Source organism: Cupressus sempervirens, chromosome 9 (assembly GCF_028749045.1).
Source record: "Cupressus sempervirens isolate cs-2001-9-10 chromosome 9, ASM2874904v1, whole genome shotgun sequence".
Classification (NCBI taxonomy): domain Eukaryota; kingdom Viridiplantae; phylum Streptophyta; class Pinopsida; order Cupressales; family Cupressaceae; genus Cupressus; species Cupressus sempervirens.
Window position 1 is genome coordinate 15439217 of NC_143126.1, and position 136738 is coordinate 15575954.

The 136738-nt window shown below is 35.8% G+C and overlaps 1 protein-coding gene across 2 annotated transcripts; it reads left to right on the forward strand.

Moving 5' to 3' along the window:
- The first annotated feature begins 60748 nt into the window (after positions 1 to 60748).
- On the forward strand, positions 60749 to 116736 carry LOC149537418 (uncharacterized). Of its 2 annotated transcripts, XM_089802913.1 has the most exons (4): positions 60749 to 61343; positions 72554 to 72648; positions 115495 to 116218; positions 116327 to 116736. In XM_089802913.1, the coding sequence occupies exons 1-3, from the start codon at positions 60802 to 60804 to the stop codon at positions 116193 to 116195; spliced, it is 1338 nt and encodes a 445-aa protein (XP_089659039.1). In that variant the 5' UTR covers positions 60749 to 60801; the 3' UTR covers positions 116196 to 116218; positions 116327 to 116736. The 2 variants fall into 2 exon arrangements, with proteins under 2 accessions (XP_089659039.1, XP_089659038.1); XM_089802912.1 differs by having other exon boundaries at positions 115495 to 116736.
- The last annotated feature ends 20002 nt before the right edge of the window (positions 116737 to 136738 follow it).

Genomic DNA, 136738 nt, shown 5'->3' on the forward strand with positions numbered 1-136738 from the left:
AGAATAGTTGTTGTAGTTTAGTGGGGAGAACAAATAGTTGTTATAGATTCTAATACAACGCTATGAGACCACCAACTTGGGGACATGAGTGAGGAAGGTATAAAATTACTTCATTCAAATAAAGTTTTACCAGGTCTAAAATGTGTAAATATGGATTTATGTGAAATTTGTGAGTATAAAAAACAAAAGAGAGTGAGTTTTGTGAAGAGTGGGAAAGTAAAGAAAAATGAGAAATTGGAGCTTGTGCATACATATGTATGGGGAACAAATCAAGTATCTTCTCTTGGTGGCTCTCCTTATTATGCTACATTCATTGATGATGTAACTAGAAAAGTATGGGTTTATTTCCTTAGACAGAAATCTGATGTATTTCAAACTTTTTAGAAATGGAAATGCTTGGTTGAAAATGAGTCTGGTAAGAGATTAAAATGTCTTAGATATGATAATGGTGGTGAGTATTGCATTCATGAATTTGAAGATTATTGCTCCACTAATGGTATTCACAAACATAAAACTATTCCAAGGACTCCACAAGAAAATGGAGTGGTTGAATGCATGAATAGGACAATAATGGAGTGTGCAAGGAGCATGAGGTTGCATGTTGGGTTTCCCTTAAACGTGTGGGTGGAAGCTATCAATACTACTATATATTTGATTAATAGAGGTCCCTCGACTCCTTTGGGTTGTTTTATCCAAAGGAAGTATGGACTGGGAAGGAGGTAAGTTATTCTTGGGGATTTTGAAAATTGTAAAATTATTAGAAGTAAGGATGTCATATTCAATGAGAAAGTGTTGTACAAAGATTTGTTGCAGCATGTTGGTACCCATAATACACCCATAAATTTAAATTTTCAATTTATGGTCTTGAACTCCTTTGAACAATGGTTCAAAGTGGTTTGAAGTGGTTTGAAATAGTTCATCTTGTAGGTTTAGTACCAAAGTCTAGTGATTCAAAGATCAAAGGTTCAAAGTTCAAATCTTATGTTGCAGATTCAAAGTGTCAGGGTTCAGATTAAGGTTCAAATTCTTGACATACAAATTCAAGTGCCATTATTAGATCCATCAACATGAGGTTTAAAGTTCAAGGTGTGACATAGTGTTGCGGTTTGAATTTGGTGTTTCAAAATGCAGATTCAATGGTCCATATTTTAAGTTTAGGATGACATATACCCATGCCCATGATCACATTATTAATACCAATTAAGTTGTAAGAGACAAGAATGTCAAGCCATTTATGGTGTATAGCTCAATCAGTTTAACAAGTAACTGTACAAATAGTTTGAATGTTGGCATCGATGCTAAGATTATGCCTAGTAAATTTTGCAACATAGGAGGCTTGAAGCTCCATCTCTATCCATTAGTAAGGATGGAGATATAAAAATTAGAGCTATTATAATGGTACTTATGGTACTTGCTTCATGAATATCTACATTCCTCAGTTTCCTTTCATCATTAAAATGTGCAAATAAAGGGAATTACATGGAAAGATCATTTCAAATTTTAAATATGTGAACCTGTGCTTTAATGAACAGATAAAAGGTCTACAACAAGTGTCACTAAGTTTTAAAATAATTTGCAAGATGTCATATTGCATGGTCTTCCCCCCCATCTCACACCAGCCAAGTATGTAAAAGGATAATCAAGTGGTCTTTCATTATTGAAAGTTGTTGATGTGGGAAGCCCTAGAAACCCTCACAAAAATTCCTCACTTGTTTTGTGTGTAAACAATACTCATCGGAGTTCTCAATTTATAAATGATGTAGAAGTAGGCACAAACCATTTGGCTAAATATTCAACCTATATCCAAGATGGCTAAAACATATCAAGGAGCTGCCATAATGATGCTCATCTCGATTGTTTGAATGGTGATGAATGTAGGATATCTTGAGGTATCATTATCTATCAATGATAATGAGTCTCATGAAAAGCATGAGAACTATTTGCCAAAATGCCCATACAGTTACTGTGGCATTAGAAACATTCCCCTACCTTGACACCCATGGATATGGTAACTCTATTGACATCAAAATGCAAGGATGGAGACACTTTGACTCAATGCTCAATGACTTTTCCATCACTAATCAGAATAGGTAAAACCTAAAAATCCAAAGTGCTTTCATACATGAATCCTAAGGCTCAAATTGTAAATATGAAAGTAAAAGTCTTCAAAGAGATGGAAAATTAGAGGGATTTCAAGCATGATGATCTTCACATACAACCAAAATATGCAGACGAATATCCCTCTTTGATTATCATTTCGGTCTTCATTGGGAATTTTGAGAAAATCAAGATTATAGTGCTTGTTGTAATTGGGTTTTCTAGTCTAATTTTTTGGGGTAGATGGGCAGAGCCTTGTCTTCATTTGGATCATCAACATGCACCCAATTCTCTTATATGACTATAGCACAAAAATACTCAACATTTTCTCATATAAGTGTAATGAGATCAGTTGTAGTGCCAAAACTGACACCATGAAATAGAAAGTCTAGTGGAATGTGATATCAAGCTCTATAATGATGATGCTATGGATAAACTGCAAAGATTACAATACTACAAAGCAAAGGAGAATTAAAAAGATATGTGGACTCATAAGAATATCTAAAATAAAAAGATATTATTAGATGGTTCTCCTACAATTTACCCATTCTCAATTCTCCGAGAATAATGAGACCATTCTTAAATTAAAGATAGTAGAGAAAGATTGATGATATGATATATATTAATCCACCGATAACAGAGCACATTCCATTGGGGCTACCAAGTTGCAGATAGTCACAACTAATGTCTTGCTTTATTATAAAGTTGTATTTAAATATTTTAATTCCAAAGCAACATTATAATAAAGTAAAATAAAATCACAAGAAAGAGAAGGGTCACAAAGATCAAAAGATAGATGAGCATAAGATAAATGATCTCAAGTTTGGTCATAAAATGGAATGGATAGTTGCTCGTGACTATTTATGGTAGGAAAGTAAATTTAGAGGGGGTTCTAATTTTTCTGAATTTTGTTGGGGGGAGACTTTGAGCGATAGCAAAATAAGGGACTATGAATACAGGGAGAGAAGGAAGACATTTTTCTAGATAGTGGTTTTTATGTGTATCAAACAAAAAAGTCTGTTTTATTTTTGTTGTAGTCAAAGAAGGGTATTTCTAGTGCACCAGAACTTTGAGTTTGTGTTTTAAATCTCTGATCAATGTTGATCTTAGCATTTTCTTGGTTATCTCTTAATGTATTTTGATATATATGATTACTATCACAGTTAGATTTTGGACTGTGTGCTTAATTGTTTGTGTGTTTGGAAAGGACTATTTGTCATTCTCTCTATGTTCATTATGTAATGCAATGTTTAGGTAAATGAACTTTATGTTGTTTACTATTTATTTCCTTTTAGTCAGTTAGTTTTTCCACATCTATGTCATGTTTATGGACAGATGTTTGTAAATATTTCTTGCTTTCAGGTTAAAAACATTATCAAACATAGTGTAGTTGATTCATTGTAAATCTTACACGGGAAGTTGTACCTAGATAAATTCAAAGGGTGCTTACGATCTTTCAATAGAAAACTAACCCAACTATTACTGTTGATTTAGTCTTCCTCCCTAGGCATTTGGAGTTAATTTGTATCGACTTCTTTGGAGGACAATCTATTCACTAACACAACAACATGAGAAGAAAGAAATTAATTATGTAGTGTTGGATGATACTCCAAAAGATGGTGTTCCAGTAGTTTCTCATGATTTATAGCAACCACAATAACAAATACCACACACCCCAATGAATGTTAAGCGGTTGACAAGACTAAGTAGACCTCTAAAAAGATTTTCTCCCTCTTTGTACTCTACTTTACTAGCTAATGTTGGTGAACCTGAATGTTATGATGAAGTTGTGCACATGGATACTAAGATTCAATTAGAATCTGCAATAAAAGAAGAAATGGACTCCTTTCTGAAAAATCAGGCATTGGATTTATGCAAGTTGCTTGCAAGTAAAAGGGCTTTATAAAATAAATGGGTTTATAGGTTTAAAGAAGAGGATGGAGGTAAGAAAAGGTTTAAGGCTGGGTTAGTTGGAAAAGGATTTGCACAGAAAAATGGCATTGATTTTGATGAGATATTTTCTCTTGTTGTTAAAATGACTTGTATTTGTATTGTTTTAAGTATTATGGCTACTAAAGATTTGCATAAAATAGCCTTTCTTCATGGTGATTTGGATAAAGAGATGTATATGGCATAGACATAGGGATTTGAGGTCAAAGGTAAGGAGAACTTAGCGTGCAAATTAAAGAAAAGTTTATATGGCTTGGAGCAAGCACCTCGACAATGGTATCTAAAATTTGACAGCTTTATGCATGGGCATGGTTATACTCAGTGTCATTTAGATCACTATGTTTATTTTAGAAGGTTGGATGATGACAACAACATTATTTTATGTTTATATATTGATGATATGCTTGTAGCTAGGTCTAACATGGATCACATTAAGGGGTTAAAACAACAGTTAGCACATTCATTTGCTATGAAGGATTTGGGGGTAGCAAAACATATCCTTGGTAGGAAAATTTGTAGAGATAGGAAGAATAGAAAATTGATATTATTTCAGGCTAAATATTCTGAGAAGATGTAGCAATGTTTCTCTATGGAGAATGGTAAAGCTATCAGCACACCATTACTTGGTCATTTGAATTTGACTAAGGAGATGTGTACAAATAAATAAGAAAAGGAGGATAAGATGTCCAAGGTACCTTATGCTTCATCTGTAGGAAGCTTGATGTATGTTATGGTATGTACAAGGCTAGATATTGCACATGTTGTGGGAGTTGTTAGTGGGTATATGATGTTAGAAATAGAGATTATTGAGAGGGGGGGTGAATTAGTAATTTAAAAACTTTAGTTGCCAACTGGATATTATTTCTTATATAACTAAGTAATAAAGTAATGCTAAATAGTAACAGTAACAATGCACAAAAATAACTCATAATGCCATATTTTGTTAACTAGGAAAACCCTAGCCAAGGGAAAACCCCAGTGGGGATGATACCCACTAGATAATATACTGATATATAAGTTCCTTCTTAAAGGATGGACCCTATTAGGAGTCAATGAAAAATTCAGTATAAGGAGTCCCTATTAGGAGACTTTGAATCCTTGTTAGGAGATTCCAACCCTATTAGACATTGTAGTACAAAGAATGCAAGATGAGCCTACTGCCCAACATGCACTTCTAAATACAAGAAGAGCTCACTTCCCAAACATGTAATTAGACTTCTAGAATATAAGTATTGTATCTTCTTCCTCAATTGATCTCTAATCTTCAGCTCAATCTCGGATCACAAAATAGCTTATACAAAACTTCACCTATATTGCTTTCACAGTAAGTTCGCACATCATAATATTCGTACAACTTACCCATTCTTCATCACAAAATGTCATCTACATAAGTACCATGCCTTTACACAAATTTCTACTAGGTCGGCTAAGACCACAATCCACTTTTCCAACTTAGAGTAAACATCTAGGATGTTGGCCCTAATTGGATAAGAAATTATTTTGTAAACAAAATAATTCTTTCCTTCAATTTCGTTGTTCTATTTTGCTTCAAACATCAGTATCTCATACTAACTTCTGAGGTTATACACATCATCACCAACATGTATACTATCCTTATCTAACTTCGCTAGTCATAATATGACATCAGAAACAAGTTATAAACAAAATAATACACTATTGTATACCAAATTCTATACTTAGACAATTTTTTGATTACCAAAAGCTAAGTCTCTTTATTTATAAGGTTTCCTGTAAGCATGTACATCATATGTTTCCATAAATGACAAAAATTACAGATATCTATTAGCCAATTGACAACAATCTCCCCCTTTGGCATTGATGGCAACAAAATAGGGAAAATTGGCTAACAAAAACTACATAAATAGTATAATAACATTGCATCTATTACATTTGTCCATCTTTACATATGCTCTCTCTTACAATATACTTTACAATATTTATCTTTCTTAAATGTACTTCTACCCTTAACAATTTCCATGTGTACTTCTCCCCCTTTGACATCAATGACAAAGGTCAAAATGTCAAAAACTATCCAAAACTATCAAAAGTGTTGTCCTTCCTTAAGCTGATAGGATCTTCATGCAATCATCAAATTTTTCTTTAAGATTATCCATACCCTTAGTCCATGTTTCCTTGGTGGATTTACCTAAGGTGAGAATTGCACATAAAGCATGTGATGCAATCTCAAATGCATTAAGATCTAAATATAAAAAGTTAGAATATGTGTCCTTGGACTTGACACATTCCTCCAACAGTTTCTCAAAAAAAGATACTTTTAGAGCAATAGACTCTCTAAAATCTAATAACCTCTTCAAAATCAATTCCTTCCAAAGTTCAAACTTTCTAATGTCATTGTGAATACTAGCCACTTGTCCTCACAATCTTATAAGATGAATGTTGGATCTGGCTGGATAGAGCCTCTAGCTCACTCATTTTTCATTCTATCTGACTGTCAATGTCCTTAGTCAGTTTGTATGATAAATTACACTTAATGTACAATATTTTCCCATCCTATTAACACTTTCAAAGTTCCGTGATACAAGTATGAAGACTTATCAAATCATTATTAATGTTTTGGCAAACGGTGCTAAACAAGTTTGCATCATGTGAGATCTATGTATTTGCTTCGACAACATTCAACAAGTTAGTAAATTCTTCATCAAATGATTACAACACTACTTGTGCCCTCTATGTAGGATTTAATTTTTTGTGTTGTACTGCCAAAGTATTGTGCAGTCTGTCAGTAACCTCCGTCAAGGTTTTCTGTAGGCTCTTTATTGTTCTATTCTTCTAAATAAGCTTTGATAGGGATGAGATCAAATTTTTTTGATCATCATCATTAGTTGCTAAGCTGGCAAGTGAAAGAAGAGTAGATGAACTAGAAACTTTAGTGTCATCCTCCCTTCTTGGTTGCTTCTCTTCTTCTTCTCTCTTCTTCTTCTTTCTCTTCCAATCTCTTCTTCTTTTCTTCCTCTATTTTCTTTATTATTTCATATTCTTCTATTCTTTTCTTTTCCTCCTCTTCCTTTCTTCTCTTCTCATCCTCAAGTAATTTTTGCTTGGCTTCTTCTATTTTCTTCTTTTCTTCTTCAAGTAACCTCTTTTCTTCTTCAATTTTCCTTAGTTTGTCTTCAATATCCTTAGTATTAGGTTCATTCAGTTTGGAACCTTCAAATGGATTAGTATCATCAATGTTAATGGTAACATTGGTTTGATCTAGGTACATAGTGTTATTGCTTACTGACACTTCTGAGGTTCTAGGTGTTGGAGGAGATACTACCTTAGATTCTGTCAACATCTGGTTTATGGTTGTCACAGTCTCACTTCTAATTTGTCTTTCTCACTCACCATAAATAGAAATGATCTTACTTTATTTCTTAAGTAAGGTGCGAGATTATTTAACAATCTCTTAATTTCTTCTTCGTCATTAGTCTTGCAAATAGTTCTAAGCATAGACTTCTAAAGTTCTAGATCTTCTCTTGCTGGAGTCTTTTTCTGAATAAGTCTATCATAGACTTTCTAATTTACTAAGCCCTCAATGTCCTTCAATTTTAGATTATTTGCTATGATGTATCTCATAGAAGAGATATCAATCTAATCTTTTTCAAAATTGTTATACAAATCATAAAATGTGTTCATCTGAACAAAGTTACCTTCAATAGCAATAGCTGAGTTAATCTTCTCTATCTTCGGCTTCCATGGTTACCGAGCTTTTCCTACTGATTACTTTGATGATTTCACCTTCTCTGCTTGCTTAACCTGTTTTTATTCTTCCTCTTCATCACTAGACTCAACAATTATTAACAATGTCTTTTGCCTTTTGCCTGGTCTGGTGGCTTGTTGCTTTACCCTTTTTGTCTTAGTGGTCACAACTTCCACCAATCTCTCAGATTTTCTCTTCAGCTCACTAGGTTGAATATCTAACATTGCTGCATATGGAATGCTTTGCTCCAAAGTTTTCTCTACAACAGATACTGACAAAGGTTGTAAATTCAGTATGCCTTGTTTCATAGTTTTCTTGACTACCTAAGACTCACTCTCAGTCATACTGACCTTTGATAAGGCTTTCTTCATGATTGACTCTATCTCTTTGTGTGATGCCTTCTCCAAGGTTTCTTGATGAGCTAACTGGGTAATCTCATCATAGGTTCTAAATCTATATTCTACTTTATCTTTCTTTGATTTCAACAATAAATCAATAAAACTAATTGTTATATCATCATTCAATTCATGACCCAAGGGATCAAGAAATGTTTCTCGAGGTTCTATTGCTTGTATATAAGTATAATATGTATCAACCATAATGCAAATGTCTTCTTTAAATCTATCTACAATTGCAGGTGTAATTCTAAATCTCTGTCTTGTTTTATTCTGAAATGTTTTCATTATCAAATTTCTACTGTCTAATATCTTATCTACAGGATGCCTTCTACATACTTCTATTATCTTCTCCATTGTACATCTATCACTACTCATTATCTCGGTGACTGATAAATATGGAAATCTTTTAAGCACATGAAAGAATATGTGACTGATCAATGATTGAAATCTAAACACACCATTCTTAGTCCTCTTGATCTTCTCTAGGTTCTCTAAGAGTTGCATTCTCAGAATTTCACTAAGATTTACTTGTTCCTTCTCTACACATATCTTATATGATGCATAGATGAATCTGGCTAATAGTTCATCAATCTTCGAGCTTGCACATACAGAATAGGCAATGATTCTACGTAGGAATCTTACATCATCTTGCTTAATGGTGCTGATCACCATGGCCTTTCCATTATACACTACTTTAGTATAACTCTCAACTTTCTTCTTGACCATTTTCTCACCTATAGGTACATTTCCTTTTTTACTAAGACCAATTACCTCATGAATTGGGTTGGAAAAAAATATCAATTACATTATCTTACATCCATAGTTTTCAATCATGTATCCTACTTAATATGATATGTGTCCAATTCACAGTAGAAATAATATTTGAATAGGTCTAGTTCCTTTAAATGTTCAAATCTAGACTTCATATTTATGTCATGATTAAAAACTAATTCCAAGATTGTTAAGATAACTTCCTACATCTTCAAGATATACTACGTTGTTCAGAGTGATGGATAACACTGAATTAGGGTTTCCTTTAGTAGATTTTATGGAAACAAACTTCAACTTAGGTTTATCCCCATTCTCAACATTTTGCACTACTGACATATCCATGATTCTATCAAATAAGAACTTTTATCTAATAAATTTGCGAAAAAATGATAAAATACCTCTTTTCGAAAATAGGGCTTGCTTCAAAATCACTCTGACAAATTGCTTTGGAGTGCTTTCTTCTTTGGATGCATTTGTAATGAAGTGAAAAATCAATTCTGTACTCCATTTATTCAATCAACTTGAGCTTGCATTAATTGAGTACTTTGCAAACACAAAAAAAGTTGTCAATTACATTTTGTAATCAAATAACTACTCAAGATCATTAATCTAATCTTTAGAATCCACCCAAGGTTTTCCATAGCTATTTTCCATCATGAAAAAAATCTACTGAACTTCGTTATACAAAATTCTTGGCAAAAACATACTTTTCATCTTCTGCTATAGAATTAACCTTTTCTGTAATACCAATAACTCTAAATTCCTTCATAACTTGTTTAGATAAGCTCCAAATTACAAGCAAGCTTAGGTACCATCTAAACTTAACTGGATACACCCTTTTCCAACTTCGCTACTTCTAATTCAGTTTCTGGATGAAGTTCTCAAATTTTGATGTTGTGAACAAGCTTAATTCAACTTAGTTGAATCAAACTCAACAACTAACTTTGATCTTCCTGTCTCATCATCATCTAGCTTTTCTTTTGAGATATTTGCTCCTTTTACAAATGCCTCATTAAGTTCTTCTCAAAGTTTACTGACAATGTTTCTTTGTTCCTCATTGTTTCTATTAGTTCTGGAGTTCCTTTCATGGTTCCTTCTATTGTTTCTAACATTCTTTCCATCATTCCTTCTATTCACGAAGTTTCTTCAATTGTTCCTTCTATCTTCAAAGTTTCTATCCATTCTGCAGTACTTTTTTGTATGTCCAAAGTTGTTGCACAACTAAAATATTAGTGCTTTGCTTCTAGGATTTTGCTAATCATTAGGTGCATGACAATTCTGAGCAATGTGTCCAAAGTTGTTAAACTTAAAACACATGATTTTTCTTCTATCTTCATAAGGTCTTCCTTCAGTTGATGTCCTTTCATTAGATCTTCTTCTATCTACAAGGTTAGTATTTCTAGACATTTTATTATTCCTTCTATCATTATCATACTTAGGTTTCTTACAATTAATTTCTTTATGACCCATACCATGACAATTATGACCATAAAAATCCTTAACATGATTAAATGACTTATTAGTACAATCTCTTTTCATATGTCCTATTTCATTACATAAAAAACACTTACCTCTAAATTCATACCTAGTTTCCTTAGGATATTTCACTTGCTTTACTTTATCCAAAATTTCAACTTCCTTGAGTTGTTCAACTTCTTTAAATTTATTAGAAGATTGACTGGATTCAATCTTATCATCAGATTTATCTTTTTTTTCGGATCTGATCTAATCTCAGGTTTCTTTGCAGACATGTTAAATAGGCAACCAAGATTAGTCTTATCATAAGTAGGTCTTTGTATTGACATTGAATCATCAAGTTTTTCTCTGCTAGAATAAAGCTTCTTAAGATGCTACTTGCATTGAGTTAATTCACCTTTCACAATACTATTGTACCTATGAAGTTCTTCATGATCTTCTTTCAATGTTTCAAATTCAAATGTTCACTTTGCCAGACTTGCTCTAAGATCTATATTTTCAATGTGCAAATCAGATTCAACTTTGCTAGGATCATTTCTCAAAGTCAACTTTTCTAGGATCATTTCTCAAAGTCAACTTCAAATTTGTAATCCTCAATTCATGCTTCAAGATCTTGTACTCTATCTTCAGCTTTAAATAATCATCATCACTAGTTCCAGATTCAATAGATTTGGGCTTAGATTTGAGATGTTCAATATTTTCCTTTAATTGACCAATGTATACTTTGGAGTCTTCATATCTATCCTTCAACTTATCTCTTTCTTTAGTAAGGAGATCAATTTGTTCAAGAGCTTCTTTAAGGTTCTTCATCAACTATTCCATATCCATAAGGATCTTACTCAAGTTGTTAAGCCTCTTCAAAGTAATTGTGCTCTGATACTAGTTGTTAGAAATAGGGATTACTGAGAGGGGGGTGAATTAGTAATCTACAGACTTTAGTCGCCAATTGGATATTGTTTCTTACTCTAAACCGTGCATAAAAAAGTAATAAAGTAATGTTGAATAGTAACGATAACAATGCACAAAGATAACTCGTAACACCATATTTTGTTAACTAGGGAAACCCTGACCAAGGGAACACCCTAGTGGGGATGATACCCACTAGATAATAAATTGATATATACATTCCTTTTTAAAGGATGGACCCCGTTAGGAGTCAATGAGAAAATTCAATATAAGGAGTCCCTATTAGGAGACTTGGAATCCTTGTTAGGAGTTGTAGTACAAAGAATGCAAGATGAGCCCATCGCCCAAACATGCACTTCTAATTACAAGAAGAGCTCATTGCCCAAACAAGTAATTAGACTTCTAGAATATAAGTATTCTTTTTTGATTGATCTCTAATCTTTAGCTTGATCTTGGATCACAAAATAGCTTATACAAAAATTTGCATATATTGCTTTCACAATAAGTTTGTACATCACAATATGAGCACAACTTACCCATTCTTCTCCTCAAAATGTCATTTACATAAATACCGTGCCTTTACACAAATTTTTGTTGGGTTGGCTAAGACCACAATACACTTTTCTAACTTAGAGTAAACATCTAGGATGTCGGCCCTAACTAGATAAGAAATTATTTTGCAAGAAAAATAATCCTTTCCTTCAATTCTACTATTTTGTTTCGCTTCAAACATGAGTATCTCTATTCCGTACAGTCCATACTAACTTTTGAGGTTATACATGTCATCACCAACATGTATACTATCTCCATCTAACTTCACTAATCATAATATGATGTCAGAAACAAGTTATAAACAAAATAATACACTATTATATACCAAATTCTATACTCAGACAATTTTCTAATTACCAAAAACTAAGTCATTTTATTTCTGAGGTTTCCTATAAGCATGTACATCATGTGTTGCCATAAATGACAACAATTACATATCTCTATTAGCCAATTGTCAACATATGAGTCATCCAGGAATTGAGCATTGGAATGCAGTCAAATGGGTTCTTAGATATTTGAGCAGAATATACAATAAGTGTTTACACTTTAGGGATCTACTACAGACTTACAAGGCTATGTTGACTCAGATTTGGTAGGGGATATTGATACTAGGCAGAGTACTATAGGTTATGTATTTACTATTGGTGGGGCAGTAGTGAGTTGGGTTTCTCAATTACAAAAGGTGAATACTCTATCCACTACAGAGACAAAGTATGGTGTTTCTACAGAGGTAGCTAATGAGATGATATGGCTTCAGTTCTTCCTAGAAGAATTGGGACACCCAAAGAGGGGTGATTATTTATTTATAGATAGCCAGAGTGTTAGTCATCTTGTAAAGAATTATGCTCTACATTCAAAGACAAAACACATACAGTTGCGGCACCATTTCATTCGATCAATTTTGGATGATGGACAGTTAAAGTTGGACAAGATATATATAGATGACAATCCAATAGATATGTTTACAAAGGTAGTAAAAAAGGAGAATATGAACTCCTCTTTAGCTTTGGTTGGTCTTCTTGAATGAACAAAATAAAAGAACAATAGAGTTCAGGGTGGTTTGATCCAGTAGGAGCCTCATGGAGCAATGACATTGCTACAGGATCAGTCCCCAACTGGAAGATTGTTGTCTAGTATGGAGCCTGATTAGTTCCCAAGTGGTAGATTGTTTGTTAGTGGTGACTGATCAGGGAAGTATTGTACATACTCCATAATTCCTTGGCATTTTTGGGCTGACATGTTGTAACTAATTTTAACCCTAAAGCAGAAAAATAGTTGTATAAAATGGCTTAGGGGTAGAGATTTTCATAAGGTGTGATGCGATAATTTCTTCTTGTGGTGGTATTGAGCTATAAGTGATTATAGATTGTAATAAAGTTGTAATCACTAGATACTAATAATATTGGATTCATTGTTTGGTGGACGTAGCCTAGGGATTGGGTGAACCACATTAAATCTTGGTGTCTTGTGTTCTCTTCTATGTGTGTTTTTTTTTTTCTGATATTGGTTATATTTTTATGTAACTGTTATTTTTGTGTGTGGTTAATCATAACATGGACTAATAATGCCCTAGAAGAGAGTTAGATTTTTAGGTGACTTTGCAACACTACCATGATCAAATGAAAGACCAAGATAACTTCTGCAAAAGATTGACAAGATAATTGCTTTAAGATTCAAGAATGATATTATTGATAATGGAAATAAATAGATTGATTGGACATGATAGGGTCTCATATATAGGCAAGGATACAAGAGATAATGATAAGGAGGTGATAAGTTATCACCCACATAAGGTTTAATGACATGTCTACCAAAGGTGGATCATCCTCCATTATGAAATGAAGTATGTGTCATCATGAGCATGATAATTTGATATGTGCACTAAAGATGGATCGAGATAACAACTATCACCACCTAGAGTGAAAATCTCCAACACCACTTGTATAATTAAGGTGCAAACTCCTAATTGTCTCAATAAAAATGTACTATGCAATGCATTATCCTAAGTAAACTTAAGTAAAGTATAATTAGTGAATATTTAATTTTACCAATGACACCCCCTAGTGAAATTTAGGGTAATGCACTTAAACTCACAATGCAAGGTGGGTCCTATCTACTAGGCCATCTTAGGTTCCATGTACGATATACAATGAAATACAGTGTCTCATAAAACAAGAAAGAGAGGAAATTCCATGAGAAAAACCTTCCGCCAAAAATAGAGATGAAAACAAGATGCATGGATGGATGGAGTTCTCAAGGCCCCTCAAGAACTACATACATCATGTATATACAAATAATGACCCCCACATAGGAACAATGATAGGAGACATGATATTCACCCCCATAATAAAGAAGATCCAATGTTGATGAAGTGTACCCAATACATGTCTTCCCTTAGGAAGAACTAAATACATCAAATGATGAAGAATCCAATTCAACGAATGGGGAACGAAGTCTCCACGTATGCATTTCTTAAGAGTGAATAGGTCTCTCCAAGTACAAATATTCCATCACATCATCACCATGACCTGTGAAATTTGACAAACCAAGTGAAATTGAAGAGTTAGGAATTTCAATCTCCAAAGAAGATGAAGGAGCATATCCCACTATGATTCTATCATTAAAGAGAAGAAGAAGGCCCTCAAGCATGTCTTTTGAATCTGCAATACATGACGTAACGAACAAAGCTAAAATGTCATCCTAGTAGGCATCCCACACTACAATATCTGAAGTATTATGACCATCATGCTAGTTAGAAGAACCCATATTTGAAGAAGCAGGAGGTGGGTGAGTAGGAATCTCAACACTTGTCTCAAGGACATTATGATTCAAGTGTCCAAAGGTATCCCCACTTACAAAAAGCACCCTTCGTAAAGGGGTGGCTACATCATGAATTTTATCATCGTCAAAAAAATGTTTAAAAAAATACAATAACGATGCATGATCAACAACTCTCATAGATATAACATCTCTAGCCTCCATGTCCCTAATGTAGACATGATCAAGAGTGAACTCAACAATTTTACCTTGTGCCCCATGAGTAATTTGGTAAATATAATGGATATTAGTGATCAAGGATAGTATGCAAAGAACATCATTAAATATCCTCTCTCCCATAGGAATATACTCTTTCCCATAAACATTTATAAATGTGTTGTTACCCAAGAATACATTTCGATAATTACAAGGTCCAATAGAATAAAACACATCCATGGAAAATTTCATACGATGTGATGCACCTAAATCAAGAATCCATTTAACTTTCTCCTGATGTGTAGATGCAATGAGTGCTTGACCTTTACCTTTATCCTTGGATGATGATGTAGATGCATAAGCTTCCAAATGTGTATAAAAAGGAGTAGATCTTGATGAGTGAAACTTGATATTTTTCATTTGAATAATGTGAATGAGCTCATCAATCTTGTTATGGAAACATTTGTGCTCATCATGCCCTAGCTTTTTACAATATGCAGATTTATCTCTCTTTCTTCTAGATGATTCCCCTCTTTAAGAGGACTTGGATTTAGTAATATGTTGTGAAGGAGAATCAATACCTTTTTCATGTTACTTAGGATCCTTATGTTGCTTATTTCCTTTGCCTTTGGAAGCCTTTTTAGTGGTGTCATTTGTAACCAATGCTTGGTGCTTTAAATGATTCAATTGACCCATGTGAGATAAATTCACTCATTCCCATGTGAGATAAATTCACTCATTCCCATGTGAGATGATATGCAAATTCATCAAGACAAGGCATTGTGTATGCACTACCAACAACATCCATAGTAGCATAGAATGCAAAAAAAAAAAGATTGAATATTTAGGACCTAGCTTGAAAAGAATAGATAGTCAATTGTTCATCATCTTTAGTAATCCCACAATTAGAAAGCTCCAATCTAATATAATTGAACTTAGAAAAAAGTCTTGAATATTGTCAAAATCACAAGGATTTAGACCTATGATCTCATTCTCCAATTCAAATCTTCTCATGCTATCATGTTTACCAACCTTCCAAGGTTGTCCAAGCATCTTGATTATGTATACAAAATGAAATGTGATATCAAAAATAATAAGAGATGGTTGATCTAAGAGAGTCAGGTTTCTTATGCCTTCGATCAAACTATTTCCTCCTTTTTGCAACACCTATTGTGTTAAAGTTGATGAAAGATCAACCCTACTACTCCCATGAATCACTTGCATGCAAACACCTATCATAGAAAGAGAAGCAAAAAGCTATGGAGGCTGAAATTGCCAGATCCACAGATGAGACATTCTTGATGAGTAAAAAGATAGATTGCTATTATAAAAATTAATTAATTAATTACAAAGAGAGGTCATCCTTATAAAGGAGATCCAAATCCTAAAAGGGTATAACCTAGGTTGCATAATAATAATTCATAATAGAATTAATTATTATATGCCTAAAGTTTAGCTTCAGCAAACTAGAGTTAATTAGGAAATATATAATTACTCTAACATCCCCCCCCCCCCCCCCACTCTGAAGATAAACTTAGGGAGTAGCTTAAAAACCTAGAAACTACTACAAAAAGTAGATTTGGGTCTCAGCAACAAAGCTTGATGAGGTACTCAAGTAGAACCAAATCTCTGAAAAGAGGATAAATAGAGAAAAACACATGGGAAAAACCATACTCCAAAAAGAGATGGAAAACATGTTGAAAGAAAAATAGTGAAGGACTGAGGAAGCCTTTAAACTAAGGAATCTTCAATAAGATAGGAACAAAAGATGATCATGAAGAACACCATTGAAGCATGTAGAAGTTGCAAAGCTCTGTCAAAAGTAACTACTGATTTGAAGAACCTCCATCAAAATAGAACCTGACCAGGTAGAGAAGAATGTAATCTACATTGAATCAAGAGGCACACAAAGGAAAATAATCAAACTCAAAGATATAGATGGCATGAAACACCAAAGCCTAAAGAGTTGATCAATCGAATCAAGGAAGCATGAGAAAAATCAAAAGAACCCTCCTAATGTAGACAAGGGTGAGGTGACATGAAACTAGAAAAGTGAGACAAAAGAACTACATGTTAAGGAACCATGATCAAGCTGCACAAAAGAGTACATAAGTGTGTACTGAGGCGATCAATCTCAGACACGTAATGAGGCTAATGTCACGAAAGGGACACTCACTAGACAAAGGAATATGGAAAACAAAGGTAAAACATCAACCCCCAACGACACTCTAATAATGAGTAGTGCATATACAATAAGGCACAAGATATGATGAATCCCAAGAATATAATAATTTGCATGAGTGTCCTTAGATGACACTGCTAGAATCAGAAGACAAAAAAAGGTAAAACAACTGAAACGAAAATATAGATGAAGTATGGTACTTTATCTCAATTTGTTTGCAAGAACACATACAAATTATGTCTAAATAGACTAGAAAAGACATACGACTAATACAATAGATAGTACAATTCATGACGAATCATCTAAAGCAATGAAATCAATCCTTGGACCTGAAACAATCAAGTTATCCACCAAAATGCAAAAAATCAAAAGATGGAATAGAATGTGCCTGGAGTAGAATTTAGAAAAACAATTAGTATTACTAAAAAGAGGTCACAAAGACCTTTCCAATGATATAAAGAATTCCCAAATCGGAGATCGAATGCTCAAGATATGTCCCTCGGAGTGCAAAACTGTACTCCTAACTTTGAAAGCAGAAAAGCCATAAAAAAAGCATCAAAACTTAAAATCACATGTACCACTATGATGGGCTTAGAACTAGCTTTTCGGTGATATCTCATTTTCAAAAAATAGAGTTCATATGCTCCAGATATTAGCAAAAACATGAAGGTAGGTCCAAACAGAGCTTGAAGGGCAAATATGCTGATGATGCAGTGTTGACATGGCACTAACGTCAGCAAGTGATGAGCCCAAATTTGATAGTCAAATGGTCATCAAGGCCAAAAAAAGCCTAAAAAATGACTAGTTCACTAGAAATACTCACTAGAAAAAAATATCCCAAAGAACAATAGTAGAGAGATAACTTGGTGCTTGGAAAACAAAGTTCGGTGGCCATAAATTCACGTGGGAGAAAATAACACCTCCAAATTGCCATGTAGAGGAGAGCCAATAAACACATGTAAAAAATGGCATGATGGGAAAAATGATAAACTTTGACCAATAAAATAGGTCAGCCAAAACACATTGGCCAATGGGAATACTTGAGTGTATAGGCACATGGGCCCCTAGACTCGCACAATCAATGGAAAAACTAAGAGTCCACATAATTTCCATAGTAGAACTCCATATATTTTGTCACAGGGTGCACAAAAAATATGTGGATCACCCAAAATTGCATCATTTGATTGGTCACATCATGACTGAATGTGCCACAGAATATACCTTTGAAAAATCACAGGTGCAGAGGTTTGGTTCTGATTTTGATGGTCTAATATAAAGGCATTGCTTTCAGCATCCCGATGCCATCTATCTTCTTCTTTGTTGATGCGCAACATATTATTTAAAAGTAGTAGATAAATAACAACTTTTAGAGAGGAACATGACACCTTTGGTCCCATTATTGTACCTACAGATAGATTATGGAGTGCATAGACTCAAAGGTCATTGCAGAATTATAAAATCTACCCCCATAGGGGAGATATTCATTATGAATAGCTCAAGATGCCCACAAAAAAAGAGGATATATTCATTGCAAATACCACATCAAACCATGCCCATGGAAAATGGAGGAGACTAGCATGGGCTCAAAACCAATAAACATCCCACAAACCATCAATTATTGAATCTACGTGGGTGGCCAAGTAGTAGAGCCAAGAGGAGCAGGTACATAGGCCCAAGTGCTTTGGTGGTTGAATAGCAGTAGGAAGGATGTGATATTTCCTTCCTCCAAAAATGCTACTCACCCACTATAAGACAAGCCTTGACTATCCCTCCATGTCAGTAGCCTTGTTTTGGCCTACTTGGCACCTTTGACCCCTATGTCAAAGCTTGATATTGAATGCCCCATGGATGCTTATCTCAAATATGAGACCTTTTCGAATCAGTGGCTCACTACTACAACATCACCTTTACTTCACTCCACCCATTCTCCATCACGTGAATCATGAAGAACCATGTGTTGGCAGAGCCTTGAGAAAGAAATTTCATAAAGAGGAGGCTCATATAGGGGCCCGCTAACATCATTGGAGTTAACTGACACACTGAAGTAGGAGGGAAAAAACTCCAGGTAACATCTGAAAGTGTTGTTTTGAGAGGAAAGATCCTAGGAAATGTTGCACATGGGATGAAGCCTGAAGATGATGTTGTGTAAGGGCCAAGGCACAATAGTGGAAAAGAAGCTCCAAAAACAATTAGCGAAGCCCATATAAATCGCACATTTTGTTGTTAGTGCAAGTTGGGAGGTGTGAGTCCCAAATGAAATTGGAACGTGAAACTGGCACGTGAGTAGAGGTGAGGATCTTAGATAGGTGTAAATCATAGAGGCATGAAACTGTCCAATCAAGGGAAAAAAGCCAAAAATAGTGCCCAAACTGCCAAAACCACTAGAAAAAGACCCTCAATCATGCAAAAGAGCAAGGTGATCACAAAATTAAAGCCAATAAACTCCACCATGAATCGCTGAAGGGAGAACATCGACCTGGGAGTCTTCACATGGGCACAAAAAAGTGTCAGGCCGATAGGAGGCCTAGTGGATGCTACTATAGTAGAAGCCCAAAAATAATGCAACAAGGGAGTACCAAAAAAGGGCTTATCATAACCAAGACAGGGTTTCTCCCAAACAGAATGTTCATGAAGCCAAAAAATGGACATGCATAGTCATGGGTGGTGGACCCAAGGATAGTACTTTTCACATTGAGAAAAGACAAGTGCTGACCCCAATGAGGTCGATGAGACAAGGACCCCATACCTGATTAAAATTGAGCTTTGACCTTTAAAAAATAAGCTTTTCCACATGCAATTCTTTTTGTGTATGATCCCCTCTTTTTAATAGAAAATCAAAAGACCAGAAGACCCAATGCTAGTAAAAATAACTTTTCTAATAATAATTTTATTAGAAAAATATGGCTGCGTCAATTTATGTGCTCAGGTCAAAACAGCTTGGGTGTAAAAAAAAATTTGCCTCAGAAGTCAACAACATCCAAATGAGATGTATTTTATATGGAAATGGGGGTTTTCGAGCACTTTGAACTCAACGGTGATGTTCGTTTTTGCTCAAAGTGCCTTGAAAATCAGTGACCCCCTAGATCCAATATAAAAAATTGCTGAAAGCTCAGTTTTGAAAACCAATGCCAAATCTCTCAAGAACAATACAGGGGCATGAAAATCTGGAGTTTTGATACCATGTTGAAGTTGATGAAAGATCAACCCCATAGCTCCCAAGAATCACCTACATGCAAACACCTGTCATGGAAAGGGAAGCAAAAAGCTATGGAGGTTGGAATTGCCAAATCCACGGATGAGACATTCTTGATGTGCAAAAAGATATATTTCTATTATAAAAAATGAATTAATTAATTACAAAGAGAGATCATCCTTATAAAGGAGATCAAAATTCTAAAATGGTCTAACCTAGGTTGCATAATAATAATTAATTATTATATGCCTAAAGTTTAGCTTAAGTAAACTATAGTTAATTAGGAAATATCTAATTACTCTAACATATTGTTGGTTCTAGATCCTACCCAAGAATCATTCTAAGAAATCTAATACTCAAAAATTAATTAGAAATCAATTATTTTCATTCATAATAGTTATATGGAGTGAGCATTGGGACTTTTTAAAGGTCCATTGTGAACTAAATAATGAATAAAAATAAATAATAACTCCTTCAACTTGCTGATGCAAATCGGAAAATTTAAATCCAAGTATTAACCAAGTCCATATATAGCCCTAAAATGGCCTATTTCTAAAAGTGATATGTCCACTCTAAATCACTAAAAATAGACTACAAATCTAGAAACTAGACAAAAAATCATGCACTTCTAAAAAAATACACTTGAAAAGAAGTTAATAGGAGCTCAAATGAGGCCTCATAAGTTGCCAAATGTAGGATTGGACACGAAAAATAATAAAAATATACAAATTTTCATTAAACCAGACACCAAAATACAAAATTAATGTTGCCACTGAAACTTTAGGAAATTATACCCCTAATAAAAAAATTGCTTGCATAAATGATAAAAAATGAGCAAGTTATGGTCCAGGTGAAGTTAGGTTGCAAAACCAAAAACTTCACTAGAAAGGGGTATAAAAATTCAACCAGTGAAGATGTCATAAGATTATGAGATCAATTTTGATGGTTGTATGGTTATCATAGCAAAATAACCTCCTACCTCAATTTGACATACATATGGACATCAATGTTAAGATAGGAAAACATAAATTGTGGCCAAAAAAATGTTTGTGGATTGTGCTTCAATGGGAAATTATTATTGTGATGCTAACAATCCTATGTAGTGCTTGTGCATGTGATGACCTCCTACCTCAGTTTGACATACATGTGGACTATTAGAAATATAGAAGGAGTAACTGAGAGGGGGGTTGAATCAGTTACTACTAAAATAAATCTCAAATCCCTTAGATGTCAACAATAAAATTTAGACTGAGAAAATTGATTGTTGATGATGCTCGGTAAACACATAGAAAATGTTGTAACTCGATAAATGCAGAGTGTGAATTACTTTTAGCAAAACTTAAAACATTAATAGTAATTAATCTTGCAAGCATTAGAGAAATAACATGAACACATGAGACACTAGGATTTAACGTGGGAACCCAATTTGGGAAAAACCACCAATGTAACTAGTTACTATTTTTCACTCTTCTGAAGTGAGCCCTATTAGGATCCAACCCTATTAAAGGTTACGAAACACATTGTTAGGTGTGACCCTTTTAGCGGATTTAATCACCCTATTAGGAGTGGCCTTGCAAGAGGTCTTAAAACAATTCAATGGAATTGCCACCTTGTTAGAGGATTTACAACTGGTTGTTAAACCAACTCTGTTAAGAGATTTTAGATCACTGCTACAATGGTTAGAGAGTAACAATGAAATGACCTGATTGTGATGCAACTGAATTGCCAAATCTAGATCTCTTTTCTACTTAAACTTGATCCTTCCTGATTGAATATTACTTTTCTGCTCCACGAGTATACCTACTTATCCTTCAAGTTTGCTCCCTCTCTTTTCTTCTCAATTCAATCAACACACTTGCACACACACTAGAAATCTCAACTTGACCTTTTATTTATACCTTCTAGATTGTCAAGTCAGCCCAAATTCAAATTACAATAACCAATATTCATCATCATAGTTGGCTAGAATCAATACATAAAGTAATTAAGCTTCATATGCCAAAACAAGAAAAATCATTCGTAAGCTGACCCTGCTTGATAGAAACTAACTTTATAATATATTGATCATTCGTAAGTTCATTATGCTACATTAACTGATTGATCTTTAGCATGGTTCTTGTTGATGCATCACTAAACTTTATTTAGTGAGTTTCAGATAGGGGAATGACCCCTAGCTTACCTCTTATATAGAAGAATGCATCCTTAGGTAATGGCTTGGTAAATATGTCTGCAATTTGTTCTTTTGCATGGACATATTCCAATCCAATTTCTTTGTCTTGCACTAGTTCTCTGACAAAGTGATATTTTATAGCAATGTGCTTTATTTTGGAATGCATCATTGGGGTCTTTGATATGTTAATTATGTTGGTGTTATCACAATACATGACTACTGGCTCTTTGATTTCAACCTTCATTCCTTCCAGCAATTGTTTGAACCAAACAATGTTAGAACAATTCACTACTGTTGCTACATACTCTGCTTCTGTTGTAGATTGGGATGTGCAATTTTTCTTTTTGCTTGTCCAAGATACCAACCTTTTACCAAGAAAGAAAGCTCCACCACTTGTGCTTTTTCTGTCACCAAGATTTCCTTCCCAATCAACATCATTAAATACCTAAAAATCTAGGTTTCCTCCAAGTTTGTACCATAAGCCATAGTCCTCACTACCTTTTAGATATCTCAAGATTCTTTTGATTGCCATCATATGATTTTCTCTAGGTTTAGCTGAGAATCTTGCCACTATTCCAACTACTAAAGCAATATTAGGCCTTGTGTGAACTACATATTGTAATTTTTCAATCATTGATCTATATAAGGTCTAATCTACTTCTTTGGAGTCATCATCTTTGGTAAGCTTGAGTCCAGTACACATGGGGGTTCCAATTGGTTTATAATATTCCATACCAAACTTCTTGACTATATCTTTTACATGCTTGGATTGGGTGATATAGATATCATTTTTGTTCTAGTCACCAAACATGGACATCTCAAATTCTTTGTTCATTTGTTCTAAAAATGCTTTGCATAGGTCATCATTTCTTGTAAATGGAGTATCATCCACAAATATCTCTGCCAACACAATTTTGTTGTTTGGTCCTTCCTTGATGTATAGACTACTATTATCATTTGTTCTTTGAAAACCAATCTGTATCAAGTAGTTATGTAGTTTTTCGTACCAGGCTCTAGGAGCTTGTTTGAGACCATACAGAGCTTTGTGTAATTTACAGACCATGTCCCTTTTGTCAGGATCAACAAAACCTTTTGGGTTTTCAATGTAACTTCTTCATCAAGAATTCCATTCAAGAATGTAGATTTAACATCCATTTGATATACTTTGAATCCTATGTGAGCTGCATATGCAAGTAGAGTCCTAACACCTTCTAATCTTGCAATAGAAGCAAAAGTCTCACCATAATCAATTCCTTCTTCTTGAGAATACCCTTTACACACTAATCTAGCTTTGTTTCTTGATACTTTTCCATCTTCATTTAGCTTATTTCTGAATACCCATTTTGTTCCAATCACATTTTTATCTTTAGGCCTAGGAACCAGAGTCCAAGTTTTATTCTTTTCTATCTATTCTATTTCTTTGTTCATTGCCTCAATCCAACTTTCATTTTCTATAGCATCCTTAACACTTCTAGGTTCAAAATCAGCAAGTAAACATGTACCTTTTAATTTTCTTCTTTTCATAGTACCTTCTAATTTATCTTCAATAATCTGATCAGGTGCATGATGCCTTCTGACATACTTGGCCAATGCAGGTTCTTTTCCTTTTGAATGAATTTCACTGCCTTCATTTTGAATTTTGACTTCAAGCTCAGGTCATTCAAACTCGATAGGCATTGGCTCGGTAGCTTCAGAATGTGACTCAGGTCCGTGTGACTCAATTTGTACTTCTTGCAACTCGGTAGTTGTGGAAGACTCAGGAGGTAAAGCCTCCTTATTGTTAGATGTGCCTAGCAATGTATTAGGTTCAAAATAAACAAATCTTTTGTAATCCTTTAATTCCTTTTTGCTTTCTTCTTCAGTCTTTTCTGTAAACGTATCAATTTTCACATGTGCACTTTCTATGATTTTATGAGTAGACAAGTTCAAACATTTATATGCCTTACTTCTATAATAATATCTTAAGAATATACCTTCATCACCTTTCACATCAAACTTGCCTAACATTTACTACCAAATACTTTCAGATAACTTACATCGGGTTTGTAGCCGTACCATAATTCATAGGGAGTTTTAGGTGAGTCCTTCTTCAACTATACTCAGTTCAAAGTATGAACTATAGTGTTGATGGCTTCCTTCTAGTATTTGATAGCAACATTTTTTTCAATCATTAGAGTCCTTGTACAATCCATGATGGATCTATTTATTCTTTCAACTATTCAATTCTGCTTAGGAGTACCAAGGGCTGATACTTGCCTTTTGATTCCTCTTTCAATGCAAAAATTATTGAATTCATTGGAGATTAATTCATCACCTCTATCTGATCTTAAGCATTTCAATCTTTTTCCTGTTTCTTTTTTCTACTCTTGCTAGATACCATTTGAATTTCTCAAATGCTTCAGGCTTTTCTCTAAGATACATAACAGTCATCATTCTAGAGTAGTCATCAACAAAAAGAATAAAGAATTTTTCTCCACTATAACTTTCTATTCTAGTAGGTCCACATAGGTCAGTATGCACAATTTCCAAGACATCTTCAGATTGATAGTTTTTGCTTTTAAAACTAGTCTTTCCCATTTTGCCAATCTAACAATTTTTGCATAAACCAACATATGGTTTCATTAAACTAGGGATACCTCTTACTTTTTTGAATTTTCTTATCTTGACTATATTATCAAAGTTTACATGACATAGTCTTCTGTGCCATAACCAACTTTCTTCCATTTGAGCAATAAAACATGTGCAATCACCAAGATCAAGATAAAATAGGTTACCTCTTGTTTGTTTGTCTAATCTAATCAGATTCCCTTCATCATCCAGCAGTCTTGCCTTGCCATGCATGAATTCTACCTTGAATCCAATGTTGATTAGTTGTGCTACACTTAGTAGGTTATGTTTCAATCCTTCAACCCAATAGGCATTGTCACATACAAGTTCATTGGTTAATGATATGTGACCTTTCCCTTTTATGCAACAAGGTTCATTATTTCCAAACCTTATACTACCTCCATCATAGTGTTCAAATTTTATTTTGTCTCCAGTCATATGATGTGAACATGAACACTATCTATGATCCATGTGTCATTTTTATTAATATGAGAGATAAGTGCCATCTTATCTTCTTCTTCATCAGATTCATCTTTTATAGCAATGTACACTATTTCATCTTCACTGTTATCAAAATTTTTAGCCATAAAACAAGTCTTCTCACCTTTTTCTTTGAAGGATTTGTGACTTTTGGATTCCTTCTTGCCTTTGTACTTGTGGCTCTTCTTCTCATCATTTCTTTCTCTATTTGGGCACCTGGCAGCAATATGACCAATCTCTTCACATGAAAAATAGATTAAAGGAACTTTAATTTTGTATTTTCCTCTACTTCTAGAACATTTCTTTTCAAGTAAAGCTTCAACAACTTCAAGATCACTGTCAAAACTTTCCTTTGTTTCCTCTTCACTTTCTGACTGAATATCCTTTATTTTCTTGCCTTTCTCTTTGAGTGAAAGTTTAGCTTCAAATGCAAGCTCAACATTTTTGGAAGTTGGAACATAATTGTCAAAGTTGTCTAGCTCAAAAGCTGTCAATCTTCCTACTAATGCATCCAACCTTAACTTGTGATTTGGATCACACCTCTTTTCTTGAATGCCAGATACTCTAATTGCATAGATAGGAAGCAATGTTCTGAGAACTTTACTTACAACAGTTTCCTCCTTGATTTCTCCTCCAGAAGCTCTGATTGCATTGACACTAGCTTTGATTCTTTCCACATATTTGGCAACATTTTCATCTTCTCTCATTCTCATTTGATCAAACTGTCCTCTAAGGCTTTCTGCTTTGGCTATCCTTACATTGTCATCACCACCATAGATGTCCTTTAGCTTGTTCCACATATCAAAATCAGTTTTACAGTCTTTTAGCTTTGGAATTTCTCTCTTGTAAGACATCTTGATCTTTGGCTTAGGTCCTTGAAGCCTTTCTTGCAAGCACCAAAAGCTCTGATACCAATTGTTGAAAATATAGAAGGAGTAATTGAGATAGAGGGGGCGGGCGGGGGGGGGGGGGGGGGGGTGAATTAGTTACCACTAAAATAAATCCCAGATCTTAGATGTCAATAATAAAATTTAGACTGAGAAAACTTATTATTGTTGATGCTCGATAAATGCACAGAAAATGTTGTAACTCAGTAAATACAGAGTGTGAATTACTTTTATCAGATCTTAAAACATTAAGAGTAATAAATCTTGCAAGCATAAGAGAAATAGCATGAACACATGCGACACCAGGATTTAATGTGAAAACCCAATTTGGAAAAAACCACCAATGTAACTAGTTACTATTTTTCACTCTTCTAAAGTGAGCTCTATTAGGAGTCAACCCTATTAAAATTTATGAAACACACTATTAGGTGTGACCCTGTTAGGGGATTTAATCACCATGTTAAGAGTGGCCTCAGAAAAGGTCTTAAAACAATTCAATGGAATTGCCACCTTGTTAGAGAATTTACAACTGGTTGTTAAACCAACTCTGTTAAGAGATTTTAGATCACTTCTATAATGGTTAGAGAGTAACAATGAAATGACCTAATTGTAATGCAACTAAATTGTTGAATCTAGATCTCTTTTTTGCTTAAAATTGATCCTTCCTTATTGAATATTACTTTTCTACTCCACAAGAATACCTTCTTATCCTTCAAGTTCGCTCCCTCTCTTTTCTTCTCAATTCAATCAACACACTTGCACACACACTAGAAATCTCAACTTGACCTTTTATTTATACCTTCTAGATTGTCAAGTTGGCCCAAATTCAAATTATAGTAACCAATATTGATCATCATAGTCAGCTAGAATCAATACATAAAGTAATTAAGCTTCATATGCCAAAACAAGAAAAATCCTTCATAAGCCAACCTGCTTGATAGAAACTAACTTTAGAATGATTTCTTGTGTTAACCAATAGAGGCTTGGTTAACATTGCGAACTTGCAAAAATCCTTTAGCAACTGAGTGAACTTGGTGAATACTAACTCTGTCCAACTTTCTCTTCGTTAACCGAGTGAGCTCGGTTAACACTCTTTTCTACCTCAATTCCTTCAACGCCTGAGTGAGCTCGGTAGGCACTATCTGTCAATTGATATGACATTTGTGTAACATCAAAGGCAACACACAATTAATCAATCGTATCCAATAGTGGACGTCAATGTTAAGATAAGGAAATCAAGGTTGTGGCCATAAAATGTTTGTAGATAGTGCTTGAGGGGGAAGAGGTAGTGAGTTGATTAGAGAGTCGAGGTGGCATTTAAAACTTATTACACCACATGTTATATTTGTGTTATGTCAATTAAAGGTCATGTGATGTGAACACATGATTCAAACCCATGTTGTTGGCTCTGTGATGTTTAGTTGGGCTACAAGATAGAGTGGATGTGTGTGGGCTATATATAATTTGTGTGTTCTATCATAGATAGGGACTGTTGTTGTTAGACAATGATCAAATATTGTTAAAAACCACCATGTCACCAACCAATACAGACTATAACTATCTATCACAAGCAAGAGAAAAAGAAGACTCCATGATATATTGTGATCTTTTTTTACTAAAACACTGGATCTCATTGGATAGTCACCTCCTATGGTATTTATCCCTCACACACTATGTGGTGCAATTTGAAAGACCAATAAAATAAAATAAAATAATTTAAATTTTATAGGCAAGGCTTGAAGAGATAATGATAAGGAGCTAATAAGTTATCACTAGAGGTGGACCATCCTTTATTATGCAATAAAATATGTTCCATGATGAGGATGATAATGTGATATTTACACTAAATATGATCGAGATAATAACTATAACTACCTAGAGCAGAATTCTCCAACACCGTGTGCATACTCCTAGGGGTCTTAATAACAAACTACTATGTAATGCATTATCATAAGTAGGCTTAAGTAAAGTGTAATAATTGAACATTTTAATGGAAACAACAAAGAGAAATAAATTAGATGACAAACTTGTATTATCAAATTTAGGTGTTACAATAACATTATTTTGAAGATTTTAAAATTTTTTGATGACATGAATAATTAAAAGAAAACAAAGTTGCCCCAACCTACAGAAAAAGAGAATTAGCTAGACTAAATGATGCCTTCTTGAGAAGGTGGATGGGAGAGAAAAATGGGCCCAAGTGACATCTTGAAAATAAATTCACTCCAAAGGGAAAGAAGGGGAAGGGCCAAAAGTGTTAAAAATACAATCAAGGTGCAAAAATAATCGACTACTAAAAAATATCATTCGACATATGAGATGGGGAAAAAATGTCAAAAGGAGGTCCCTTATAAGGATTGAATGGATAGAAAGGACCTCATTTATACACATATCATGTTAGATAATAGATCCTAGAGAGCAATTTGAGCGAGAGAAAGGAGATGACAAGAGGAGGGATACTAAGGCACAATACTGACATGGTGTAGAGCGTGAGGTGATTCTAAATGGAGGACAAACATGTAGGCTTCAAAACTCATCCTTCTTGTTTATACCTTTTCTTTCTTTTCAAGTTATAAATTTATGTTTTCTAATCAAACTGGCTTAGGATGGGTGGGAATGTGTTTGTTCCCAATAATATTATGATCCTGTTGACCGAGCAATGCTAGGGTAGGTTTAGGGTAGAAAAGTTGATTCTTCTAAGGGAACATGAAAAAATTGGGAGGGGCAGAACTTTTGCCGAGAATGCACTCTTGACATGAATCTATCATGGGAATGCATTCATGCACTAATTGGATGGTTAGAGGGGAAAATTATGTGGTCTCATTATGGATGAAATGGGTAGGGTAAGGTAGTTATGAGATTGCATTCTCATGAGTTTTAGTATCAGAGTCAGGATTGTGATCCCATACAAGCAAGATTGTGAGGACTTGGGTTACTTTGAAAATATTTTGAGGGATGAAAAAATAACAAGGATTGGGATTAAGCTTAGGTATGAAGGAATTAAGGTAAAGGGGATGTAAAGGAATGGACTTTAGGCTGGGAAACTGACTAGACAAGGTTAACCTAAACTCAATTTGTGTGATTGCAGTATCCAATTTATAGGTTGTCAAGGGTTGTAGACTAGTTTACACTTGTGAACTAGGAGCAAGTAGACACAATCAGCCTACGATACTTAGGTGAAAACATTATGTGAGAGGTGGTGGTTCAAGATAGAGACCTTTCACCTTCTCACTTGAGAGATGATGGTGATGACATAAGATATCTACATGATTTTATGGCTATTGATTTGAGGGATTGAGGTGGTAGAGGGAGACACTACATAGGATCAAACATTACAATTCCTATTTGGGTAGGGGGTTAGGCCATAAATGCACCATCGATAACTCACCTTGGACAAGAATTTGGATTGGGAAATCAATGATCAATGAGTGTAATTTTACATCTTCAAGTTGGTCAGGAGATATATTGCCTCAAATATATCAAGAGTTATGATTGATTATTATAGATGGTTATATGCTTCACGGGTAGTGGGTAGATCAAGGTCACTTCCTTGATCAAAGAGGCATCTAGTGACAGGGTTAAGGGGGAGAGGGAAGGAAGATCAATGTAGGTGGAGCAAAGAGTGAGGGTAGCAATAGGGGCAATGACCAAAGTTCTGACATTGAGGATAAAGAGGGGTGACAAGGGGAGATAGAGGAGGTGGAGGGGATTAAGAAGAGGAAATAGAAGGAAGGGACTATGTTATGGAGGTGGATGAGGGGAGAGGAGATGATACAATATAGGATCTTAAGGGCATTCTTTTGTGGTATAGGTGACATATACACCATCAACATCAAGGTCATGGGTGGGGGTGGACAATCCTCAGGAAAGGGGATCTCCTTATAAACATAATTAGCACATGCATTGGTAACACACATAGCTATTATTCAATTGTTTTAGCATAATACATTCAACTGGGAGTGAGACACAATGACTAGTGAGTGAGACTAGCAATTGTGGAGAGATATGAGGCTATATGGGAGTGGGTAGATTACAAATAGTCTAGAGCATGCCTTTAAGGAGGGGTTACCAATGGTTTTTGGGAGGGATAGGCTATAGTAGGAGGTGGGAATCTATGAGGAGGAGGCTCTAAAGTGAGTGAGACACAATACTACAAAATTTGGGGGAGCTTAGGGTAGAGGTGGTAGCTAGAGGAAGGATAAACTAGGATGATGAAAGGGTGTCCATTTTGAGACTAAATATAGAGATTGTAGAGCTCATTCATTAGGTCGGTTAGTATCAAGGGATATACCGTGTATTTGTGTCATGGGATTTGTATAGATTGATGGGTTGGTTCTTGATGGATGGGGGTGTCTAAGTAGGCACATAAGTGGTAGGAGACATGGGGTTGGGTCCTCTCATGAAAACCATGGACAAGGAAGGATCCATTGGTCAAGGCATACAAAGAGTCAAACAAAGACATTCAATTCCTAATTTAATATATAAAAGGTAGAGAATTCAAGTGTTGGTGCCTTAGTGACTATTCAAGAGATAGAGATGACATGGATAGGTATAGGACTGACAATATAGGTAATAGGTTCTAAGATTCAAAGCATAATCAAGAGACCACAAAAATTTCTCATGGGAATGCATTCCTACACTGATTGGATGGTTAAGGAGGAGAACTATGTGGTCTTGTAAGGGATCAAGGGGGTAGGGTAAGGTAGTTACAAGATTGCATTCTCATAGGTTTTGGGATTAGAGTTAGGATTGTAATCCCATAAAAGTGATATTGTGGGGACTTGGGTTACTTTGAGAATATAGGGAGGGATGGAATAATTACAAGGATTGGGAAAAAGCTTAGGTAAAAAGATATCAAGGTAAAGGGGTTGTAAAGGAATGAACTTTAAGTTAGGAAACTTACTAGACAAGGCTAACCTAAACTCAACTTATGTTATTGTAGTGTCCAATTGGTAGGTTGACATTGAGAGAGAGAGAGAGAGAGAGAGAGAGAGTCGTGTTGAGGATTGTAGACCAGTTTACACCTGTGAACTAGGAGAAAATAAACACAATCATCCTGTGATACTTAGCAAATATATCACAAATATAGGAGTTACAATTGAGTAATATATATGATTCTATGATTCAAGGGTAGTGGGTAGATTAGGGTTACTTCCTTGAGAAAATATGCATCTAGTGAAAGTGTTGAGGGGGAGAGGCAAGGGAAGAGAAACATAGGTGGATCAAAGAGTGAGGCTAGTATAGGGGAAATGGCCAAAGTTTTGACACCAAGGATAAAGAGAAAGTGAAAAGGGGAGATAGAGGAGGTGGAGGGGATGAAAGAGAGGAGATAGAAGGAAGGGACTATGTTATGGAGGTGGATGGGGGAAGATAAGGAGATGACACAGCACATGCTCCTAAGGGTATCGTCTAGTGGTATAGGTGACACATGCACCACCAACATCAAGGTCAAGAGTGGGGTGGACCATCCTAAAGAAATGGGAACTCCTTAGAAACATAATTATCATATACATTAGTAACACAATACATTCAATAGGGAGTAAGACACGATGAGTAGCGAGCAAGACCGAGCATTGTGGAGAGATATGAGGCTATATGGGAGTGGGTAGATTACAGGCTAATTTGGAGCATGAATTTAAGGAGGGTTATAAATGATGTTTTCAAGGGATAGGATATAGTGGGAGGCCGAAATCTATGAGGAGGAGGCTCCAGAGTGAGTGAGACACTATACTACAAAATTTGGGGGTACTTAGGGCAGAGGTGGTAGGTAGAGAAAGGATAAACTAGAAGGATGAAAGGGTGTCCATTTTGAGACTAAATGTAGAGATTGTAGATCTCATCTAGTAGGTTATTTAGTATTAGGTGATTTACCATGTATTTGTGTCATGGGATCATGGGAGTCGTACATATCAGCAGGTGGATTCTTGATGACAGGAGATGTCTGAGTAGGCACACAAGTGGTGGAAGACATGGGGTTGGATCCTCTCACAACAACCATGGAAAAGAAAGGATCCATTGGTTAGTGCATATAGAGAGTCAAAAAAATTCATTCAATTCCTCATTTCATATGGAAAATGTAGAGAGTTTAGAATTGGTGGCTCGGTGGCTAGGCAAGAGATGGAGATGACATGGCTAGGTATAGGACTAACAATATATGTGATAGGTTCTAAGATTTGAAGCACAATCAAGAGACCACATGAATGTTTCATAAGGATTAAGAAAACTATAGGTTCTCCTACATAATATACAACATAGGTTTCCCTATCTCAAGATAACCCACATCCCCATTCTATCCCCATGGTTTTAGTAGCCTACCTATAGGATAACGACCATCCCTATTTTGTCCCCATAGTTTTGGTAGCCTAACCTATGCTTTCTTCCCAACCCCCATTATAGACTAGGGCTATGTTATTTTTGGGGGTGGGGGGGTGGGTGTGGGGTGAGATACAATTCTATGGCTAGATAGTCACTCAGGTATGTGGGAGAATCTTTTCCTTCTAACATGCAAGGTAGGCCTCCCCATCACATGATCCCACCCCATCAAAGAAATAAATGAATATATCTACTCACACCAAAAGGATTTGATCTAGATAAGAAATCCCCCAATCAACCATCTTGAATTAACAATGATAAATATTGTAAGATGTGCCCCGTCTCTTACACTTTATTTCTTTAAATTCAAAAATAATTATTCTTCAGGGGCACATGACCTATGATGTACTATATGTACTTTATTATTTATTCTTTTGATGTACATTGAGACATTGGAATTGCATTTTTCTTTCATGAACATGGTTTTGTGGGATTGTCTTTTCTTGTGGAATATGTGCATGTGTGTGTGTGCGCGCGCACGCGCTAAAAAGTTGGGTGGGATTCATGTGTCATGTGCCCAATTGTATTTGCCTTTTTGATGTATAAGAAAATATATATGTATCAATATGATGGATTGACATGTTTATGATGGAAGATGGGTATGATATGTCATTGACATGTTTGTGATGTAGGGTAGATATGTGATGTTCATATGTGATTGTATGAATTTGCATGCTAATGTAATTGTGTGGGATGTGATGTAATACATTATGATCTATATGAGATTATTTGATTTATATGTAGATGCCTATGTGCTATGTGATGGATATTATTTATGCATTATCTATGTGATTTATGCAATGTGACCATGTAATATATAATGTCTATGGATGATTTGATACATAGACTAAGTGATTAAATATGTAATTTATGTAACAATAAAAAAACTCTTTAATATGAAACTAATAACAATCTCTTTTATGGATGCATACTAATTTAATAAGTGAGGCTATAGTGTATGCATGAGTATGTAGAATGTACACTATATGATATTAAAATGCATGCATAATAGTGAGTGAACCGTAAAGATCACCACTTAAAAATGAACCTAGATTAAGACACCCAAGTAATTAATTCACACTTAATGAAACACGCCTAATGAAGCTCATGCTTAATAATGAGATTTAAGACATGTTAAATATGAAAATAAATGAATACCTCTACTGCAACTTAAATGATTAAATAAATATAACCAATAAAATCTAAAAATGGGGTGGCAATGGTTAATGAATATATTTAATGCAATCTAAGATGATTTTGTAATTATAAGTAATTCAACATAAAATGGGTTAAGGAAATGTTACTAATGCAATCAAAAAATCAATGCATTCTAATAAATGCAACCCATATGCATGAAGGTGTGTGCAAAGAGAGATGCAAATATACAACTAGGATAAGAATTTTGATACATAGGTGGGGATGCAAATGGAACATATAGTTTCTCAACTAAATCCTATATGCAAGGTGTCAACTAGGGAGAAGGAAAAATATTTGCACAATTTTATCCATGAGTACTAACGAATACATGTGTTAGGAGTAGCAGTTAGGATTAGATTGGGAGTTGTGAGGGATGGGGATTCATTACTTTAAGGTTCACTTTTGGGATTTTGGGGATCGGGTGCCTTGTGTATTTTTGGGAGATTCATGGACTTTATTTTTTTGCTTGTTGGGATTTTCATATTTTGATTGCTTATTTTGATGGAATTTTTTTTTGAAGGATCTAGTGTACTTGTTGTAGGCTTGGCTTGTGCACAATTAGTCACTTATGTTGTTCCAATAATAATCCATTTTATTTTTCTAATTGACACTATTCTAAAGATATTATATTTATTCATAAATTTCATATATCACTACTACATTTGAGGCCATTTTTCCATGGAAAACCACCGCAATAGGGATAAAACACTATCATAAGATCATGAAAGCGTCAAATCCATTATGTTGCATGCTTGACAAAGACTCAAAGTGTCACAATGCCATCATAATTGTGATATAAAATGGCAGCACATATCCTATGCTTGATAGTCATATGACATGTCACAAAGTTTGTCACAATGTAGAATTGCAAAGGCTATGTGTCACATAGTTAAGACACTACAGTGTTGCAAATAGGGTTTGTTGACTTTATTGTGTGACACTGATATGATAGATATGTTGTATATGTAATAAATATTTGTCGCAACTGAGTGACTTTGTCTTGTTGCATGATCCACTAAGAAATGTGTCAACCTATCAATGGAGAAGTTGTATATGCCACATATAGGTGTCAAACAGATAGATGTTTCGAAGGCTCTCTATCCCTATTGTGATATTTTCCATCGTGATTGTGACAACCTATGCATGATTTTTGATAGGGTTATCGCCTTCTCAAAGATCACCTTCGAGACACCAATCTCATGTGTGACACATATAGCTCTCTGTCATCAATCTTTGATCCTCCTTGCAATGGCCAAAATTTGACAGTCACAAGAATCATCCTCTCTCTTTTGTAAGTTAAAAATCAAAGCAACAAGTATGAACATGTGTTCATATTTGTTGCTATAATTTTAAACTTACATAATAGAGAGTGGATGAATCTTGCGACTATCATATTCTTGCCATTGTGGGAGGATCAAAGAGAAATGACATAGACCGATCTGTGTCATAGACAAGCTTGGTGTCTCAAACGTGACCTTCAAGAAGGCGATGACCCTATCAAAGACCATAATGTATCACCCAAATTACATCATAGAAATGTACCTACACTAAATGAAATGAGAGAGATAGGTAACAATGAGAGAGAAATCTTGCAAATGATAAAAGACATTAATATGATCTATACGATGTATTGAGTTATACCTAATGATCCATGAGACTACGTGAGATGCTCATGAAAGTAGTTCAAGTTCGTACACATGTAATTCAATTATGCTATGTTAGTTAAAAATTGCACGATACGTATACTCAATATTACAAAGTAGACAACCACCAGCCTTACATTTCACATTCCACCAACTCTTGGTTTATGCAAGCACCTTATGATCATAATAGAAGACAAAAAAGTAGATTTTCACTTATTTATTCAAGATACCACATATCACTTGGTTCAAGTCTTATGCTTTATCTTTGACTATGTCCTAGGCTATGAGTGCCACCACTAAGACCAAGCACCAGGGTCTTCTAAATGCCATTACTAAGGCTATTTGATTTCAACATCTTGTCACCAAGTTTTAGCATTCAATTTCAAACAACCATCTATCATATTCAATGACAATCAAATTGCTATTCATATTGCACAAAACCCATACCACAACTAATTGATCAAGTTATGTAACATAGTTGAGAGCTTTTATTCATTAATGAATAATTGATCTCCAACTTATAACGTGGATCAAAATCAACAAGTTTACTATGGCAACACAAGTTAAGTACATACAATGTAAATGAGTGAAGACACTCTTTGACTAAGCAACTATTATACATGAAAATCTAAAGTACAACCCTATGAGTGTTATTCTTCTGAAGCTACATTTTATATCACTTTCAGAATGACATCCTTTCAACATTAACTCTGATCAATTCTCTACATTAATCAAGTTCCAACAAGGATGGACACAAAGCTTGACAATTTCATGGAATGTCCAAGCTCTATGGAGAGACCTTTACATCTTCAAGTTGCTATTGAAGGTCCTAATGGTCCAGCTTCTAGTGACTTCTTAAGGTATCAAATTATCATTTCAGTTTTATATGGAAAAGACAACTAGAATGTCATGGTGAGAAAATGTAAGCTGCAACATATTCTATATGGTACATACATTTAGGCATTTATCAACCTAAATCAAAACATGTTGCATCAACATAACATTAACAATTGAAACAATGTTCCCAAGGAATTCCTACTAATATGCTCAGTAAAAAACTATTAAGACCTATATATCTTAAACTCAATATCTCCCTCAAATGTATGTCCAAATTATTCCAGGCTAATGAAAGTAGAAGTACAAGCATATGTAGCTAAGACAAAAACCTGAGATACTAAAATGGGAAATGAACTAAGCCAATCAAAAGAACATCAATATATTTCTTGAAACAAACACAATTTTATCAAATTAGTACAATTTGAAATAAGATTCTAGATAGTACACTATCAATTGGGGGAAAGACAACTAATTAGCTTTATACATATTTGTAGCAACTATACAGTAGTTATGGTAGTCATTTACCAACCATTCTAATCATATATAGAACCAAATGATTTGTGTTGCTACAAATAAATTCAGATCTGCATGTTAGTGAATATACTCAATTATCATATATCACTAGGTTTGCATCTTCTCAAGTGTACTCAGAGTTTCAATAAATAAGTTTCAGTATTTAAAGTTTGGGGCATTGATGTTGATTTCGGTCCAAGTTATTTTAATCATCTAATGTTAGACTCATTAGACTTGACATCTCTATATAACTCTTTCTAAGTAGTATGCTATTTCTTTGATTGTGAAACATAGAAATTTCTTTCCAAGAAAGATAAGTTTGCAGTACAACTTGGGGCACCCAAAATTTTAATATTTTGGATAATTACCAAGAATTATTTTATACTTGGTTAAAAGGTATAGGTCAATAGAGAAAATCGCAGAAATATTTGGACCAATTGTTGTGTTTATTCCAAAATATTTGTTATCTTGATAAGTTAAAGAGGTTGCATTAAAAAAAAACTCATCGAGAAGATACCTATCATGAAAAGAGAAAATCCTTGCACTAAATAGAGTTCTACATTCTTATGATTTCACTTAGGCTTTCACTTGAAAGCCACCTAGTTTTGATTGCAAGCCATGATGAGGCTCTTTTTATGTCCTATTTATGCCCCCTCATTGTTCTCCAACCTTTATTGATGAGCCCTATCATGTTAATACAAAGATAATCATTACATAGTGCAAACAAAATATGCTTAGAATGAATAATCTAAACCAAAAGATATCCTTTCTAATCTTTGTGTTCCTGTGATAATCAGTGGAAATTGTTTAGGTACATCTGAGCTTCACTTTGTTTCAAGAATATTTATAGTATTCTCTACTAAAAAATGCCAACCATGTGAAGGTGGAAGCTCATTTCACTCCCTCTTAAATTCAATCTAAATTCCTCTTTAACATCTAATGTCATTCATTCATTCTTTCATCCATTAATAAAACATAACATTCATTAATTATGACTTTCATACATTCATTAACACATAAGATTCATTAACATTCATTAACACACAACAATCATCAACATTAATTATAATATTATATAATTCATGAACATTCATTAGCACATAAATAAGTTTGTGCAGACATAAAAAACAACCATTATCAATTAACTTGCACATTATATAACAAAAAATTTGTGTTCTTCTTTGAGGGTTTTTAAGAATGACACCTGTAATCTTGAAGAGGAACATTCATGTCATCAAATTCATGTCACCCCTCACTAGTTCTTTCATGCTTTTCTCATGATCTATGTTGTGCATGGCTAGTCCTTTGCTCATGATGCAAAAGGGGTCCTCTGTAATAAAAAATAAAAGGGTTAAATTAAGAATATTTTATTATGATTTTTACAAGTATTTGACTACTTTAAAGAACATGTTGTGGTGCTCTTTACCTAATCTAGCCAGATCATCTTGCCTAGCACCCTCAACCTCAATGTGCTCCTCATGAACAGTAGCATCTACATCCTTTGCAACTGCAATACAAAATGATGCATTAATCTAAATATGACCCAAAATAGTTAAATTTGTATTAGTACACTAATTTCAACTTAAGATGTTTATTTGTATTACTATATAAAAATCGAACATCAAATGTATACCTTGACCACTGTGATGCACATTCAAACCAACGACTTCCCCACGTTTAGGTAGTGTATCAAGATTACCACCGGACTACATTCCAATTTCATGGGAATTGTTATCATATTTGCTTACTTATAATAGTTATACTCAATTTATGTTGAAATTTATCATCAAATACAATAATTTTTAAAGTATTCATTTTAAAATACTGTGATGGATCTATTAGTAAAATCTTACGCACTCATTTCAACTCATAACCTTTGATCTATGGCTTCATAGCCATGTTTGTAGGCTAATTTATTATCCTCTTCTGAGAGTTTTCTTTTGAAGTCTACACCCTGCATTTTTGTTTGGTATCATGTAATTTCATTATATTGTTTCATCAAAACCGAATTGATAGCAATTTATAAATATTTTCATATTAGTTTTTATTTACTAATACTTACTACTAGTACAACAAGTTTCAAATAACCACCACAACCAAGCTTGTGAACTGCCTATGCTTTTTTTTTCTTGCATTTGTTGCCTTTGATTTGTCAAACAATATACGAAAATTTTGCAATATGTTAGATCATATAAATACAAAGAGTAATTAGTATATCTATAATTATATTCTTAACAATATCACATACCTTCTATCATTGGCTGGCAGGTCGCACTATGGTGGTGTCTATCATATCTCTCCACCCCATCCAACATAAGATTCTCTCGCTTTAAACTAGGAACGCGGGGTGGGCACTCGTAGTTAGGGTTATTTTCTAATGTAGACTTGTAGTGGTCACTAATATACCTCAAGTTGTGCCCTTCTTTATTAAGTAGGCTAATTTTCTGAAATGCACGATAAGCAAAATAGTTTATCATACTCTTAATGAGAGCCTCCTTCAACTGTGGAGTTTGGGCTTGTCACCTTTTAAGATTTTTTTTTTTTGAGTCATATATAAATGGATCAAATGAAAACTCTTATAATAATGATATGAAATATATAAAAATGGATTGGGGAATTTTAGATCGGATAGAATGTTCCACCCTTGACATATGGTGGGCTTGAATATACACAACAAAGCTTTATTATTATTTTCTTAGAAAACATTATTCCCTACAAAATAATCATGGGATCAATAGTTACTTCCCTACTTTCTCAGCTAGCCTAGATCAAAATAATGATTGTAAGAAAGGACCAATCTTTATAGTACCTAGAACCTGGGAAACTCTCAAGGGAAGTCCATCATCATTACTCATGAACAAGACACAATTCTCCATCATTCTCATACATTTAATATGGGCATCTCTAGGAAATTGATCCTCATTTTGTGTGGCATCTCCTACTGCATAAAATGAATTCACTATTACAAAATGACCCCATCAAAGAATAGTTCAAGTGAAATATGTTGGTATCTCTAACTATTGTTGTCTACTAGTGTCAAACACATAATCATATACTAGGAAAAGTTAGAAGGTCATAACTACAACCGAGCTACTCTATAAAGGTTGAGTCATATATTGACTTGTAAAGAAACATGTACAAATTGAGCTCTATAGGAGCCAAGCAAGTCTTTGGTCACCAAGTATTTTTAGTATAAGTCGATTCTAATGTTTACCGAGCAATTTGAGCATATTGATGTCAAGTTATACAGAAGGTCTCGAGCATAGTAGAGACCGAGCGTTAGCAACATGTACAGTGAGTGTCGAGTATCAAAGACAGTTAGTGTTGAACAACACATAATTGGCATTCAAGTTAGGAATGATACAAACTTTGAGGTAAACCATGTCAAGCCAACATTGACAAGATATTTAACTCTTGTAAAGGTTATTATGTGTTTTATGACATGGATCATAGATCCCTATGTGTTGTGATTTACCAATAAGATGAAGAGGTGAAATAAGGAAGCATCTAGAAAACTCTTTATGAAATCTTTAAATAGAGCAGATTTAAACCTATTTGAGATATGGAGTAGAAGAGAGCTATTTGTACAATTCAAGTATGAATGTGAAAACATTTGCAAAGAAGGTAGAAGACTTAAGTTATGTTATTGTAGAACAGAGTAAGTGGCCTTGTCAAAGCAGTGAAGGACAGTAAAGCTATATCAAATCAGAGATCATATCAGAGTGAAGAGAGGAGATCCAAAACAAGGTTATTAGAGTAGACTGAGGATAAGGTACTAAATCAGGTTTAACAGATCGAGTCAAGGATAATCTCTTAACAGAGTGGTCTTAACAAATTTTCGTAAATCTCCTAACTCCTTACTTTGTGGTAAGTGTAAAATCCTCTAATAGGGTAAGACCTAACAGTCTTAACATATTTTAACAGGCCAAACCCCTCACAGGGTAGACCATTGGATATGGTCAAACATTGTAACCCTAATAGGTTAACTTTATTACTACAATAGTGAAGATTTGTGGCTGTCATCTCCATCCCAATTTTACCTTCAAATTGAAGGGTTTCTGGGTAATCAAATCTTTGTGTTGTGTGTTACATTTCATGCATGTGAGTGATAGATTAGATCTATATATTATTATAGTTGGATTTTAGAAGTTATGTTATGCATGCATTGGACATGAGATGGTAAATGTGGTGAATGCAAGAAATTTATTGTTAAAAGGTTTAAGTGTTATAGATCCTGATTCAACCCCCCTCTTAGTATCTTAGTTTCCCAATTAAGAATTCCAACAAAATACACACATGAAAAAATAAGAGAGAAAATGAGGGTGTTAGAAATAGATAATACTGGGGGGGGGGCGCATGAACTAGTATTCTACAATCTCTTGCCCACAATTGAATCTTGTTAATTACTTTATAACTTGCATATGAAAGTAAACCAACAATTTTGAATAGTAAATATAACCATGCACATAGAGAACTCATATCACCATTATTTGTTAACTAGGAAAACCCTAGCCAAGGGAAAACCTTGGTGGGGATGATACCCACTAGATGATCCACTGAACAAAAGAATATTGACCTTATTAGTAGTTTATGAAGTACATATAGTGTCTCGAGTCCTTGTTAGAGAAATAGGCCTTGTTAGAAGCCTCAACCCTGCTAGGAGTTGCTTCAACCCTATTAGGAGTTGGTGGATCAAATACAATGTATGCAAGAAGAGCCCACTACCCTAACATGCATTTATACAATAAAGTTCTTCACAAGTATATATATACATACAATACTTTCTAATTGCTATAATTTTCACTTGCTCTAATCATAAATTAGATATAATTTGCATATCATCTCATTGACTTTACATCTATCACAAATATCGCATAGATCACACATATATTGTGCACTTATCTTTGCAAGATAAGATCTTTTACCTTGTATATTAGTAAATCTCTACTTAGTCGGCCTTCATGTCTTGACACACTTGACATAATATAAAATAACTTATGGAATAACATCCACAAAGTCAACTCATCATGACTTAGCAATTATTTTGTTACCAAAAAAATTCCTTAAGTTGTACAACTCAATTTTTTGTTATGCTCTATTTTGCTCTATCAAATACCTATATTTGTATTTCAATCATAACTTGTGACATATTGTCTGTACACATATGCGTACCGGTATACATCATCATGACATTGTTAAAGAGATTTCCTCAACTACGAATAAACTAACTCTCAACGAGTCATCCATACACATCTCATATGTCTCTGTGTTGCTACAAACTATCTAACACTTTGACAGTTTTCTGACTCTAAATGCATAAATGAAATGTTGAATACATGTTGCCATAAATGAAAACTCTCAAGATATCTATCTAACCTTATTGCTAATAATCTACCCCTTTGGCATTGATGGAAACATTTGGGAAAATTGGCTAAGTCCCAAAATGATGTCATACATAACAAAAACAAATAAAAGTAACTACACAAAATTGCCTTCAAAACATAACAATTTTATTAATGTTTCAATGGATCATTAAATTCATTATCACTCCTTTACATTGATACATAAGTGTACTCCCCCTTACATATATAATACATGCATACAATTTTCCTTTACATAAGACTCCCCCTTTAACATCAATGGAAAAGGTGTCAAAAACTGTATCCAAAAATTGGGTGGTCTGCTGCTAATCAACTTGTTATCCTGGAAAAACAATTTGCACAAACAAGTTTTAGCTTGTCCACTTCCTTCTTCCAGTTCTTCTTCACTGTATCAGAGATACTAAGTAGTGCACATAGTGCATAGGATGACACTTCAACTGTGCTCAAGTTAGTATAGGTAAACTTGTCATAGGAAGTCTTTGTTGAAAGACATTCCTCCAGTTGCCTCTACAAAATGTTGATCTTTGGAGACAAGGCTTCTTTAAGACTAGAGAACCTTTTTGTTTCCTTCTCCTTTTCTAATTCCAAGTTGTTGATCATATTGTGGATCTTCTCCATTTCTATTCCACATTCTTCAATATTGGTCTCGAAGAGTTGTACTTTTGTAGTGAGTGTTTCAAGTTCACTCATTTTACCCTTTATCTAACTCTCAATCTCTATCAGGTACTTGTATGACAGTATACACTGTCCATAGAACTTCTTGCTTTTATCAATGTGTTTCCTAAGTTCCTTGATGCTTACATTTAGTGCCTTCAAATCATTTCTCACATTTGTAGACATTGTGCCAAATAATGTTGCATCATGCTTGGCTTGAGCTTGTATTGATGCTACCTCAGCTAAAGTTGTGAATTCCTCATCAAAGGTCTTCACCAATTCCTGCAAGTTTGGAATGTCTATAATTATGGTAATTATCTTCTGCATTTTATCCAAGACTTCAGTTAGTGTCTTCTCCAAAGACTTTATTGATTTGTTCTTCTCAAACAATTTTCTCAATTGGCTTATCAATCCCTTCTGGTCATCATCATCATCAAATGCCACTGCTACTATTATTGTTGCTACTACTACCATAGGAGTTACAACTAGAGTGGATGTAACTACAATTTTATTTTCTTCCTTGACTTTCTTCTTTTCTTTCTCCAACTTCTCAGTTGCTTCTTTGACTTTCTTCTTTTGCTCTTCTTCTTCTTTCTTCTGCTTTTCCTCTTCCTTCTTTCTCTCCTCTTATTTTTATTTCTTCCTTACCTCTTCCTCTTGTTTTCTTTTCTTTTCTTCCTATTCTAGCTTTTGCTTATCCTTCTTGCTCTTTTCTTCTTCTTTTCTCTTTTTCTTAGCCTCTTTCTTTTTTTCCTCTTCCTCGTCATCAAAGCTAGTATATGTTGTGATATTGCCAACAATGGTTTGGCCAAAAGTTGCAAATGAATTCTCCTTTGCATCCACAATTATATATGTACTGTCCACTTGCATGGATTCAGTACCCGTAGAAATGTGTGGTGGCGAGAGTGCATGTTGTGTCTCCTCTACTTCTTCCTCATCATTGGAAGGTGTACTAGCTTCTACATGCACTGGGCTCTTAGCTTTGGGCTGAGCACTCACTTCTGGTACTAAGGTCATGAATTTTACAATTGCCTTATCTATTTCTTTCCTAACATCCTCATAGTTGCCACCCATTAGAATAATTTCTCTTCTTTTCTTCCTCACCAAGGGCTCAATACCCTTCAAAATTTTGTCAAAGTCCTCTTTGGAGCTGATTTCACACAACTTGTTTATCATTGTTATTCTCAAGTTGATGTCTTCTTCCAACACTCGCTTCTTTTTGTTTAACAATCTACTAAGTAGATCTTTTGGAATATTATTTTGTATATTGTCAGACCTCTTATTCTACAGTATCATATTCCTTACCATGGCATTCTCTAACTGCCTTTTATCCATATTATTGTACAAATTATAATATTTGTTCAATAGTACAAAATTGTCATCATTAATAATTTACATGTTAAGGTTTTATACCTTTGGCTTCCATGCTTTCTTGCCTGTTGGAGTTCTTCCTTCTTGTGTTGCTTGCTCCACTAGCCTATCTTCAACTTCATCCTTATATTCTCTAGAATCACTGACTTGCAATGTCTTTCTTCTCTTCTTTTGGTGGTCTACTTGACCCCTTTCTTGGTGGATGGTGTAGGTTCTTGCTTAACCTTCACTAGTCTCTCTGATTTCCTCTATGCAGTAGGTATTTCTACCTTTGGATGCCTCCTAGGTTGTTCACTTCTTATCTTTACTGGTTGCACTTGCGCAACTGCTGCATATGGTGCAATAGGGGCTTGTGCACATGGTTGTGCAATGGTTACACCTTCTAAAGGTTCTACAATAACAATAGGAGTTTCTGCTAAACTACCCACTTGTCTTTATCTTGAGTGTAAGTCCCTTTACCTCATTGAACTCTTCACGAGTCATGCCTAATTCCTTAAGGATGGAATCAATTACTTTCTCCACTTTCTTCTTGCTTTCCTTGTTGTGTAGTTTAGAGTGAACTATTCTTATCTTCTCATCATAGGTTCTCCATCTAGGGCACTCTGTGTCCTTCTCAGATTGAAGTATGATCTATGCATACCCTTCTATAAGCTTTGTGCTCATCTTATATCCCATGGGCTCTATGATCTTAAATCTTGGCCCCACAACTTCCATGCATGTGTTATCTGTCTCTACCATGAAGATATATCATCCTTGTACTTCTCTACCATGGATGGAGGTATTATGTACGTCTGTTTCATTTTAGTCTGGAAACTCTTCATCATTATGTCAATGTCATCATCTCTAACATTCTTCAGCTTTGATTTGTAGCATTGAGTCACCAATTTCATTGTGCACTCATTGCTATCCCAGTTTGTTACTATTGGGAACTTCCTTGTTGCATAAAAGAATAAATGAGTCAGTAAGGACTCAAATCTGAAGACTGTGCTCTTTGTCTTCTTCACTTTTGCAATGTTATCTAACTGCAATATGATAATCTCACACATTGACTTTTCTTCCCTAAATTTCCATTACATAAGCTACATGTAAAAATCTAGCTAGTACTGAGTTAACCCTTGAACTGTGGTTAAACTTGTACCCCAATATCTCACTCAACAATTTCACTCCTTTTTCTTGAAGTGATCTACCTTCATATTCCTTCCATCAAATCTTGTATTTAGGTTTGTCTCAACCATCTTTCTAACATTCTTCTCGTTCACAGGATTGCATCCCTCTTACTTAATCCCATGACCTTGTGAATTAGGTCATTATCAATTTAAACTTGCACATCACCTAACCAAAACATGTCATGTACCCTACTTAGAATGATTTGGGTCCAATCATTGTTGTCAAACTCCATATAAAACATATACTTTACCAAATTCAACTCTCTTAGGTACACATACTCATACTTCAAGGATAGGTCACTATTACACATGGTCCCTAAGTCCTTGTGTATATCTTCATCACCTATGCTCTCGATTTTACAATGTATATAGCTTCTGATATCCTCAACATGAAGAACATTTTCTAGAACTTATAAAAATGCCCCTGACGGGTCATCCATAAGTGAAACAAATAGATGTTTCTAGAATACATAGCATGGCCTTTCGCTCACATTATAAACTGTCTAACTAGCCATTGCAATTCAACTATATGCATTGAAAAACTTAGTTTTAGCTCCGTAAAATACCTTAAAATCATGTTTTAGGGCTTCTGCAACTTTGTGCTTCAAATGCCTCTCTTCGCAATTTACTTTGTTGTCAAATCACTCTTCAATTTGCTCAAGACACTTCACATGAACAAATGGTACACACAATCTTGTTCACGATCCTTAAATCATTTCAAATCAAATTGCACATTAAATGTGTATCTACCACAAATTCAAATATTGTCTCTGTTTACTAGTAAACTTGTTTTCTAAATTCCCACTTACTGCTATCATATCTAAGCTTACACACTTGACAATATCTTCCTCTGTATGTTAACTATCTCCTATTAATTGTGCAACTTTCAACTCACTCTCTAACATTAGTTCTGACTAACTGATGCTCTGCCTCTTCTAATACTACTTAATTTAGGTAGGATGAGTCACAAACAATCTGTGACTTCAATCTCTCATCAGGTGCATCGAATTATTGTTCCTCCAAAATTGTAAAAGAGCTTTCTAGATCCTTGGCTATCATAAACGCCTCTTTGAATTCATCAACATGTTCCTTGAATGCTTCCTTCTGACTATTATCACTGTCATTTTCATTCCTTCTGTCATTTTTGTTATTGTTCCTTTTGTAGTTAGGATTCCTATTGAAGTTTCTTATGTCCATTCTGCAATATCTCACTGTGTGTTTGAAGTTATTACATAACTGACATATAGGTGTATTTCTTCTTTGATTGGTTCCATTCTGACTTTCAGGTGCTCTGAAATTTCTTGCAATGTGTCCAGGTTTGTTACACTTGTAACACACAAATTGGTTCTTTTCTCCATTAGGTTTCTCTCCATCATTGGATCTACTTTGTGATCTCCCTCTTTCATTACCTACATGGTTAGTGTTCCTAAATATTCTACTATTTGCATTATTACAAATCGAACTTAGGTTTCTTACAATGTATTACTTTATGTCCATAACCATGACAATTATAACAATAGAAATTAGTAATAGGTGTAGAAGACTTACTTGTGCAATCTCTTTTCATATGACCAACTTCGTTGCATATGAAACATCTACCTCTGAATTCATGTCTTACTTCCTTGGGTGATTCATCTTGCTTAGGTTTATCAACTTTCTCTATTTTCTTAGGTTCATCATGTTTCGTTGACAAATCAACTAGTTCAATTTCTTTTGATAGCTTAGTAGTTATACTTGGTTCTACCTTACTTGGATAAGATTCTTTAGGGGAATAAATAACTAGATCTGGTTCTCTTCCGATTTCAACTTTCTTGGTTGATTTCTCTCCAATAAGATATCCAATTCCTATCTTATCATAAGAAGATCTCTGGTGAAATATTTGTTCATCAATCTTGTCACTATTGGAATAAAGTTTCTCTAACTGTTGCTTAGCTTGTGTCAATTCTCCTTTCATAATGATATTTTACTTTTCTAATTGTGCATGCTCAATCTCGATAGTATCTAATTCAGATATTACTTGACTCAACTGGGATCTAAGGTCTTCATTTTTAGATTTCAGATCAAGTTCACTCTTGCTACCATCTTTCTTAAAAGTCAACATAAGTTCAACAATTTTCAATTCACGCTTCAAGAACTCATTTTCTTTCTTGAGATTTCTTACTTCATCATTGTCACTAGTCTGCACAATTGATTCCTTGCCACATTTCAAATCATTAATCTTATCTTTCAGTTTACGAATGTAGACTTTTGTATCTTCATGTCTACTTTAAGGTTATCTCTTTCTTTTCTAAGAAGGTCAATTTGTTCAAGAGCTTCTTCAAAGTTTTTCTTCAACTGTTCCATATCTGTAGGGATCTTACTCAAGCTGTTAAATCTCTTCAGAGTAACTATGCTCTGATACCAATTGTTAGAAATTGATAATACTAAGAGGGGGATGGGCGAATCAATATTCTACAATCTTTTGTCCATAACTGAATATTGTTAATTACTTTAGAACTTTCATATGAAAGTAAACCAACAATGTTGAACAGTAAATATAACCATGCACATAGGGAACTCATAACACCATTATTTGTTAACTAAGGAAAACCTGACCAAGGAAAAACTTTGGTGGGGATGATATCCACTAGATGATCCACTAAACAAAAGAATACTGTTAAGGATATTGATCTTGTTAGGAGTCTATGAAGTACATATAGTGCCTTGAGTCCTTGTTAGAAGCCTCAACCTTTTTAGGAGTTGCTTCAACCCTGTTAGGAGTTGGTAGATCAAATACAATATATGAAAGAAGAGCCCACCACCCTAACATGCACTTATACAATATAGTTCTTCACAAGAATAGATATACATACAATACTTTCTGACTATTGTAATTCACACTTGCTCTGATCATACATCGGATATAGCTTTTATATCATCTCATCAACTTCACATCTATCACAAATATCACATAGATCATAGATATGTCACGCACTTATCTTCGCAAGATAAGATCTTTACTTATACCTTGTATATTTGTAAATCTCTGCTTAGTCAGCCTTCATGTCTTCACATGCTTGACATAATATAAAATAACTTATTAAATAATATCCACAAAGTTGCTCATCATGACTTAGTAATTATTTTGTTACCAAAATAATTCCTTAAGTCGTACAACTCAATTATCTGATATGCTCTATTCTCCTTTGTCAGATACCCATACTAGTATTTCAATCATAACTCATGTCATACTATCTGTACACATATGCACACTAGTATACATCATCATGACATTGTCATAGAGCTTTCCTCAACAAAGCATAAGCTAAATCTCAATGAGTCATCCGTACACATCTCTATGCTGCTACAAATTGTCTAACACTTAGACAATTTTCTAACTCTAAATGCATAAATCAAATGTTGAATACATGTTGCCATAAATGACAACTCTCAAGATATCTATCTAACCATATTGCCAATAGAGGGATCTACGTAGTGATAGGTGGTGCAGTAGCGTCTATGGCCATGTTGTGTATTGTAGACATTGTTGTCGGTAATACATCTGGCATTCTATTCCTCGTTGTAGGCGACATGAGCATAGGATCATTAAAAAGTGCCAAAAAATAAGATTGTTGTAGCATAAAAAAGCATGGACAAGATTGTTAGAGCGTAGAAAATATATATTTTGAGAAAAACACAAATGGAGGATAGAACCTTTCATTTTCTTGAACCACCTGAAGCACCCTCATCAGGGACAAGAGGTACATCACTCATCAAAAAACCTATAAAAACAACATATAAGTATTTGAGTTAATGACATAAATAAATGAGTATATTATATAAATCATTATTGATCTCTTTTATAATTAAAAATTACATTAATACTTGATAACTTTTAGCTAGTTGCATCAATTCAATCCCTCTCCTCACTGACTGAGGAGTTTGATGCTATTGAGATGCCAATAGTTGCAATTTTGATGAAATTTTATAGAAGGCTTTTCGAACTTCAATGATAGGATTAGGGGCTAACACAGAATCAATAGTGAATGGGTCCTCTTGTGTGGAATCCTCCTAAGGGACTGCATACTCCTTTCTCTTACTCTAATTAGTACTTGTTTGTAAGAACAAGATTATTAGCATTATATTTAAAATTACTCCAAAATAGTGCCGAAGAAAAAAAACATTATAAAAAATAACGAGTTTTACCTATCGGGAAGAAGAAGTGTCATGAGGATCATTATCATCGCGTCTATGTGGCTACTAATCCATATTGTAGATAATCTATATTTCAACAAAGATTCATTAGGACATTTAAAAAAAAATCTAATTAGTAGAAACATATATTAGTGAAAATGTTAGCAAAAAAACTTATAAATTTAATGGTGTGTTGCAACCAATGATTAATGATTTAAATGGTGCACAATATATACCACCTGTACCATGATAATGGCTTTTTTTGTAAATAAGCAATTCAAATTGTAATCAATCAGCAACTCTTCCCCTACACGTATTGGTCTTATTGCATACACAAATATGCAATTTCCCTTGTGTGCCTCAAATATCCAATTGGGTTGCTTAATAGTTGGTATAGGTCGCATACTATTTATAAAATGTGCAATATTTCCTTATGCTTTTAGCCTTCCATCAATGTATATAGCTACTATTTTAATTGTGCATTATCTTTCTATTGTATATAATTTTTTGAGAGTGCATACCTACACATACTTTTTATATATCTAATAATACACATCCAACTACTTAATCGTAGCAAGGTTCGATATACTCCATCAGTTCAACAACTTTTTTGTAAGAGACCTTGATGTCATCCATGGAAAATATGCCCAAACCATGTAATGCTGATGGTGCTATGTGATATATCCTCTCCCCAACACAAAAATCAATTTTTATTGGAGGAAGTTCCCTGGGGACCCATTGTCTTTGTAAATGTTGGTACCAAAAGGGCATCTCAGAGTTGCCTTTGCTCTCATCGTCATAAGAACATGAGCCCCCTCAAGTAAGGAAAGATTTCATGCATTTATTGAATTTATTTTTGATCTTGTTGCCTCTAGTTTATCTCCTTAACATAGACATACTACATGTCTCACTTTCTTGTTCCATTCTAATACTTCCCTTTCTCGAGGAATACACATCTGAAAAATACCTATTTTTGGTACCTACACTCAATGAAATGAGATAGATAGCTAGCAATAAGATAGATATTTTGCAAATGATAAAATATATTAATCTGATATATATACAGTGTATTGAGTTATACCTAAGGATCCATGAGACTATGTGGGATATTTTTGGAAGTGGTTTGGGTTCCTACACATGTAATTCAATTATGTTACTTAATAAATAATAATAATAATGTAATAGTGTACAATATGAGGGCATCATAATCATTATGTATTTTTTGTATTCCTTACCTTTTCCTTATGCTATCTAAGAAGGACTCTCAAGAAAAGTTGGGTTGACAATTTCGGTAGTTCATTACTTATTAATTTGACCAAGGGTGGTAGCTTCACACAAAACACAAACATGAAATCAGCAACGACAATAAGTCCAAATGTATCACATCCACCATAAGCATCACACATGAGTTTAAAAAATTAAAAGTTACATCATGAATTAATCAGATTAAGCATTGATCACATAACTATACATTTTTATCAACAAATAAATATTAAATAGCATAAGAATTGATCGCATAATTGTACATTTCATTCATGTCACTGATCACCTTCATCCATCTCATCATCATCATCATCATCTTCAACATCATCATCATCATCATCATCATCATCATCATCACCATCATCACCACCACCACCATCATCATCATCATCACCATCATCATTAGGTGTAACATTATTGTCATTATCTTCTTCAACTAACTCTTGATCATGACCATCATCTACATCATCTTCTCCTTCTTCTTCCTCAACATCTTCTTCTTCCATCACATTATACTTTATCGATCTTCCTCTTGGATCATGTCTAACAACAAATGACCAACTCAACCTATGTGGAACCTCCGAGTAAAATACCTGCTCACATGGGCTTGGAAGAACATAAGGCTCATCCCCAACTAGCTAAACAACCATGTATTAATCATTGGAAATTCATTGTCATGTTCAATGACAGTTCTATCAAGATCACTTTGATTAAGTTGTATCCTGTTCCATTTGACAACGAAGAGCACTAGTTTGAAATAATTGAAGTCACACTCAAGTATATCATCCAAGATTCCATAATATTAATTTTCAAACTCTCAAAGATGTAAGTCATTTCTAGAAGAAATATTAGTGACCTGAAATACTACACTAATCCTAGAATCACATATTTTCTTCATGTCATCCAACTTCTTGATGCAAAATTTATAACCATTGCATAACATATCCTTGTGGTGTTTCACCTACAACAATATGTCAAACATCTTAAAATTATTGTATCACGAGTTGACAAACATGCAAGTGATTAACAAATGTTAACATATTTAGAAATCTCTTAAACCATTTGCTAAATCTATTTCCCTTTGTGTAACATTGGAATCTCCATTACAATGAGTTTCTTTAAGCAATGAAGACACACATTACCATGTTAATGTGCAACTAGATTATTGACATTGTTTAATCGATACTGTCATCCAATCTTTGATTGTTTGCAATATACAAATGTAGTGCATCCCACTCTTGAATAGTTGTAGAAAAAAATAAGCATCTGACTTAAGACCGATTTATTTAGAAGATTAGGAAATATTTAACTACAATAAGAACTTGTTATTTATTACCTCCCACTTTCCTCAATCTACCTTTCCCCACCAAGTACTCCCCTTTTTTGGTGGGGTTTGGATCCCAAATGCAATCGATATGGGTCTTTGCTGCAAGATGAGGAAGATTTTGAGTAATGTACACCATAGTCTGGTCTACCATACATCACTCCACCATAGAAATTTTAGGGCATGCTCTTTGTCGAACCATAGCTTTCAAATATTTCAAGTGTCGCTCCACCATCCACATTGTCCTAGTTTGTACAATGCCACACAATTCAATTTCCTCAACTTGGTGTATGAGGTAGGATTCTTGTGAATTGAAAAAGGTTGGAGGTAGACACTTTTGCATTTCACATATTAGTTGAGGAATTCTTGTCTTCTAATATTTTATATCTTTTTAAAGGATTTCCTTGGATGACAACCAACTACAAGATATTGAAGACACAAATATATAAATAAATAAATAAATACACACACACACACACACACAAAGAAACAAATATATATATACACAAGACAAATCATGAATGTGATAAATATATACAACAAATGGAACACATATCACTGCTTACCTCATGTATTTTCCAAGATCATATATCACTTTTTTGATGTTATTGTTGAAGTTCTTAAGGAGCGATAGGGGCAGCACGTACTGCAACAATTATAAACTGATGATTTTATTATTTTCTAACAGAATAAAATGAAAATAATTTGTATTTTTACAAATATATTATAAGTAGAGAAGAACATGACTTACCTTGATGAAAGTATGTGAATCATGTGTTTTCAACCCTCACCCGAAATCACCTTTCTTTGATATGAGACTACTTATGTTTGCAATGAATCTTGTGGGAAATTTAGTTTTTAGTATGACTTCATTTATGGCATCACTTTGTTGCTCCGTTAATAACCAAGGAAGGAGACTAATATTAATCCGGTCTCCATTGCTATTTGATTGAATGAAAATTTTTAGTACATGATTGGATTCATGAATGTCACTACAATTTTTTACAATTTTTTTGGTCACGCATTCCATCCAATATTTTCCACAATGTCTCTATTATATTCTTTCCAATATGCATTGTATCAAACAAATGCATGATCTGTAGGTCCTTGTAATAGGAAAACCAGCTAAATTGTTTGGGATAACATTTTAGTCTGTTTGGAAGGTGCCTAGTAATGCCTTGATGACCTTCACAAGCATCGATTACATCATTATTAAACAAAATACAATATCAAATTATAAATTTTAAACAAAAACCATCAAATGGAATGACATTGCCTCGACAATTTATTCTATTGTATTCCAACTTCCATAAGTGAGGTGTCATTCTTTGTGGATTTGATGTTGTCACTTCTTTCCCATTTAAAATGTTTTTTTTGGTAGTTCTATACTAATGAATTCTGTGGAGGAAGTGCCTATACTCATCAAACACCTATTTTCCTAAACTTTTTGAATAACAAGATTTCTTCTTTAGACCACAAACTAGACATGCAAATTTTCCCTTTGTTTGAATACCTACAAGAGAATGATACAAATGGATTAAATATGTTAATTTTAATATTTAGAATTATCATGTGCAACTTGAATTCACCATAACATACTACAAAAATGTGTCAACCCTAATGCATCATGTATTGTTTGTACAAGCATTACATGAAATTGAAATTGTCTTTGTCCAATTGGTCTAGAGATGTCGTACGTAGTGACACCATTCTATAACTCCACCAACTCGTTGATAAGAGGGTCAATATATACATTCATATCCTTAACTTGGTACTTACCTAGTTCAATGAACAACAACAATATTATATAATTAGTGACTATTTTGCTGCAAGACTTATAATTACATGTAGATAACTATAAAATGATAAAATACCTCGAATGATCATTGCCAACATAATGTGCTCCCTCTTTATTGACATCCATGGAGGAAGGTTATTGTTGATAACAAAAATAGACCACACCAAGTAAATAGATCTCATCTCTCCAAATGGATTGACACCATTTGTTGCTAATGAAAGCCTGAGATTTTGAGGTTCTTCTTTGAATTGTGGCCACTTTTTCTCTATGTCCATAAATGTTGAACCATTTGTACACATTAGAATAATCTCATCTTGACTTCTATTGTGTGCATGGTAATCCATAAATTGTGCCAAGCTACTGCACTTGAATAATTGTTGCGAACGTGGAATAATTGGGATGTAACGAAGAACCTTGCGAGACATATTTTTTGTTATTTGATATGGTCGATATCTACTCGTATACAATTTAGGGTATTTTTTTGCAAATTCATATTTTTAATGGTAAATAATATGGTCATTGTGACAAGCATCTATTGCTTGATAATCCATTCCAATATCTTTCACAGAGGCACATAATTATCAGTATGAGTGAGGGAGAATATTGATCTTGGTAATAGAAACTCGCTAATCAATCTACAATAAAAAGTATAAGTTTTTAATAAAAATAATTTAAATGGTACACATTTCACCATTTATTGACAATAATGACAATATATATGGCAAACCTTAGCATACATTGCATTGCTATGTTGGATAAACCATTCATAACCTTCAAATTCACCAACAATAGTACAACAAAGAGAATAGTTGTTTGGGAGCCTTTGTAAAGGGTCTTGTTTTCTATCTCAAGTAGAGGTATATCATCGATGACATCAATGTCATCGTGATAATCATCATCGTGATCATCATCATCATCAGTTATGTTAGTACCAAATGTGTCATGAATCATGTATTTGTATCATCATCTTCAAACATGTTTTCTGGCGCTTGATCGTCAACTTCCATGAAATCATGATCTTCAGCTTCAATATATGCACCTCCATGTTACTCCACTTCCAAAAACATATTCCCCAAGATGTGGTTGCCCATATCACACTTTTCCCTGGGGAGATTGACCTATATAAAAATGAAGAACATAAAGAAACTATGATCATGATCTCATCATCAAGTGATTTCATATGTATATTAATTGTTAAAATAGTATAACAAACAACTTACCAATGGACGATATTCAAACCCCCCTTCAATGTGACCATTGTCCCTACAATGTATACTAGTTGTTTTGATTAGGAGTCTTTTAGTGTTTAAGCCCTTACACCTTTTGTAGGGACAATAACATTTTCCATCACCTTCTCTTTGAAATTTAGACACCAATGTAGTGATTGTCTCCCTATTTCGATCTAATTCACTTATATTATCTGACATGATCCTTCTTCACATCATATCTTATGCTTGTATCTTTATTCAATTGGTTCTACTTTCTATATCTATCATTGATAACCATTTCACTATACACATTAATGTTAGAGAAAAAACCTTGAAAATAAACAATGAATTTTATACTGATAAATTATGAGTTATGCTTGGTGAATCTGACCATTGAAACCATCTATATATGGGTAAGGATATGAAAATGGTATAACATGATACAAGTTGTACTTGTTGAATCTGACTATTAGGTCCCTTGTTTGGTTGCTTTCATTATGTGTTTTGGACAATAAATATGTAAACTTTTTTGTTGTCTCTAGGTGTTGATGTGGGGTTCTATTGATACTGTGACTTCGAGAGTTGTAACATACAAGATATATAGATGTTAAGAATTTTCTTTAAAAATTAATGTTCTTTCCTCTCAATAGTTGCAGTGAACCAATGAGCTAGCATACTTTAAGAAGACAATGTTAACTATAGAGTTTTCATACAAAAACAAATAAACATAGAAACATTAGAAAAACATAAGAGTTGTCATACAAAAAATAAACATAGAAGTAAATGAAGGCAACATAAGAGTTTTCATACAAACCTTAGAAGGTCTCAAAGAAGGCAACAATTGTGCTAGGTAGTGATACACTTCCTTCTCCACTAAGAAAGATCACTAGAGAGATGTAGATCACAAGGGCACTTCAAGAGACAAAAAATACATTCACTCTTGAATCCAAAAATAATGTATGAATTGATGTATTGATAGCTTAGATTGACATGAAGATAACCTTGTAGGCAAGGAACTAGAATTACCTGATTCACATGAAGATAACTTTGTAGGCAAGGTCTCAATGAAAGCATCAGGTGTGCTGTACCAAGTGATGATTAACCGACCTATAAAATACCTATATTACACCAACATTGTAGAAATCCCACAACATAAGAAAATAGAAGTTGCGTATATGCTCACTACTTGATATGTTACATATGTTTACAATCATCAACAAAAACTTCATCTTTATGAGATCTTTATGAATTTAACATCACTTACAATCATCAACAAAAAATCTATATAAAATTAGATATCTCTTAAAAAGAATTATATTTTCCAAGATTTCTATATGCTAGCTGCTTATAAAATGCATGTGTAAAGTACTGATGAGAATTTATTTATGTATAACTATAAACTATGTAGTAAGGTCCTTTGAAGATAACACCTCTACATTAAATGCTTGTGTTGGTTCTCTTTCTTAATGTCCTCAATTCTAAGAGATAACATAATGCCCATACCCATACCTTAGAGTCAATTAAGTTGGTAAAGGTAAAATGAAAAACTTGATTGAACCTAGAAAAAAGAATGAGACAAGGCTAAAATCTATCTTCTATAGTTTGAGAAATTCATAAGACTTGGGAGGGGAGTCCTGACAAGATTTTTATAAAATAAAAATGATATATAATTTAAATATATTCTAAAGATGAAATCAATTCCAAATTACATAGTACATATAAGCCCAATTTTGTTTTACAACCATTTTTTTAGTTCATATCATCATAGCCATACTTTTCTAAATATATTCTACCATTAATGACAAGGCCATTTGAAATGTCCCTTTCTTTCTGTATTCTGAATGTTAGGACTATTACTCCAAATTCCCTACTTACTATGTCAAATGGATATGATTTTTAAGCAAGTAATGGAAGATAAATGAGTAATCTAATCTATTTATAAATATATTTAATAAACAATGTACAATTATGATGCTCACTTTAATGTAAATCACAATGATTTTATAGTGTCAATGTTGTTGAAAATAAAATAGGGAAGCAAACTTTGAGGGGGTTGGGGGGGGGGGGGCGCGCGCTTGGTGAATCAATACTTAAAACTTTCAACCACAAAAACTATTCACCACACATCCATCTCACAATCTATGCACATAAACTGAAATACCAAATTAAACATATACATCCATAGCATGAAAGTAAAATATTCAACACATGTATGACACAAGATATTTGGTTACCCAAAAACCCTCCAAGGAGAAGGTAAAACTAGGGTGGGGATGACACCCACAAATCTTCACTATTGCAGTAATAAAGTGTATCCAACGAAGGTTACAATGTTTAATCATGAAACATGATCTACCCTGTGAAAGGTCTACCCTGTTAAAGGCTTACAAGATTCTTAGATCTTACCCTGTTAAAGGATTTAAACACCTTGCTAAAAGTGTGCTTGGTAAGAGGACTTTAACTTACAATGAGGTAAGCACCTTGTTAAAGGATTCACAACAACCTATAAGGACTACTCTGTTAAGAGATTTAACTAATTCACCTATTAAAATGTCTCAACAATGATCCTTCGGTTAGCACTCTGTTGCTTGATGTCAGATCACCTCTATACTGATGTGTACTTGATCCTTTCTGATCAGATGTATCTCTGTTGTCCTCTGATTCCTTTCCTTTGTTCTCCTTTAACTGATTCTGCAATGTAACTCAATTCATAACACCTTAATCACCATGAATTCGCTAGTTGCGCATGCAAACTCTCTTCAATTCTCCTTAAACATTCTTTTTAAAAGTTTAGGGTTTGTCTTCCTTAAGAAGACCTAGGTGACTTAGGGTTAGGTATGAATCAATGGTTGTGATTCACCCATATTGCCGCTTAAACCTTTCCTTTTTCTGATTAGATGCATGTAATACATAGGGATTCACATTTAAGATTCGTCCTTATCAACAAAGATTGTAAAATAATCCTTATGTCGGCCCAAAAATGATTTACATAGAAGTTTGTGCCATTATGAACAACTATGTCAAAACTGGGTAAGTCGGCACTTGAAGTCCCTAATGCTCGAGATCAACTACAACTTCAATGCTATAACTGGGTCTCTGAATGACTTGACATCCACTGATCACTCAACATCTGAATAGCTTGGCACATAGTTGCTCGACACTTGAGTGACTCGACACTTGCTAGTTACTTGACTCGCACTAAATATTTGTCGCTCAACATATACTTTCTGACAACCTATGCTCAACATGTATTACTTGTTTGACATGAACTAAGTAAATGACTTAAGTATATTGTCACTCATATGTCAAAACCAATATGAGATTAACAAATGTTAGCTCTATAATCATAAACTTACAATGGCAATTGTAATATCTGATTTATATAATTGTGGTACATACAATGGAGAATATCTTAGATCAATTGAGCAAAAAGTTGATGTATTTATATTTATATGTTGTTGTTTCTAATGAGAGATTGATTATATGCAATTTTTGATGTAATTTTGCTACAATGATCTGATTATTGTTGTTGATATTCAACTATATGCTTGCAAAGATAATGTTGGTTGTGTCTAATGTAGCAATAAATATATGCACAAGAGATATTTTTTTTGAATATGGCTTATTAAGCCAATTGTGTCTAATGTAACAATAAATCTAGCCATAAATGTGTGCAAAATAGATGTTGTTTCTAAATATGGCTTATAATGCCAACTATGTCTAATGTAACAATAAATGTATCACCTTGAGATGCCATCTCTGAATAAAGATTTATATTCTTGTACCAAGGGGTGATATGATTTGAACAGAGAAATCTGTAAGGAATAATAATAAAAATATAAAAAATATATGATGATGATTATGGAGTGAGTTCAAACTCCATCTCAAATCTTGCAAATATGGTATTGCTGCATCTTTACCAATTGTTCATTTGTTATTATAATGTTAAGAGTGTGTAGGATTTCTATATTCTCGTGCCAAGTCTCTTAATGTTAATATTGGCTCTAATTGATGTGACTTATATGTAGATATGACCATTAACTTATAGTTATTATGATATTTGTTGTGAACTATTTACTATTTTACAATTGTCTCTTTAGAGACTTCACAAAATTGAAGAGATATTAGTGGTATAATCGTAAATTTGTGGACACTACATAATTTCAGATAATGCAATAGATTTTTGTAGTATTCAAATCAATATGGCATCTACTTGAAGTCATTATTAAAGAATCACACTAAAGATAATGACTTGGTTGAGTCAACTATGAAGAATTTGATTGAAATAATTAGGACAATGGAAGAAAATTAGAGGTCGTAGCACACAAAATATAGCCTTTTGGCTGTTAAAACTACACCAAAATGAGTCATTTGATGTAGATATAAGTATGGTAGAATTTCGTTTCCAAATTGTAAAATTAGTCTATTAAAATAAAGAATGATTTTTAATCATTCCTTTTCTTTCACAATTTTAAATTTGTATAAGAATACTCAATTGCTTAAATTTAAGCATAAACCTTCTCAAATTCATCTTATTATTAATTTATACTAAATTAAAGATGCAAGAAAGTGCATCTTACATGTTTCATATTCTCACATCTCTTTCATCTTGATAATAGTGTGATTTAAAATGTTAATATTAAAAATAATCACACATTAAAAAATAAAAAATAAATCTTTCAGAAGTACACATACATTTAAAAAAAAAATCACAACTAAACATTTTCTTCAATATTTTAAAAATTACTTAAATATAAACAACAAACTCAAAATTCCTACCATTATTTTCACAACAAATTCAACATTCCTACCACCAATTTCACAACAAATTCAACATTCAAGGTTGTTAGTGGTACAACTGAGAATGAGATCTCATCACCTTAGACACGAGATAGGTAGATGGAAGAGGCCCAAAGAGGCTTGGGAGGAGAGAGCTTGCATGGTTTGAATGACACGAGCAATTGAAACATAATGACAATATCTCTTTAAATGCACAACATACAACAATATTCAAACATACTATGATGACATTCTGAGAGTGAACAACATGCATTACTTATTTGAAGTTAACATTATCAACCAAACTGCTGAATTTTTGGTTAAGATACATATCAAAAGATTGAAAATGAACATAAATATGGAAATTACTTAAGGACTTCATTCCTTATGTCCCTTAGACTGGTTAATTGTCATTAAAACCATTCATTCATACCACCAATATCACAAATTACTCTTTCACAACAAAAACATTCAATTTCAGAAGGGAGAAACGTCCCCAAGAGTAAAGGTAGCATTATATGACCAAGTATGAGAGCTGTCCTTACAAGAAAATCCGCAGAAAAAGAAAGGTGTAAATAAAACGTGTTGGTCTCTTACTCCTTTTGTCTACCGTCACTCATTTCCGGGAACTTCCACCCTTTCCTCCCGGCTAAACCCTATTCCGCACTGCATAAATACGAGGCAAAATCACAGGAAAAAAGGGAACAAAAAAGAGAAAACAAATCTCGAGACAAGCAAAGCGAATTAAAGGCAAATATGAATTCCAATGCGTATTGGCCAGAGCCAGAATATGAGCCAGTCTCACCGCAGCTCACGAGTTCGAATCCCCTCCGGGGCAATTCACCCAAGATCCATGAATTCCTCTGGTCGGACCCCCCGCAGAAGAAAATGAAATTCATGGACCCCGTCCAGACCCCTTCTTTTCAGCCATCCGATCCACTCGCCTTCAATTCCACTGGCGTTCCTGCGCCCGGGGGATCCGTCAGGTCCGGCAGTAGTTTTTTGCAGAAGACCAGGCTGTGCACCAGGTTCGAGGCTGGGACGTGTACGTTCAACGCCAATTGTAACTTTGCCCATGGCTTGGAGGAGCTGCGGCAGCCACCCTCGCGGGGTTTGAACCCGGCTGGATCGTTTTCGTTGGCCGGGACGAGGCTCGGGCCGAGACCTGTGAAGGTGAAGCAGTGTAAGTTTCTGACGGAAGCGAATTGTCCTTATAAGGAACGGTGTACTTTCTTGCACCAGGGGGAGCAGGGGCAGGGGCAGGGCCAGCTTGCAAATGGAGGCCCTTCGCTGCCTAGGTAGGGTGTCTTGAAGAAATTTTGCATTGTTTGTTGATAATTTAGAATTTTTCTATGGTATTGTTTGTTGAAAATTTAGAATTTTCTGTTTCCTTGAACTCTCTCAAACTGTCTCATACTCTCTCACCCTGATGGATCGTGGAATATAATTGTTAAAATTAATGTTACACAATCAATCCCCGAAACATACTACATACAATTTCTTTTTCCCTAATGTGAGTAAATATCTTTTTGTTTTCTTGGATGGATTGCTGCCGCATGTAATGGTGATTTTAAAGTGTTCGACACTTGTGAAAATCTAGATTTAGAAATAATTCTATGATAATATATTCTTCAGTGTAATTCGTTTTTGGGGGGAAGGTATATCTTAGAAGCAGGAGGGAATTTTGAGATTTGGTTTTATTTAATTATTGGAGGAGGCGGCGAGGGTGGGCGGAGGAGGATATTGGGATTTGCTTTTAGGTTGTCCGATGATATATGTGAATTAAATTTTTAAGCATGTTTCGGATTTTTTTTTGTAATACGGTCATATATTTTATGAAATTTTCTTCTTGTTTCTTAATTGTCTATGAAAGTTTCATTGGAGATTTTTCTGTTTTTTATTCGGATTTTGTAACTTTTTTCAAGAAAATCCTCTTTCATATGGTGAGCAGCTGTGTGTATTAAATATTTCAAGTGTGGGATAACTCCCTTCCTTCACTTGTATTAAAAAGTTAGTGTGACATAAAGCTCTTGTGCTACTTGAGATTGCTTTCATGAGGCCCTTTTCTTTTGTAAGTACCTCCCATATTGCCAATAGCCCAAGTTGTCACGAACATGGCCGCTTTTGGGCTTCTCTGCTCCCATGACAATGATGATGACATTCTCAGTTGGAAGAATAACTACAAAATCGAATTGTCCATTGATTTTTACTGATAGATCTTCATTGGTCGACACAGCCCGCCACTAATAGTTAGTTGTGGGGCCATCCTTGGTGCAACGAACCAGTGAGCATGTCATTAATAGGCAATTCTTCCACACTTTTTTCGGCATGTCCTATTAGATTTTATCTAATCATTCTTGTATTTTGAGATCAGACAAGCATGACAATGGTGATGAATGTGCCAAGGTGATATCCACTTGACTACATTACCCATTTCTTTTCATTCATTGGTCTCTTGCACACAGTCCCTTTCATCTCACTTGGTAGACATGATCATCTCAGCAATTTGTTTTGTGGCTCAGTTGGGTAGAAAGCTTTTGGCCTTGTTTGCTTCTTTATACACATACCTTGCTGAATAATATTGAAGGCCATTGCGGAGCTGGCAGCTAAGATCAATCTATTTTTGAGGTTTATGTCAATGCTAAGTTGCTGGTCCCAATTCAGAATCGGGTTTGGGTTGAGATTTGGGTTTGTGGGTTCAATTTATTTCTTTTTTTGTGGGGGGTTGGGTTTGTTGTGTGTTCATCCATATAAAAACATTAAAAAACATATACAAATATGCAGCAGCAAATAAGTTCATGATATATCACTGTGCTAATAGTAAAGTAACATAGCAAAATACACCACCATATGTATTAATGTTGTAGTCCAAATGCACAAATGAGATAGCTTTCACCTTTTTAGTTGTTTTAGTTGTCAATTTTAGGGTTGGGGGCACAAATTGACAAACCTGACAGGGACCTGAGCATTGCCAGGAAGAACCCCTTACCTTAGTGTTAATGGAGTTCTGGCACTGTTGCAAATCAACAAATTGCCTTCAATTTCGATCTCCTTGGTGTTTTTCTAATTATATGATTTTAATCCACAATGTAGTGCTTTTTTTCCAGCCTCATCATTTGTTCCAGGTGGCAACTTATTTGACTTTGCCTAGATTAAGATCTTTGTCTTGTTCTTGATGATGCACAATTTGCACCTGAGACTGCTCCAGTCTTCCCCGTGAAAATTTAGCTTCAGTCCACCGCTTGAAGGGGTGAGCCATTTAGCTTTCCTTCTTTTTCCTTTTAGTTTTTAGTACCATTTTTCAAAAATCGATCAGTTGAAACTTTCTGCATGTTCATATCTTCATGATCTTATCTCACTTTGCATTTAGTAACTCATTAATACCAATCTCAATCTTCTTAGTTACAATGTCTACATCTAACTGTTTCTTAATCAAGATTCTATGTTTTTTTTTCTTTCCATAAGTGCTAACATACCATATTCCTGTCCAAAAAGACTTACCATGGAGCCCTGTCCAACTCTGAAAATGCTCCATTATATCCCTTTGCATTGTCCATTCCCAATTTAGCTTCCCTAATAACCTGTACCACCATTTGTTGAAATATAGCTTCGGTCGGATTGATGTTCTCATACAAATTATGATGATTTGATATGAATAATAATTAGCAATTGTCTATATACATATTTACACACACACACACACACACACACAAACACACATATGTAATGAGAGATGCTTTATTAACATGTCATAATCACTGCAGTATTATCTCAGAGTAAACAGAATCTGAGATCACCGCCGATTGCATTAAGTAAGGATACATAGCGATCGGGGTTATTAATCATAAACCCCCCTGATTCACTTTAGACACGGATACATCTGTTACCGCCTAACTAATACTAGTTAAGGAAAGATCATGACATGTAAGGCCATGACCCTTAGTGGGTCATACCACGGAAGGGTCATGTCCTTACGTGACATGACTTTTGGTCTTCTATTTATATGAGTATTGAATGCAGTTTGGTATCAATCAACGTGGCAATATCCATATCTGTATTCAATACAAGTCAGCGATAATATTTTGAATTCATACTAATTCATGTCTGCTCAAATACATATAAGAAATTCACATTCTATATTCAGTCAAGTTCATGTTATACATAGATATATCAGTATTACTGTTAAACTATCTGCAACAGTATATATTATCTCAGATAAAGTCTGAGATACAAATGATATAGTCTGATCATATATATATTATTATTCAAGAAGTAATATCAATATACACATCTTTGATAAAGTCATTATCAGAGACAATCTGAAAATAAAAGACTCAAAAATTCTCTCTATCACTGATCCATATTCCATAACATGGTATCAGAGCCTAAGTAGAGAAGAATAAAGATAGTAAAATTTGAGCCAAAAATATCAGATTTATAATCAGAATTAAAAAGGGAGCAACATGGTGAACAGCATTAGAGTTGAGGATAGACTTGAAGGCGCTTCAAATTTTGTTTCATGGAAAATCAGAATTATAACAATACTTCAAGAACTTGAATTGGATTCCTACATAGAAGAAGACATTAAGATGCCTGAAAATGAACATCTTGGAAGAGACGTAACAACAAGGCTAAGAAAATAATGATTGATGCTGTCAAAGATCACATTCTTCCATCTATATCAAAACTGACATCTGCTTATGAAGTGTTTTAAGACCATTCAAAATACATTTGAAATCAACAATGCAAGCAGATTACTTCCCTTAAAGCAGCAGCTCTTGAATATCAAAATGATTAAAGCGGAAACAATTTCATCCTACTTCTTGAGAATTTCCAAATTGAGAGACCAACTCTCTACTATTGGAAATAATGTAGATGATCTGGAACTATCCTTAGTAGCCCTTAGAGGATTACCAATCTCATGGGAATCTTTTATCCAATGTATTAGTTGACCTTCTCTACCTAAACTTGATCAACTCAAGAACGATTGCACTCAAGAAGAATCTCGACTAATCTCAAGAGGGACTGGTCCAAATAAAGAGGGAAATTCAAGCACTACATGCAGATTCAAGCAATAAAGGGAAGAAAAATAAATTTAAACGAAAGAGAGGAAATAACTACCAAAATCACAAAAATAGAGATCTCTCTAAGGTCCAGTGCTACAGGTGTGATAAATTTGGACATATGCACAGGTTCTGTATAGAAAGGAAGAAAGCTCAAGCAACCATAGCCGAATTTAAGGAAGTTGAGAATACTGTATTCTTCCTAGACTCGAATAGAAACACTTGGATAATCGATAGCGGAGCATCAAGACACATAATCGGATTCAAAGACCAGTTTGAAACTTTTGAAGGACACTCAATTGAAGAAGTCACCATTGGAGACAATTCCACCTATCCAGTGAAGGGAATTGGGACCTGTTCAATTCAAATAAAAACCAGAGTTACCTTACAATTGAAAGATGTTCTCTTTGTACTAGGCATCAAGAGAAATTTGGTCTCTATTTCAGGCCTAGCTGATCAAGGCTATTGTGTCACTTTCCATGAAGATAAAGTTTTACTATGGCCTAAAAATTCTAAAATTAGGAATGCTATTTCTATAGGATCTAGAGATGGTAGTTTATACAAACTATGTAACAATAAAAAACATGCCTTGTGTCATGAAGTATCAAATAACAGCGAAATATGACATAGAAGATTAGGACATCTTTGTTATAGTGCTCTACCTACTATAGGAAAGATTCCTACTGGATTACCCCATCTAAAATCTGAACATATTGGAATTTGTAAAGGATGTGCTCTAGGGAAGAACACAAAAGGGTCTTTTCCTTCAAGTGAACATAAGTCAAAAAATGTAGTACTAGAACTTGTCCACACTGATTTATGTGGTCCAATGTCAACACCCTCACAAGGGAGATTTTTCTATTACGTAACCTTTGTTGATGATTACTCTAGAAAAACGTGGATATACTTCCTAAAACTTAAAGAGTCAAATGAAGTATTGTTGAAATTCAAAGAATTTAAAGTCTCAGTGGAAAATCAAATAGGGAAGAAAATAAAGACTTTGAGATCCGATAATGGGGGTGAATATATATCTGAAAATTTTAAAGAATTCTACATTTCTGTTGGGATTAAGAGGGAGAGTACAATACCTTATAATCCTCAACAAAATGGAGTCACAGAAAGGAAAAACAAAATCATCATTGAAGCTGCAAAAGCTATGATGCATGATCAAAACATACATATCTCATTTGGGCTGAAGCCTCAAATACAACTGTATTGTAATATCCTCCCCTATTTTTCCCAAATAAAGAAACTTGCAAGCTACTTTATGATATCAATTAATTTTTCTTAATAACTCAACATAGCATTTTTGTCAAACACTTGGCACACATACTACAATATATAGGAAAATCTGAAACTTCTTATTTGCTAATTAAATATTGATTTTTGCCATGTAAATGTGCTCATACAATTGTTTAATATGCTGCGACAAATATCAGTCTCGTATTCAACAACTACAATGCAAAAGTATTAAAATTTGACAGAAGAAACCTGGAATTAGTTGCTGTAGTATTTTTTGCAGATGTAGTTGGCAGCCTTCCAAACCCTCAAATCAGCAAGAATAAACAATAAACTTGTTGCAAATACTGTTCATGCACTGTAGCAAATTCACTATTCATCCGCACTGTAGCAAAACACAATTCATCCGTACTGTAGCAAAACACTATATGAAACCCAGTATTTTGGAAACACCGTTAATCCTCCTAACTGTGTCTTTCAACAGCGAAGAGAATGCTAGCAAAGAGGGATTTTGTCCTTCAAGCCCGATAAACAAATATCCAACAACATAACATTAATCTTCATCCAAGCATACTAAAAAGAAGCTCTTCCATTTCTTTTATAGTGTTCTCACAAGAGCTCAGTCCTTCGTTTTCTCAATGTGGGATAAAACATAACTCCCTTTATGTAACTTATGTCTCCAATGTGTTATAAAATAAAGGGGACTCTTTTAATTTAAATATTTCCCACAAACTATAGTCTATGCATTAATAAAGTTAAATATTTAAATTTAACTTTATAAAATAGCTTTATTAATGCATAACAAATCTTATCAATGATAAACAAGTCTTCTTGTCGATTTTAAACAATTACCATCGACATACCACTGCCATTGGATGTCCGACCATGTCCAAAATGACTTACTATAAATAGTAAGTATGCCCAAAGTTGCCTCAAAACCCCTCAGAAAGACCTGCCACTGAAACTATATAGGCCAAATGGCCTCTACGTCCCTTTAATGTCCTAGTTAGCTTACGGGACTGTGGGTAAATAGGCTAACGACAACATCATGCTGTGAATGCTAAAAAGGGGACATTACATGTATATATTCAAAACAAATGCCCTCATTCAATCTTGGAGAACATAACACTTGAAGAAGCCTTTATAGGGATTAAGCTAGATTTAAGCCATCTAAGAATCTTTGGTTGCCTCGTATACATTCTTGTTCTCAAAGAAAAGAGGACCAAACTAGAACCCTCCGGGAAGTAAGGCATATTTGTTGGCTATAGTGAAACCACTAAAGGATACAAAGTTTATGTTCCAGGACAAAGATCTGATGAAATTAGTAGAGATGTTAAATTTTAAGAAGATGCAACCTACAACCTCTCTCTAAGTATTGAAGATGATTCAATTGTAGACTTGGATACAAGTGAGAATCAAAGGGAGAATATTATAAAAGATCATGAACCTTCATCATCCAGCCCTGAGAATGGTGAAATTTCTAACAATAAGAAAATACCACAATGGGCGAGAAAGATGATTGAAGAAAATAATGTGGAACACGATGAAGTATTTAGAGAAAGTAAGAGAACAAGAAACCAAACATGCTATGTTGTACTTATGACTGAGCTTGCTAAAATTGAACCATCAAATGTTGAAGAAGCCTTGACATGTCAAGCTTGGAAAGATGTAATGATCGAGGAATACCAATCTATCTTAAAGAATGATCTCTGGGATGTTGTACCTAGACCTAAAGACAAATAAGTTGTCTCCATAAAATGGTTATTCAAAATCAAATATGCATCAGATGGTAGCATTCAAAAACACACAGCCAGATTTGTTGCCAGGGGGTTCTCTCAAAAGGTTGGAATTGATTATGAAGAGACTTTTGCCCCAAATGCCCGATATACTTCTGCAAGAGTCATTATTGCCATTGCAGCATCCAAAGGGTGGAAGATACATGAAATGGACATCAAGACTGCTTTTTTTAATGGTGTTATTGAAGAAGTATATATAAAGCACCTTGAGGGTTTTGCTACACATAACAAAAATCTTTATGTATTCAAATTGAAGAAAGCTCTCTATGGCCTTAAGCAAGCTCCTAGGGTTTGGTATGAAAGAAGAGACAACTATCTTTCCAAACTAGGATACTCCAAAAATGAGGCTGATCCTAACATATATTTCAAAATATCTAATGGTGACATGTTAATAGTTGTTCTCTATGTTGATGACTTATTAAAAACAAGTGAAGATCATCTTATTGCAAAATGCAAGCAAGAACTTGTGGCTGAATTTGACATGAAGGATCTAGGTCTTCTGCATTATTTTCTAGATCTAGAAGTATGGCAAAAGGAGAATTACATTTTCCTAAATCAAGGAAAATATACCTTTGATATCTTGACTAGATTTGGTATGATGGATTGTAAACCTCTATCTACTCTGATGGAAACAAATCTTCACAAACTTAAAATTGAAGCAGTAGATTCAAAACCTACAAAGCTTACATACTATAGACAAATTATTGGATCTCTTATGTATTTGGTAAATACTCGCCTTGATATCTGTTATGCTACTAATGTGTTAAGTCATTTCACGTGTGAACCTAAGAAGATACACCTAATGGTTGCCAAACATATTCTGAGATACTTGCGTGGTACTATCGGACTTGGCCTGAAGTATGAGAATGTTGAGATACAACTCGAAGGCTATTCTGATTCCGACTGGGCAGGCAGTTCCATTGATCGTAAAAGTACTATAGGGTGTTGTTTCTGTCTTGGATCGGCTATGATTTCCTGGTTTAGTAGAAAACAATTAGTAGTTGCTCTAAGTTCCACTTAAGCTAAATATATGGCTGCTTCCATGGGAGCTTGTAAAGCAGTGTGGTTGAGGAAGTTACTAGTTGGACTATTTGGGAAGCCCCTGAATCCCACAGTGATTCACTGTGATGATCAAAGTTGCGTCAAACTTTCAGTAAACCCAGTCTTTCATAATTGATCCAAGCATATAGAAATCCCTTACCATTACATAAGAGATATGGTAGACAGAAATATTATCAAATTGGTTTACATCAGTACTGAAGAGCAAAATGCCGACATATTTACCAAGCCTCTTGGAAAGTTGAAAATGGAGTACTTCAGAGGTAAACTTGTTATGACTTAATTGTAATTGAAATTTTTGAGATTAAATCTCTATGATATGTAATTTATATTCATGAATATTTAATGTGAATATATTGCAATATTGTTTCATGTGTTATGTCATGAAAGGTGACGATCTTTCATTTGATACATTTGTGGGGTCGCTATTGTAAGGTGACATCCTTAGCAATAGCTTGACCATGTTATCATGATAGACTCCATTAAGTTGTTGTCCTGGATTGTGCCGGAAATCATGCTAACTAAAACTATCATGATAGACTACATTGTTGTGCTGTCCCAGAATGTGTCGGAAATCATGATACAATGATTAATGTGTTGTGTTCTTGATCTATTGTCATGATAGACTACATTAATTTGATGTCCCAGAAAGTGCCGGAGATCATGACAACTCTTGTATTACGATTTTTGATATTAACTTGATGTCCTGAAGATTTTTGGAAATTGTAATACTTATATTGACGAAAACTATTGTGGTGTTTCTAAGATATTAAGAGTGTTATTTGATAGACTACTTTTGTTTGTCCTGGAAATTAGATAACTCATTCTTATTATGTGTTAAGATTGATGCTCACATTTATTTGTGATGTGAATTCATATTTTATGAGATAATCATGCTAGCTATATCCTCCCTCGCTAAGAGGGAGTGTTGAAATATAGCTTTAGTCGGATTGATGTTCTCATACAAATTATGATGATTTGATATGAATATTAATTAGCAATTGTGTGTGTGCGCGCATGTGTATATCATAGTAACGAGACTCGCCGCGAGTCGGGCAAGTCATCCGAGTCGGGCGAGTCATCCAAGTCAGCGAGTTAAGTTACCTCATCTAGGTCAAGATGACCCGTGACCTTGGCTCAGTGGGTCAACCGAGCTGACTCGCCTAACTCGGCTGGGTGACTCGATTGACTCGCCAAGGTGACTCGGCCGACTCATTTGACTCGGCTGATTTTTAATTTTTTTGCCTTTGTAGTTACGTAATTGATGTATGTTATGTATGTGATCAAGTTACCTTCTATTTTATGATGTTATTGTGTCGTTAATCTTTATTCAATAATGGGTGCATGAAATTAATTTAAATTCAAAAAAATCTCTTTATCACTTTTCTGAGTCACTACCAAGTTGCAGGCGAGTCTGAGCCAGGTCACGAGTTGAGTTACCCTTGCCGAGTCTGAGTCTCGTTACTTTGGTATATATATATATGTAATGAGAGAGGCTTTATTAACATATCATAATCATTGCAGTATTATCTCAGAGTAAACAAAATCTGAGATCACCGCCGATTGCATTAAGGAAGGATACATAGTGATCGGTGTTATTAATCACAAACCCCCCCGATTTACTTTAGACTCCGATACATATGTTATCACCTAAGTAATACTAGTTCAGGAAAGATCATGGCACGTAAGGCCATGACCCTTTGTGGGTCATATCACGTAAGGGGCATGTCCTTACATGACATGACTTTTGGTGTTCTATTTATATGAGTATCGAATGCAGTTTGGTATCAATCAACATGGCAATATCCATATCTGCATTCAATACAAGTCAATGATAATATTTGGAATTCATACTAATTCAAGTCTTCTCAAATACATAATAAGGAATTCACATTCTATATTCAGTCAAGTTCACGGTATATATATATATCAGTATTACTGTTAAACAATCTGCAACAGTATATATATTATCTCAGATAAAGTCTGAGATACATATGATATAAGTCTGATCATATATATTATTATGCAAGAAGTAATATCAATATACACCTGTGATAAAGTCATTATCAGAGACGATCTGAAAATAAAAGACTAAAAAATTCTCTATATCACTGATCCATATTCCATAACATCATTTGCTGGTGTATGAGCGACTAAGTAATAAATGATCAGCATTCTTTTCTCTTCTCAAACACGATAGGCATCACAATGGGCTTTCTATACCAATAGGACATAGATTGTCTCTAATGAAAATGCTCTCATACTCTACTGTCCTTCTTGATGCCCCAACTTTTATGAGAAAATTTGACCTCCAACTTAAATCCACCAACAATATGTTGTTGGGATAATTACACCAAATCCTATATCTCAACTTTGCATGGTAACAGGCAAATCTTGCCTGACTCCCAATGATTCTCTTATCCCGAGTAATACTGATTATTTTATTCCCCAACTCTTCTATGAATTTGGCTTTTGCAATTGGGGGCATTGATGCATTGCCAAAATCTTTTCATTCTCTCTGTTTGCTATATATACTGTATCTTTCTCTATTGGATCTAATCTGCTACTGTTTTCTCCTAATCATGTTCCTTTATTTATTTTTATTCATTGCGGTCAGGATAATTAGACAGGCTGGAAACTGTTCCACAAGTCAGCCCAGTTACACATATATACGGGGAGATAGTTTTTGATGAATACTGTTTAATGATCTGGGAAAACTCACAGTTTTGTGTTAGATATGCATAATTTGATGAATCACATGCTTCAGGAAGTTTAATATTTTTGGCAAAATGTTTTTCTAATATTTTTTAAAAATTGTGAGATTTTTTAATTCTTAAATACAGAATCTCACAATTTTAAAAGCTACAAAATTCTGGTCAAGTTTTTTCAATATTTATATTCAGGGGGTTTTAATGATAATGTATAGAGTTTGTTTTCTTTGCAACAAATGTTGAGGAAATTTACATAAAAGATGTAGGAGATTGATGCATTAAGCCACTCTAGTGATGGATGGATCACAATTTAACAGTTCACTAGTGATAGATGGATCACAATTAACAGTTAATTTAAAGAGGTTTCTCTCTACGTGTATACAAGGTTGATCATATAAATGAGGAGCTCTTATTTTGTTAACCTAACTCATCATAACAAAATGTCAATTTTTTGAATGTTTTAATATTTTTGGCAGCAATCTGTGGAGAATTGAATTCTGCTATGAAATTTTTTAATTGTATTCTGACAACTTTATAATTCTATAGAATTTTTTGTCAATATTTTGTCTGAAACTGTGGAAATTTCCTTTGAAAAAATTACACAGAAATAATCTAAGCCACTAAAATTCTCTGCTACCAGGACTCCCTTCTGGAAGACTAAGCTATGCACTATGTGGAATGCTGGGCAGACCTGTAATTTTGGAGACAAGTGCCGTTATGCTCATGGACTAGCAGGTGTGCATGGTGTCTTTGTTGTTTGAAACAATTATAGCATTTGGTTTTTAGAAATGTGTAGTGAATTCAGCTATATAAGTAGTTTTGGCATAATTTATGTTATTATAGGTTTTTTTATTTTTTGTTTTGAAAGTCTAGGGTGAAGTTGTACACCAACTTTAATGTGATGCGAAGCATGCTTGAAACTTTGAAACATAGGTCGCGCTTGAATATTCCGACCTAAGTGTTATACCACAATCTATCCACATGCTTGGTGCAGTTATGAGTTGTCTCTACAGCACTAATGGTTTGAACACGGCTCATGCTTACACATCACAACACCGTTAATAAGAATCTATTGTGATTTTGCATATATTTGTAGATTTAGCCATTTAAATAATTTTTTAATGCATTTAATACTAATTAACAGAAAACAGATTACATGACATAAGCCATAAAGGCCTGGAAACTGTCTACTGGTACAAGCAAAGACAAAATAGGCCATAAAAAAGTAGCGGACAGGTTGTAAATAACAAAACCACATCCAGGACAGATTAAAAATCATAATTTGTCATCTGAGACACAGTTATCGTTTTGGTTTACTCATCATGAGAATTTTATTATATGACAGCTGAAAATTTTGTACAATACCAGCATTGCAATTTTCAATTAACAAAGCCTTTCTCTGAATCATCAACAGTTTCAAGTGCTGTTAGAATGGTAGTGTGACTCTTGCAAAATGGCAGGCATGATAAAGAGGTGTGACTTCTCCCTCAAATTGGAAATATAAAGGGGAGAAAGTTCCATTTGAGGATGATCCAAGGGAGAGCAATTTGTGGAAATAATACATTGTTCTCAAAGGCAACAATAAAAGGTGGCGACCCTTTCACCAATGAATTATAAAGGAGAAATTTCTCCAGTCATTCAAGGGACTGATCTATCACCACTCAGTAATACATGAAATCGGCACTCAAACAATCATTACTCATCACTCTATGAACTCCCATTCATTCGTTCATCATTCACTAGTATATCAAATCATCAAATCTGAGGAAATCATTCAATCATCCATCAAACATCGATTGGGAATCAAGCTAACAGACCAGCAATCAATTCTTTTATCAATTTACTCAGTCTGTATCAATCATCCCAACATAAAAAAGAATCAGAAATAATTAATCAAATGTGAGTTGGAGAAAATAAGGCAGGGAGACGTGGTTTACGGGTTCTCTTGAAATAAGTAGACCACCCCAAGGGATGGAACTGTTTTTGAGTCGACATTCCTGCCCCTTGTGGGCTGGGGTGAGTAGATTACCCCAAGGGATGGAACTGTTCAGAGTTGGATGTTCTTGCCGTTTGTGGGATAAGGGGCAAGTTACCATGTTACGATGATTGCATGCTCTCTGGCTTAGTTGGTTTGGGCAGTTAACTGGTGCCTTTTCCGAGTTTCCTACCAAACTAAGCTATGATTGGTTAGAGGATGGTTAGTTATAATGCTTATCATGACATACTTGTTCACTAATCTATTTACTTGTACACTATCTCTTAAATTTTTTTGATGATTAAATGAGTTATCAGTTTTCAGTTAAAGAATAAGCTACATTGTTGATATTGTTACTTATGGGCACAAACAGGTTGATTTCAATTTGGGGACGTTAGTTGGAGATGGGGAGTATATTTGAGTGATGCTGTGGAGTATTAGTTCTATCTGTTTAAATGCTCATGCAATAAGGTTCTTGTTATTTTCACCTAAATTACCATTTTGGGTTCGATTCCGATACAGATATGGGGTTCGTGTATGACAATTTTATTCCTTCAGTATAGGTACGGGTCATCCATGCACACACATGTACATATTTTATAAATTTATATATATACATTCAAACATCGAAGTTATAAATACTAAAAGAAAGTGATATTGATAAATCCGTAATTGCCAATAAAGTTATAAATAATTTGCAAAAATGATAGTATTCAAGTCTCTAATTGTCATTACACAATGAAAATTTCAATTACAAGCCATATTTAATAACCAATGCCATATTCATCTTTATTGGAAGTATCAAGGTCCAAGAGCTAGAACTACATACCACCGGATTGCTACTCACACTAGCTATGTGTGTGTCATGTGCAAGAGCTACCTCATGTTCATCTATAGTGACTCAGGCAAGTGGCGCATTTGTGGCATCTACATCAGCACACTTATAGGCTAGATACCAATTCCTTGTCATGCTCTCATTGTCTGGTTGTTTATGTGATAGTTGTAGTGCTCCATTAAGGAACCCTTAGAACACAAGGTTATATATACACTCTTTTTTTTTAAACAAGTAAATAACATCATGGGCATAAGTGCATCCATAACCATAATACGTAAGCATAGAATAAACAATCCACGATTGTGCACAAGTGAAAGACTCAAAAGTACTTCCAAGTGTTCCATGACAACCCCCAAATAAACAAGAACGGGTAATCCATGTTCAAGTCACCACATGAGAGCACAAACCTTGCCAGGAACCTCACTGGATATGATTGAACCATTGTCCATGATTGTCAAATGAGGAGACAAGTCCATCCTCAACATGACTTAATACTAGGTTCATTTTAAACCCAAATCGAAAAGTGATCTAGATCAATCATAGCATATCAAATTGGAAAATAGGAAGTAAATAAATGAAAAATGATATAAAAAAGACAAGGAATCTAAATATGAAGTTCACTTTTACGCAGACCTAAGGGAACATTAAATTGTTGTAAATGTATAGGAGTTGCCTTAGAACAAATGCACAGAATACGTGTTATACAGAGTAGTGCAGAAATGGATGCATCAATCTGTTGAAATAAATGTGCAGGAATAACACATGCACAAGATTAAGCAATCAATGGGCAGGATTATTGAATATATGCATAGAAACAACAAACATGTGCACAAAATCCTATAGGAAGCACATGTTTGAAAATAAACTAATGCCAACTGCAACACACACCAAAATATGAATAACTCCAGATTGAGGAGTTCCAAGTACAATAATTCGAGGTGATACACACTTGATACAATCATAATCAACATAGTGAAAGTAAATCCGCATAGCATATCATCATAATTTACAAATCACTTAAAAGGGATGCAAGGGACAGAATGAGCACATCATGCTCGAAACTCATAGGAAGTAGTCCACTAGTACACTGATCCCCTACACTGATGTGCAACACCATCCATCTACATAGTACCCTCAGGCCCACCCCATGATGCTCTTAGAGATAGTCATCCAACCATACAAAAGGTACACACACAAAGAATGGTTAACACACACCAATCAAATGTAGAACTCATGGAATGGTACAATGATTCTAATGCAAACACACATGCAAAATATATTATGGAGTGTCATTACATGTTTTGGCCCATGTAGTATTGAGCCATCGATCAACGTCCATAGATGGCCAGATATGGTGCCTTTTATCAATGTCCTTAGATGGCCAAGAAGTGGCTTAGCTTCGATCAATGTCCATTGACAGCTAGATAATCATATTAACTCTTGTTAATGCGTTTTAGCCTTAGTAACCATATTCTCTCCAACAACCCTCAAAATCTGGTTCGATTTTGTACAAAGTCTGGTCCTTGTAAAATTCTCCCAAATTCTCTTGCAGAACTATGAAGTTGCTGCAAATTCTGTTAGAGGAGCCTCGGCAGAATTTGCAGCGAATTTTGAAGAATTTGCTGCCCAGCAGCCGAACCTTGGCTAAAAACATTTTTTTAGACTTTTTTAAGCATTTTTTTTTTAGCCTAATTTGGTCTATTTTATCCTGCCAACCCTAATGTGACCACTAAAAATGCCAAAAAAGATGGTCTATATGTCATTTATGCATTTGTGAATGAAATTGAACACTTGCTTATAGAGGAAATCCAAATTGACAATAGGTGAGATCCAAATTGACGATTATAGAGGAATTTTTTAAAAAACGATATGATATCTTTGAATCCAAGGCATAAATTTGAATCTCAACTTTTGATCTAGCCTGGTTACAAATCCTCTAACCAATACAAAATAAAAATTCAGATAACTGCAGTTATTTTTGACAATTACTTTCATTCTCAAATTGACCCCTTGATATGGAAATATGTTCCGTGCATGTGACCAAGCAAGTGTATCATGTTGTATGTTTGACTAAATGATGCAATTAATATCCTATTGAACTGAAACATAGATATGGTGGTGTATTTTGCTGTGTTGCTTTACTATTAGCATAGTATGATGTATGAACTTATTTATTGTTGCATATATATACACACACAACATACGTATTTAAAAAAAAAGAAAGTTTTGTACGGATGAACCCAAAACAAATCCAAACCCAACCCCATAAAAATTTGGACGAATTTCAAACCCGAATCTCAAACCCGCATCTGTACCGGAATCCAAACTAGCAACCTAGGTTATAATTAATTCATTTTTTCAATTTTCACTTTATTAGAACTTTCTACGGGGTACCTTGGTGACTCTTTGTGTCCCAGTCCGACATGGAGAGCTACTTCACTACCCAAACACCTAAGCCAATCTCGTTTCAATAACAAGGCACAATGCACAAAGAAACAAGGTCTCCAAGTCAAATAAGCAAAATGACAAAAAAACAAGCTCTATTGGCTTCAACCAAGAGTATGGGTCACTCTGGATCTCAACAAGGCACACTCAATTGTGCTCATGGTGTGTTCTCAACACCAATCATCAATGGATCATTATACATTCTCAAATTTAACATCAAACAAGAGCTAGAAAGGAAAAATGCCAAAACTAGTTTTGTACAAGGCATAGTCAAATGGCCATATTACCAGGAGTACAAACTATGATATCCCATGTTTGTAAATGTCTGTAATAAGTATTTAATAAATAAATAAATAAAATAATTGGAAAAATTAATATATTAATTGTATATATTGATCAAAGTGTTGGACTAATCACCAATGTTTCCCTTCGGGATTCGTGACATGGCTTAGTTGCCTCTTGTGTTTGATAAGTCTAGTGGTTGTATTGGGCATTGACAGGTCAATCTTTTGGTACAACGACAACCCTAGCTTGTAACAAGAGAGGTATTAGAGCTTGGTCATAGGTCAAATCTCCTCGGGTAACACGAAGGGTGGGGGAGTGGGGGGAGGAGGATTGTTGGACTAATCGCCAGTGTTCCCCTTCAGGATTCGTGACATGGCTTAACCACCTCTTGTGTTCTATAAGTCTAGTGGTTGTATCGGACATTGAAAGGTCAATAATTTGGTGCAACGACAACCCTAGCTTGTAACACGAATATCAATGTTATTATTATATATATATATATATATATATATCATTAAATAACAATAAGAAAAGGAACTCAAAACAAATTGCAGTGATTGGTATGGGATCATGTTATGAGTTATCAATCATAATTATGGGAGAAAAAATCATAACTTCTCACAATAAACCAATTGATCTAGAACAACAAATAAATATCAACTTAGATATTAGACAAGTGAAGCAATTTTAAGAAGATATTGTTATTGTTGAGAATGGTATCGACTAATTTAAAATTAGTCGACCATTCAATCCCTTTCAGGATTCGTGACATGACTTATTTGGCTCTTGTTTTTGATAAGTCTAGTGGTTGTATTGGGCATTGACAAGTTGATCTTTTGGTGGAACAACAAACCCTAGCTTGTAACAAGTGTTATTAGAGCTTGGTCACAGGTTCAAATCTCCTCAGGGGGAGGGGGGGACTTGTGGAATAATCGCCAATGTTCCCCTTGGGGATTTGTAACATGGCTTAACCACCTCTTGTGTTCTATAAGTCTAGTGGTTGTATTAGGAATTGACAAGTTGATCTTTTGGTGCAACAACAACCCTATCTTGTAACACAAACGTCAATATATATATAAGCGAAGGAACTCAAAACAAATTGCAACGATTGGTATGGGATCATGTTATGAGTTATCGATCAGAATTATTGGAGAAAAATTCTTAACTTCTCACAACAAACCACTTTATTTAGAACAGCAAATAAATATCAATTTAGATATTGGACAAGTTAAGTGATTTTAAGAAGATATAGGTATCATTGAGAATGGTATCGATTAATTTACAATTAATTGAACATTCAATTAAGTGTTTGTAAAGTCACGTTAAGGCAGCCAAACCATGAGACGTGTTTCAGAATTGCAACTCTTCATCTACTCTAGACATATTTGACAGCCCAATCATTCAATTGGATCCATCAGCATTTAAGAGCAAGAATCGATTTCAGATAAGAGTCAATGAAATTGCTATTTGTAACTGATACCCTCCAAGAGGGATATCAACATAATTCAATTCTTCAACAACATTCAATTCAAATTGCACATCTGGAAACCAGCAGAATATGCCACTGTAACAAGGCATGTTCCGTATGTTAATATTTATTAGCAAGAAGAATATACATATATAAATACAATCTTCAGATCCTTTCACTACTCCATTACTAAGGAGGAGAAGGCTGAAGGAACCAAAGAGGGGCAGTCTAAATCCCAAAAGGATAGTTCCCAAGACAAGTTAGGGATCAATGTCCCTTTAAGACCTTGAGAGCATGGTCTCAAGACAAGTAAGGGCTTGGATTTGTAAACCTTGAGGGAACCTATCAAGTGGTCTCTAAGCACTTTGGATTGCATTCGAGTCTTATCCCTTCTCATATTGGAGTAATAACAAGATCAAGCTTAGCAGTAAAGAACTATAAACAATAAAAGGTACCCAATTACTCAACATCTAAGTTATCGGTTTGAGTTTGGTTCCAAGTTTGAAGTTTGAGAACCAGTTTTCCAGTTTGTCAAAATTTTGGAAAGGGGTTTGGGTTCTGATGGAAGAGCATCTTGGGGTAGTCAGCCATCCTGTATGCAGGGCTTTGTGCTTGGATTGGTGGTTATGCTTTGCACAGTTGGGGATGTGTTCGGGGCATATTGGGGAACCTTGTTCTAAGTTCGCATAAAGATTGGAGTAATCGTCTTGGAGTTAGAGCCATTTTGGTGGCTGTTGGTAGCATGTTCTTGATTTACCGGTAGACTTTGGAGATCGTATTCGTGAGCTTTGATTCGAGGAAGTTGGCTTATGAGCTCTTGGATTTAGATACTTGGATGGCACATGGACCTATGCCTAAGGGCGCGTACTCTTATGTTGTCATATGAGTTAGTTATGCAATGTAAACTTGGGCTTGTCCCAAGTATTTAGTTATTTCATGTATTTAATGTCTGTTGCACCAACTTGTGGCTTGAGGGTTTATTTAATATATTAGTGTTATTTAATGTAACTTGCTAGGCTGACCCGTGGCTTGGTTTAGTATAAGTAGAGGGTGTTGTGATAGCTAAAGTCATATTTATTCAGTTTGGAGTAGTTGAGAGAGTGAAGTTTAGTAGAACTAGTAGCTAAGTGTGGGCTTGGGAAACAAGAAGGTTGCTTGGTGGCTTGGGAGCACAAGATTAGATTCTTCTTGGGGTTTTCTACCAGATTGTGGGTTTGGGCTAGCTAGGAGTTGGATCTTACAAGGTCTTGCAGAATTGTTATCGTAATTACTTTGTATTTGGCCGTAACTCAGAAGGCCTTACAGATGGGCATGTTGGATGTAAATCTTATGATTCTATTATGAGAATTGTTGTTTTGGATCTAAATCTTTGTGTTGTTTATATTCCGTTGTGTAGTTATTTGCTGGGGGCTAGGACATCTCCTTTGGGGATTTTTCTGCCTTGCACTGCATTAGGTTAATTTGGGTTTGTTAGTACAAAAATATATATATTTTGTATACACACACACACACACACACATATACATACATATTTATGAAGCATGAGTTGAAATTAGAACGTAGCATAGTTGCATTAACACATTTAAACAACAAAAACACCATAAACTTGTAATCATAGTGATCATAGCATCATATAGTTCAAGTAACAAGTTCAACATCAAAGATTCAAAACATTAAAAATAAATCATAGCATCAAGTTCAAGTATCATTGTTCAACTAATGAAATAAGAATGTATTAATATTCTTAATTTTTCAATCTTCATCTTCTTTTTCATATTCATCTTCTTCATCTTCTTCTTCTCCGGTATGATTTGAGTTAAGGCCAATGCGATCAGCAATAGCAGCAACAATGGTATTGGCATCAAAGTAATCAAAATCATCTAGTGGAAGCATCCAAGTCCGCAACCTGTGCACTTACATCCCACTTCTTTGTCTCCCCTTCTTTGTATTCTTTACTCTTGTGTGAAAAAAGGCACAAGTTGTAATGCACAAATACTAGGTTCTCTGTTTTTTTTGATTGTAACCTATTGCACTTCACCCAATGGATGAAAGAATAGGTGCTCCAATTTCTATTTGACGTAGAGGAACTAGCAACCTATGAAGTCAACAATTAAAAAAGAATTAATTCAATCTTATAAATTTTTTAAAATTACTTTCTTGTCACGATTCTTTTGAAGATAAAGTGAGCTATTTAAAAAAAAAAAACTTATGATATAACTTTAATTGCAAGTGGTTGCAATGTTTGGAATCTTTGGCCATGGAGGTACCACCAACTATGAGCATACTTCCTAAACCAATGACAAAGAGCATCATTACTTAGACCAACATTCACAAACTCTATGAACTTATCCATGATTACATCTCTCATATCATCATCAGGAAAGAGCCTTCCAGTGTAACACGGGGACGCGTCCCCCCCCCCAAAAAACGGGGCCGTTTCGGAGATGGGGACGTCCCCGGGACGGGGGGGACAGCGTCTCGGCGTTTCAGGCGGCGCCACTTAGAGCGCCACTGCTGCCGAAGACGGCGAGAGGTCTCCGAGTGTGGGGGTGCGGGGGGACGCCAAGGAGTCTCCTTCATTGAGGGGGGACGCCAAGAAGTCTCCTTCATTGTGGGGGGACGCCAAGGAGTCTCCATTGATTTGACATTTTGATTTGGACTCTTGGAGACTTGTAGTTTTTGTTTGCATTATATACTTATTTTGATATCATGATTCATGGCACATGATACTTATTGTAATCATCTTTATGTCATAAATCATATGATCATTGATTACTATTAGATAGTAGAATCTAGATACTCATACTTTTGATTTGAAGGCTGATATATAGAGTTTAGACTAATATTTATTATTTGCTGATGTTCAATGTTTAATCAAATGTTCATTGTTTGTTTGTCATTTGATCATGAATCATGATATTCTAGTTGATATGGAATATGCTATACCATATGTATAGTATATACACTCCTACTCCTTCCGCCAGCCCCCCATCCCCCCCTGCCATCCCTCCGCCGTCCCCTTGCCATCCCCAAATCAAGGCCCCTCTGTCCCCCCGTCTCGGAAACTTGTCCCCCCCGTCCCCCCGTCTCCCAGGGCGGTGTAACTATGGAGTCTTCTAAATGCTGCTTGGTACACGTTAGACACTTCTATATCTCTATAGGATGGAAACCTTCTTGGAAGAGTACAATATTGAGAGCTATAGTATTTGGGCATCAAGGCATAGGCAAGCAAATATAGTGGGGTGGTTATTTTGTTCCATCTTTCAACAATAATTGCTTGCAATTGTTTGAAGGTGGTCTCTTGCAGATCTTGCTCCTTGTCATTTATAATTTGCTTGATCTTCTCAAGCATTGAGTCAATGCCATCATAGATCTCTCCAAGTCAAGGTCTATCCATGCCAATGTACCTAAGCATGCTCATAATGGGCTTAGTGAACTTAAGGTGATATTCCACACGTTCCCACCATGAGTCAGCCAATACCCTTTCCTTTATTTTGTTTGCCCTATCAATGTTCTTTTGCGTCCATACACTCCAATTGTGGCTGATTACCATACCTTGAAGTGCCTCTTTCACTTGCACAATTCGTCTCAAGACGATTATATGTGATGGAAAACGGATCTCAACAACCTGTGACATAAATTAGAACAAAAAAAACACTATTAGATATATATTTTAGAAACGCATATACATTGCACAAGCAAAATATGAAAAATCAGAAATTGTCAAATATTAAAAATCAAATTACTATCTTGAGCTCAAGTTCATTTACCTTTAGTAGCTCCGATTTTGAGTAGGTTTGAAAAGGGATTGAGTCATGTGGTGGTTTGTGACAAACATGTGGATGTCATCAACCTCTTCATACACTGTTTTGATCCACTCAATTTGGTTTCCAATCTTTTGTAGCATAAGATTGAGCGAATGAACTGCAAAAGGTGTCCAAAAGATATGTTGATATCGCTCTTCAACCAACAAATCAGCAGCTCTACTTTGTGTTTTCCGATATGGCTTGGACAACGTTTCTAGCACCTACTTGTTCAATGGCCTTCAATAATGGCCCATCATTTACTTAGCCCTCTTAATCCATTGCTTTCAGAAAAATTACCCCTTTAGGGGACACCGCAAGACTTTGATCAAGGGATGGTTCGTGGAATCCTTCCACCCATCTGAAACAATTGTCACCCCTTTCTCAACCCATGAGTCCTTTATGGGCATCAATTGATCTTCAATCAGCTGGACCTCTTGATCCAACAAGGTGGTGCGTTCTTTCTCAAACCCGGGGGCACGATAGCCTCTTGGAGTTTCATTGGCACCCCTTAACATGTCCTTCCAAAATGGATAGCGAACAACATTTAAGGACAACCCATTTGCATACAGGGATCTTCCCACCTTAATGTCAGCAATTTCCCGACTCTTATTTTGAAAAGCAGTTTCTAGTGGTCCCTTTCTTGTGTGTAAGGGGTACAGATTCAGTCTCACTATTTGTTGCGGTACTAAAAAAGGGGTGGTCTTGTACCATAACATCTGGAGGGGTTGCATTTCCTTTGCTCTTTTCTTACTTTTATTGCTACTGAGTTCGGTTGTCCTACGTTCTTCTCTCCCTTTTGCTGCCTCATGCTCTTCAATATATTTTAACACGGTTTCATTTGGTATAGGGGCACCTTTTTTGCCAGGGCATTTATTGACTCCTCTTCCAGTGTATCCACACAAATGACCTACCACACGATAATAAGAACTATTGTTTTCTACACCACAACCCCGACATGTCCAACGGAATGCACCACCTCCTGGAAGGGGTTTTATAATATCTTCATACTTCCATAGAGGAGAATCAGAGTGGGGTTCTATTCTTCGTTCGGTATTGCCTATTATGAAGATGCAGATGCCATTCCGGTTCCTTTTCCTATGGCAAGAAATTAGATACATGTTCATTTTATAATTTATATGCAAGAAAATGAAAAATTCTGAAAAAAATGGAAAGATCTTATGAAGAAAGAAAGAGAAATGGAAAAATAAAAAAATTAGAACAAAAACAAAAGCAAATGGAACAAGAACTTATCTTTTCCAGCCATTGTAAGCTTGCAAATGTGTAGGAATGAGGCACAAACATTTGAAGAACAGCCGCAAATCAATCTTCAAACTCCTTGCACAATTAGATTCTTGCTCAACCACTTATGTGCTCTTCCTTATGAAAAAATAACTTGTTCAAAAACATAAAATGACAGTGAGAGGCCACCAAAAGCAATTCATAACAACCTTTTAGGATTGTGGATGCCAAACTAGTATTAAATTTTGCAAAAAAATCTGTTTTTAGCTGTCTGCGGGGCCTACTGACTAGGCGAGTTCAAGCTTAGTTCAATTTTCCCGGCTTGGTCCGCCCGGGTATGAAATGGTTTCAAACCCAATCATACCCGTAGTCAAAAAAGAGGATCCTGCCCAAACTAGAGTTCGAATAGGACTCAAACTTAAGACTAGTTCGAACTTTTGCTGGTCTGGGGGGGAGGAACCATGGTAACTTAGCTCAATATGTGTAATAAATGAACAACCTCCTCTACTTGTACCATGTACTAATATAGAAATGGAATCAATGCATTTTTATGAATTCAGATTAGGACCTAAGCATACATAAATTGGGTTAATTTTGATACTAACTGAATCTAGACCCAGTAGGGGACATTATAGAAACCCAAGTTGGATCCAATTTTGACACACCAAAAAAACACAAAGACCATAATAATAGGGTTAATTCACAATTTTTAATTACAAGAAAATATGAGAAATAAACATGGGCTAAACTTCAGTCTTGATGTTCACCACCATTGATGATCATTCAAATTTAGCTAAAAATTGAAACCATGAATTAAGCAATAAGGAGAAAACCTGTTGGTTCTCTAGCACCCATTAACACAATGGACCAATAATATTTTTTGGCACAATGAAAAAATGGGCAGCTTAACACCATGAAAACCATACATTTGAAATTACAAAATCTAACAATATTGGAAGCCCAAATGGGCATGGAAATTACCCATACACATGGGGAAACACAAAATACATCCCATGGTTCATTTGCATCAAACCATAATCAATTTGATTGAAAATTGGGTGACTTTTGAAGAAATCTGACCTCACAAAATGGAGAGTATAAAAAACGAAGTAGAATTTCCCAAACCCCTCAAAATCAGATGATCTTCAGCAATGCGGAGAAATACCGAAATGAACCCAACGAACTGATGTCCACAAAAACTTGGCGAGCGGATCAAACCCAACAAGCAAAAGAGTGATGTTCGCAACACAAATTGGAGAAATTTCCAATTTTCTCAAAAAACCTTGTTTGAAAAAGAACTCTTTTTCACAATAAAAAAGATCACTTTTTGCCAAAAGCCAAATAGGCTAAAATTAAACCACTTAAGTCAATTAAATAAAAAGTTATAAACCTATCCAAAGCCCACAGGATAAATTGATTACAACCAATTAAATGGAATTCAACTATGACAAATTTTTCGGTAAATAAAAATAACCAACAAATTAATAAACTCAGTATTAAATACATAACTTAAGCGCACCAATTATGGAAATTCTATATGCATAAATAGATACTGGTGCAACACAAATATGCAAATGAAGTCCAAATAGATACTGGTCCAACACAAATATGTAAATGAAGTCCAGATGTACCTGCATGGTGCCAGAGGTATAATTTACCAATTACGAATACACTGCCCATCTAAGGACGATATTGGCTAAAATATAATCAGCTGGTGAAACTGTCTCCTGTGCCACTGTTGGGGATAACACATGCGTAAACCTGCAGCTCAGGCGGAGGCGATGTTTGGTGCATGTTCACTAAGACACACACACACACACACACACCACGTGCAGCTGCTCGCAGTATAAATAGCCAAAGCATAAACATGAATAATCAAAGTATACCTAATGAAACAATGACACTCTAGTGTTATGATCATTCATATGTATTAGAATGTCATGACACTGGTCATTCCATATTTAATCTTCAATGTATATCTCATTGAAATTAAATATTGAATAATCATTTACGACAATACGAGCATATATCAGTGAAAATTTGTGTAATATTGTCAGCATAAAAGGCACAATATAATGGGAAATCAGTAATAATCATCATGGTAACATAATCCAGTGTTCTTGAATGCATAATACACCAGATATCATCATAAAGCATCATGTCACCTCTTAGCAGAATCATCATGCAGATATGATCAAAATGGTAAGTAACTGTATAATCTGACATCTACATCAGCAATGATACTGGCAGAACCCAAAATAATGTGCTGTAACAGTGTAATAAAATGCATCATACAGTGCAAATATTTTATTGCATCATATCAACAATCATGGAACAATAAATGAGTCTAACTCAGATCAAATTGAAACAAAGTAGAATGCAACGACATGAGGCACTACAACAATAGATGAAGGTTGGAGTGTATATAGACCAAATTCTTTACTTTTTTGTACCCAAAACGGTTGTGCTTGACTTGGTCGATGGAGGAGTGTGTACTCCAATTTCACTCAGTTGAAGAAGAACTTGCAACATGTTGAATTTGCATTCAACATTTAGTATTAATTTTATAAGTGAAGAATCAAAACAGCAAACTTAATAAGTAAACACATAAATTATAAAATATAATTTTTTTTGCCTGGTAATAAAATAAAAATATTTTATTACGATAGCATCATGAAATAAAAACAATAAAATAGAAAATAAAAATAATACATATTTGGGAGAGAATTTGAATTGCAAGAAGCTGCAAGAAAATGGAACCTTGACCTTTTATGTACCACCACTCATCAGCATTCATCCCATATTTGGCATGAAAAATGTACCAATGATATTTGGCAGATTCAAATTGGCCAAATTCAGTCAAGATAATATCTTGAGTTTCATCACCATCATTATGTCTTTTTAAATGCAGCCTTGTAGTCATTAGCAGCCTTCGGCATTCTTGTTAGATAACAAATTGGTCTTTCTAGAATAACTTTGAAAATTATTCTTGATGCCGAAAATAAAAGACAAATAAGTAACTAACAGTTGGAGAGATTGCTTATTGGGCTAGCAATTGTCCGCTGAACTTTAGAGGTACAATTCTCTCTCGTGAGAAATTTGAGTTTTTGGGGGTATGCATACAACCAGAAAGCAGGAAAGGCAAACTAACATCTGGACATCAACATGATACAAATGCGATTTAGGACCGAGAGACAGAGAAACAAAGACAAATAGCACAAAGACCATTTACACAACCCCCACCACAGACAAAAAAGAAGAAGATTTGATATTTTCCCTTTTAGATATACGAATGACCAAAACTCAAAGATTCTGCGGCAAACATACACATAATTAAATTGGACTGGAAAGCATTAAAGAACAATTGTGAATACTCAAAGGAAAATCTGTTTTCAAAGGGAATGCACATAAACACAAAGGTCTAACATATTTTTTATCCTTTTTTTGATGCAAAAAGAATAGCCCAAAGGCCATTTGTGCCTGTACAAAAATCATGTCCTCTCCTTCCCTTTATAAAATTGGAATCAAAATTCCCTGGACTCTGATAGAATCTCACTCATTTCTCAAAGGACAAGCAGATTCAGAGGCTGGACCCTTTACTACTCTCTTGATTACATATTTATAGATTTTCTCGGTTTGTCCTTTCGGTTTTGTAACAGCCTTCTTGAAATGTAATCATTTATTTTTCTTTTAATTTGGAATTCATAAAGTGTTTTATGTAACTTGGTCCATTTATCTTCTTCCTTTCTCTTCCTAATTAGAATCTGTAGATGGACTAACTAGTGCTTCCTTGTATAGGGCAGAGCCAACTTTTGTGACAATGAGTTCAACGATTTTCTCAAAGTTTATCTTCGCTGACATAGATGTTACTCTTTTCTTTATCAATATGGAGTACTGTAATGGACCCTACCTTACCAAATTTGTGAGGCTCTTCACGACTTCACACAAATTGTTCCTGTCCATTCTAATGGCAAAAATGATGCAATTCTGGAACTCTTGTTGGTCAGCAATGAAACTTCAGGAATTTTTAAAACTTCCAACAGTGTTACTTGATGTATTCGAAAAGATGTAGTTCAAGAACCACTGTTGGAATCCTAACATAGTTTTGGAACTGTACCATATTAGATTATTTTTGTTATCTTCAGTCTTTGCTATATTTAGCCCATTCTTATAGAACCTCAGTTAGGTAGGTAATGGTCATTTAGTCTCTCTTTCAGTTTTTTCTCAGATAAGTGTATTTTTTAGATTACGCTATAATTAGCATATGTAAACTCTATTTAAGAGTTCATTGCTAGTTCAATAATCAATCCGTTTTCTGTGTTCATTCAGTTTTTAACAATTTCATCCCAAAGTTCTGACAATGCAATAATGCCCTTATTTGTGCCAACTTGTCTTCAAGTTTTGAAAGCCCTTCTAAATCTAGCCAATAGAGTTGATGCTTCTAAGTTTCATGAGCCCAAGATATGTTGTTGGCTCCTAGAATCATGTTGGGCTCCGCCATTTGGACAAGAACTTAGTGAACTATGCTGCTAACCTTCTGATCATTTGCTTTGTCTTCATTTTTTAATCCATTAGACCTTATTAGTTCTAATTAGTGAGTTGGGCTCTGAAGCTGTATTTGGAACTAAATCAAATGCCAAGACTGCTTTATGGTCATGGTTCCACGGGACATGTCGGGAAACGGCCCATTAAGTGGGAACTTGAATAGACAGAAAAGGTGCTGAAGAGAGAATGCTAAAGTTGTTCAAGAAGACTTATTTTGTTCCAATGCTTGATTTGGAACTGAATCTTTATTAACATTGAACTTGATTTTTCCTTTGAATTTCTTTTCCACTTTCAATGGTGGTCTCTAATAGAGGCTCAAGAACCAATGTCAGAGTTGGACAATTGTTTTTGAACTTGAACTTAGGGGCTAGATAAAAGACTTTTCAACAAAGACATCAGTGTTCCATTTTAGGCTCGAGAGTTTGGCAAGAAAAACATGTAGGAAGTTTTAATGCAAAGTGAGATGTCAGGGACCAACTTAAGAAATGGAACATGAATGCGATCGACAAAACTCAGACACAAACGGAAACATAGACTTTGATCAGTTCCAAATAGGTTGTTGGACTGCCACGGGTGTTCAGATTGTGGTTCAAAACTCCAATCAACTTAAAGGCTTAACGGATCTAACTCACTGAGTTGAAAAAAGGATAAGACTAGGGCAAAATTTGAACATGGGGTGAAATTTTGGGTAACAATTGGCTCTTTCCAGGGACATGGACTGCAAAGGTCAATGCGAGGAGCACAGAGTCTCATGAAAAGATGAGTGCTTTATCCATGGGCCATCAGAGTCAAAAGAATAGCAGGAGGACAAGGCACTGCTTTGCAGAAGGGTGGAGGGGAATTGGGCTTTAACTAAAAAACGAGCACAGCAAAATTGTAAAACCAAAACCACCTCAGTGTAAAGCACACCAAAGACTTATTTACAATGTTGTAAATGGCAGGGAGGCCCTACCTTGAGAAGTGTTTCAGGCTGCTGAGGTGAAACCATCGACAGGCTGGGAGAAATATGACCCCTTATAAAAAAATCAATTGTGGCTATATGATGCAACTACAGATAACTGCCACCTTGGGACTGCTGCTATACTGGATCTCAAGCCAATAAGAGTGCAAGGACATTCTGGACCTACCTCATTTCTTGCATGACACCATGTCTGATATCAACAAAATAATTTAGCTCACCTTTGATAGCAATATCTGTATTCCTTTTGAGCATTCGTTTGCAGATCATGAACTGAAATAACTTTAGGGCATGTTACTGTTGATTGTGATTTTTGAATGTTATATTCTACAAGCATAGGATCAAATCTGATTACGGAAAGCTCCTCTCTTTTTGCATAAAGAAAATCATCAACTGAAGATTCCACACACCATCTGAGAGAATGCAAATTATTTGTGCCATCGCTAGATATCTGACCATAAAGTTTTATAATCTTATGCTGATGAGCGTGTGTCTCATTCATTAGACCAGTATGGAATGAAACCATATGAGCTTGCATGATACGACTTATAGAAAAAGAATCTCTAAAAGTAGGACATATTACCTCTTCTTGCATCTTCTTTTCCTCATGCTCTTCATCAGGAAAATCAAATCATGAGTATTCAGGCTGCATCATGTGCCTCATTCATTAGACCAGTATGGAATGAAACCATATGAGCTTGCATGATACGACTTATAGAAAAAGAATCTCTAAAAGTAGGACATATTACCTCTTCTTGCATCTTCTTTTCCTCATGCTCTTCATCAGGACAATCAAATTGTGAGTATTCAGGCTGCATATACTGTACCATGCAAAGGTTTGATCAATTTCTTTCTTTCACATCAGCTAGATTTTTAATTACTCTTTGAGATTCATCAGGTATTAAATCAATATCATTAAAAACAAAGTTTCAATATTTGGACTATGATCTAAAAATCCACTTAAAGCCTCAAGAGGATTTTTTCCTACCATTTGGTTTGCTCCATCAATATCCAATGTGAAGGTTTCTGATTTAGGAAGAAATGTAAGCATAGATACAGTACCATTCATACCCTCCTTTGTACCATTAGAATCACAGCTTGCTGCATTTATGTAAACTTTAGTAACATTACCATCCTTATCCACAATTCCACACAAAAAGTCATCATCTGAACCCTTTAAGCACCAATCTGGAATAATGATACTACGTTCCTCTAGTAGTGCCCTGTTTTACAGGGGAAACGAACAATGGTTCAATCTGCCCTATCTCTATGCATGTCATGAAAGTCTCTTGTTTGTTGCTTTTAATTTGACTTGAAAAATCTTGAGGTGTAACAAATGTTTCCACAACACTTTGCTTGTCAAGTATAGAAATCTGGAAAATCATAAGAAGTAGAAGAAGTAGTCGTATCATAATTTTCAGGTTTTGATTTAAGCTGCCTCAATTGCTCTCTGCAACCTGCAATCTTTAATTCTCTTGCTTAAGATCTTTCGGCAAATAATATCTGTTGTGCAAACTCCTTAACAACAGTGTAGATTTGTAATCTTCAGATGAACTTCTTTTCAGCCTCAGAAATGCTCTTCCAAAACATTCCAGAATGAATGGAGTATCCTGTCATCTTTGTTATTTTCAGCCAATATTTCATTAACTATTGGCACTGGTAGTCTATTGGATTGGCCTTTTGATTTGTTTGGCACTAAACTGTCTTCTGACCTCAACCAAATAGTGTTGCCAGCCTCCTTTCTCAGGGCGCCTTTAGATTCCTGAGGAAGTAAGGCATCAACACTTCGTTTCTTTTCTGTAGGTCTTTCGAAAATAGCTTTGAAAATGACTTCTGATGCCCGGGATGAAAGATAAATTAGTAACTAACAGGTGGAGAGATTGCTTATTGGGTTAGCAATCTTCCCTGAATTTTAGAGGTACAACTCTCCCGTATGATGTAATTTGAGCTTTTGAGGGAATGCTTTTAACCAGAAAGTAGGAAAGGCAAACTAACATTTGTACATAATCCATGATACAAATATGATTTAGGATAGTCAAAGGGAAATGGAGACAAATAGCACAAAGACCATTTACTCAGCCCCCGCCACAGACAGACAAGAGGAAGATTTGATATTGTTCCCTTTCAGATATACAAATGACCACAACTCAAAGATTTTGCAGCAAACATATGCATAATTAAATTGGATAGGAAAGCATTAAGGAACAAATATGGAAATTCAAAGGAAATCTGCTGTCAAAGGGAATACACATAAACACAGATTTATTCTGATTTAGTATATATTTCCTCCTTTCTTTAGATGCAAAAAACAAATAGTTCAAAGACCATGCTGCCTTTGTACAAAAATCATATCTGAAACACAAAACATCCTGTCCTTCCCTTTACAAAATTAGAATCAAAATGCTGCGGACTCTGATTGAGTTTCACTCATGCGTCAAAGGACAAGGGGGATTGGAAAAGTCTAGAACCTTTACTCCTCTCTTGACTACATATTTCTAGATTTTATTAGTTTGTCCTTTTGGTCTAGTAACTGTGTTCTTGAAAGGTAACTATTTCTTTTTATTTTATTTTGGTATTCGAAAAGTGTTAAAAACTGTCCAATGATTCATCTTAACTTTCTTGTAACTTTGTCCATTCATCTTCTTCCTTTTCTGTTGTAAATAGAATTTGTAGATGGACTAACGAATGCTTTGTCGAATATATGACAGAGCTAGCTTGTCTAATGATAAGTTTAGTGATTTTCTCAAAGCATAGCTTTGCCGAAATAGATGTAACTCTTTTCTTTGTTGATCCGGAGTACTATGATGGGCCCTACTTTACCAAATTTGTGAGGCCCTTGACCATAGTAACACAGGGATGCGTCCCCCCCCTCCCTTTTACCCCACGCACCAGGGACTTGGGGACTCCGTTCCCCATCCCTAGCGGCGCCACTAGATCCCATCACCTCTGCCGAGGATGGGTTGATGACCTGGTGTTAACTATTTGCTGATTTGACTATTTATGTTCAATGTTTGATGTTCCAATTTAATGCAATGTTCAAGTATTTACTCTTTTACATCTTTATATCTTATATTGTAGTACATCTTTTCATAACTAGCATTTTAAGTACCATATGTATAGTATATACAATCCCCCCGATCCCCCGCTGTCGTCCCCCTGCCGTCCCCCTGCCATCCCCAAATTAAGGCCCCTTTGGCCCCCTATCCCAGAAACTTGTCCCCTCGTCCCCCAGGGCGGTGTAACTATGGGCCCCTCTCAACCTCAACATATTGTTCCTGTCCATTCCAATAACAAAAATGATGTGATTCTGGAACTCTTGTTGGACAATGATGAAACTTTCAGAATTGTTAAAAGTTGAAACTTCTAGCAGTGTTATTTGTTGTCAAAAGAAAACGTGTAGTTAAAGAGCCACTTGCAGATTTTGAATGTAGTTCTGGAATTGTCCCGAAGTTCTGACAATGCAATATTGTCCTTATTCGTGTCGACTTGTCATTCGGTTTCGAAAGCTTGTTTTGAAATAGCAAATAATGCCTATGACCATTCACTTTTAACTTCTGCGAGTCCAAAATATGTTGTTGGATTTTCATGTGGTTCTGATAACCACGTTGGGCTTCATCATTTGGACAAGAACTCAGTGAACGATGCCGTTGGCTTGCAAATTATTCGCTCTGTCCACTTTTTGATCTTTGGGACCTTCTATTAGTTCTAATTAGTGAGTTGGGCTCTAAAGTTGGATTTGAAACTAAATCAAATGCCATAAGAACTTTATAATCATGGTTCCATAGGACATGTTGGGAAGTGGCCCATAGGGTGGAACTTGAACTAGACTTGAGAAGGTACTAAAGGGAGAAGGCACAAATTGTTCAAGAAGACTTGTTGGGTTCCAATGATTGATTTGGAGCCAAATCTTTATTAACATTGAATATGATTTTTCCTTTGAATTGCTTTTCTAGTTTCATTGTCGGGCTCTGGGAGAGGTTCAAGAATCAATGTGTGAGTCCAACAATCATTTTTGAGCTTGGATTAGGGGCTAGATAAAAGATTTTTCAACAAAGACACTAAGGTTCCATTTTAGGCTTGTGAGTCTGGTAAGAAAAAACATGTAGGAAATTATAATGCAAAGCGAGATGTCTGGGACCAACTTAAGAAATGGAACATGAATGCAGCCAGAAAGACTTGGATACATACAAAAACATAGACTTTGTTTATTTGCAAATAGTTTGTTGTTCTCCGAAGGGTGTGCGGGAATAGCTTCAAAGCTTTGACCAATTGAAAGACTTAACAAATTTAACTCATTGAAATCGGACAAGACTTAGCCAAAATTTGAACATGGGGTGAAATTTTGGGTAACACATCTCTATATGGTGCCACCCTCCTTGGCAATGCAAGTATTTCCTAGCTATAAAAATTTGGTGACAAAGCAACTGCAATGAGATGTAAGGGGGTGATTATCTAGTTCCAACAATCAACAACTATTTGCTACACAACTTTGAAAAATGCATCTGTATGTTCCTTGGTCTCTATAATTGTTATTATGTTATCAACCATGGTGTCTATACCATTATAAATTTAATCCAAACATAGGTAATCAATATCGACATACCTAATCATGCTCATTATGGGTGTTGTGAAATTCAAAATGAATTTTGCATGATCCCATCACTCATCATCAAGGATCCATGACTTTGCTTTTTGGGCTCTTTTTGTGTGTTTGCCTCCATACACTTCACAAGGTGTTGACAACCATAGCACTTAAGGGCTCTCACACCTTCACAAGTTATCTTTAGACGATTGTGTGAGATGCAAAATATGTTTTACGTGACATAAAAATTACACATCATACATCAACACAAAAATAAAATATAAAATAAACTTGTTTGACCCTTTCAATTAGTGTACCAATCTTTTGCATGATTTAATTGAGTGGGTGGATTACACATGGTATCGACAAAATTTGATTATATGTGGCCTCCACTATAGGCCCAACTTCTCGACAATTTTTAGAATTTTATGTTAAGATTTGGACAATATTTGTAGGCCCCATCATCTCAATGGATTCTAAGGATATTGGCAATGAAACTTGCATCTTTCACTCGTCTCTTAATCTACAACCTTCAAAAACATCACCCCTCTAGTGGACATTGCTATAACATTTAATTTATAGCCTATTTTGCAATCTTTCCATCCATCATAAATTTTGGACATGCCTATTTCCAGCCATTTATGTTTGATCACTCTCAGTGATGTCTCCATTGAACCTTTCTCCTTTGCCAATAAGGTGGTTCACACTTTTACATACTCGAACTAACATAATCAGGAGGTGTATTCCAAAGGGCATTCACCATCTCCTACCAGTGAGGTGATCTAACAATTTTGAAAGGAAGTCCATTGCTATAAATGCAGCGAGCATTGCTTTGATTTGCAACCTATTTTCGATGTCATTTTTGAAGGCTCTTTTCAATGAGGCTCTTTTTTATGTTACAATTTCTTGTAGGTGGTGGCATTGGCCTCAAAGGATGTAGGCCAACCAATTTTCCCAAGCCAGTAGGCCTCTTCAAGCTTGTTTTGCAAGGGGATGACTGACCTTTAATTTGTTGCCTCTCATGTCAACTTCCTCTTATTCTTTAATATATTGCACAACTAGATCCTTTGACATCCCTTTCTTAAGTGTCCCCTTACAAGCTTTCATTCCTTGCCTAGGGATGGCACAAAAACCAGCTTGAGCTCAGTGTTTACCGCATGGGGTAAATAGATTAATGCCGACAATAGACAGTGAACAAGAACAACAGTACTCCTTTTATTATTCGCATATGCCAAAGACATTACATTATGCGTATGATGATTACAATGACCCAAAAGGGTGTATACATACTTTTCGAAGAACCTTCCGAAGGGGTCCGTTGGCTACATGACAATTATCGAAGGGCCGTTGGCTACATAATAAGAACCTTTCCGAAGGGACCCGTCGGCTGATACACAATTTTACCGATGACATCATCCCCCCAAAAAGAAAAGTTGTCTCTGGATGACAATACAACAAAACTCAAAATAACAAATAACCCAAGTACATGAATACATAAATATTAAACAACAGGATGGGTCCTTGGCATAGTGGTCGTCCGCGCTCTCAACTCTTTCAGCTCCGTCCACAGCTTGTAGACTTGTTCTTTCCTAACCTTTAGTTTTGCTTTTGCCTCCATCTGAAGCTCTAGAACTGACTGCATCATGTTTGTGATTTTTCCTAATTCTTTTTCTTTTGCTGCTGACACGCTCCTTTTTTGCTGCTAACTTTTTCTTTTCTGTTGCTAACTTCTCTAGCTGACTTTGTTTGCCTAACAGGGCTGCCCTCTTGGAGTTCCAGGCCGCCCTCTTAGGTTCCGAGGCTGCCTTTTGTGAAGCTAACTTGGCAGCTGACTCCTCCCGAGCCCTATGAGCTGCTAGTTGATTCGCTTGACTCCTCCGAAGAGTGTAATACGCCTCCCTGTATATCTTCACTACCTCATGAATCAAAGCCTCTACTCGGCTCTCCATACCGGGATCCCTTGTCGTAGCCCAATCTCGGTGCATTTCTACAATCTCCACATCTGGCCACCCCGGCTCCTCAAAGCAAACAGTAAAGGCCGCTGGGCATCCCAATCTCATAAAAGATATAACTTGCTTGAGCTCCTTCACGACTGAGTCCAATGCTCGAGTCTCCGTCGAAGCTAATACTTGGTGAGCCCGAGACGCTAGAACTGCTACATCAGCAAGAAATGCTTCTCTCATCCCTGTCTCCGGTGCTACTAAATGTTCCTGTTGCACACCCATAGCCGCCTCGATCACTTCTGCCTTACGCTCAACAACACTATGCGATGGTCCCACATCCTGAACTGGCTCCGCTACCTATTCCTGCTGAGTACCTCCCTTCGGAATTTCATCCCGCGTAGGCGTCTGTATGCTGGCCATTTGAGGGACTGGAGTACGGTGGAACCGCGTACTAAGTACTTAACCTCTGCGCTCTAGACTCCTTGTCACGCTCAGGTGATGCCAAAAGCGCTGCATCTGTTGTAACTACGACATTTGACACTACTACGTCCAAGTGCACACCCGGCGTACTCTAGCTCTCTGCTACCTCTAGTAGTGTCAAGTACCTCCATGGCAGTCTCTTCTCTCGCCTCCGGTACACTCTCTACTGCAGGTGCGCTAGTTGCTACTGTTGGTTGTGTTTCCGTAAGTGCCACGGTTTCTACTACCGGAAGTGCTTCAGCAGGAGTTGGCATACTTTCTCGGCTGACAGGTGCTGCCACTCGTGCAAACCCCATGGCAAATCCAATTGTTGGTATGAATGGGGAAGGTCTTACCCGGTGCTGCCAGGGTGCTGCTAGTGTAATCGCTTGCTGAGGTGTTGCAGTCATCACTATCGACCGCCGTGTCTGTCCAAACCCTAGTATATGAGCCATGTGCAGACCCCCTGGGACCAGACAGGACGTGGTGGATAAGGCAGGGCATGAGAATAATAAGGGAGTGGCTATGACAATCTCAACCTCTTCGTCGTCGTCCTCCCCTTCTTCTCCCCCACATTGTTCTCCTCGGAAGATGTATCCTGCCGTCTATTGTCCGTATCACCTCCTGTATCAAGCCGGGGTCTCTTCTACCCTGCAGGACCCTTCTGTCCAGTGGCCGAGTCCAAGTGCCTCCACTGTATGATAGGAGGTTCCCCAGGAGCTAGTGGTCTAAGTTTCGCCTCCAACCTGTCTTCTGGAATCATCCGCGCTATGGCATCAAGGAAGAGACCAATGGCATAGTGTGGCATATAAAATGTCTTATGTTGGAGGGTCATAAATTCATGCATATGCTCAGCTAGCACAGATGCCCAATCATACACCTTCCCGTTCATTATGCCGTTCATCATAGATACCTGCAGGAAGGAAATGTCAGATGCCCTACTTGATCCCGTAAGCCGGCTCTTGACTAAATCCATCAGGAATCGCCATGGTCCCTCTTGGATGTCTGTTTTCTTTTAACCCCTTCCTTTTGACGTCTCAGCCAACGCTTCTTGTTTAGCTTTAGCCATGTCTCCGCATACCAGCCTGATCAAAAACAGTTTTACCTCCTTGGAAATTTTCTTGGGCTGAACCGTCTTGCCCTACGGCCCTGGTATGCCAAACACTCGCGTGAAATCCGCTGCCTTAAATGAAACTACCAGGTCTTTGTCTAAGTACTGAAATATGCTCTTTCGAGAGCCCCTGCCATAAGTCTCAATCATGGCGTGCAGGATACCCTCGTAATCTCGAATACAAAAAACAGGCATCCAAATCGCCCATTCCACCTGTGCCCTTCTGATGCTAGCTTTTACTGCATGGTCGTCAAGGGTTTCTTGCCACCACTTTCTACAGTCCATTCCGCTCAACCCTTCAAATGCTATAGTCTGTGGTGTGATCTCAATGGTTGCAGGTGCACGAGCCTTACGTTTCTGCTTGCTACTGCTACTGGTGCCTTCATTTTGGTTACTTGCAGTCGACATTTTCATGCCCTTCTCTGCTGTAGATTCTTCTAATTGTTTTTTCCATTTTCTCTTTCCTGCAGACTCCATTTATTCTCAAGTCAGTTATTCCCTCACACAATTTCTTTTCCTTCCCTAACCACTGGTCGGATATGTAAGACACCTTTGTCCAATGAAAGCTAACACTCCCTTGCACAAGCGAACAGATTTCAGACTCCACCAATTTCGTTTAGTTCTTTCACTTGGCAGGCCATACGGCTCTCCTTGAATACTTTGTGAATGGTTCCTAATTTCGTACGGATTTGCTATCTTGCCTCCTTCCTTTGTCTACCTTGAAGAAAGATTGTGATGCCGTACTGTGCTGATGTATATTTTCTTTGTTGTTTCTTGATTGCAGGGCCCGTATGGATCTTAGGCTACTAGAAGAAGTTGTGCATTCCTTCCATAAGTGGCCGTATGGATGCAAGAATGATGATAATTTAAATATCGTAACCTTGCTTGATAGTCCGTACGGTGGTGATCAAGTAGCTTATCCTTCAAATCCGTATGCCAAACTTTATTCCTCAATTTTGTACGCCAACTTTATTATGCAAATCTGTACATCAAACTAGAATTCAAACTCTTGAATCTGTACGCCAAACTGGAACTTCAAAACCCGTAAGAAGGCAATCAAGAACTGAATTTGTACGGCTATAAACATGAAGTTAAACCCCCAAATCTGTACAGCAACAACAGGCAATTTATCCTGGAAATTTTGTACGCCAAGTCCTCAATCCTTCAAAATCCGTACGCAATATCCTGCAAAATTTGTACACAATATCCTGCAAAATTCACATGCCAAGCAGAAAGCTGAATTCGGCAAACTAGAAACTTAAACTTGTAAATCCATACTGAAGCATACAGGCAACTTATCTTTTGAAATTTGTACTGCAGCTATTTTGACCTTTCAAAATCCGTACGGTGCAACTGAGGACTAAATCTATGAAATCCGTACGGTGACAGACTGCAAGCTCAATCTCCAAATCTGTACGGTGACAACAAGCAATATTCGCCAAAATAACCCTTCAAATCCGTATGGCTTAATCTTCAAGATCAGTACGGTGGCAACTGAAAGCTTTAAAATCCGTACATGATAGAGGGTTTAATATTTAGAATCCGTACATGGCCAATAGGGAACTTAAGGCTGTACGGTGATTAGCAAGTTTCTTTCTATTAAAATCCGTATGGTGAATGAACCTTGAAAAAGCTGTACAGTGCTTTGCAATTGCTGTACGGTGACTCTTTCATCCTGTGATGATGAGGGAGTCGTTTTGGCATTGTACATTTTTAGCATCCAACTGTTGACTGCCTCGGTTATTTCTTGTTCGTCTAATGTCCACAACTTTATCGCTCCGTTGTCCCCTACTTCCCGAATTTGGTGTGGCCTGACCCACTTAACTTTAAACTTGCCTGGTTTGATCTTGTTCCTTCCGTCATACTTCAACACCCACTATCTCAGTTGGAACTTGTTCAGTTTTAGATGTTTGTCATGCCATGCCTTGCGCTTGTTCCGTGTCACCTCTATGGCCCACTGTGCCAATAACCGCTTCTCGAGCTTGTTCAGGTTATGCAACGTCTCCCTCAGGCTTTCCATTTCACCTAGCTTATTTTCCAGTGCAATCCTCAGGCTCGGTATCATGAATTTTGCCGGTACCACTACCTCCTGTCTGAACATCAACTGGAATGGCATGTGTCTCGTTGTGACCTTGTACGCCGTGCGGTACGCCCAAAGGGCAGAGGGCAATTTTTCCTCCCAGTCTTCACCTTCAACTGCACAAGACTTGTAGATAATTGAAACCAGGATCTTATTTGTAGCCTTGGCCTGTTCGTTTGCCCTCGGGTAGTATGGGCTCGATAATGAATGATAAATCTTGAATTCAGTGGTGAGCAGTTGGATAACATGGTTAACAAAGTGTCCACCCCTATCACTTGTTAACTGCAATGGAATCTCATACCTGGTAATGATTGCTCATAAATAAATCTCGCTGTGCTGAAGACCGAGTTATTCGGTAGTGTGCGTGCCTCCACCCACTTGGTTAGGTACTCTGTCACTACGACAATGTATCGGCACCTTCTAGTTTTGCTCACCTTTAGAGGTTCGATGAAATCTAGTCCCCATCTTTCAAAGAGTTCTTAGGCATGGGAGGGGTGCTGCTTAGCATGAAGTCTCTCTTTAGCGGCTTCCCGGCCCATTGGCAAGTGTCACACCCGACGACCCATTCCCGCATGTCGTTGTACACTGTTGGCCACCACAGTCTTGCTAGCAATATTTTCCGTGCCGTGGTATGAGGTCCCATGTGTCCTCCTGTTGGACCCTCATGTGCTTCCTTTAACACCTGTGGTATTTCTTCCTCTTACACACACCTTCACAGGATGTGATCAGGCCCCATCTTGTAGAGTAATCCGTTGATCAATTAAAAGGTACGGCTCCTGATTATCAATTTGCACCTTTCATTTGGTGGCATCTCACTTGGGCACTGTCCTGTCGAAAGGTATTCTCCAATGCTGGTGTACTATTTTGGCAGTACTGCGATTTGAAACAACTGTGCATCAGGAAAATCATTGTTTACTCCATCTGCCAGTTCTCCTGTTTTGAGACGTGACAGATGATCTGTGCTGACATGTTTCTTTCCAGGCCGTACAATGATCTTGAAGATGAACTCCTGCAACAGAAGTAACCACCAGTTGATTCTTCCTTGAATAACAGGTTTATTGATCATATATAACAGAGCCTGATGGTCGACATAGAACACAAACGGTGTCGCCAGCAAGTAATGACGGAACTTCTGAACGACGTAGACCATTCCCAAGGCTTCTCGTTCTGTTGTACTGTAATTCTGTTTTGCTTTTGATAGCAGTCTATTGGCAAAGTATATCGGGTGATCCAACCCGTGGCTACCTGCTTGCACCAAGGTTGCTCCGATTGCATAGTTGGACGCGTCGACGTGAACATGAAGAACATGAAATTCCTTGTTCCAATCTGGGTATGCCAAGATGGGTGTCATAGCCAATTGTACCTTCAGCCCTTTAATTGCCTCATCCTGTTCTCTCTCCCATCTGAACGGTTCTCCTTTGCATGTTAACTTGTCCAACGGGTATGATACTTTGGCAAAATTTTTAATGAACCTTCTGTAATAGCCCGTGTCCCAGGAAAGACTTTACCTTTGTTACGTTAGTGGATGGTTGCATCTCCATTATGACTCTGACTTTGTCCGGATCTGTTTTCAAACCCTCCTTACAGATGACATGTCCGAGCAATCTTCCTTGCAAAACCATGAATTTGCATTTCTTGGGGTTCAAAGCTAGTTGCACCCGTTGACATCTCTCCATGCATTTGCCCAACGCTGCCAGATGTTTGCCTTTGGTGCTAAATACAGACCAGTCATCCAGGAATGCCTTGAAGTTCTCGACAGACATTTTGTCGAATATGTGCAGTATGATCCGCTAGAATGTAGCTGACGTGTTGCACAGGCCGAATGGCATCCGGTTGTATGTGTACACCCCATCTCCTACGACAAATGTCGTTTTTCAGTTTGACCTCCTCTGCTATGGAAATTTGATTATATCTCGAAAACTCGTCCATAAAGGAATAAATTTTATGTCCTGTTACTTCCAATATGCTGTCTGTAAATGGAATTGAGAAGGGATCTTTGATTGTTACCGCGTTGAGGCATCTAAAGTCGACACATATTCGGATCTAAGTGGTATCCTTTTTTAGTGAGATTACTATGGGCGACACCCATTCACTTGTTTGAACCTTGAAAATGATACCGGCCTCCAACATTCAGTTGATCTCTTCTGTAACTCGTGCCGCATAGTTCTTATTCATCCTGTAAGGACGCTTCCATACAGGCACTGCTCCTTCGACTAGCAGGATGCGGTGCACACACAACTCCGACGGTACTCCTTTCAGATCCTTGTATGTCCACGCAAATACATCTTTATATTCCAAAAATATTTTAAACGCCGCTGCTTTTAGTACTGGATCCCAGTTATCTCCCACCAGTGCGTTTCTTGGTTTGGCCTCATCTCCCAAATTAATGGTTTGTAGTGTGGCTTCGTTGCATTTGATGGGCCCTCACTGAATGCATGGGCGGGTGTTACATCCCGCTAGCGATGCATCCCCCTCTTTTATTTTAGTGAATTCTCTTGGAAATCCATCTCCGCTGTGCCCTTCCTCTATCATCAGTACGTTGCAGCTCTGGAACAATTAATAGTCCTCCATTTGCCAGTGGAAAAGATCGTTAATCGAATCTAAATTGTCGTCCGTTGATCCTCCTTCCAGCCGTAGGACTCCCTCGTGATTTGGTTCCATACGCTGCCTCCCTTCATCCTCTTCTTCAGAATCTGATGATAGGGCTTCTTCCCCCATCATTTGGGTGTGTAAATCAATGATGAATTTCCGCCCTTTGCTCTCGAGTGTAAGTATTCTTTTTCTAGTCATGTTTAACTTTGGCTTGTATGAGCCATCCTCGGCTCAGAATGGCATTGTATCCTTTCCTCTTCAGCGGGATCACGACAAAGTCGAGCAAGAATGGTTGTGTTCCAATAGTCACGGGCTGTGCCATCAGGACTCGCAATGGTTTGATTCCGTGCTGGTCTGCTGTTAGCAATTGAAATGTAGGTGGCCACAATGTCGGTTGCCCCAACCTCTTCCAGGTGTCCTCTGGTAACACATTCACGTCGGACCCTCCGTTCACAATTGTGTCTGTCAGAATAGTTCCCAGAATTCCCATCTCGACGACTGCCAGATGCTGTCTGGATGAGAGGGCTAGCAGCATTGGATCCTCTGCACTTGTGCCACCTTCTTTTTCCCTCCCTTGTTCTACTAGTAATTTAGTAGTTGGAGCAATGTTTGTTAGTGTTGTACGGAGTTGAGGCATTGTGAGCAGCAGATCGTTTATTTTGACGGGTACCTCAGTTTGTAATATTTGTTGTACGATGTTCTGTTCTGCATAGTTCCGTGTTGAGGTACCGATAGTGTCCTTCAGGTGTGCTTTCTCTGCCTATGTTGCTTTTTGAATTTCTGTCCGCGCTTCCTCCAATCTCTTCTTTTCTTTCGTTGGGTCGGGGTACAATTTTGCTTACTTCTGTGTAATTGCCAGAACCTCCTCTTTGTCCGTCCCAATGGTGATCAAATTGACTCCTGATATCAGACACTTGGCATCTTCATGACCTCTCAGACCGCACCATTTGCATAACAACTTTGATGCGCTTGCCGTTGTATAGTCTCGGGCAAAGTGGCCCCACAAATTACATGCTCGGCATTGAACCATCAGCCGTCCGTTCGCATCGTATTGAATTCAATTGTGGCTCCCATTATTATTATTAGCGTTGTTGTTTTACCCTTGTCTATTATTTCTGTACCCCCCCGAGGTGGCACCCTCATTATTGGTGTTTTCTCTCCCTCTTGACACAGAAGCCTCCTATGTTAGGAACACTTGTTGAGGTTCTCTTGTTTTCATATTGAAGGGGCATTCTTTTGTGGAATGTCCCATGATCTGGTAGATCTCATAGAACTGGTTCTTCGGATAGGATCCCATCGTATGGCCTTCTGTTTTGTAGTCTGCGCACCATAGCTCATTTCCCTTGGTCTCCTTCTGCATGTTCTTAAATTCTTTCATCATTCAGATCATATCCTTTTGGAGTGCTCGGACCTTCTTGCTGCCCTTTTCATCATTGCTGCTCTCTTCTTCCGAAGATGCGTTGTCATCTGAATCGGATGAGCTACTCTTTTTCTTCTTTTTTGTCTTCTGCTCACTTTCTAAGTTCATTGCTCGATTGTATGCTTCAGTGTATGACGATAGCAGCACAATCTTCATTTTTCGCAATTTCGGGTGTAGGCCTTCAATGAACCATCTTTTTTGTAGCCCATCAGCTGGCTTGTTTTCCATTTTATTTATTAAGTCCTTTAGTTTATTGGCACCTTTAATTTCCTAGCATGTACTCGGACAGTTTCATTCTTCTCCTGCTTTGTGTTGTATATCTCCACTGCGATCTCATTGTTGAAATTTGGTAATAAACTCTTTTTTAACATCCGCCCAATTGGTTAATTTTTGGGGATCCGTATCGGCAAACCAATCGATTGCTATCCCCCTTAGGGTTGCCAAAAATTGTCGAACCCATTCGTTTGTATCTGTTATGCCATTCACCCTCCAAAATGTTTTGCATGTTTTACAATGTCGGATTGGATCGGCTACTCCATCACCATCAAATTTTGACAATTTTTCCTTTGGTCCTGCCATTACTATTCGAGGTTGAGGGGTTTGTTGTGTATCTGTACTGTTTTGCACTCTTGCGCTATTTGGCACTCCCGTGCTGTTCTGTATTCCCGTGTTGTTCTGCACACCCACGTTCTTCTGCACACCCGTGCTGAGCTGAACACTCGCACTGTTTCCGACAGTCGCACAATTTGGTGAATAAGGGTTTTCGTCAACTGAAGCTGTGCGTTCCGGAAGTGTATCTCGGACGAAGAGTTCACTTCACGCTCGTGCTCCCTCGGCACTCCGAGTTGTGCGAGTTAATCCCCTTCCGTCTCGATTCTCTTCCCTCGGCGTATGCAAGTTCAGAAACTCCTCCCTTGCTTCTTCCACCAAATCCAGTTGCTGTCGAGTCTCTTCCAACAATTCTTCAGTGCTTCGGTGTCCATCGACAATTTGTTGAAACCTTCGTCTGCGTTCAGCCTGTTGTGCCAAAATTAAATTTCCTTGTGTTGTGCATATTTCATCCTTTTCCTTCAGCTTATTCTTATTTTTATTCAACTGATTCGGCATTAGTCTTCATTCTTCTACCTTTCCAGGTCCATCGGGCAACGGTGCCAAATGTTTACCACATGGGGTAAATAGATTAATGCAGACAATAGATAATGAACAAGAACAACAGTACTCTTTTTATTATTCGCATATGCTAAAGACATTACATTATGCTTATGATGATTACAATGACCCAAAAGGGTGTATACATACTTTCCGAAGAACCTTCCCAAAGGGGTCTGTCGGCTACATGACAATTACCGAAGGGCCCGTCGGCTACATAATAAGAACCTTCCCGAAGGGACCTGTCGGCTGATACACAATTTTACCGACGACACTCAGAAGTATGAGCTTGTATACTCTACATTGCAATTGTTACACTGCCAAAGAAAATCCCCAACATTAAGCATTTGCTTAGTCATTGTTTTATATCAACATAATGGTGAACCTGCATTAATTTCAAAAGGGTTTGCTTAGCAATTGAACTAGAACTTCCACTTCCACCCATTGTGTCTAAATAGTGAATCTAAAATGGAAAACTCAAGACATTATTGGAAACAAATTGAAAAAGAAATTGGTATTATAACCCCTTAATATGCATACCAAATTTTGAAAAATGTTCAGAACTAAAAAAGTTTTATAAAAACTTGGAAACTTTTGAAGAGAACTTGAAAAATCATTAAAAAGCTTGAAAAGAAATGAAGACTCATTCAACTGTGATTGCTAAATCTTCTTTTTCCAACGATTCCTAAGCCTTTGGTTTGTGTCTCAATCTTCGTAGCCTTCACCTTCAAAGAAAAATGAAGCAATCACAAAAACAAGCTAGAGAAAAAATGCATGAATTTTGATGATAGATAATGGAATGAGCAAATATGAGCTATTACGGTAAGGCTAGGGTTGCAAAGATTTTTTAATGCTTGTGAAAGTTGATTTTTGGTAAGTTGGGCCCTTTTTTGGCCCCCACTGCCGTGGGTTCCCCTGTGTTCTTGGGCTGAACCTTGGGCTGAACCTGGGGGTGAACCCAAACTACACTTGCATTGGAACCTGTGCCAATCAGCAAAACCCATTAACTTTGTCCAATCTTGTTGCAAACATTTCTTTTTCCATGATGTAGAAATAATTTTTCTTTTCAAGGAAGGAGAAATGAGAGGAAAAAACAAGTGTTAAAAATGTTCTACCTTTTCCCTCCTCGTTCCCATATTTTCTAAACCCTTCTGTACGTCTCCCTCCTTTACACATTTGTTTAGCTATTTAAAAACAACTATTTGCACCTATCAAAAAAAAAAAACTATTTGCAAAAATAGATTTCTCATAAGAGAGATTTCAATAATAACCCTTGCATTTTTTTTTTCTAAAACACTCAATGATTCATATATTTCAAATCATTGTTGAATAATATTTAAATTCTAACTATATGGTAATATTATTTTTCACATGCAATAATTGATGAATTATTCTCTTTCCAGCAAGGTACAACTTTTTCTTTTTTAACTCAACATTAAAAATTTTTATAAACATAAATTTCAAAATAAATGTAATTGCAGTGCAGCAAGATAAAATAGCCACATGCATGGTAACTACTCTTATTATAGGTTTATACACAAGCAGCTTTTAGTATTGATGTCAATTCTGATTTAGGTTTCATAGGGATTAGAAGGCTCTTTGTGTGCTAAAATTAAGTGATATGAGCAAATTTGTTTTACCCAGGATATCCATCTCTAATTAAAGCATAATCTGAGAAACTTATGCCTGCAAATTTAGGTGTATCTACACCATATATTGATATGCAAAAATAATATAAGTCATCATTGTAATAACATGATATCAAATTATCACATTGAACTGTAAATCATTGACAGCTAGTATGATCCAAATAATAAGGTGTGGAATTAAGAACAATTCAGAAATTGAACTGGATACAAATGTAAACATCACAAATAACATGCTCATGGCTTCCATTCAAAATTTTGGATCTCCCGCTCATGGCGCTCTTGCTGCTTCAGCGCTCGGTAACGCAGAGGTCTCTGCTCTCGCTGGTCGTTCGAGTGGAGGAGCTGATTTTTGTGGGCGGTCTGCGGATGGGGTTAGGGCTCCATTTGCCCTTCGCTCGGCTTCTTCTGCAGGTGGGGATAGGGCTTCTACCCTTCGTTCGGTTCCTGGGTCTCCTGCTCCTCGTTTAGGGTTTCTTGGTTCGGGGGCGCAGATGTGGCTGCCTTCGAAGCTGGTTTACATGGAGCTCTCCCTCGTGCTGTTTCATCTGAGCCCTCTCATGTGATGCCTGTAAGTGCTTTAAAGCCTATTAAGGTTTCTCTTGACCCAGGAATCAGTTGAAGATATTTTCCATACGGCAGAAGAGCTTTCTTCTTTTGCTGCCATTTTTCACTTCCGGGGTTATTGGCCCTCTCTTGCTGATTTACATGACTGGATCTCCAAGAACTTGGTGCCACTTATAGACAATAACATCCACATCTTTTCGTGTGCGAAAGGCTTCTTTATAGCTAAGTTTGAAAGTACTGATGACAGGAAGATTATTTTGTGTCATAATAGTTTTTCTTGGCAGGGCAGATTTTCACTTATGGCCAAACCATGGCATATGGATTTCGATCCACTTTCGGAGTCCTTTAACAAGTTCCCTGTCTGGGTCTGGTTTCCGAATCTCCTGATACATCTTTGGCATGATTCGGTTTTTGAAACTATTGGGAATGCTATTGATGATTTCTTATATGTGGATTCTGACACGTCCGATATTTTCCACTCGACCTGTGTGCGTTTTCTTGTTGAGTTGGATGTTTCTAAGGGCCTCCTTGAGGCGATTTGCTTGGATTCCCCGAGGGGTTCTTGGACACAAAAGCTAGATTTCGAAGGTATCCCCTTTCGATTCAGGAATTGCCACTTGACTGGTCACATTGCTGCTAGGTGTGTTGCTGGGAAGTCTAAATCTAGGCAACCACCTTCTTGGTGGTCAGGGGCCTCTTCTGAGTACTATACGGTGAAACAATCCTTGGATACTTCTGTGGATTCTGTGGCTGAGGTCTCTCCTGGCGATCATTTGGAGCCAGTGGTAGAGGAGGTGGTCTTTACCCCTGTTTCGGATGCTCTTCCTAAGAGCCAGTTGTCGTCTGATTCTCATAGGGAGATTGGTGCGGCTTTGGCACCCCTCGGGTTCCACTGTTCTATTTCCTTTGAGGCTTGGGTTGCTGAGGCTGCGAAGATTGAGGATGGGTGGATAGTGGTTAAGAGTAAGAGATCTAAGCCTTCTGCTCCCCCTTTAGATAGGAACCTTCGGTTGTGTAAGGGAAACTTCAAATCAAAAGGAAAATCTTAAGTTCCTCTGTTTTGACTGGTTTTTTTGTGGTGGTAAGCGGGTTGTGGCACTGGCTCGCTGGTTACTGGTCTGGGAGGTTTTTCTGGTTGCTTTGCTTTCCAGTTTGTTTACTTTCTAGGTTCTAGTGTATTTTCTGGTTGCTTTTTTTGGACACATTTGTTGGTTTCAGGTTCCAGTAAAACCTGGTTTATATGCTCAGCTGGTTTTAGGTTCTTTTATAACTTGGTAGGGCTTCATGTTATATCTTTCTTTTTGATGTAAAGGGTTTCGGGGCCCCTTCAAAACCTGTTTTTACCTTAATCTAAAACATCACAAATAACATATGTATAATGAAATCAAATGAAGCTGAAACATTGCAATAGTTTAAGCATATAAAGTCATGATGTATGCATCCCATAATATATATTTGGATAATAGATGTCAATACAAAACCTCATTGAAAACTTACTTTGATGGCAATCCAAAACACCACATGTAGTACATGTAGTGATAAAGCATACACATTTACAAAATAAATATCCAAAGTACATTATTAGACCACCTCAACGGCCATATCATGCTTCATTGGAAAATTTGTACCAAAGATTGTAACATCTATCCCATATTTCACTATGAAAGCATTCAAACACAAATATAAAATCAAAAGGCAAACAAGGCACATACACCAACTTTGGTGGAAATTTTAGCAATTTCGCTGAAATTTGGAAGGGCTTGTAGATTTGGTGACACTGTTATATTTGTTTCGGGGAGGAGGCTTCAACATTAGCTCCACCATTTTACATTTGATTTTCAAGAGGTGATATGTTGGGCATGAGCTCATTTTTCAGTGCAATTTACTTTGATTAAGCCTTTTTTTTGCTAGCTACATACTGTTGAGACAAATCATTGTTCATCCACCTAAGTTGTGTTTAAGGGGGGTTGTTGGTGCAGCTTTTTATTCTTTTCATTAGTTTATAAGCTAAGTTGCTGGTTCGGGTTCGGGGATGGATTCAGATTTGGGTTTGGGTTTTTGGGTTCGAGCAATTTTATTTTTCCCCCATTTGGGTTCGTGGGGGGTTCGTGAGTATATGTGTGCGTGCGCGTGTGCGCATTATTTAAAAAAAAAAATAAGGAACAATATTTAGCACTAGGCTTGATTGCCAATGTGGTTCCTAGTTATTCAATATATATTTTAATTTGATGTGATCTTAAATCATCTTTGTGTTGGATTTGATAAAATTCAATTGCTATTGATATTTACTATGTATTTAGTGTCACATATTTTATTTTATTAATGGTGGACTTGAATATATATGTGTGTGTGTGTGTGTGTGTGTGAGTTGTAGCATTTAATTTTAAATTATATCAAATTGCAATTTACTAATGGTACTGTTATAACATTTTGGCTAATTGTGTAATATCCCCCGAATGATGAAATCTAATTTTAAATTATAACCAATGTCCCTATTTAACTAAGTAGTTGAAGAAAATATATGTAATGAGATGACTAAATACTTATAAGTAAACTAATATTTATTGGTTAAGTTGTGAATTATATAGTTAAAACAATATCATCTAATAATTAAAGTAATAACTAAACATTTATTGATATATAAATATTATACATTAAATTAAAGATATATTATAAATGGATTATGTAAACCACAAATAATAACTAAAGGATGCAATACTAAGTAAGTTCATGAAAACAATTGATTATTATCAATTTGCAAATTAACTCCTAAATGTGGGGTCCATGCTATCGGACACCCCATACATCACAACCATTCTTGTGGATGAGTTGGGCAGTATATAAGCCCATGGCTCGGCACTAGATAGTCACCCGACAAACACGCAAAACTATTTGAAAGGAATTTATAATAAGTAATTTAAAACGATGGGTGTAACTTATTTGCTCAACTAATGAGTCAAAGGCAAATCGAAAATACTTTGGGGTGGCATAAAACCATTTCACCATCTAAGGTGGAAATAAGTTAAAAATAGAACACACATGGACACTACGGATGGGAGGTAAGGATAGTAACATCATGGGTTTGTACACAGTCTGCAGCCCACTACTATGATATGTCGTTATACATGCATTGGTATTGCAAAGTAACCAATTTACTTTAAAGGTATGCAAGAATATAGATATTTAATGTTATAATTATATAAATATTAGTTTCTAGAATTATTAATGAAATATATAAATTATATGTTGAATTAATAATAAGTATTTTACATTGAAATAATGATCATAAATCCAATCTCTAATATTAAGTTTGAAATAGAATTTTCTAAAATTATTATAAAAATAGAATTGAGTTCATATATATATATATATAGTTAGTATCGAGAGTTGGATTATTCTCATATTATAAACTTTACCTTTTAATCTTATTATTACACACAATTATATATGATTATCTTTCAATGTTACTATTATTTGATCTCTGGTAAGAGGTATAGAATGTTACTAAGGAGGAGCTTGTATAAATCCAATCTAAGGGTCTACCCAATAGAGGGTAGGGGTCAGCAATCTTCAAATCTTTGTGAAACAGAGTTGGACCTGTAAACTTTGAGGAAGTTCTTAGATGGTATCTAGACAACTTGGGTAACATCTATCCTTCGATCCACAAATCAAAGGATAATGACATTGGGTATGTTGGAAGACAACTACATCCTACTCATAAACTTATATTTTGAAAGGCCTATAACATTAAATGATTTAATTGTGTAATATTTATGTCTAACCCTAAAAGGGGACACTACAATTGGTATCAGAGCATGATCTTGCCATCTTGTAGGATAAAGGCAAATTGATCAATATATTCAAAGGAAAATTTTAAAAATATATTTTCAAAGATTTGTGTGAACAAAAATAATAACCTTAATCTCTATAGCAATTGTATACAATGCACGCTTCTATGTTTTCAATGTGTATGCTTCATGTTTTCAATATGTATCCTTTGTGTTCTCATGCATTAGCATGCCTCATGTATACTTCATGTCTATATATTTTATATTTCCTAATTGATGTAATTCTATAATAGTTGGCTGGGAATAATACGGATACCTAGAGTAAACAAAAAATATGAATTTACTCACTACACAAATAATTATGCAAAGGTAATTAATTATCAATTCTAGTACTAATATGTATTCAAACAGATGTACTCATAAAGATCAGTTATACCATATCTTTATATTATGAATGTATCAATGCTTAGAATCATTTGCAGAGTTCACCAACCTCGACATCATAAAACCTATCAATCTACCAACATCATACAATCATCAAACATAATAAATTGATCACCAAATAGGAACCCATCCTATATTCGCCAATTTGAATGAAAACATCAAAGTCGGATTACTTGTAGCATGCGCTCATAAATCTACCCTAATTCTAAGTTTTCACTCAATTCAAACAAATGGAAATTGAACAAAGTTGTTTATCAAAATTTAAGGGTTCATTGAGATCTAATGATTCAAATGGAAATCGTAATTGCTCGAGGACAAGCAATTTCTAGAGGGTAGGACTGTAATATCCCCCTAATGATGAAATCTAATATTAAATTATAACCAATGTCCCTATTTAACTAAGTAGTTGATTAAAAATATATATAATGAGTTGACTAAATACTTATAAGTAAACTCATATTTAATGGTTAAGTTGTGAAGTATATAGTTAAAGCAATATCATCTAATAATTAAAGTAATAACTGAACATTAGTTGATATATAAATATTATACATTAAATCAAAGATATATTATAAATGGATTATTTTAACCACAAATAATAACTAAAGGTGGTGATACTAAGGAAGTTCATGAAAACAATCCATTATTATCAATTTGCAAACTAACCCCTAAATTTGGGGTCCATGCTATTGGATATCCCATACATCATAACCATTCTCGTGGGTGAGTTGGGTGGTATATAAGCCTATGGCTTGGCACTAGATAGTCACCCAACAAATGGGCAAAACTATTTGAAAGGAATTTATAAAAAGTAATTTAAAACGTCGGGTGTAACTTATTTGCTCAACCTGTGAGTCAAAGGCAAATCGAAAATACATTGGGGTGGCATAAAACCATGTCACCATCTAAGGTGGAAATAAGTTCAAAATAAAGAGACTTTCCTAGAACTGCACATGGACACCACAGATGGGAGGTAAGGATAGTAACATCATGGGTTTGTACACAGTTTGCGGCCCACTACTATAATATGTTGTTATACATGCATTGATATTGCAAAGTCACCAATTTACTTTAAAGGTATGTAAGAATATAGATATTTAATGTTATACAAATAGTAGTTTCTAGAATTATTAATGAAATATATAAATTATACTTGAATTTCTAAATAAGTATTATAAATTGAAAGAATGATCATAAATCCAATCTCTAGTATTGTTTTTGAAATAGAGATTTGAGATCATATATATATATATATATCAATATGATTAGTATTGAGCGTTGGATTAATTCTCATATTATAATCTTTTCCTTTTAATCTTATTATTAGACACAATTATATATGGTTATCTTCAATGTTACTATTATTTGATCTCTGGTAAGAGGTATAGAATGTTACTAAGGAGGAGCTTGTATAAATCCAATCTAAGGGTTTACCCAATAGAGGGTAGGGGTCAGCGATCTCTAAATCTTTGTGAAACAGACTTGGACTCGTAAACTTTGAGAGAGTCCTTAGATGGTATCTAAGCAACTTGTTAACATCTATATTCTTCAATCCACAAATCAAAGGATAATGACATTGGGTATGTTGGAAGACAACTACTTCCTACTCATAAAAATATTTTGAAAGGCCTATAACATTAAATGACTTAATTGTGTAATGTTTTTCTAACCCTAAAAGGGGACATTACAGATTGAATCTTCTAAAAGCACCATTAGTAAACTGCAATTTAATATAATATAGACACAAATTAATTAAGGGATTAATTAAGGCCCATCTTGGCTTAAATTGTGGTGTGTGTGTGTGTGTATAGCTGTACCATAATAAAATATAATTTTTAGTGTTTTAAACATACGTTTTGGCCTCATGGGCTGTGGGTCCTTGAGGGTTTTCACAGGGTCCTTGAGGGTCCTCCCGGGTCCCTGTTGGTCCGTGGCGTGGACCCAGCGATCCGCAGACCCATAAGGACCCACAATCTGTGGCACGGACCCTGCCTGGACCTGCCACAGACCCAGCACAAATTCAAACCCAACAAGGACCCGGACCTGGACCCGAGAGGGACCTGAACTCGGACCTGGCTGGCAGGGTCCAAATCCTGCAACATAGTTTATAAGGTATTTTTCTACACCTAGTTGAACTTGCTCAAGTAGGATTGTTTCTCTCTTCCATAAAAGTTACACTCTCTCTATTTAGATATTGAGGTTGCTTTCATATCGTAGGAGTTGTAGTTCTTATTCAATGAGATTGATGAGAAATTTTAATGAGCTCATCATTTTTTCACCCATACATTTCGGATCTCAACTATTTGTCTAAGATCTGTAGGTGGTGTTCATGGTTCTAGAGGGGTGGCTTGCCTAATATGGAATAATCTCAGGTCTAGAGTCACTGGTTGCATTTGTTGTTCTCTTGATATATGTGGCTCTGGAATTGTAGGGGCCTCTTCCTACCCAAAATGTCTTCATTGTCGTGTGTTACTCTCCCGTTTCCTCATCTCATTTTGTCATTCATGTTGATGGTGACCTGTACTTGGACTTCTATCTATAGATTTCCAAATTCTCCACAACTAGCGATATCATTCTTTTGGAGGACTTAAAAGCCCATACTGGGGCCTATTAGACATCCATTCATGATCTTGTAGAGGACGAGGTATGTCTTCATTAGATGGATCTAGAGGAGTTTGGTTTTTAGCCATTTTTCAGTAATGTTGATATTGTATCACATATCCGCTACATCTTCTCTGCTGAAGGGATTCTTGGACCCTCCACATGACCAAACGCTTCCTAATGAGTCTTAGACCTTGCCTCATTTTTACGGCCCTTGGCACTCCTAAATAAGCAATCTTATATTGGTACATTCTTAGTGAATGATGTTGGCACTAATGATTTGACCATTTTCTAGCCCACACAGTGATACTTAATGATTGTGATATTGCTATCTGGATTTAACTGTGTGATTTTGAGTCAAACTCGTTGACCCACGTTTCATGAGTAGTGATTCAACATGAATCCATCTCTCATGAGAATAAATGGAACACTTAGCACTCAAAATCACACAGTTAAATCCTGATAGCAATATCACAATTTGACTTGCTGTGGAAATTATCTCCTACTTATCGATACTTAATGATGTCTAGTTTTCCTCAGCATTTGCTCTTTGGGGTATTTGTTCCTCATGCTTGGCTATATGTAATAGTTTCACTGCTTTTGTGGGGAGCTCCTTGTTTCATAGGTATTTGCTTTTGTTCTTACTCTTTCTGGGGCCTTCCAGGTTTCTCCTTGTAGAACTTTCTTTTGCAAACATCTATACTGGTCGAGTCCAATTGACCAACATTTGGTCATAAGTGGACACTGATATAATTTCATTGTTTTTCTTTCCTTCTTTCTACTGTTCTCTTGCATTTGCATTCTTTGCATGTCCTCTTTTGTTTAATGGGAACGACGTTGTTTAGCCTATCCTTTGGGTTGTGAATATTGTTGTGGTTATCACTATGGTGTAAGGTCTTGGTTTTTTACTTGCTTACTGCAAAACCCAACAAATGTCATCCAATGCTCAAATGATGAAGCTCCAAGTATAGCATGCCCTTTTTGTGAAGAGGTATTTGATATTCAGTCCGCTTTTGCAAAAGTGAAATTTAAACCTTAAAATCTCAAATATATTTGAAGTTATGAAAAACTGAAATGAATCTGTTTCTTTTCCCACAAACAAACTCAAATTAATTTATTAATCAGTCATATTTCTTACCTGATATAAGCAGAGACAATTTAGAATTTTGACAAGCATATAGTTTGATAATTCTTGACTCAAATGTTCAGCAATGGAGAACTTAAGGAGAGTTCTTCACTTTAAGGTCAAACTGAATAACATGTTAATTGTCCTATATGCACATGCTGTGTAGAACTGTCTGTTTCCCACAATGTTGATTTTCCTTGAGATAGAGAAATGAGTCCTAAAGCAATGAAGTCAAACCTGGCCACTCAGCTGATTAGGTAGGACAGTATTTTTATTTTTTTTAAAGGAGTTTGAGACTACTAATTGTTGATGATGTATCAACTATGCAAGCGGTTGGCTGTGTCATCTTTTCTGTCATTGTCACAATAAACTGTTCAATCCTTTTTGGAATCTCTACGTGATACAAATGACTTGATTATCATCAGCATTATTTGTCATTTATGCACTTCAGTGGTTGTGCGGACATTTTTACTCAAATGTTGACCATGTGTAATATTTTTATTTGTAACATGTACAGAATTGCAACAGCATGGTGGGACTTTTAATGGTGAAACTGAATTTAGAGTTATGAGTGACACAAAACCTAGCAACAACTTTGCTGAACCTAGCAGCAACTTTACTGCATCTTATTCAGATCTGGCAGGATTTGGCTACATGCATAATTCTGCTGCATATGTCCCTGATGGAAATGTATCAGTATCTGGTTTTATATCTACAGAAGTGAGCATGCCCCCAAATAACACCTATCAAGAGATACAGGCTCAAACATATCAAAATCCTCAAGAGGTGGGTACTACGATTTCTCCATACAAAAGATACACTTTGCCACCAAATGATTTGGAACAGTCTGGATTAAGTGTTAGGTCAGAGGTTGATAACAGTGAGATGTATGGTCAAGCAACACGGCAAGGATCTTGGGTGCCTCATTATCATATAAATGATTTAAATTCTCAAAGGGAGGAGGATCCTAGTAGTTATATTTACTCAAAGAGCCAGTTGCATCAAAAGGATACAGTGCCATTCTTCAGAGGTACAACAAGGAATGAGTATCAGGCAGAAGTGAATGTGGGAAAGAGACATCATGAGGATTTGGATTCTGTACCTTTGAGGAATGCAGAAAATTTAGATGGCATGCAGGGCAAGGTTGATTATTATTCTCAGGGCTATGTATATGATGATCAGCAAACTGAGCGTTATGGTTGGAGTGGGGGTTTGTAACATCTATCACATTTGCATGGATGGTATTCATTCTATACTCCCTTTTTACTCTGTTATGATGTAAATGTTTTTTGAGACCTTTATGTCGATGTATCTTGCATTAATTCTCATCTTCTTGGGGTATAAAACAGCATTTGAACTGATATTGAGACTGGATTCCTGGTCTGCCTTGCAATATCCTTCATATTCATGACTCCTATTTTACAAACCATAAAATTTAGTTCATCACAGATTAGGTTGTCACATAGGATATCAAAATTTTAATGCTCTGTAAGTGCAATAATACATCCAATAAGTGCAAGTATCTTCATGTTAACTAAATGTTAAATTGGGGAAATTTAGAGTCGCACCATATATGGCTTGCCCAGCCAGGTATGGGTGGAAATGAATACTTAGGCGGGTATGATGTGTAAATTGAGACAGATATAAGTTGACTTTTGCCTCAATTAATGGCTATTTGAAGATGGTCAATAAAGTTGTGTTGTAAACCCTGCCAATGATGGATGAAATTGACTTGAATAGAAACCCATTTTTACGTTCATGATGGTGCTAGAAAACACTGGCACATTTTAATCTAGTTATAATTTGGTTTTCAGATGTGTTTATCTTATACCATCTTGGTGAAATTTGTGTCATTCTCACAAAATGCATAGAAAACTTTACTTAAATTTATGTACATTCAATTCAATTTTGTTTGTTGCTGTCACTTTTAAACGACTTGGCATGTTTATTCATAGTGATTTACACTTTGTAGAAGAGCATTTTCATCTCTAATTTTGCATATTGATTATGGGGCTTGCAATTTGTTTTAAGCTAAACAGTATAAATGGAGGAGTTTGCATCTATGGCTTACAAGCTAGTAGTTTTTCTGGGAAAAGTTGAATTCTATGGTAATTAGTTTATAATCTTCATGAGCAATGTAATTTATCACAAGGAGAGGAATGCCCAAGAAAGCATATCAATGGAGACAAGACACTTCCAGATGCTTTTACCACGATAGAAGATTCCAAACCTTTGAAAGATGAGCATTTCTTTTTTGGTCAATATCTAGACACCTGTAATGGCAATTGTCATTCATGTATTCTTGAATCTTATTCATTTTTCTGTGTGATGAGAGTTGTTGATTTGTTGCTAAATTGCTGCGACCTGTCATGTCCTTGTCTCTTTCTGTTGCATGAGATTATACTTGTTTCTTCACATTATTTGGCAAATATTACCTTTTGTGGTCAAGATGATTTGTGTCTATTTACATGATTTCAAGCTGGATTTATGTTCATTCTGGTCTGATAGACTGATGGTATACATCACTGCAAAATTATGTTCAATGTTATCTTTTAAGAAAATTTTGAAAACAGATATATGTTTAATCAATGTGTTTCTCACATTTTTCACACGTCGTCTTTAACTATTTTTTTAAAGCTTTCTTCCTGTTCTTTTATCAGGAGAAATTCCATCTTGATATTTAAAAATATACAGCTGGATGTCCATATTCAAGCTATATGGCTATTTAGGATTTTCTTTTTGTTTGAGTTTACATAGGTAAACATCTGATCACAATTATGATATTGTCAGTTGATGACGTCTTCCCATTGGCTGCTTGGTAACTGCCGCTTATTGTGGTAATGAGTTAAATTTATTATTTTTACCGAAGTTGGCTATATTTGTTTTTCTTAGCATTGAGTTTTAGGGAATATTTTTTGTATCGGCGCAGACTGACAAATGTACGGTTTGCTTAGGTGTGCTTATACAACCTTGTTAATAACAACTACAACCATGCACAGGACTCTTCAGATTAATTCATGATCATGGTTCTTGTTGTGCAAGTGAGAGGGAGGGATGAAAGATGGATGATCTGGAATTCTATTATTAGACATGTAGGAAAAAACAGGATTTTAGCTTTTGTACAAAAATGTAGGTACCAAACCAATTAAATTAGCTCATTGCAATGATTAACTGAAGCTACTATTTATCAAGGATGCTGGCTATATAACTTGCCAAACCAAACAATAGAAAACAAGATTTAAAGTACCTTAGCAATCTTTACAAATTTATTCAAAATGGGTTTGTAGTCCACTGCAAAGACTAACTGAACAGAGTTACAAAGAGTGTAATTTAGCTGATTTCATCTCGTTGTAGTCTTCATCAGATTACAAGATTCTGACCAAGTTAATGCATCTGATTTTAACTGACTTGAGTAATCCACCAGACTGACTTGAGTAATCCACCAAATACCAAATCTGAAGTCCAATTTTTCTTTTCTTTTAGCAACTTTTTTGCCTGCTCTGATGAGCCATTGTTTGCTTCCCACCTTGATATAGAATTCAATTCTTTTTCCAGATTTTGTAGAGCTTGTGTAGCTTTTACTTACTGTGCTTGCTTTGCTTTTAAATAGTATTTTGGGCACTGAAACAGGCCAACTGAATCTAAGAATTTCAAGATAAACAAGAGACGCAATGCGTCAAAGTTCCTGTCAATAATTAGAAGGAAAATAGAGATTTATAGATAGAATGGAAGGATATGAAGAGAGAATGATATGTTGTTATAAGGACAAGTAAAGGTAGAATGATAGAAAGAGTTGAAGAGAATTTTAAAAATATTAATAATTATACTATTTTAAAAGATATAAATAACAATAAAAATTATATTATATGAATGAACTACTTATTTCTACCAATTCAATTATAAGTTGAAATATTTAATTTTAAAAAATAAATTGTTGATTACTTAATTCAAACTACCAAAATATTTAGTAAGTTTGAGGGGTAGTATTAGTTTTATAATTTGTAAAATAAAAAAATAAAAAAAAAGAGCAAAATTGTAAAATAGTAGCTAGTAAAACATAGTGTAAACTTAAAGAAATAACATTTTACAATTGAAAAAAATAAACATCAATGAAAAATTAATAAATATATTTAAATAAGAAATATAAAACATTTAACTCTATATTTGAACTTGGTAAAAAAAATAGATTGTGATAATTAATATTGATTAGATGTCCAAAGTTGTGTGAGGTGGAAGATAACATGATTTAAAAAAAATAAAATTCTAATCAACTTGTCATAAATGTGGAAAAGATAAAGTTGTAATTAATGTATTTATTAATACATGATAGACTTGTTAGAAAATGGTATGGTAATGAAAAATGTGATTTGGAAAATAATGAAAAATCAAAAAAAGATATAAACATTTGAAGTTTGTTTTAAACATATGAATTCTATGAGTTGATTGGTCAATTGAATTGAAAAATTGAACTCAGTAGTATCTTGCCTTTGCCTTTGACAGGAAGATATGTTAGAATTTTTTTTTTTTTTTGGGGTTGAGAAATGAATTTTATTAATAAGAACAAAACTTTAGGGTGTGGTCCCATGAGGGGGGCTTAAACTCTATTTTCTAGGAAGTGGGTGGTCTCATGAGCAAAATATAATTTGGCTACTGGATTATTTAGAATCTTCTCTTGAAAAGTAGAAGTCCCACATTTTTAGGAACTGGATGAAAAAGGGGTGGGGCTGGAAATAGTCCCACCAGCTTAGGAATGCCTTTTGCCATTTTTCAATAATCTAAATTTTAGATTTTAATTAAAATGTAATTTTAGAGGGAATTTAAATTTTCAGCTTATTTTAAATGCATATTTTTCTTAAATTTCAGAGCTATAATTTTGAGCAGCATAAATTATGGGATCGCTAGCTTTAAAATATTCTCTACAAAATAGCAAGCGGCTTCCGCTCTATTTTATAAGAAGCCCCCTTCCATAGGACCCCAGCCTTAGTCAACGCTCCTATTACACGGCACAGGAAATGCTCTCCCCTGAACCACTCCCATTTGTGAAGAAAAAACAATCTTAAATGTGTCATGTGCCATTACTGGTATATCGCATAAATTGGCATAAGAATTATTTCTAGCAACATTTTTTGATATACTTACGAAAAGTAATCTCTTTATGACGAGACATGCTTCTAGAGAATGTTTCTTTCAAAACTAACTTATTATCCCATAATTATTCCAATTGATATTTTGGCATTTGCATAGCTTGATTTGCATTTCATTCATCTGTCATTGGACGTTGCAGAGATTTATTCTGTTTTTCTCGAATAGATTTATGCTTCTTTTTCTGTCTCTTGTTATTCTAGCTTATCTTTTCAGCCTTCAGGATAATTGATGCTCTGTTCATATGTGGCATCTCCTGGTTCAAGAGTCCTAGCTGAGCATGTTGGTTTGTTACAAGCCTGCAGCCCTGGATTTGTTTGGTACTCTGTCAACTTATAGAATGAAGGGTTAGAGTAACGTATTGACTGATGGAAGATAATTTCGGGCTGAATCCTTGAAATTTACACAGAACAATTTGGTGATGATAAAATAAGTGTAGGCTAACGTCATATTTGTGACATCATATTATGGGATCAGGTATTAACATGATGTGACTTTTTTAATGATCAATAAAGCATACTCTTAGCCATTCACTCGATCCATGATACAGAGCATTGAAATGGAAGGCTACTAGCATCTACACACTTTTAGCCACAGGATTTTACGAATTTTGGCCGGGACCTTCAAAATTTGGCGGACTTCAAGATATAATAAGAAATTCAATGAAATTTGCCTAATATTGTCTTTGAAAAAAACCTCTTTTACCTGTTTTCTTAATTTCTTTCGTTCCCTGCACGAAGGCCAATTATGTTTCATATTCTATTGGATGGGAGGACATTTGGAGATCAGAGAAGATCCATCGAGGAAAGGATTCATGATTACCACGCCGTCAGATAAAGGGTTCATAGAGTGTTGTGTATAGAATAAACAGAGGATATGTTGGTACAGCGAAGATTTCTCTGGAAATTTTTTTTTAGTGTTTGTAGGATATGTTGAGCTTCTTCGGCAGATGTTGGGGGACATTCAGATGCCTTGGTGGAAGCAAGTCTGGTACAAGTTTTCTTGGCTCAAATGTAATTTTTTATGTGGTTGGTGGTCCATAGCCAATTTCTTATGTGGGATAATTTATGCAAGCGTGGCTTCCAAGGACCCTCAATGTGTGTTCTATGCCGGACTAGTGAAGAAAATATCTCTTACCTGTTTTTCCAATGCTCTTTCACTAGACATATTTGACACTCTTGGTGGAATGTGTACAACCAATTCTGGTGGCATGTTTTCTCACTAGCAGAATTCTTTGCTCGTTGGGGTAAGGCTCTTGTCAAAACTTCATTTCTTCAACTTGCCTGGACTCTTGGACCCTCCTTTATTATTTGACATATCTGGTTGGAAAGGAACTGTCAAATCTTTTAAGGATGAGTTTTCAGAGGTTCCTTACTTATGGTGGAAAATTCTCCATTCTTTAGGGGAAACTGTTTTTGCAAGATGTGACACTTCTGAGGCCATGGAACCAGGGGAGGATATTTTCAATAATTGTCTGAATATTCCCCCCTCACATGGAAAACTGCTAAGAAAGATGTGTAGACATCTCTTGCGAAAGATAAATAGGGTGGGGAAGTGGAGTGCCCCTCCACAGGGTATTTTTAAAATCAACATGGATGGGTCTTCCTAGGGAAATCTATGCCCTCCTGGCATTGGTGGTGTTGGTAGAGATAATAAGGGGGATGTCCAGTTTGTGTTTTCTATTTATAAAGGTCATCACACTAACAACCTGATGGAGGCCATAGTTATTTTGTATGCTGTGAAGAATGCTTGTGACCTTGGTTGGAGAAGGCTTATCTGTGAATCTGACTCACAAATGGTGATATGTTTATTGAATCAGCAACATTTTGAAGTTGTTAGTTGGAAGTTAACTTTGATTGCGAATCAGATTCATAATTTGTGTCCTTACTTATGGTGGAAAATTCTCCATTCTTTAGGGGAAATTGTTTTTGCAAAATGTGACACTTCTGAGGCCATGGAACCAGGGGAGGATATTTTCAATAATTGTCTGAATATTCCCCCCTCACATGGAAAACTGCTAAGAAAGATTTGTAGACATCTCTTGCGAAAGATAAATAGGGTGGGGAAGTGGAGTGCCCCTCCACAGGGTATTTTTAAAATCAACATGGATGGGTCTTCCTAGGGAAATCTATGCCCTCCTGGCATTGGTGGTGTTGGTAGAGATAATAAGGGGGATGTCCAGTTTGTGTTTTCTATTTATAAAGGTCATCACACTAACAACCTGATGGAGGCCATAGTTATTTTGTATGCTGTGAAGAATGCTTGTGACCTTGGTTGGAGAAGGCTTATCTGTGAATCTGACTCACAAATGGTGATATGTTTATTGAATCAGCAACATTTTGAAGTTGTTAGTTGGAAGTTAACTTTGATTGCGAATCAGATTCATAATTTGTGTACTTCTTTGGACTTTGTTACTTTCACTCGTATTCCTAGGGAATGAAATAGTGTTGTTGATTGTTTGGCGAAGTGGGCTTTTGACCATATGTGTAATTGGAACATTGTTGATAAGATTCAACTTCCGATGGGCTTGTCCCATCAACTTGATCACTTGGTTGATCTTGATAGGGTTGTCTGATGCCCTTTCTCTATTTTTACTTGTTTCTCTTTCAACTTGAATAAATTTTCACCCTTTCTTTATTTCAAAAGAATAAACGGAGGATCCATTTTGAACTAGGGTTATATATTCAACGAATAATAATTGAGTGCCGAGGATTTCTGTTTTGTTATTTTTAACATTGTTATTATTATCTATTATCTATTTATATTGTCTTTATATATTTAGATAATATTATTTTTCTTTATATATAGTATAAATAATTTATCAATAAAAATATATCTTTAAATAAAATCACATATTTATGTTGTTTAAAATATTATTTATACGATTTTTAATATATATATTTTGATGGTTAATATTTTTGTTTTTTATTGATATTTAAAAAGATAAGAACATTTAGACTAGGAGATTTTCACAATATATCAAATAGAGATAATAGTTTTTGGATTTGATTGTGTTTACATTTTTTGCATCGACATTTTGAATCACATTTTGTGATCCATCATCAAGTTGTGAAGAGCTGATAAAACAAGTATGATTTATTGGTGGAGAGTTTCTTGATTTGATTGTGTGTACATTTTTTTGACTTCTTTTCTCTCCCCTTTAGGTAAGGTTTTCATTGTACGTTTCTATCCTTTTGACATCAATAGCAAAGGTGTCAATATGCCAAACATCAAGTGCTCCCCTTGTGATGAACATTCCCATCAAAGAACCTGCATTGAATCAAGCCAATCTGAAATACCAATTGCCAACAAACACCATTATCCCAAACATAAGAGTTCTTTAGTCAACTCTGCTTACTGCAACCACTCCCTTTTTAGGAGTAGCACCAGGCATCATGTCTAGATGTATAAATAGTGTTATGAGTGTACTGGATTGATGCAATCTTGCAATGATTACTCTTAAACAAGTGGGGACATTACCCCAAGCATACCTCTGAGACACTCAGAGGTGTACTTAGCCATGGTCTAGTAGAGACAGATGTTATCTGTTCCGTTGTGCTTATATACTCCAATCCAATTTCCTTTTCTGCAATTTTCTCTTTCAAAAAACGATACTTAATAGCAATGTGTTTAGTCTTTGAATGTAAAATTGGATTCTTTGACATACTTATAGTAGTCATATTATCACAGTGAAAGATTGATGAAGGGTGCTCCCCTTAATACCATACACACATAACATTAACAAAGAAACAACAATAAATGCGAGAACAAAATATGGACTTCTTATTTGTGCCACAAATGCGGAATTACAAAATTCACAAAGACAATATGCTAACCCACATGGGTGCCTTCATTACAATAAATTGCAAGACAAGTTGCGAACTATCACTTAGAGCTGTCTTAGACAATGTTCGGGCTTTTCTTAAATAGGCAATTTTATGCCGCTCGGGAAGGTTCTAGACAATGAAACTTAATACCTAGGGCCGACAGATCGTAACAATACATATAGAGTTGATCGAATACATCTTTGACAATTATTTTAGATGCCCAACTTTGAAAGGCCATAACTCACGAACCATTGCTTCGATTGGCTATTATAACCACTTTTCAGAAATGTCAGCTCTTGATCTACAGACTCGAAATGACGATAGCACCCTTCCATTGAGTTTTCAGACCTCATCTGGGCACTCTAAGGCCTCCAACGGTGAGCCTACATATTTTTCTGCAATTTTTTCTATCGAAAATCCGCAATAACTTCTCCGATACTTATGTTTGAGTAATGAGATTTTTATGGTAGGCATACAATTTTAAAATGAGCTTTCTTGTACAAAATGAGAACATTTTGAGCTCATATGACAAACTTACTAAAAATAGCAAGTTCCCATAAATAGTAACCACCCTGTCTACTAGTCCTTATTAAAATAGATAAGACTGAAATCAAAATATTTTTGGGTGATGCAAGATTGCTCTTACACCTAGGATGCTCCTGCATTAGACACTTGGGGTAATTTGAGAAGTGACCTTGTCACATCTCAGTTGTTCAAGAGGAAAACCAAGATAGTTAACCTCCTCCCTTGTTAGCCATGATGAATCCTCTATTGGCCTCCCCTTTCATTTGACTAGATATTCCTCATAAGTTTTGTTCCTTGTAGTTTTGCCAATACGACTATCCAGTATCACCTCAATCTTCTTTGTAGCCGAACTAGTTGTTGAAATGCTCCACTGCACTTCTGCAACTTCATCTCCATCACCTCCTTCATAATACTCTGTCAAATTTGAAATATTAAATACTAGTGAAATATCCAATTTAGCAGGCAACTCCACTTCATACACATTTCCAAAATCATGCCTTCTCACTATCTTGCACAGTTCAAACTTCTTCATCTTCAGCTTATGACATGTACCGACTAGAAAATGCTCTTTCCTCAAATGAACCATGACTTCATCTCCAATTTGAAATTCCTTATACCTCTTTTTCACATCTGCCTTAGCGTTATATTGTGTATTCATCTTTATGATGTGCTTCCTCACCTCCTCATGGATGTTCTTCAAATGTTTAGCAAAATCTTGTGCTTCAGCACTACTTATCTCTCTTTTATCCAACTGCCTCAATTCAGAAGCATTTCTAGGACTGCTCCCATATATAATCTGGAATGGTGATTTACCAGTACTCCTATTGATAGAATTATTATATGCAAATTCCACCTGTGATAAAATCGTATCCCATCCTTTTGGTTTATCCCCAACCAACCATCTCAACAAGTTTCCCAAACCGCGATTCACAACTTCTGTCTGTCCATTAGTCTGTGGATGATGTGACAAACTAAACTTCAAATCTGTCTTCAAATTCTTCCACAATGTACGTTAGAAATACCCAACAAATTTGGTATCTCGATCTAAAACTATACTCTTTGGCAGACCATGTAGTCTTACCACTTCTCTGAAAAACAACTCTGCTACATGAACAACATCACTAGTCTTCTTGCAAGGAATGAAATGTGCCATTTTTGAAAACCTGTCAACCACCACAAAAATAGAATCATGCCCATGCTGTGTCCTTGGTAATCCAATAACAAAATCCATGCTGACATCCTCACACGACTTCTCTGGTATAGGTAATGGCTAATGCAACCCTATATTTTGTTTCAGTCCTTTCATCATCTGACATACTCTGCAACTCTGTACAAACTTGAAACACCTGGTTAAAATCTAGAAGTGCTAAAACAAGATGCTCAGTAACTTTTTGTTTCAACAGATTAAAACTCTTATATGCTCTTAAGTCCACTTAAATTCTTTCTTATCTCCTCTCATTGTTTCAGTTAGAGGTCCACAAATACTGCTAAAACCTCTCATGAACTTTCTGTAAAAACTAGCCAGTCCATAAAAAGATCTTACCTCTGTCACACTCCTTGGAGTAGGCTATTCATGGATAGCCTTCACTTTTTCTGGGTCCATTTTTAGACCTTCTATTGAGACTATAAATATGAGGTACACCAACTCCTTTACAAAAGTGCACTTCTTCAGGTTTATCAACAACTTTTCTTGCCTCAACTTATCAAACACCTTGTGAATATGAATCAAATGCTCCTCCAATGTCTTACTAAAGATCAATATATCATTTAGGTAAACAATGACAAACTTACCCAGAAATTCCTTCAGTACCTCATTCATGAGCCTCATGAAAGTGCTCGGTGCATTGGTTAGCCCAAAAGGCATGACTAACCACTCATACAGTCCTTTCCTTGTCTTGAAAGTAGTCTTCCACTCATCACCTTCTCTGATACGAATCTAATGGTACCCACTCTTCAGATCCATCTTTATGAAATACACAGCTCCACTCAAACAGTCCATAATATCATCCATCCTTGGCAATGGAAATCTATACTTGATTGTGATCTTGTTGATGGTGCGAGAATCTGTGCATATCCTCCATTCTCCGTTCTTCTTTGGTCCTAATATTGATGGTACAACACATGGACTCAAACTCTCTCAAAGCAACCCCTTCTGCAACAACTCATGAACTTGCCTGTTCAACTCTTCACTTTCTGCTGGCTCATTCTGTGCACTGCCTTGTTTGGCAAATTGGCTCCCGTAACCAAATCCATTGGGTGATTGATCTTCCTCATTGGGGACAATCCATCAGGTACGTTATCTAATATAATATCAGAAAACTCTCCCAACATATCTATAATTTATGCAAGTACCTCCTTTATTTCTTCTTTACTATCTTTTGGAATTATAGAAAAACACATATGCTCAAGCTTCATACCTTTGAGAAACTCTTTTCCATCAACGAAATAGATTCTGGCAGCACTACAAACCTTTTCTTCTTTATCCTTCAATGGTTTCAACTTATGTTTCACTCCATCCTTGGTCAGAGTGTAGGTATTTGCTCGCCCATCGTGTACATCATGCCTGTCTATCTGCCACGACCTACCTAGCAACATATGACATATGTCCATAAGTATGATATCACATAGTACCTCCTCCTAGTAGCTTTTAATCTTGAACTTCACTGAGCACTGCTCATTGACCATGACTGTGTATTCATCTTGCACCCAAGAAATATGGTATGGACATGGGTGTTTTTGCCTCTTCAGTTTCAACTTGGTGACCATCATTTCTGAGACTAGATTGTCAGTACTTCTACCATCAATGATCACATCACAACGCTTATTTTCACACCTACGCCTTGTGCGAAACAAACTCCTTTGATTAGGTTCATTCTCACGACTCAACAAGACTCTTCTGTTAACTAGGACTTCTCCTCTTTTAGCATGTTTAGAATGTGAGGATCTGACATCTTCATCAACATGTGCAACTCTAGCTTGGCCTTCGGTTCTTCAATCTGTCCTTCCATGATGCTAGGTACATTCAAATGCTCTATGCCCTTCTTCTCCATAGTGAAAACATTTCCCATGGAAGCCTCGTCTTCCAGATCCTTATCCTCCACCTCTTCCTCTCTGATCTCTATTGTTCTGATCATGGAAATGATTGGAATTGTTTCCCCTTTGGTTTTGACTGCTACTTCTAGCCTCATCCTTATTCTTCTGATCATCATTACAACCTCCATAAGATCGTCCACTAGATCTTCCATTGCGACCTCTTCCACTATTCTTGTTGTCAAACTTCTTGCTTAGTTTCTCAACTCTTAGGGCAAACTAATATGCCTCCTCAATATTGTTCATTCGAACCAAACTCAGCTTGTCTTGAATGCTTGCCCTTAACCCATAAAGATAACAAGCCACTTTCTCCTTATTAGCTTCTGCATGGCCGGTTCTAATGAGAACTTGGTAGAACTCTTCAGTATACTCTTGAACAGATTTTCCCACTTGCTTCAACCCTTGCATTTTCTTCAACAGATCAAGCTCATAATCCATGAGAATGAATTGTTGCTTCAGTTTAGCTATCATCTGATCCCATCTTGTGATTTTATCCTTTCCCTTTCTATTTTGCTCCAACTGAATCTCCTGTCACCAGATCTTCACATGTCCCTTCAGTTTTGCCTTCGCAAGCTTAACCCTATCAGGATCATCAATATCTTCATACTCAAAGTACTCCAGTTCATTGATCCAATCAATTAGCTCCTCTGGGTTAAGATTTCCCGAAAATGTGGAAACCTCAAATTTAGATCTTTTTCCAATCTTGAAGATGGCCCTAAAAAGCCTCTCTTCCTTTGGGTTTAGAACTACCTCTGCTTCAACATTTTCTTCTACTTCGTCCTCATCCTCACTTTCATCTCTTACGGGAAGATTTATTCCTCTACACATTTGTTCTTCCAATACTTGCATTTGTCTTTAGAGGGCTCTAAAACCCTCAAGTGTAACACCTGTAGCTCTTCCGCTACGCTCTCTTCGTGGAGGCATTTTTCACACTTTCGCTAAAACCCTAGTGCAAACTGCCTCACAATCGGTGATCTGTCTACACGGTCAACCCAAACCATGATCTTGGTGTGAACTACCTCACAGTTGGTGATCTATCCACACACTCAAGAACTAGGCTCTGATACGACTTGATGAAGGGTGCTCCCCTTAATACCATACACATATAACAACAATAAAGAAACAACAACAAATGCAAGAACAAAATATGGACTTCTTATTTGTGCTGCAAATGCATAATTACAAAATTCACAAGTACAATATGCTAACCCACATGGGCGCCTTCATTACAATAATTTACAAGACAAGTTGCAAACTATCACCCAGAGCCGTCCTAGACAATGTTCAGGCCTTTCTTAAATGGGCAATTTTATGCCACTCGAGAAGGTTCTAAACAATGAAACTTAGTAACTAGGGCCAACAGACCCTAACAATACATATAGAGTCGGCCAAATATATCTTTGACAATTATTTTAGATATTTCGGGTAGCCCAACTTTGAAAGGCCATAACTCACGAAGCGTTGCTCCGATTGGCTATTATAACCACTTTTTGAAAACTCCAACTCTTGATTTACAAACTTGGAATGGTACAAATGCTCTTCCATCGAGTTTTTGGACCTCATCCGGGCACTCTAAGGCCTCTAACGGTGAGCTTGAAGATTTTTCTACAAATTTTTCCACCAAAAATCTGCAATAACTTCTCCGATACTTATGCTTGAGTAATGAAATTTTTATGGTAGGCTTACAACTGTAAAATGTGTTAGAATCTGAAAAGATTAATAACCCAGAAAACTAGTGCAAAGAGTAAATATCTAAACTATGAATGCAAATGATACAAAATCAAAATAACATCATAGAGTTAGTCTCCAAGAGAGTAATGCAAATGCTGGAAGCAAAATAGCATTAAGAGGATGCAAAAACAAGAGATGCAAATATAAGCCAGGTAGCATGCTTATATAGGCTAGGAAGAGGGAGGAGGTGGCAACACCAACCAATGAGGAGCAACCATCTATTGGACTAAAGATAGCAAAGTATCTTCCCAAGATAGCTAATGGATGCTCACATGTAGGAAGGTGACACCTCACAACCATTTACCGAATAAGATATGCTTTATTAACTTAAGCGAGATTATTAAAAGTGTAGGAAAAACCTAGCAAAATAAGAAAAATAAAAAACTACACTAACACCCCCCCATAAGCGAAGCTTAGGTGGATGTAGAAATGGGTCCTGGCAAGTCAAGCCTGATGAGGTACCCATGTACATAAAATTCTCCCAAAAGAGAGAGAAAAGAGACTCCCCAAAGAAAATTAGGACTCCAAGTGAGAGGAAGCAACCCCCCCAAAAGATGAAGCATCCCATGCCCCCAACAAAGCTTGCAAATTTTGTCCGGTAGATCCACTTACATCGAACAATTTTTTTTTCCTTAGAAAAAGGGACAAGATCCCAAGTGTGGTTCCTCATCAAGGAACTATACTCTTCTTGCATAGCTGTATCCCACTCAGAAATACCAGAAGCCTCATGAAAGGACTGTGGATTTGAGGCAGTAGCAATGAAGATATGTAGAGCATCTTAGAATTGTGAACGAGTCTGCTTGGTGTCTGATGGATCCCCAACCCAATCACCTGCAAACTGCAAGGTTTGTCTAGCCCAAAGTGGACCAAAAGATGGAGAATCTAGAGAAGAATCATCAACCTGTGAATGATGACTAGGAGAGGAAGGAGGTGAGTCCTCTGAATCACTCTCTGCATCAGAAGTAGAGGTAGAAGACTGCTCAAGCGAATCTGACCCATTAGAAGATCTATCATGTATTCCAAGTGACTCCAATGTCAAAGTAGAAGGCAACCTTGTGACTATGCTCTGCTGGTTAAGCTGATGCAAGTAGTGGAAGTTAGGATGGCCAAATCGCTCATGCCATAATCTGCTTACATCATTAGAGTGAGTGAGTGAAACAGTCAAAGGAGGATCAGGAACAAAGTGAGAAAACATATAGAGTCGTGACTGATGATCTGCTCTCCCAACTGCAATTGTAGAATCATTGTGCAACTCACATATCTCCACTGAACTAGGAGTGAACTCAACTCGCTTGCCTAAACCTGTGTGAGTGATCTGGTGTACCGATTGGAGATTAGTTGACAATGAGGGTACATAAGGAACATCATGGAATGTACCATCCCCCACATCAACAGACCCTCTCCCACACACCTCAACAGGAGTGTTATCACCCATCAAAATAGAAGGCATAGTACACGGCTCCAAGGATGCAAGTTCTTCCTTAGATGAAGCCATGTGGTGTGAAGCACCCGAATCAAGAACCCAAGTGGATGGTGAGGAAGCAACTGCAAAAAGGGCCTTGCCCTTTCCTTTCCCCTTGCTGTTTTCTTTTTCTTTGTTAGACCCTTCATTAGAACTTTGTTTGATAGACTCAGGAACACTGATATTATTCTTCTCAAGAATGTATGTCAAGTGATCAAGTTGTTTCTGCAAACACTTATGTTCATCATGACCAGGTCTTTTACAATAGGCACATTTGACCTTTTCTTTCTTAGGCTTATCGCCCTTGGAAGTTGGTGTATCAATAGTTGCTTTTGAAGAAATTGATATCCGATCCTTCTTCTCTTCGCTATTCTTTTGTTTCTTATCCTTACTATTGTTGTTACTACTTTGTCCTTGTTCTTTTGTGCCTTGGTTGGCAACCAAGGCATGTGACTTAGAGGACTTAAGAATGCCCATCTGGATTAGCTTGTCCTGTTCTCGAGTGAGATTGATAGCAAAATCATCTAAAGATGGCATGGTGAATTGAGTATCAAGTGCACCCTTAGTAGCATAAAAGGTAGAGACAAATACTGAATGTTCTGAACTTAGCTTAGAGAGAATACTAAGAATCAGTTGTTCATCTTTCTTTTCAATTCCACATTGTTTTAACTGTAGCCTTAGTGATTTCAATTTCGTGAAGAAATCTTGGATTGTGTTGAAATTGCTTGGACTCAAACTAATTAATTCATTTTCCAACATATGACCCCTCATTGAATCTTGTGTGCCAAATAGTGTTTCTAAATTTGTCCATACTTCCTTTGGTGTATCCAAAGACTCAATGTGAAATAGCAAGTCAGGAGAAACAGACAAACACAATGTTCCATATGCCTCATTACATTTGTTAAACCACTTAGGCTTATCTTCATCTTTAGCAGGTTCGATTTCAAGTCCCATAGTTATCCTATTTAATCCAGCTTTCTTTAAGTGAATTGTCATGCGTGATTTCCACTCAAAGTAATTGTATGGAGTTAGGATGGGCATATTTTTTTGATCCATGATGAAGAAATGCATAGAAGAAATGCTAGAAAGAAGAGAACCCAGCCACGACAATGCCCCCTACTTTTTACTCAATCAAAGAACCCCCCCAAAGAAATATGATTTGGCACTTTATTTTAGTGCGTTTACAACTACCACTAGAAAGAAATACTTAGTGGTCTTAATTTCAATGCATTACAAACCCTCATGAAGAGCATATGCTAAAAGTGAAACTTGGGCACAATAATCAAGGAAACAAATAGCACCACTGCGATCTACTTGAAAAATATGCACTTTCAAAAAAAGAATCACCTCGATACGAGGTCGTATGAGAAAGTTATGGTCCTTCGAAATTTCCAAAACGAGAACTGTGCACAGTCACGGCTGAGAATCTGCAATTTTTGAAGAATTCATGCATGAAAATCAAAAAACAACTTCACTAGTGGATAGAGCACAAAAAAATAGCCAGGTTCATAACAAGAATCATCAAAATCGGAGTCCGTATGAGCAAGAATGAGACATTTGAAAACTGCGTTCAAATCTGCGACTGCCAATGGAGAGGGGTGTGGCTGTAGCTTTGCATGCTCGATTTTTCAAAATATACAACTTGCATGCAAAATTTAAAAGATACCTAGATGGTTTTTCAGGGCTGCGAACAAAACCCAGAAAGCGTTTTTCTTGTTGATGTATAGAAGATGTTGCTGTAGTGTAAATCAGACGCCTTTAACAGTAAAAAATGGCTCAAAAAATCAAAAAATGACCCTAGCAACCAGAATATGACATGCAAATGCTGGATCAGCTTCCTAAGTCCATCAATGGCATGCTGGAACCTGCAAAACTGATTGAAAACTCCAAATATGCAAGTTGGTTGTCAGATTTCAAATTGAAACCCTAGAGAAAAATCGTTTTTGTCAAAACTTTTTTGATTCTCAGGATCATCCAAAGATGCAAGAGAAGAGCATACTTCGTTTTTCAAAAAACTACAATAAAGTTTATTTGCCCCCCCCGAATCTCTCAAATAAGGAAACTAAAATCTACTCTTGCACATAGAAAAGCTCTGATACCATGTTAGAAGTTGAAAAGATTAATAACCCAAAAAACTAGTGCAAAGAGTAAATATCTAAACTATGAATGCAAATGATACAAAATCAAAATAGCATCATAGAGTTAGTCTCCAAGAGAGTAATGCAAATGCTGGAAGCAAAATAGCATTAAGAGGATGCAAAAACAAGAGATACAAATACAAGCCAGGTAGCATGCTTATATAGGCTAGGAAGAGGGAGGAGGTGGCAACACCAACCAATGAGGAGCAACCATCTATTGGACTAAAGATAGCAAAGTATCTTTCCAAGATAGCTAATGGATGCTCACATGTAGGAAGGTGACACCTCACAACCATTCACCTAATAAGACATGCTTTATTAACCTAAGCGAGATTATTAAAAGTGTAGGAAAAACCTAGCAAAATAGGAAAAATAAAAAACTACACTAACAAAATGAACCTTCCTATAAAAAATGAGAACATTCCGAGCTCATATGACAAAATTACTAAAAATAGCAAGTTCCGATAAATAGTAACTAGCCTGTCTACTAGTCCTTATTAAAATAGATAAGACTGAAATAAAAATATTTTTGGGTGATGCAAGATTGCTCTTACACCAAGGATGCTCTTGCATCAAAGATTTTAGGATCTGAAAATTCAATGCTAGTATCCTTAAGCATTTGCTTCATCCATATGATCTAATTACAATTGTTTGTTGCTGGAACATTTCTGCTTCTGTTGTGGATTGTGAAATACAATCTTGTTTCTTGCTTAGCCAAGAAACCAATTTTCCATCAAGAAAGAATGCACCACCACTCATGTTCTTCCTATCATCAACATTACTTGTCCAATCAACATTAGTATATGCACACAATGCAAAATCATTAGCTCTCTCATACTGTAAGCCAAAATCTGATGTTCCCTTCAAATATTTGAATCTTCTTTTGACTGTTGCTAAATGTCTCTTTAGGACTTGCTTGGAATCTTGCAACTATTTTGACTGCATTTGCTATATTTGGCCTTATATATGTCAAATATCGTAAACCTTCAACCATAGATCCGTACCTAGTTTGCATAGTGCTAGGACACTCATCTTTGCTTGACAATTTGCATCCGATCACCATAGTTGTTCCAATTGACTTATAATTTTCCAAACCAAAATTTGACAATAAATCTTTAAGATACTTAGTCTCAGATACAAAAATGCCATCTTTACTCTGTGTTATTTGCAATCCCAAGAAATATTTCATTTCTCCAATTAGAGACATCTTGAATTAATTCTTCATTTCATCAAAAAATTTCTCATTGGCTTGATCATTACCTCCAAAAATAATGTCATCAACAAATACAACGATGATAAGTAAATCATGTAAATTTTTCATTAAGTATATGTTATTGTCTACATTACCTTTCTTGAAGCCCAAATTTAGTAAGTGTCTATCCAATGTCGTATACCATGCTCTAGGTGGTAATTTCAACCCATACAATGCTTTTTTCAGTTTTCATATCACATCTTTGTTTTCACTAAGTGAAAAACCATCAAGTTGTTTAATGTATACCTCTTCCTCAAGTTCACAATTTCAAAAAAGTTGACTTTACATCCATTTGATATACCTTGAATTTTTTGTTAGATGCATAAGCCAAAAATATTCTTACTACTTCTAATCTTGTAACAGGGGCAAAACAATTCTCTAAAGTCTATACCTTCTTGTTGCGAATAACCATTGCACACTAGCCTTGCTCTGTTTCTTATAACTTCACCTTGTTCATTCATCTTGTTTTTGAATAGCCATTTTGTACCTATAATAGTCTTGTCTTTAGGTCCAAGGACCAATTCCCACATCTTGTTTTTTCTATCTGATCAAGTTCTTCTCTCATTACATTTACCCAAAATTCATCTTTGCATGCTTCATTTGTAGTCTTAGGTTCAACTTGTGAAGTCAAACATAAATCTTTTCTTACCTTGTTTCTTGTCATTACTCCTTTGTTTGCACTACCAATGAAATGATTTTTAGGATGATTCCTTATTACTCCTTTGTTTGCACTACTAATTATCTGACTTTCAGGATGATTCCTTGCAACATACTTTCTTGTTCTTTGCTCTTCTCTAGGTTCTTCTGTACGTTCCCATCTAGTTCATCTTCAGTTTGTACATGTAGCTTATTATCCAATTCAAAGAATTGCCCTTATTCTGCATTCTGATTATTTGTAAGTCTTTGACTTATGCTAGCTTGATTTCCATCAGGACCATAATCAAATATCCTTTCTTGCACCTAAAACTTTTCATCAACCGTCACATTTTCACTTTCAAGCTATTGTCATCGATATCTTGTTATAACATCTATATGCTTTTCACCTAGTAGAATAACCAAGGAATATACCTTTATCACTTCTAGGATCAAATTTCCCTATATCATCTTTTGTTTTGATATAACATTTGCTTCCTAAAATTATGAAGTATTTCATAGTAGGCATGTGACCAAACTATAATTCATAAGGAGTCTTACTCGTTCCTCATATGATTCGAACTCTATTCATAGTGTATTTTTTTTTTTGGTAATTGCTTCTCTCCAATAGACATGTGCTACATTACTTTATAGCATCATCGCTCTAGCTACTTCACTTGTTGTTCTGTTCCTTCTTTCTGTTATAGCATTCTACTATAGAGTTTTAGGAGCTGAAACTTGTCACCTAATTCCATTGACTTCACAAAAGTTGTTAAACTGATTTGGTGTAGATTCGCCTCTATCAAATCTCAAACATTTGATTCTCAAATCAGATTCATTTTCAACTTTGGCCTTGAATATTTTAAACTTGTCAAAAACTTCTAATTATTCTCTTAAAAATGTAACCCAAATAATTCTTGTAAAATCATCAATGAAAATAATGAATATCTTTCACCATAGAATGTCCTTGTCATCGTAGGTTCACACAAATTTATATGAAGTATCTCCAACATTTTGGAAGTAGTGTATGTCTTGCTAGGGAATGAACTTTTCTTTTGTTTAACCATCACACATTCTTTGCACATCATGTTAAAGGGTTCCACAATCTTTGGTAGATATCTTACAACATTAGAATTACACACCTTCATAATGTTATTTTTCCTGTAGCCATTGTAAGAACCATATTTTAAGGTAAATCTAGATTCATAACAGGATGACAAAGTGGTAGTTATAAAAATTACTTCACATGAAAGAGAAATTTATCAACTTATTACATATCATTATAACAAAAACTAGTAATGAACTAATCTAATTCACATGAAAAACAATTATAATTTCCATATCTATTTTCTTTCCATTTCTATTGCACTCTTCAAAGATAACATAATGGAATATTAATTTAAATACCATGATACAATGATAAATGAAATGTACAAAAGAATCAAGTACCATACATGAAGCATATGACACTCACTTTGTTGAGAAAGCCTCAACATTTGGTAGAGAGGAGAAGCATTTCCATGGGCTCAACCTCCCAACCATGAACCTTTACCTATCCCCACACAATCTCTTTTGAGAAAGGACCTCCCTACCCTAGGGTTAGGCTTGGGGCACCATGGTCCTGCCACCTAAGCATTTCAAGTGTTGGCTAAGCAACATACAATGTTGTGGATATCCTCCATCAACCTCCCTTCTGCCAGCTAGCACTATGATCTCTAGAGATCGCTGTGACAAGCATGCCACTAACCTACCTTGGCCAAGGATTTCAGTAAGCTACATGCCAGATCACCCACCGCTTGACTTGACAAGAAGAGTTATATATTGGACAACCATGAGCTGACTCAGTTTTATTTATGCAGTTTTATAATTAGATAACTTTCATTTTTGAATCTCTTTTGTTCTTATAGGGATGTTCTCTCCTCCCACCCATTTGACTTGAACATTTCGGTCTTAGGGGTGCT

Excerpts from the sequence above, each read along its gene's own strand:
- LOC149537418 (XM_089802912.1), top strand. The coding sequence starts at position 60,802 with ATGAATTCCAATGCGTATTGGCCAGAGCCAGAATATGAGCCAGTCTCA. Across the intron at positions 61,344-72,553 it reads GGAGGCCCTTCGCTGCCTAG|GACTCCCTTCTGGAAGACTA; the intron begins GTAGGGTGTCTT and ends CTCTGCTACCAG. Across the intron at positions 72,649-115,494 it reads TTATGCTCATGGACTAGCAG|AATTGCAACAGCATGGTGGG; the intron begins GTGTGCATGGTG and ends TAACATGTACAG.